A 144,179-nucleotide genomic window follows, 5' to 3' on the forward strand; every position below is an offset into this window, starting at 1 on the left:
AACTTAGTATTTTGTTTTATTATTTTCCGAATGCTAATATAATCCAATATTTATAAAATGTAAATAAAAACTAGAAGTTATTTTGATCAAATGAAATAGACCAGTTACTAAATACTTTTATACTAAAGGGAGTTTATTACAAAACTTCATATAAAGTAATAAGTTGACATTTCCAATACGGGTCTAGCTCTATGTAATGGGTCTTTTTATTTCTTAAATAAATCTCTAACAGAATATATGAAAATTGAAAAGTCTCTTAAAACGTTGCTCGAATCTGACTGACCGAATTTAAACTGCAATTTTCATGTATAATTCAAAAGGTGTATTACACCTGCGAGGATGGCTATATATCTATTAGTTCACTCTTCGATTTTCTTCTACGTTTTAAATAAAACTCAATAATCATTGACGTCTAAATGTATTAAGAGTTTTCAGTAGTGGATAGACACTCTGTTTCAATAGAAAAGGTTTTATTTTTGTTTTATATATTCTAAAACATGTTAAAAGATAATTTTGAAAACAATTTGAATGTATAACTTCTAGTGTTATGGCAAAAGTAATTAAAACATATTTTTGTTCTTTTGAATATCCATTTGAAGCTAATGATTTTACGAGCTTATAGTGTTATAAAAAAGTAATTTAAACATATTTTGTTCTCTTGAGTATTCATTGGAAATTGTTGTTTTAAGAGATTTCCTACATTTGATTTAAAGATAAATGCCCTCAGTACAATAAGAAAAGGTTAAATCTCTTATCCTTTCTCATACCCGGCTTGATTTTTTCGTGCGTTTCCGGGTGGTGTGCTTTTGCTCTATGAATTGGGTTTGTAAGACAAAAATACAAAATGCCTACCTGAATATATTTTTAAAACCAAAAAGGCACAACTTATGTGCTGCCTCTGTCTCCGCTAAACGGACAGCTTTTTTTAGCTCACCTGAGCAATGCTCGATGTCCGGCGTCTGTCTGTCTTCTGTCTGTCTGTCGTCTGTATGCAATAGAGGCTGTAGTTTTCCACTGATCTTCATGATTTTTTTTTGGCTGAATGTTTACCTTGATAAAATCTAGGCCAAGGTTGAAAATTGGTCTTCTGGGATCAAAAATTAGGTCACTAGGTAAAATTAAAGAAAAACCTTGTGTATGCGATAGAGGCTGTATTTTTCAACTGATCTTCATGAAATATTGTCAGAGAGCAAATAACCGCGAGGCGTCGGAAATCTTTTTGGTTAATTTCTTGTAGTGTTTCAGATTTTACAAGGAAAAACATTTCTCAAGACGAAAAAATAAAGGTTTGTACATGTGTTAAGTTTGTTAGGATACGAGTTATATGACCCAGGGAAGCGCCTACGCCTTTCGTATTTTGAACAATGAAATGGGTTTAATCGCTAAGGATACTATGTCTTAGACTAGCTGACAAACGATATAGAATGTTCTTTGTTAAAACGTATAGCTGGTGACACCAAAAATCTTGAATATGAATTTTTATTCTGGCTACCTTGCCTAAATAATTCGTGTAACAATGATTCGTATATGATTTCAATTATGAGCTAGATAATTTCAGAGATCAGGGAAAAATCACTCAATGTTTCAACTATCAACCTTTAACTAATGAAATCAGCTCAAAATCCTATAGGCTTGAGATACTGTACTTGACTGGTCTTTTTATCGAAGTTCTCCTCAGACATTATCCTTGAATCAGCAAGATACGAGTCCAGACGCATAGATGCTCATTCTATGTCCTCTTAATTTAAGCTGTAACTTAACAAGATTGCCTTGACTCCTGGATGCTCAGCGCCTTTATGCTATCACATATAGCATACAACTACAATATAGGTGATGTCTTGGCTTTACTTCGCCAATAACGCTGAACCTCGTCTATAAGCTGGAACTTTACTATATACGTAGATTACCAAACTCTGGGACTCTATCTCAGCTTTCCGATGCTCAGCCCTTATTTGCTATCGTCTATAGCATTCAACTACCGTTAAGATAAAACTCCTTTGCGCTGTTCCTATTGCTGGCAATCTTGTTGAAATTCTGCAAATCTTCTTTAGTCAGTGAACTTTAAACGTTTTCTTTTTAAAAATGTTCCCGCCCTGACATTGTGGTTACAATAACTTCCTCACAAAGGTACTGGAATAAATTATAAGTTGAATCCTCGCTGTGTCTACATCAATCTCTGAATGACCTCTCTGTCATCTATCTACCTATTTATACCTTAGCAGACATGAGCTTTGATTGGTGCTACTTATGGAATTTGTTTCTGATTGGTTCAAATTCGTACAAGCCCGCCCGCTTAGCTCAGTAGGTAGAGCGTCGGTCTACGGATCGCGGGGTTGTGAGTTCGATCCTCGGGCGGGGCGTATGTTCTCCGTGACTATTTGATAAACGACACTGTGTCTGAAATCATTAGTCCTCCACCTCTGATTCATGTGGGGAAGTTGGCAGTTACTTGCGGAGAACAGGTTTGTACTGGTACAGAATCCAGGAACACTGGTTAGGTTAACTGCCCGCCGTTACATGACTGAAATACTGTTGAAAAACGGCGTTAAACCCAAAACAAACAAACAAACAAATCAAATTCGTACATAGTATTTTACAACGAGTACTTGCTCTAACAAACATCTGGTTCCCTTAAACTATTGTATTTAACATAATGTGTGATGCTGGGATCCAGCTATGAACATTATGAACCAAAATCAGCCACAACTATCGCAAATTCTATATTCTACAACAAATCTGCTATAGTTAAAGCATTGATAGAATAAGAAATGGAATCGAGCACTATCTGTGCTTATTTGTTACGTTAGCAATATATCAGAAAAACAAAACATTTTGACAACAGACCCCTTCTCAAGAAAATGCTTTCATTTTTTCACTAACTTAAGGAAAATGTGTATACAACAAACATCTCTTCTTTATTTTACTATTTCTCGATTGTTTTACAAATCATCTACCACTGTCATCAATAATACATTGAGACATCCTCTCTGGAATTATTATCACAGATAAAACTCCCTAATAGTTCACCCTTGAGGCCAATATTTCAGAAATATCATGCAACGTTCATCTCCTGACCTATCACCATGTATATTCTTCATTTATTTCTCTAATAAGAGTACTTGCCATCTTTTCTGTTGACATAATAATCTTTATCACCAAAACCCTTTAACTCCTGTAAGTCCTACGTCCTTCACCAAGATCACCTCTCTTGCCATTTTGTCTTCATGACTTCTTATGCTCAAATTTGTTTTTAGTCAAGTATTTATAACCCCTGTCATCTTGTCTGTTAGTGTCTCTATCTATACTCTGTTACGACAACATTCTGTTCATGTTCTTAGTATATGGCCTTTCATGACTTCGGTTCCGTCCTCTATCATTAAATTGTGAGACTCTTGTCTGACATAAGATGTCTCCAGTTTCCTTCTGTTCTACCTGGATGTCTATATTCTTGCAAACCATCTCTACCGTTACTGTTTTTTCATGCCAAGTCAGTCTTAACTTTACATCACATGACCAGCAAAACCTTGTCACTTCATTTGATATACGAGTCCTGGGAACACTTGTTCGTATTTCATCAACTGTCTCTTTAGCTGATAAATGTCCTCTGGCTTATGACTTATGAGCTAATGTCATAACACTTCTCCTGAATTGTGTTGGGACTATTATTTATTTAATAACCCTGCCCTTCTTCTCCTCATATGCTCTATATAATACGTTTTTATTTCACTTCATACTGAAACTTGAAACCTCGTTTCGTTTCCAGTTTTATTCTATCTGAAGCGTAAGTCCCGAATTTTCCAACGTCTCATAATCTTTCCGAGCATTTTGTCTTTGCTCAACATTAAATGTTTGCTCTTTGGCTTTGCAAACCTCAGATGAGTTCATGGTTTCTATATCTATTGCATACTTGGTTTTCGTCGTTCCATTTGCAACAACATCTTCACCGGATGAGAACTGTCTTTCAATTCGGTGTTTCAAGTTTATGACTGGCTTATCTGAAACTCCTTTTATATTTCCGATTATCAAATCACATAATGTTCGGCACAATCATTGCCCAAATATCACCTGTAAAATATGGTGTATCAACCTGTACTTTTGCTGCAGAAACTGTCGTTGAACGTCCATCAATCGCAACCATAACATACCTCTTCTTTAATATTTGACTTTGTTATACGAGGTTTATCCTGACAGCTAGCAGCTAATACTCTATATCTCTCAAAACCTGAACTTCTTTATCACCTGTATACCATTTCTTCAAAACCAAGTTCCTTTCACCTGTTCTTGAATCAATGGTACAGGTGCTTGCTATGACCGAGATTGATTTTCCATGTACTAACATAAGCCATCCATCTTCTATGCAGTTTTTTAACTGTTTGTCATCTAATGATATTGCTATAACTGAGGCTGAATCTTTCCTGTCACCAGACTCTGTCTTTCTGCTTTCCTTCAGTCTTTGAGTTTAGAAGCTTGCGTTCCAGTCTTTCCTCATACAATCCCCTACTAGCTAAAGCAACACCGCTTCATTTCCTCTTGGATAAGTCTCTGCATTCTTGTGCTATATGACCTACCTTATTTCATATGCAACATGACTGTGTGCTTTTTAAAAAGCTGGCCCTACTCTTTGTGTAGGCTGAGACACTGGCTGAACCTCGATCAAAGCTTGTGGCTCTTTGCTACTTAACAAATTTCTTCTATTCATCCTAATAGAGGTGATAGTGCCACCATGAGCTTCAATGTATTGTTCTGCCAACTGCGTGATCTCAGCTCTCGATTTTGCAACCCTTTCCTTCAAGAACAAAGCATGGTCTGTGGAACAAGTTGGGATGAACTGTTCTCTGATCATAAGTCTTTCAGCCTTTCAAACGCATTTTCAGCTTCTGCCATCTCTGTCCATCGACTAAAATACATGTCCAACCTCGCTATGAATTGAAGAACAGTTTCACCTCGCTTTGGCTTACATTCCATGAACTTCAATCCGAAACATTCCTTTGTTAGCTGATAACACTCTAGAACTGCTTTCTTTAATGCAGGATGGTCATTGGCTTGGTCTGGAGGCATACTTGTATATACGTCCAGGCCTTTTCCTGTCGGTAATGAACTAAGGCTAACAGCTAATGTCTCTTCTTTCAATTCCTGGCTTTTTGCAAATCGCTCAAATCTTTCGAATTATGCATTCATGTCATTTTTACTTTCTTTGAACTTCGGGAGTCTCGGTGTCAGTGTCTTACTGTTATTGTGCTCAGCACCTTCATCATCTCCCAAATCTCCGGCCTCACCTTTTATTTTAAGCATCTCCAACTCTTGTTCTTTCAAAGCTCGTTCTGCCCTTAAATGTAAATTTTCAAACAACCTTTTCTTCTCGGCCTGTTGTTCCTCATTATTCGTATCTTCTCTGGCTATATTTTCTGCGCGTCTGTTGCATTGTAACATCCCAATTGCGCGCTCGCGCTGAATATGATTCAGTTGTGCCATGCAACCAACAAAACTTGTTTAATTTTATGCTGTATTTCGAGTGAGTCAATCATCAGTGTTCCCAATGACAATAAATTTTCACAAAGAAAATCGTTAATTACACGCGCACGTGAATTTCGTGCAAAACGACTATAATATGACTACTGACTTCACACTTGATTGGTTTTTAAAATTTAACACGTGAAGTTCTTCAAGTGTAACTTGGAATAGAGAACACAAGTCAAATGTATAAATCTAAGTGTTTTATTAAAAAGTACCTCAGTTGTACACCTTGATAGTTTCTTTTGGTGCTCAGTATATATATGTAACAAGGATGTTACAAGTGTGTTACATTGATCGTTTCCAGCAATCAAGAATGTAATGCTGTTTGAAGACTTTGATCGAGAAGAGGCTTTAAATGATGCAGTTCTTAATGATTATATTCCACCAGAACTCACAAATTATTGTTTTCAAAGTGCAATTATGCACTTTTTGGGTAAAATTAATGTTCAACAACTATGTGTGTTATAAGTGTTCAATTGTTTCTCCTTGAGAGAGATATGTATATATATGTTTCCGTATGCATGTTCTTTCAATGAACACACGGAATAGAGTGTGGTAGACAAATCGTGCAGGACTTTACACTGTGCTATATGCCATTTGTTCATACATACATTTTTAACATTTTTTCTGTAGATTTTATGCATTAAATTATTACCTACAGTAAATTATAATATTCATTTCGTTTCTTGTACTTTAGAGGTTACAATCTATCTTCGAATGTGAATCACTAATTACTACGCTTGTATTCAGACGTTGCTGAGTTGGACGTATTATTAAACTGAAATGAAAGTGATAACTGCGTCACGAATTGGACTACATTGCCTGCTACTGATGTTATTCAATATTATGTCACTTCTGATGTCACTTCCATATCGGACACGGGAGAAACGTGTTCATCTAGCGTGTTTTTCAAAGTAGGTGTTTCTTTTACAATTTTGGTGAGGATAATTCTTGGAACTACATTCAATTGAACGGATTGATTTACCTAATTCAAGGAATACAGGTTATTTTTGAATCATGAATATGATAATGGTTGTTAACAACGCAATTTTTCAAATTAATGTCACATTTTGTGCCTGGATGTCATTGTTAGTGAACATGTGATTGTTCAATCATGGACACAGAAACCAATTGAAGTTGTATTTCGATTTGTCGGTGCAAAAATTAATTTAAAAGTGATTACTTTATAAATTGAAAGCATTGGGATTCAGAATTCAGTTAACATGGAATTGGCAAGTTGCATGTAAGTAAATTTCTCTTCCTTGCATTTGAATTTTTTTTAATAATTGACTATTGATGTACGAAAGTCTTTCTGTAGGAAAAGATGATTATTCATTTTTAAATATATCTTTAGTTGCTCACCAAGTATTACACGCAAACTTGAATGTTTGCATCCTCTTAAGAGAGTAAGCACCGAATGCAGCCTAATTCTACAACAGCGGGCTGCCAGTGGAAAAACATATATGGCATTCATCTAGCTATTTTAGAAATCATAGGAAAATCTTTGAATTTTTTATAGTTAAATTAACACCAATGACTCCCGATATCTGCACTAGTTGTGTCACTGTGCATCCAGGTTAATGTTAACCTCTGGGATGGTACATATTTGATAATGAGACTCTAATTGTTAATATAGGTAGATCAGAAACACTAGTAACGTGCAACTAATGGTGGTATCATCTTTCAGCTTGCCTATTCGAAGAAAAGGTATAATTATTGGTCTCAGCCATTCGTCAGCGTAGACGTCAGCGTCCTGATTTATTGTTTTTTTGCATATAAGTTCATATTTCAGTAAGCATTGATTGGAATGGATTGAAATTTCACAGTCACACTTATTGACTGCAATCCATTGACTAACTTTGCCCACGTTTCATAACTCTGCTTTGCTTTTTTCAAAAAATACATTCCCTCGACTTAGCAATTTTTAATAAAGTTTATATATGTAAGCTGGTATCTTAGCAATAGACTGAAACCTAAAACACATATTCAATCCGATGAACTGGCTTGCACTGCAGAGGTTTATTATAGTGCAGTCATATGGATGGAAAATCGGGGTACTTTTTTTTTGGGGGGGGGGGGGGACATCTAACTAGGTAAAAAGTGAGAATATGGCGTCTTATATTCAAAAATAAAAATGTTCGAACAAGATAAAAAAAGTCGAACATATATATTTTGCTATTTATTACTTTATTTGCGATATCATTGTAAAATATGAACTGCTAGAAAATTCTAACAGATAACTAAGACTAATAGCCAGGAATGTAATAGAAAGCATGCGATCATTTTCTGATACCTTTTATAGAAAAGAAATCCCTTAATTTTCCGACTAAGGTAATATATACAAGTTGTTATCAAGATTGTTTTGGCCACAAATATTTTTATCATCACTCATTACAAAAATATACACTACTTTTAGACAATGTAATACTACAATGGAAGTAGTGTGTTAATTTCTGCATTCTTTTAAAAGGTGCAAAATATCAAAGTGATATGTAACCCAAAAAATTATCAATATGTCGAACATTTTTAAACGAAACAGCGTGTTTGTATCAATTTGAAAACTTCTTCTTCAAGTAACGAAATGTGAAGTATTTTACCGGAATAACACCATCGGTATAATTACACATTTAATATGTGTTTGAGTTGATCTCAACTATGCAATCATATTGGTTTTGTCCATCAGCCATCAGGGGAATGCTAACAAGTAAACTGTCAACATATTAAATCAATCATAAGAAGGTTAAAAGAAATAATAAACAAATACTACATCGAAAACACTTTTTATTGTAAAACGTATCATTTACTGGACTCAAATAACACGTGTTCAATTTCCCGTAGTTAATCTCAACTTTACAATGACAGAAATGTCATGGAGATATTTATGAAAATATGATGAAAATGGTAAATGCTAGGATAAAACATTGGACGTCCTTTTTGTTAATTCTGGCTATTATAACAGATGTGTCAGTTTTAAGTTATTATGCTTCATCGAAAGCAGTGGCATTACGGCATTTGAAATATGACAAGTTTACATATGAATATAATTGGATTGTACTAGTTACGGTAAATAATGGTTATTTCGACGAGTTTGAAAATTGGTGGTGGTATGTAAGAAAACTAGGAATCAGTCTAAATATCGCAATAATAGCTAATGACGATTATAGTTTTAAAAAATCTTAAAGATGATTATTACAGTTTTAGCATAAATATTGTACGTAGCAAACATCTAAATAGTCCAGACCCAACCGACTAATGTCAGTTAGGCCTTTATATATTCTAAAATACCTTGAAGACAGTATAAAAGTTTTATACTCAGACATAGACACAGTGTGGCTTCAAAGTCCATTCCCGTATTTTCAAAGTAAATTTGATAAGTGGTTGCAGACTTTAAGTAATCCAACATCATTATGTGCTGGCTTTATGGCTATTAGAAGTAATGCTAAGACAATAAAAGTTATGAAAATGCGAGCATCAGTGTTTTCAGTAAGGCCGCAACGCAATCAGCCTGCTTTTAAACGCATTATGCGAACAGTGAAATTAAATTACTTACTTTTAAATGAAAGCAAATTTGTCGGAGAATATACGTTATCAAAAATGTCAAAACAAGATCGTGAACAAGTTATTATGTTGCATGCCTCGCACTGTCCAGGACATAAGCAAAAAAGGAAGTGCTTTAGGAAATGGAATTTATGGAAAACATGATTTGATAGAAGCTTAGATGCAAATCTAATATATACATAGGAAACAATCCATGATCTGATAAAATATCAGCTTGTTTTGATAATTTAAAAACAAGATCTGATATCTTTCTTATATCGCACATTTAGTTGGGATTTTTAATCGAATTAAGTACATGAGTATTATAATTTTAGCTGGTATTGTGCAGAATCTGGCTTAGCAATAAGATTTTTTAATGTTACTCACATGCAAATATAATATAATAGTGGTGGTGCTTATAATTGTAATTCAAACCTGACGTTAGAGGATTTGTGTTTTTGTCACATTTAGAAAATATAAGCAGTCAAATTTGAAAACGAGAAAACGAGAAAACTGTAGTGCAGACAAAGAATTTCGATAGGACTAAAACTACTTTCCATCAGCTAATTTGTTAATGTATACGAGTGCAGTTATCAGTCTACTAATATATCATATGTTGGAAAGTTGTTTGTATAAAAAATTTAAGTGTATTTTATTAGTAAACATCTTTTCCATTTAAACCGTTTTTAAAACGAAATAGATATTGTCAATAATATTTATCTATTTTGAGTTTCTTGTAATCTTGTTAAAGAGTGACAATTTGCATACACAATCTAACTTGAATCAGCCGATACCTGCATCTAGCGCGATGCTGCTTAGAACGGTCACCTTCTGGTCCAACCATCGGAGTTCCTTTAAAATGAAAATGCATGCTACCATCCATGCCTTTAGCGCTGGATTGAGCAGAAGTTAAAGTACTTGTGATAAGTTTGGACGTATAAAATACTTTTTTCATGTAACTAAATAGATGCATAGACGGAAATATAAATATTGTAAGGGTTTGACAGGAGGTAATTGTTTGAAGTAGCTGTAATACCGTATGGACAGTTAGGTTAATATAGTAAGTATTTACTATTTGCCTTGTAATTTTCACTTTTTGCCTTGTTCTCGGTGATTCCGATGATCTACTTTCCAGATCATATTTACTTCTCAACAGCGAGTGTAAAGTGCTGTGTGGCGGCCGGTAAAAGTCGCCCTGACTTCATCTCAGTGTTGAGGTGCTTAAACCGGTGCTAGGACACGTGGGCAGTGTTGTATTTTCTATTACTGCTCATGAACAGACTCAGTCAAACCGTGTCTGCAATTTTCATTGTTTGCATTGTTCTCAGTGCTTCCGAGGGATCTAATTTCCAGATTATTTGTACTTGCCTCGTCCCGACATAAAATTATTTGGATGATTCAAATAGATTCTGATTGCGCAGCTTTTGAAATTGCTGAAAAGGAACTTTTCTGATAACCTCTGATATATCGTTCCATTCATGTATAGCTGACGTATAGCTTGTGTACTACAGTGTATTACATACTATACAGATATCTTGCTTCTCAAGTTTCATGAGTTTGCACAGGTTGGGGAATAAGATTTTTGTGAGGTAGTTCTTTTATAATGTATGAGAAAGCTTGTGTTGTTGTACTTTCCGGAATTGAAGCAAATAATCCGTCCCATCCATGTGTCCATCCGCCTCTCGGTTCTTGCCCGAAATATTATTTCTCAGCAACCACTGGTTGGCACTGAGCGTATCTTCATAGGGAGCATCTTTCTCAAGAGATAATGCGTATATTGTCTTTAGGTTCTGAACCGATTGGTTTTTCACTGAGTTATCACAGTTTTCTTTTATTATTAAATATTAGTATATTATAGAACAATTTATCAACCGGAGTATTCTTCAGCAACCACTCGACTGAATTTAGCAAAATTACATTTTCAGGAGGAGATGCGCATATCATCTTCGTGTCCCGGTCACAAAATTGTTCTGAGTTATTTCCTTTCCATAGGTAAACTATAACGCCATCCTTGTCCAGGTTCTTTTCTCAGCATCCACTGCCTACAATTTATGAAAAATACACAGAAAGCTATCTGTATGTATATAAATGTAAACAAATGACATTTATCCTTTCATGTTTTCTGTAAATGATCCTTAGTTTAGTTCGAGTTGCTACACATCCAAGCTACCTCTTGACAAATTGGGAACTGTTGAGAAAATTGATGTTGAGTATTTATTACGGTATGTTATTACTGCAACTAAAATTGCATCACGCTATTTAGATTATATTCATAACCTGAAGAAATCGAGTTTTAATCCGGTGGTTAATTTGACTTATCCCCGGATGCTCCTGTTAAATAAGACTTACAATCGAATAGTATAACATCTTCTTTGGAAGGAGATCTTTAATAATGTAATGATCATATCCTTACAAATAATTATGAAACAAAAAATATGATTTTAGTTCTAGTATTGTGAACTTTCTTCATTTAGAGTGAACTGCACCACGTGCAGCATTCTATATGATTTATATTTCTCAATAAAATTTGATAGAGCATGTATTCATTTTGCAGAGAATATTGAAGACTTCAATAAAAGTTATTAATATATCACCAATACACTACTTTAATAGGATTGTCGTATGACTGTGACATAGTTCATTTGTATTTGGTAAACTTATAAAACATTAAATTAATAAATAAATAGGTTATGACCGCATTTTTCATTCCGACAGCATGTATGGTGTTCAGCCTACTAGTAGTAGCATGCTTCGCATACGCATTTGCCTTAAGCAAACTCGGATTAATTTATTTCAATACATGACTTCTGACCTGTCTCGCCATTCCATTTAATAGGTTTTCTGATGCTCTGTCTTGTACAAATACATTGAATTAACGTGCATATGTGATTATCTCGCTTTCTTCAAATTTCTTGCATTTCTATTGGTCAAGTCCCGTCACATACAGGCTAGATATATTCCATGTCCTGCTAGTAATTTTCCGATATGAATCATAATTAAAACAAAATGGCTGCCGCATCGCTGGCCTTATTGAATCAGGTCAGATTATTAGATCAAGCTATAAATACTGAGAGTAAATTTAACTATTTTTTTTCTTGCCGGTTTTATTCTCGTACCTAGTGTATACTCCTGAAGATATCCTTTAGAAATGGAAACAGAAGATCAATAACTCTGTAGATGGGAGACATAGACACGGTTATGTAGAACTCGTGTTTAAAGTTATATAACATCATACAACAAAAGAATTAATATATTTGTTATTCAACAGATTGTTGTTGGATTGATTATTCTACATGCAAGATTAATGATTTAACAGGAAATGGGATGAAATCCGGAGTTTCAAGACATTTCGGATATATCGTGAAATCTAATGATTTTTGTAAGGATGGAACATAAAGGTTTTTGTGTTCCTGATCTTGTTCATAACATGTACAAATACGTTTTAGTGTCTATAATTTAGTCAAAATAATGTTAATCAACTTTTAAAATCATGATGTCTTAAACCAAACATCCAGTCTGCACTCTTTTTATGTGTGTCTTCGCGTTAAAAGTTTTTACAAGGTTTACTTAACCTTAAGAATAAATATGCATAATATCAAGTAGATTTGAAGCGAAGTAGATGTATATATCTATATGTAGAGAAAAATAAAATGGTCAGGGCTTGTCCCCTCTTCGAACTTGGAAGCTTACGAGATGTCCATTGTATGTCAAAATATGAATGTATTGATGGTAACATTACAGTTAGTTGAAATAATAAACCACTAATATAACTCTTTATTGACCTTGCTGTGTTATTTTAATTTTTATTAAAATTAAGTTCGTCCTTAAACAGTCATGACTAAATTCATCGTAACTTGTTTTAGTGTTACATGAGACAATATTTGTTACCTTTTTTTCTTGAGAATACTTTTTTTCATTTTGATTATAAAAAAAAGAGACAATTTAAACCTTAGATTGAAGTTATCAAAATTATGATTTAAGGTTATTTATATATCCTTTTAGGGGGTATTTTTTACATTCATACAGACTACCAACCCCAAAATAACATTAATGTTTCTTACCTAACAAATTTAGACAACCAAAGCTCCCCAGTAGGGGTCTAGTATGCAACATGTTACGTCAGAGGATAACAAGTATTATATTAATATATCATATACAATGGAGAGAATCAAAATCTGTTAGATAATATTTGCCGAATAACACTCTTACACTCATCTTTTTCATGATTTTGACTTGGTAAATACTAGGGTCTCGGACCTAAACAGTTTTGATGAAATGTCTTACTACAGGCTTCAATGCTTTGTCTCTAATGTATGTAAATTCTCATGAATAACACATCAAATACATTCCATAACTCATTCCAATCAATCTAGAACACTTAGAGTAAAGTCCTTTGCTCTGATTTTATAATAATATTTAGGCACTGCACCTGAACAGGAATATTTGCAGCTTTACGATTAAGTGTACATCAAATATATTCGACTTTGTCACTTGTAAGTAATAATGTATTTAACATGGCAAAGTATGGGTAATTAAGTAATAATAAGTTCCCAAACGTGGTTTATCGTAGAATAACCCGAGTTTTGAGTTCTTATGCGTAAGAATATATCACGAAGGCCGTAGGCCTGAGTGATATATTGTTTCGCATAAGAACGAAAAACTCGGGTTATTCTACAAATAAATCAAACTTGGGAACTTATTATTTCGATTCTAACACGACATCTAGTATCAAAAGTGTTAGAAAAAAAATGGTAACTACTTTTTACGACCGTGCTACGCACCTGGATCGGATGCCGTCATTGCACGCGAGTGGTTTATTGCAGAATAACCCGAAATAGATTTTGCTCTTCATGTATGTAGGTTATTTGCTGGTCGTGTTAGAATTAAAAATAAATGGAGTAGAAAAATGTTTAGGAAACGCAGCTGCAATTTCACTATAATGTATTTGTGCCGAACAAAATTCTTCTTTAAAATTGAGTTTTCTATATACTTTCAGCATCAACATACGTAAAACACCTAGAGCTAAATCAAACAGTTTTGTGTAATCGGCTTCATCATTCAGAAGATGTCGTTGAATGTAACTGTACATATGATATAGCAAACATACAGTTGCTATATTATTAAGAAAAATTAACGCAAAACCGTACTTTAAAATTAGGTATTTTTATGCTCCACCATACTATTACCTAGGAAATGCCAGTCGCGATTGTCAGCCGTTCCATATGTCTTTATCTCAACTTCAGGGCAGATAGCTGTTCGTCCTTCCTGTGTAAACATGGCATGTAAGATTTGTTGATCTGTGTTGGTTAAGTTCTTTGACAAAAAATATTCTACTGCCCGTCTATACTGAGATGAAAACTTGATCATAGTATGTATTTCACCGAACACTAATCCGCCTCCAACTTGTAAATGACTTTTCTTAATTATGTCAACTGGACTTGATGGTATACTACGACCAGTATCTATTTTGTTCATTGCTATTTGTGAATCATTAAACTTAAATGGCCTTTTCAGAAAGAATGCTCGATTTGCTTTCAGTTTCCAGAAGTATCCAACATCTAACCACATTATATATTTTGTGTTAAAGTAATTGTATTCTGCAGCTTGTTTTAAACAATAATATTTCGAATGCATAGCACATGTGTACAATGGTGAAACTTTACTCGCGTTTCGTCTAGTATAGCCTTCAATATTATATATCCGTTTTATGTCATCAATAATTTGAAAAGACCATGCAGAAGACCGTTCAAAGAAAATAATTTTTGTTTTATTTAGTTTGTTACTTCTTATATTTTCAATATGATTTAAAAACACTGGTGAATCTGTATAAACGACAAGTGAATTTTGGAGATAGGAAAATATGTTTGCAACTTTGTAGTAAAAACTCTGATTTCGGAAATGGCTTTTCCCTTTATGAAACGATCCTATATCAAAATACCCAGTTACAACGGTAGGATATTTTTCCTTCAAATTTCTTCCGGCTGGCAAATTACTTTCTTTATCACTTTGTCTCTTCTGCAAATAAAATACATTTTATCGCATTGTCTCTGACTTTTTTGATTGAACCAAGAGATTGAATTTTGATTAAGTAAAATACCTTTTAAAACCAGTGAAAATTAATATCATAAAGACATCAACAATTTCACTAGATGTTATGTAAGAATTAATTTAATTAAAGTTGCTGAGAAAAAGGCAGGTATCTAATAAGTAGTAAGTAAGGAAATGAATTTAACAAAACACGGTAGAAACCACTTATTACAACAGAATTACACACAAGAAAAGAGAAAAAAAAATTAAACAACTATCATATGTGTGCATTTTGAGCATACTAAGGGACATACAAAGTATCGCACATTTATTACCTCATTCAAACCAACACGGCTATTATTATGTTTGGTTGCATTCGTCGTTTTATACCCTCAGTTACTTTTCATCTTTTATAGAAAGCCATATAAAAAAATAAGCTCTTTGCATATGTTTGTCTTTTATATGTTTTCAAAAATAACATTTTCTATTCGAATTTATGCTTTGCTCTAGTAAAGTAAAGAAGCCATATATTTCACTCCATGATTTACGTCATCTAACATATCGATATATGAAAATACATTATCAATTCAATTTTGGATTATGATATATGTTATTGAATACATTAATTATGTAGTGATATTTCACTCAGTCAATTGCAACAAAAATATACAAATCATTCTATTATCATACATTAAAAGGAATGTGGGTAATCCTATTTTCATTTTTTCAAAAGGTATGCTTACCTGGCATACATAAACTAGATACGATTTAAATTGAAGTCTTGCAAGTAAAATATTATATACTTACTGTGGATATAAACGTATCATTTATCCATTCCCAATTAATAAATACTGATATTAGTTGTAACATATTTATCACAACAAAACTTATTTGGAATGCTTTGATAGAATTTTTAAACATTGTATTTTAACGATATTAGATAGAACGTTTGTTTTCTAACCGTGTACACCTTTAACCCAGCAAAAGTTGTTTTTATCTTAAGTTATTGATATAGACATCGTAAAAGAATCTGTATGAGGTATTGTATGATTTTAATGTAATATTTGTTTTCTATTAGATAAGTAATGGATGGGAGATGATTTTGTCCATCGTAGTCTTTTCACATTTTGAGCGATTGGAAGTGCTTTAATTCAACTACGTTTCATAGGCTTTTGAAATATGAAATAAAAATTAAATTTGAAATAAAAAGAGCAGATAGGCAAAATATACAAACAAACAATAACAGAATAAATAAATGAAATAATGCTTCCAGACCAAGTCAATGAGTATGCTGCAGTTCTGCTAACAGAGACAGATTTCAAATTCAAGTTTAGGGAATGCAAGGTAGAGCAAAGTGAAACTCGCAGGACGCATAGCTGTATTATTAGATAACGAACACTAAGAATACTGCATAGATGATGGATGGCTTATGTTAGCTTCCTGTCATTGCAAGCACCTCTATCATTGATTCAACAACCAGTGAAAGGACCTTGCTAGTGAAGAAAGGATATATAAATGATAAATAAGTCCGGGTTTTTAGATATACCAGGTTTGGGTTGGCAACTGTCAGGAAATACCTCGTATCTGAGAATCAAATTTTGAATAAGATGAATGATTGTATAAGATTCATGGACGTTCAGGGATAGTTCCTGCAGCACAAATGCAGGTTGATACACCGTATTACACTAGGGAGTTTGAAGCCATGGAATTGCCGACATTGATATGTAACTTTTTGATAGGATACAAAGGGACTTCTGATAGACGAGATATTAACTGGAGTAGCAGTGGCGGAATACAGTCTTCATCGAAAGAATATATTGCTGCAGCTGTGGTAACGAGAGCAGAAACACTCTGTAATTGAAGGTTTCTATGCCGAGCAGGATGAACTAAATATCGTGAGTTGGAAAGAAGCTCAGATGGAGAACAGTACTCAGGCGAGAAGAAAAGAAAGACTAAGTGTTGTTTCATGCATCTGTAAAAAGTAAAAAAGAGGATCTAGTGAATAAAATCTTTGAAAAAAAAGAAAGAAAGTACTATCAAACAGGTTAAATTATTTTAAAAGATTTATGACTCTATCTAATGAAGCAACAGTTGAATGTCACCAATCAGTAAAAAAGAAAAGAACAAATAAAGGAAAAAAACAGTTGGTAGGATACAAAGAAGTTTTCACATGCTTCGGATAAAAGTGATGTCAAAAGATTGTGTAGGTCGTGTGACGTATGTCAAAATGATTACAAAAGGAAAATTAGACAAGTTCCACTGAGAGATATGCCAATTGATAATGGAGACACTATATCATCTTGTGGATGTGGATTTAATATTACCTATTGCTTGAAGAAAATCGATATATTCTATCCGTGGTCGACTGTGGCTATTCCAAAGGCAGTTTCATTACATAGGATTTCGACAGAACTGATTGCTTTAATTGTTAGAAACATTTTCAAGTGTTGGATTTCCATCTGAGATTTAGAGTAACTGAGATGGTCAGTTTACCCCACAGTTGATGGAAGGAGTGTGCAGGCATATCTCGCTAAAACAAATGTTCACAACAGCTTATGATCCAATGTGCTGTGTTTTTTTTTTTTGTTTTTTTTTTTTTTGTTTTTTTGGGAGGGGGTGAGGTTTAGCGTATAAATGGTATATTAAAGAGCTTGTTGATGTTGAAAATGATGTGTCAAGAGAACCCAAATACTGTGATAGATATTTGTCAGCATTATTGTTTGCATATCGAGAGGTTCCATTAGAAAGTACTGTATACTCACCATTTGAACTACTCTATGGCAGAACAGTAAGAGAACTTAAAGAACTTTGGACTGACACTGAGACAAGACATATATACATGTTTCCTCCAGTCGATTTTATATATATATTGACGTCAATTACAATAGTAACGTCACGTTACCTTTGAATATACACTGATGATCCGATAGGCGAAATTAGTTTTTATTTTTGTAATCGAATACTGTTAGAAAGGCATGTGAGTTTTTTTATTTAATAAATTTACAGACGTCCATCTTATATGCTTATGTGGAAGGACCTCACAAAGTAGTTGATGTGGTCAATGAAAATTTGACTATTAAGTAAAGGTCTGTGACAAAATAGGGTTTACCATATCAGTTTTTTTCAAGAAGTATGAGAAAATACAAGATATTTTGTCAGGAAGTGTTGCAGTGATCGTGGCCGGTATCTGTACAAAGACAGGGGTGGCTGATGTAGAACATTTGCTTGATCTCATCAGAATAGGCGGATCGAAAATATATGAAGATGTACAGATCAGTTTCAATTCTTAGTTTCCTGAAAACCAACTTGCATCAATAAAACCGTAAAAAAGCGGGAAAAAAGTCCAATAATTCTGAATAGGCGGTTTGTGGATATTGTGGTGGATGCTTGTTTATAAGTTTAATCATCGTGAAGCAAAGGATTTTACCTATTGTAAATATTGCAGTTTCTTGTAGGAGCATTTAATCTACACGCTAGATAAAGGATTTAATAAGAAATAGGATGAAAGTTTCAAGTTTTCTGACCTCTTGAAATTTGATGGTGATTTATAAAAACCTGCATGTAGAAATGGTCAAACTTGAAAAGAAAAGCAAAAGATGGAATAAAAAAAGAAACGATTTAGAGGAGTGGAGAGATATGTAAAGGCTCCAGCCAGCAGTCTAGCAAACTTGCTGACTTATTTCAGGATGCTGCATCTTTCATGGGCATTAACTGTGGCCTTAATAGTGATGAGCCTGCTAATTTATTGGGGCTTTTTTTTCTTTTACATATTATAATACTAGACAGTGATACAAATGTCGTCTGCTATTTTACTTTTGACTTCGCCGTTCTATTTCTTTTCTATGGAATTGAAACAAAACAATCGGTCACATGTGATATGTAACTAATAAAGATCATTTCGAGCATGTGCATTTTCTCTCAATCTGATTTACCATTTCTATTAATAAAGTTCTTTTTCTTACTATTTCATTTCATATAACGAAAACAAGTGATTCTATCCTGGCTAATTTCCCGTCAAAATGTACAAAGTCGCTGTCAAAAATAACCGATTTATACATCAAAGCTTACACAATTTGCCGCCATTTTGTGTTCGCTTTTTTTGTAAGCGTGACGTCACAGAGGCGTCTCTCTATCCGGTTCGCGCGTTTAATATTTATATTGAAATGGATTAGAAATTAAACAGAAAAGAGAAAATCTTAGGTCAAGAAAGAAACCTTCAGTATTGCCACTTACAGAACTTAGAGTTTCAGCAAGTCCAGCGAGTCCAAGCTGTGCAGCACATCAATTAACAGCAACAAGTGCAGCAAGTGCAACAAGTCCAAGCTGTGCGGTACATCAATTAACAGCAACAAGTGCAGCAAGTCCAAGCTGTGCGGTACATCAATTAACAGCAACAAGTGCAGCAAGTCCAAGCTGTGCGGTACATCAATTAACAGCAGCAAGTGCAGCAAGTCCAAGCTGTGCGGTACATCAATTAACAGCAACAAGTGCAGCAAGTCCAAGCTGTGCGGTACATCAATTAACAGCAACAAGTGCAGGAAGTCCAAGCTGTGCGGTACATCAATTAACAGCAACAAGTGCAGCAAGTCCAAGCTGTGCGGTACATCAATTAACAGCAACAAGTGCAGCAAGTCCAAGCTGTGCAGCACATCAATTAACAGCAACAAGTGCAGCAAGTCCAAGCTGTGCGGTACATCAATTAACAGCAACAATTAAAGCAAGTGCAGGTTGCGCAGTACGTTTAGGAAAAGCAGAAAGTCAAGCAAGTCCAACAATTCCAGATTGTGTTGTAACTCTAAGTTGAGCATCAAATTCAATAAGAGGGACAAGTCCAGTAAGCGCAGCAAGTGCAAGTTGCGCAGCAATCCAGGTTGCGTAGCAAGTCTAGGTTGTACAGTCTAGTTAGAGTAGCAAGTCGAGTAAGCGCAGCAAGTACAGGTTGTGAAGCAAGTACAGGTTGTGAAGCAAGTCCTGGTTGCGCAGTAAGTCCAGTTAGAGGAGCAAGTGTAGTAAGTGCACCAGGTCCAAGTTGCGTAGCAAGTCAAGGTTGCGCAGCAAGTCCAGTAAGAGAAGCAAGTCCAGTAAGCGCAGCAAGACCAAGTTGCGCAGCAAGTTCAGGATGCGCAGCAAGTCCAAGTTGCACAGCAGGTCCAAGCTTCACAGCAAATCTAGGGATTGCAGCAAGTCTAGGAGGTTGGGCAATAATTCTAGTGAGTGCAGCACGTATTACAGGTGCAGCAAGAAGAGGTACCACAGTAAATCCAGGAACCACAGCTATTACAGTTGTTTACATCCATTACATTGTTTTTAAAATGGCCAGAATATTTTAACAAAATTCTATCCGTATCAAAACATGTTATCTGATGATTAATGTACAGTCTTCTGCTCCTGCCACACTGCATGTAGAAAATTTTCAAGACTAAGAGACTTCAAAACATCTTTCTGAAAGTAAATGTTTTAATTATATAAAAACAAAGAAACAGACTACCTACTATGGAATGTATAAAGAGACTTGAGTTAATCTATTTAAGTTATTTCCAACAGCATGAGAAAGTGATATATACAATCCTCACTTTATTTGTGCAATGTTTTATTGCGAATGCTGTTTGTGCGATTTGTGAACTACCGAGCCTGTCAGGACACAGTAATTCATTAAAGATTGTTTTCTTTCTTTGTTTGCTATACTAATTATATAGATATTTTAAACAAAATTTTTGAATCAAGAATATGAATTTCTCTTCTGACTTACATTTGTGCAATAAACTGTTGCAACACATAAAATCAGAAGGTATCATTATATGGACAGAAAAAGAATATTTCTACTCCATCAAAGTTATCTAAAATATAATGGCTAACACTTGCACAAGTTACAAATTGCAAAATTTCTTCATGATGGTTAGTGCAACCTTAAAGTTGTTGAAAAAGTGATTTTTGTTTATGAATACTCGGCACAATTTTACACAAAATTGTTTAATTCCAAACAGGAATCATTGCAATATATCAAACTGATCCGGTCCAAAAAAGTTCAAAGTGCAATACCGCCTTTACGGTGTTTGTGATTTACTTATAGACAGAAATGAGGGTCCTCCAACTAGCACACACTTGATCTTTTCTTGCATACCAGGCGTGGATTTCCGGTTTTTCTACCGGTGCTGGAAAAATCCATCTTACACCCCGGGGTGTAAGATGGTTCTCGTGCTTTAAATGACGTATTACGAACTACATATATGTAGAATATTTATGTAGTTATTTATATTTTATTTCGAAAAACGGAATAAAATTCCAATACCTTGACAGTTCCTTTTTGTTCCTGATAGTATATTTCCCGATTCAAAACACGTTATTTATCAAAAATTCATAGCGTTACGCTGGAACTGATAAAACAACACCGGAACTAAACATTATTTGTCTTTGAAACGTCCTGTCGTCTTTCCTGTTTACGGACGTTGATTTCCCGCGCTTTGTTTAAATACGCTGCTATAAGAAATAGTTCTAAAAGAAAGCCGTTCGACTGATTTTATTTTTATTATTATATCTTGATATCGGTATGCAAGAAAAAGATTCTGTCACTGGTTATAGGTGCAGATGGGAATATCCGGCTCTCGAGTAAGTGTTTAAACGGTAACTCTGTAGGAACCTCGTTACCGCCTAAACAGTTACCCTCGAGGCCGGAAATTCCCATCTGCACCTATAACCAATAAAAGAATCTTATAATGTTACATACGGTATCGGTTTTAGTATTCATACATGCTATATGACTTTCGTATATTTAAATGCTAGTCCAGTGATAACCTTTTTGCGTAAATGAGAAAATGATAACTATGTCAGCGTTCTGCTTCGAAACTTTGAATATGTTCAAATTCATTTTTGCAAATAATTTTAATATACGGTATTATTTAAGGTTTTTGCGGGAGGGAGTTTGGGGGAAGTCATCTCTGAGACTGCCTCCAGCCCTACCTATTGAATTAATTTCATCATTTAAAAATGGTGTTCAGGGAATCTGAATTGATCAATTTTGGGATAACTCAGTTACAAATGACACCCTCATGTACAATATGAAGGAGAAGCGGACAAAATCTCTCCCTTAAATCTAACAGAAATTAACACATTTTAGCAAATTATATCTATATTTATTTTTAGTCATAGTATGAACATTGGCGGGTGAAATATGAGGTTTTGTTTCTAAACTAGTTTGAAAATGTCAAATAAAAAAAATGCCCTAGTCTGGAATCGAAAATGGGCCTCCGTCAGAATAAGAAAATCTTGCTTTCATTACCAGCACATCAGGGAAGATTAACATAATTAAAGCGGCATACCTTGAGTGAAAATGTCAGTGTAAAAATTAGTGCAAAAACAACTAATCCTCGTGTGTTTCCATAACACTAGTCTTCCAGTAACTAGGTATCAAAATATAGCATTATTTCCTGATGCATTAAATCTGTACTATCAAAATTTTCACTCACTGTGCAATTACTGTCAATGAAAGTATCTTACGATAATAAAAATGTAAAATAAAAGAAAACAAACATGGAGGATTTTTTGATTTTTTCAAAATTCAGCTGAAGGAATTTTGTCCTACTCTCTAATACATATTCATGTTAACTAGAGGACTGCATTGCTTATGACAAATATCGATTCTTAAGGCGAATGAAAATTGCAAAAATGAAGATTACGAAGCAAGTTCTTGTTAAAATGAATTTATTCAAGAAATACAGACGTGGGTGATTTTGGATAATGACAGGTCATATTTTTTGATATTAACGTATGAGATAAAAGAGGTATATAAAACAAAACTTTACATTGGTATAACATACGTTCAAATTATACAGGAATGCGGTAGTTTTATTTATTTTTATCTGCCTGTATAAAAATATAACAGTTTCCTTAATTGACCTGTAATTCTACACTTTAAAATGATACGAATAATCATGTCAGACAATGAAAGTCATATATATTGCACACTCACATTTAAATACGCTTACCTTACAGAATATGTAGTTTTTTTATTTTTTATAAAGCATAGTAAGAATTGGGGGACTTATTCTTACAGTATACAGAGAGATCCTTTGAAGAACGCAACTAAAGTAAATAAAGACGGTAAAATGGTATAACAGAATTGTGCAATCATTTTTTTTTTCACATGGCAATTTTCTGTAATTAATTAATGGCTTTAATCGATAGATGTGAAAGTCAAGTCAAACTCAATTACGACTATTGGATGCTCGTATTTCATAGATTAACTGACGTGTCATATGGCTAAAATTGCATTTTTGGTATTTATATACGACTAGTCTATGAATGATCAATTAATTTGCAATAATAAATGTATATCAAGTCATTTCCAATCTTGTGACAGAGTTATAGTTTGTCTTTCATTCATTCAAAAACAGATTTTATTTATTTATTTTTATTGATAAATGAAACATTTTTATAGAATATTTTAATAGTACCCAATAATTAATATATTCCAGGTCTTTTCCGATGTTGAATCATTTTCGATCAGCGTCTTTAAACGCTGAATATATATATTGTATGTAATTTATTTAAAACCGGAAATAGAAACTTTTCTGTCTTAATTGTTTAATAAAATTTGAAGAAATAATCAAAAGAATAATGAAAAATGAACATGTGGCAGGCCGTTAGATCATTTCATGCACTGAATAATTTCTTTTCTATTATTCCTAAAAAAATCTCAGATTGATAATATTTCCATTATCTATTTTGTTTTTTAATTGCTATATTTTAATAATATCCAATTCAAGGATTATATATATGTGAAGTACAGATTTCTCTATATCACTGTTTGCAATGTTCTTTTATAGAGGAAATGTATAAAACTTTCCACGAGAACATTAACGGCTTTGTTTATTCTTTACTTTCTTATCTATCTATCTTTAGGCCGCCTACTTAGCTCAACAGGAAGAGCGCAGATCAACGGGTCAACGGGCGAGAGTTTGATCCTTGTGCGAGGCGTATGTTCTCCGCGACGATTTTACATTGTGTCTGAAATCACTTGTCCTCCACCTCTGATTCGTGTGCGAAAGTTGTCAGTTACTAGCGGAGAACATGTTTTTACTTGTACAGAATACAGGAACACTTATAAAGTTAACTGTCAGCCGTTACAAATTAACTAAAATACTGCTGTGAAAACATGTTATTAACAGAGAAGCCAAGAAATGAATAAGGAAAAAGGAAAATGATGGACCTAAAGTGAGGGTTTGGAATGTTCGCCAGCCAGATTTGGAATAGTTGGGGCCTGCAAAAATAACTTTAGTTCTAAGAGCATGAAATTCAATTCAATCCGATAACAAAATAGTGATTTTAACTTTTTAAATGTGTGATTAACTTGCAAAAAACATGTCTTTGACTTGTGTCTAAACTTACGTCATTACTTTGCCATATTTATCTTCCTACCTACTATATGTTGCCAAACAACATCAAAAAGATGAAAGCATTCGCTATTAACACACTAAGAGGGCAAAAATGAATATATAGATAGTACAAAGGAAGCCCAGTGAGAGAAGTGGGCATGCGTGCAGGTCTGCTTTGGTTTGTTTTATTTTATTTTATTTTAATTTTGTGGCAATATGAAGCCATTTATGGACCGATTTCAATGATATAAGTCTCCAAACGTTTGCTATTAAGTAGCAAATGCTACTAGTTTAAAAGAAGTGAGTCCTACCTAACAACAGAGAAGACAAGAAATGCATGTAGACAAGATAGAATGATGGACCAAAAGTGGGTGGTTAGAATGCTCGCCAGCCAGACTCGGCGTAGTTAGGGCCTGCGACTCAAAGAAAATAACTTTATTTCTAAAAGCATGAAATGCACTATAATTTGGTACCAAAATTACTATTATAACTTTTTTAAATGTGAGATTAAGTTGCAAAATACGTGTGTATTTTTTGCCTCATGGCTATTTCCTTGGTTGAAATGGTGGGGAGGGTTCAATCATCTGGGCATTGCAACCTAAATAATTGACGGATTTTTATAAAAGAGGCGTCATTATCACGGCAATATAAGTGGCATTGTAGTGATGACAATATTGATTCTTATCCAATCATTTTTGCAGCACAATTGCCGAAATGTCTAGTACAAATTTCATATTTTTTAAATTTTTGTCTATTTTCGAGACCCGTATACGACTTGTGACTAAACTAACATAATTTCTTTGCCATATTTATGCACCTACCTACTATATTTTGCTAAACAACATGAAAAAGGTAAAAGTATTCGCTATTAACATCCCAAGAGGGCGAAAATGAATATATAGATAGTACTAACGAAGTCCAGAGTGTGTGTGTTGGGGGAGGGTGGGGGCATGCGTGCAGGTCAGGTTTGGTAAAGCTTTGGTGTGCGTTGAAAAGAAAATCATTTATTTTTTCAAAAAGATAAATTTCCCTACAATTTCGTATCCACTATCTTATTTAATCTCATCAAATGAGTGATTAACGGCCATACAACTGTACTATTTTATGAAAATGGCTATTTCACATAGGGAAAAAGCTCGGTTTGGTAGGGTTTTTAGCAATGTGAAACCATTTATGGACCGATTTCAATAAAATATGTCTCCAAACGTTACCTATAAAGTCATAGATGTGACTGGCTCTAGGTTAAATGAAATGAGCCCTACCTAACAACACAGAAGCCAAGAAATGCGTTTAGAAAATGTATGATGATGGGCCAAAAGTGGAGGGTTGGTATGCTTGCCAGCCCGACTTGGCGTAATTAAGTCCTTTGACTCAAAGCAAATAACTTTCTTCCTATTAAGAGCATGAAATTCCCTACAATTCGATACTAAAATTATGATTATAGCTTTTTAAATGTGTGATTAGCTTGTGCATTTTTTTTATCTTTTTTTTTTTTTCTTTTTTCGCTTAATGGCTATTTTCCGTGATGAAATGTGGGGGGGGGGGTAATTATCTGGGCACTGTAACCTAAAGGATAGATTGAATTTAATGAAGAGGTATCATTATGATAGCAATACACGTGGCCTTGTAATGACAATATTGAGGACAATATTGATCCTTAATCTGATGTTTTTGCAACACAATTGCTGAAATATCCAGTAATAATTCATGTTTTCTATTTTTTACATATTTTCGCGGCGAACATCATATGGCATGACTAAACTAGCATCATCTGTTTGCCATATGTATGCACCTACCTACTATATGTTGCTAAACAACATCATAGAAGGTGAAAGTATTCGCTGTTTTCACCCAAAGAGGGCGAAAATGAACATAAAAATAGTACAAATGAAGCCCAGAGCGTTGGGAAGGGGCGAGCGTGCTGGTCCTGTTTTGGCAATGTTTTCATGTGAGGTTTATTTTCCAAAGAAAAATATGTTTCTCTATAAGTTGGTAGCAAATTTATAATTATAACCTAGAAATTAGTGATTCACGAGCAGAACTCTTGGGGTCGGCATGCGGCAAGTCCGACGATGCAATTGTTCTGCAGAACCCTGAGGAATATAAAATTTAGATTTCAAGAGTATATAATTCCCTACATGTTGGTATAAAGAACATGTCAAGTAATTAAAATATAATGAAAATTCTTTCTATTTAGGTATCGCAAAATCCCACGACAGACACACTCGTCTTGAAGCGAATGTCTTAAATAACCAGAAAATGTTAATTTAAAATAAATGTTCTTTACGTTTTTATCATAAATGTGATAAAAAACAATAAAACTGAGATTTTGAATGCATTTATTAGTAAAGCTAATGCATTTTTGTAGAGATAATGACGAAACATTGTTTGTCAAATTCTGTCTGCCAGTCCGTCAGCGTCTGCAAAGATATTGAAATATTTACAATGTCGAATACTTTTTAAGCCTGTCATCATATTTCACTGAAATATCATTTATATGTTGTTTACATATCATGCAATAACCAAGTAAAATTTCATGAAAAATAAAAGGATTCACTAAAGAAATAATAAAAATACATATTTGAAAATTAGGGGCGTTGCCTATACCGTGCCTACGGAACGGACGTCTGTCAGACGTATGAGACAAAAAATGAAATACCCGGTATCATAATTTGTTACCCCATTGATAAATTTCAATAAAACTTGGTAAATTGCTTGTTTTGATGACGAGTAATCTTTCTGAGATTTTATAATAAGTTTAGAAAATTATTATGCGCTCAAACCGAAACATACATTAGGCCGACGGGTGGCAATCCCCTCCTTAGGATAAAATGTGTCCAAGAGGAACAAGGATCAAGTTTTAAAAATTTGAAATTTTAACATCGGGAAATAGCCCAAAACATGTGAAAAAATTGATTGAAACCCTGAAAAAGGTATCATTTTTTTGCGTCATGAAGCCGGACAGTTTCGTCTGGAGACAAACAGACAGACAGATAGATAGATAAAGAGAGAGAGAGAAAGATTTCGGCAAAAGATAACGTTTACATGATTAACAAACACACTGTAGAATAAAACAATAGGCATAATTAAAAACTATATTAAGCAAAAGATAACCATGGCATGCTCCCAGTACCTAGAATAACACAAAAAAGAGCAAGCTCTTATTTCCAATGTGGTACTTACCATTAGTCGCATGACACAGAGAGGCAATTATTAAAACATAATGTTTAAACGAAAATTACATCTATATCATAAATTAAAATTATCAAATTGAAATTGTCACAGACAGACTATCACAAATTATTATCACATTGTTACTAATAGTATGAAAATATCTGAGCATATATCTTTGATAATCTATCAAACGAAATCGAAACTGTTAAATCAGTTCTGATCAAAGTGTAAAAGAAAGAGCATGTCATGGCACAATAATAAAAAAGAGAAAATTCCTGAGTAGAAAAATTAAACATTAAACAATAAAATGCATTAAAACAATGTTAAAACATAACATTCGACAATCAGAGAATACTTTGCATTAAATGACTTTTATGGCTACCTTAAATCACTGATATTTGTTAATTTTAGTGATGTCCTCTGGAAGACTGTTCCAAAGTTTAGAACTAATGAAACTAAAAGATTTTGAACCTGGACCTTTGACCTTTGGAAGAGAGTAGCCATCTTTTAGACTAAGTCTTGTACTATGTGTGTGTTAGAATGTTGAGGAACAAAAAAATCATCCAAATAATCTGGGGTTAGTTTGTTTTTAACCTTAAAAGATAACACAGCATGATTTGTTCATTTCTCTTGCTGACTGGTAACCAATTTATGGATTTAAAATGTTCAAGATCTGCCTTGGGTCTGGAGTCAAGATTAAGCACACATCTCATTAATTTATTTTGAGTTGTTTGTAACCTGTTTATTAAGATTTGATTCAATCCATTATACCAGACAGAGAAAGCGTAATCAAAATGACACTAAATTAAGGACATAACAGGCAGTTTTTTGGTTGGTAGTATAAGAAAATCTTTCTTACGGTATAGAAACTTAGCAATGCCTTTTTTAATAACTGGGTCGGCCATGGCACTAAAGGACAATTGCTGATCTTTCCCAAGATACTTCACAGCTGTGGTTGCGTCAGTAGCTGTGCCATTACAAGTTATATTTAACTTTGATTTAGACCTTAGTTTGTGCTTTGAATTAAACACAGTAGACTCAGTTTTACCTACATGCAATGATAACCTATTATCAATAAGCCATTGATTCACTAAAAACAAATCTTCAGATATATCATTTTCTACATCAGATAAATTCTTGCCAGTATCTCAGAATCGTTAGTATATAACAAAAGTTTATTTTTCAGTACTACTGACATGTCATTAACATAAACTAAAAAGAGGAGAGGCCCTATTATTGAACTCTGGGGAACACCATAAGCAATATTTGAAGTAGATGAAAAGACACCTGAAACATCAAAAAGATATGACTTGAACCACTTAAAAATGTCATTACCAAGACCAGAAGCTTGAAGCTTCATCAAAAGTATGGAATGATCAACAGTGCCAAATGCTTTCTGTAGGTCTAACAGAACAATACCAGCCTACAATATGTAGATCAGACAGGTATCAGTAGAAAACCCAGTCCTAAACCCAAACTGAAATATATATAACAAGTCTTTATCCTTAAAATGATTCAACTAGGTCATAAACCTCTTATTCAAGGACTTTAGAAAAATATTTGAAATTGAGACTGGTATGTAGTTACCAACAGAAAGTTTATCATTTTCTTAAACAACGGGAACAACTCTAGCAGATTTAAGGTCATCAGGTACAGCACTTTGTATTAGGAACAGGTTAACTATATGGGTTAAGGGACTTACAATCATGATAGGTCACCTATCCTTAATGGAACGGGAAAGTATACTGTCTAAGCCAGTAGCTTTGTTTGCATGGAATGAAGTTAAATATTTAGGAACTTTTCTTTCTGACATGATTGAAAAAGTTACAATATTTGGAAAAAACTCCTTTGTTTGCATAAAATGCATTTGCAAAACATCTACCAAATTTATTTACACTTTTAGGGAGTTTTTCAACAAGTTAACATTCAACAGTTGTATAAAAATAACTGTTGACAGTTTCAGAAATAAGTTTCTTATCAAAACGAATTGTATCACCAATGTTAAGACAAATATTTAAACTTGACAAAGCAGATCCTTTCGTAGAAGGTAATCCAATATTATTTAGAGTTCTCCACAAAGATTTTGCATTAGTTTTGTTCTGTTCAAGAGCATTAGAGAAATAGGATGTCTTTGCATTGTGAACTAGATACTGTACTTTATTTCTAAGAGACTTAAACTGTTCCATATTTCTGTCTCGTGTATATACTTTAAAAGCTTTATCTCTATCATTTATGGCCTGAAGAATGTCTGAGTCCATCAATGGTTCTGATATCTGCTTAAATCGTGTTTGTTTAACAGGAGAAATATTGTCTTTCACAGATATAGATAACTTCTTGAAAATGTTCCATGCTTCATTCATATTATCACTCAATAACTCTGGATTGCGGTCTGTTGATAAAAGATTTGTTTAAAAGTCTTCCTTATTATATTTTTTTTCAAAGATCTTAAAGCAATATTGTTATGAGAACCAATGAAAGATTTAGTACTATTTCTGGTGCAGTAATCATGTTGTGGTCACTAAAAGATGTATGTATAACACCTGACTGTGAAATATTGTTACGATCTGATACCAAAATTAAATTAACTGTGGTTGAATTAGTAGAACAATTTCTAGTAGGTTCGCTGGTGAACTGACTAATTTGAAACATATCAATAAATGACTTAAACCACTGTAAAAGAGGATAAGATTTTGTACAAGACACAAAGGTATTAAAAACTTCAAGCATTAAAGTCTAAAATTCTACAATGTTTCTGTTACCGGAACAAACTGAATAATCTAAAATAGAGTAAAAGTTTTGCTGTGTTGGAGATCTACAGATGGCACCACATATAATAGGTTCGGATTTTGGTAATAACAGTTCAATCTAAGTAGCATCCAGATCATCATGATTTAGGTCATTGCGGTTGTTGTATGTCAGATTTTTCCGTATGTAAATACACACTCCACCGCCTTGCCTGTGACGATTTCTTTTCTCTGTATACAGCAATTTTCAATAAGAGTTTCAAAATCTGGAATACAGTTATCTAACCAAGTATCAGTTACACATATGCAGGCTGCTTTAGATTTTCGTGCTACAAGATTAATTTCATGGAGTTTAGGTAACAGACTTCGCACGTTCATATGTAAAAAGTGTAAACTATGTTTCTGGAAATGTTTATAATCACTTTAACTGGCAGTTGAATATTCAGTAGAAGAAAAAGGTCCTGGGCAAGGATGAACGTCGCCACATAACAACAAGCAAATTGGTTATAAATCGTGATTCTTCTTTATCATGTACCAGTTTGATTCTTTCCATTATGTACAGATGAATTTACGTTCACAAATGTTAAAATAACCAACATGTCCATAACTGACTGGTAAAAATGTGACAATGTCCTAAATAAAGCTGTCCGGGCACTGGTCAACTATGAAAAACTGACAACCATATTCTTCAGAGAAACGGCTGGATATAACAATTGACAGCAGGATGGTCTTTATGGCTTATTTGAATACTTGTCAATAGACATTTTCCCTTTGTATTTTTCTAATATAAAACATCTTTCCGTTTGGCTTCATTTTATTTATTTGTTTTTTTATTTGTAATTTATACAAATACTTATTTGGGGATTTCGTTTTGGAGGCAGTAAACAATTTTCATAGCTTCTCGGCCTAGAGTAGGCTAACCAACTTTCAAAACCTCAAACAAAAGTCTGTAACCACACACCTGAAATAAAGATATTGCAATATTAACTTGAATGTATGTCTTTCGTTACAAACCATCTGCAATACATCTCTAATATCTAGTTTCCGTTAACAAGACTTGAATTTTGTGCTCTCCCGATCGCGGAAACCGATGACGAAAAAATCTAAATTTGCCAATTTTCAAATCGCTGCTGAAAATTCCCTGCAAATGATAGCCTAAACTGCTACACAGTTTCATACTCCGGTAGCAGTTAAAATCTGAAAATAAGCTCAAATATATATGTACCGTTTTTTCCCCTATTCTAGTTTTCCTGAGGCCCCTGCTAAAATGACAACTCCACTTTGAGCTAGATCAGCGGAGGCATATATTCGCATCTGCAAGTCATTACGTCATAATTTCAAGATCAAATATGCACTTCAATTCGTAAATTGCCTCTTATTTGTAAATGTGACCCCGGCAAATTCGACACTTACAGCTGAAAATGTTTACTGCCTCCTTTAGATAGAGTTGTAAGTAATGATTCGTTTCTATTATATACTGTCTTTCTGTCTTGAATTTTTACCTATGTGTTTTTATATTTAAATAGCTGATGATACTTAAATAATATATATTTTTTATATAATAAATACACTTTATGTTTCGGAAGGAACAGTAACTATTTGTCAAAAAAATGTTGTATATACTTAATGCATTTTTCATACTACTCTATAGAAAAATGATTCTGATTTCATTTCGATATCTGAGTTTATTCATATGATTTGATGGCTTACTTCTGTTCCACTTTAATTGTCTTTTACAGATTTCCATGCTGAAAATATATATTTCAAGAATGTATTGTCTTAGCATATCATTTCAGTATTATTTTTGATACGATTACTTTCAAATATTAATGTTCCTCCCATTTTACATATAATGTTTTCATAAAACATTTTCCATGCTCCTTCGTTTAATTCAATATGCTTTTAATGCATTCAAGAAATTCTTAAAATCAATCAGTTTTAAACCTCCTTGATCATAATTGAGTTATAATATATCTCTTTAATTGTTGGTCTTCTTTGGTTTATCATACCATATAAATTTAAACATTGCTTTTATTATTTCATTAATTTTGCTATCTAGGGTGTTGGTAGAACTGTATGCGGATAGAGCAAAGGTCTATATAGCTGAAGCTGTATATTACTTTGACGAGGAGTGTTACTTTTCTTATGTTGCCATTGTTTAAAACAGTTTTTAAAACTATTTATCTTAGGTTCCAGATTATTATCAAGGTATTTTTCATTCGAAAATATCATTCCTGGCGTTTTGGCTTATTTCGATGTATATTTCTGTTTAATTGTAACATTTATGTTTTTAACAGTCCAATTTTTAAAAACAGTAGATTTATCCATGTTTAACTGTAAGCCCGACACCTTTGTAAAATATGTTAATTAACCGTTCAAAGGAATTTTCTTTTTTAATCTTAATTTATTTCTATGCCTTTTATTAATTTGTCTTTCGCAATATAGTTGCTTAATGTTTTTATACAAATCATAAATAGCAGAGGTGACAAGGGATATTCTTGTCTTACGCCTCTTAAGTTGGAAAAGACTTGGACATGTAGCCGTCATTAAGCACTACACTTGAAACACCGTTATAAAAAAAGTTTAATCCATATTATAAAGTGGCTAGTCTAATTGTACTAGTAAATGTAAGTAAAAGTAAAAATGAACTATTGTATGTGGATAATTATTTGGTAGTTACATAATATCAGGATACTTTTTATGAAATTTTTAACATTAAATATGGAAATTCCAACTACAGAAAGTGTTTACTGTTATGGTAAAATTAACACTTACATCAAAACAGAAGAAATGAAAGAAAACCGAAAAGAAAGACAGCGCTTGTTTCATGGTCAAGAAAAAACAAAACAGACTTGTATTGGTACATACTTGAGTGACTTTTGGGTATCAATATTGTTTCACTGGAGATTTTTTTTTTTTGATGATATTTTTTCTATTAAACTAAGAAAAAATAATCAAGGGTGCTGGTGATGTTAAAAGTGCTTAGCGCCGTGAATTTTATTTTGGTCGACAGTGAGATGTCGTTGTCGGCGGCTACAGCCAGATCTTGATGACACCAAGCCTGTAGATTATTTTCAACATTACTACCAATGACAACATGCCAGATGCTTAAGTTCATAGTTTAAAGTTCTAAAGTTAATGAATTTTTACAGAAAGTTTTAAATCAGGTCATCACAATCTGTGATGAACTTTGTGTATTATAAAGAATTCAAATTATAAGTATTGTTATTCATAGCTTTTGGTCTATGTATTTGAGTATTATTCTTAACAAGAGCTGTCCGTAAGACAGCCAATGCTCGACTATTCAAATTGTTTCCCAGAAGCAGGAATATTACCCTATTTTAAAATGTTAAAATATCTATACAGTTTCAATCCAGTATCTGCATTTGTTTTTAGAGATGGTAACTTGCATGCAAAGTTTACTTTAACCAGGATTTTGTAAGTCCAAAAGGGGGCATAATTTGGACAAAACTCATGTCAGAGCTATTGGATGTCACTTCAGGTACAGGAGGTGACTTAATAATAATGGTTCATTGTGTGCTGTCATTATGGAAACAAAGCAAATGCAAATAGGGCAATTTCATCACATATTTCAATGGCAATTTCACTGCCAGTAATGGTCAGCAGATAAAACATCATATCTTTTTAAATATTCTTTTACAACATGCTCTTGGTTTGGTCTTATTTGTACATATTTTAAAGCACATTCCTGTTTTCTGATAAGCCAATACAAGCTGAGGGTAGGCTATAAATTAGTAAATTAGCTGCGGCTCATTAAAGGATGATTAGCACATGAAACCCCTAGATTACACATCACAGTAATAGCAGCTGATTGTCATTAAAAGAAATTTATAAGAATTTTCTCACAAATTTGTGAGACACTGGTAGCCGTCTTTCACCAGTCCCTATGTTTGAAGCCAGGGGCAATAAAAATGTCGATGTAGAAACAAACTGCCGGAGTTACTTCCCTCTTAATGAAAAAGACAGATATATGTAAATAAGAATTAACATAGGGACGGGAGCCAGTCTAGTGTCCCCTGTATACCTTCCATTGATGAAACCTGTTTGTGTAGTTTCTATTATTGGCTGATTTATTTTTGTTGAGTTTATCGTTGCACTGACACAATTTAAGATCATATGGCAACTTCCCAGCTTTGATGGTAGAGAAAGAACTCAGATGCCCCTCCGTGCATTGTTTCAACATGAGCGGGAACCTGGGTAGAACCACCGACCTTCCATAAGCCAGCTGGATGGCTTCCTCACTAATATTGTTGCAATAACTTTTTTAAAATCTCATTGAAATTGCTTTAGTTGCAAAGGTGTAAATAACATTAAGCAAACTTACTGGTCACCAGTTTGATAATTTTTTCTTTTTTTTTCTTTTGGTGTAGTGAGAGTTTCCCTTGTTTCGCAGTAGTGTTAAATTTCCCGCATGGTAGTAGTTTATTTAACTGATATAGTACTTTTTAAGTTCATTCCAAAATGCTTTGTAAAACTCACATTAAATGCCATCTGATCCAGGACTTTTCTATTTTTCATTTCACCTAATGCTTTGTATCATTCTTCGTCTGTGAGGATACCTTCGCACACTATTATTGTCACTTAACGTATTAACTGGTGGTTTGAACAAGTATGAGGTATCATAAAATCTATACATTTTATCAGGAAGGTCTAATACGGGGAGCAGACAGTCCGTATAAATCAATACATTTATCTGTATTATGCTGTCGTCCATACCTGTAAATATTGACCAGTCGTTAGCGATCGATATTTTGTTTTCGCCACTATCGTGTAATTAGCATATTACCTCATGTTAATCATGGAGCTATAACATCTTTTGTTCAAAGAGTTTACCAGTCACATGTTAAGTGGCGATAATTAGATGATCAGAGATTCTGAAGGAAAAACAGCTTGCGACTGCATGTGGTGATATGCTTAATTATTATGAATTAACTCGAGCTCACTTCCCTGAAGAAATATTTTACCACGTAACTTCAAACCTTTATCAAAAGGACCGATTTTTGTTGGATTTGATTAAATAAAATGAAAAAAACAGAAAGCTGACACTTTTCTTAATCTTGTAGAGCCATAATTATTGTTTATAATGTCAGATTTCTACATACAGAAACATTCTTCTTGAACGCAAACGAAATTGTTGTTTAAACTCCAAAACTTACTTTAATTAATTTAATCGTAAAACTGATGTGTGAAAAATACAATGTATTTGAATTAAAATAACAAAGAATTTTTTTAAAAAGGCCGACAACGAAGTTACATTTAGTATTCCGAACTTTCAGATAATACTGCAGAAAAAAAATCTAGGTTTAACACGCATTTAAATGGTGAAGAACAAAGCAATATCATAAACAAATATTTTCAGGCAACAGTATACAGTTTCGACTTGCTATTTTCATTAAAATATGTCCTAATTTTATTGTTCTAAATACTCTGAATCAAAAAGGCAAATATCATGTAAAAAAACGACATCTTTCTCTATGGGTAAGACAAGCCTAGATTTAGCCATTTTCACAGAGCGAAATGTAACATTAATGTAGATATTTTCCATTTAAAAACAGATGCAGGCAATAATTTCATGGCAAAACTTTTGTTTTCAACAAAAAATTCAACAAATGCTTTCCCAGGTTTTCGCTGAAAGGACGAGTTAAACTGTAAGGCGTAAGTGTGTGGGTAATAGCAGAATAAACTACAGTATACGCTTCAGTTGGACGACAGCATAAGATAAGATAAATGCTGCATTCCAGTCTCCGTATCAGTTGTTCCAGATTTTATATAAGACTTTATTTTTTTTTCCTCTTCTTATATCAATTTTGAGTCTGTTATCTCTGCCTTCTATTTTTAGCTTATTTTTTTCTCTGCATTTTTCTTTTTGCAGATTTGCAACATATTTACTTGTTTTCATTTCCTCCAATATTGATAGCTTTACTTCATACTAACGCTCAATTTATTATTTTATGATATATGTTTTCAAGTTCTTACATTTTTTTTCTGTGGATATTTCATCAATGTCAGATCTGACATTTTGCAATTTAGATTCGAATGTTTCTATTTCTTTGACTAATGATACAAAGCATTTTCTTTACCTTTAAGGTTATGATATGTTGCATTTTTCTAATTTCTTATTTTCCCTTTTTTGAGTTCCAATAAAGCATTTGGATAAACATCTTTATTATTTTCAGTCAAGCGACATATATTTTCTTTTATTATAATTTGATATTCACTTTCAAGGATTAGATTGTAATTTATTTTAAAATGTCCTGGTCCTCGGTTTTTGTCGAGCCCGCTTGCGGAAGCGAAGACATAGTTCACTTGTCCAAATGGCTGTTCGGTGTATGTGCGTGCGTCCGTGTGTCCGTCCGTGCGTCCGTGCGGATTTGTTTGTCCGGACCATAACTTTGACCTGCATGGAGCAATCTTGGTTATATTTGACATGAATGTTCATCTTAGTGAGACGTAGTGTCATGCGCAAACCTCAGGTTCCTATCTCAAAGGTCAAGGTCACACTTACAGGTCAAACGTCAAATTCAAATATGACTTTGTCTAGAGCAATCTTGTTTATATTTGGCAAGAATGTTAACCTCAGTGAGACGGAGTGTCATGTGCATACCCCAGTTTCCTATCTCAAAGGTGAAGGTCACACTTACAGGTCAAAGGTCAAATTCAAAAATGACATTGTCCGGAACATTTCTTCTTCATGCATGGAGGGATTTTTATGTAACTTGGCACAATTGTTCATCATCATGAGACGGAGTGTCATGCGCAAGAACCAGGTCCCTAGGTCTAAGGTCAAGGTCACACTTAGAGGTCAAAGGATAAAAGAATGACAACTTTGTCCGGAGCATTTCTTCTTTATGCATGAAGGGTTTTTGATGTAACTTGGCACAAATGTTCACCACCATGAGACGGAGTGTCATGCGCAAGAACCAGGTCCCTAAGTCTAAGGTCAAGGTCACACTTAGAGGTCAAAAGTCAGATACAAGAATGACTTTGTCTGGAGCATTTCTTTTTGATGCATAGAGGGATTTTGATGTAACTTGGCACAATTGTTTATCATCATAAGACAGAGTGTCATGCGCAAGATCCTAGATTACTTTCCTTTGTTGTTACTATAAATAGCTTATTTTCGTAACTTTTTTATTACTGGTCGAAGGGAAAAATCAAGATCACTTTTCTGTAGTACAACATGCATGTTACATCCAATTTTCAGGTGAATTTTGACCTCTCTCTACTGGTGAGGATTTTTGTGTGGACTTAGAATTTATTTTTTAAGATTTACGTCCCTTTGTTGTTACTTTTAATAACATATATTATAACTTTTTGCAATCTCATTTTTTTTGGCATAAATGTTTGCCTCAATGAGACAAGGAGTGTCATGTGCAACTCCCAGTCCTTTTGACAGCTGGCGGGCTCGACATGTTGCCCGTGGGCATCTAGTTCTAACTCAAAGGAACTTATATTAATCTCGACTAATAAAGGATCTGATTTATAACCCGGTTTGATATTAATTAGATTTTCGAGGTTATCAGAGATGAGAAAGCAGTCTTATCTGTTGGATGTATGTGGTTTTGTATCTGAGTACAATATTAGGGAGTAAAGTTGACACCAACTTAAGGGCCTTCCGATACAAGTTCATAAAATGCATCCTCCCTATAAATAACTTTCTTCAAAAATGCAAAATATTGAATTCAATTCTTTGTGACCTGTGTAATATGCAAACAGGAACAGTCATTCACTTGTTCTGAGAATGCCCAGTAAGTCAAGCTTTCTGGTCAGACGTCACACGTTTCTTACATGATAACAATGTAAACATACAATGTGACTACAGAATAGATTTTGGTCTAGTAGGTATTGCGAAAAGAAATGATATGGCAAAAGTTTTATACTAATAATGACCGAACATTTCTTATATTCTCATGTATATTGTCGAAATGCAAATACAAAGCCGAAACTGTGTTCCTTAAATAGTGTCAACGTTTTTGAATCTTACATTTAGATATATAGGTCACGGTTATTTCCCTAACATCAATTTAATTAAAAAAAAAACACAATTTTCTACTGAAATTCAGGGAATTTTAAAGCTTAGATTTAGTATATAAGTAACAAATTATCAACGGAAACTGAAAGATAGGTATTACAAATCAAACTGCCCATTTCTTATTTGAAAATGACCATAATGGGTAACCTTTCACCCACCTATATTCCCAGTAACATCAGTTAACATCATCCATTTTCTTACATTCCGCATAACATTTCAATATAACTACAAAAAAGAAGCAAAGTATTGATCATTTTTTAGAGCGAAAGACTCATAAAAAATATTTCAGCAAATAATGGCAGTTTGACAATAGTTCATATAAAGAAAATGCACAGAATTACGAACTTTCAAATAAAAGCTATTAATTTTGCGCGGTAAATGACACGTAACGTCATGACGTCAATGACGTCATTTTAAGGCAGCAATGTCTTGAAGCGTTTCTACGGAAATTCATTCATTATTTCTGCATTAATAACCCATTAAGGATCAGATCGGAGACAGTTACATGGTTTATTTTCAGAAGAATGGATAAACAAACACATTTAGTTTGTCACAAACGTCGTCGTAAATCGCCACGTTAGCTTCCGGTTAGGCATGCGCACACCCAAATATTAATGTAACCTATCTCCTTAATCCTTTTTAATAGCAACTATCGAAGTTGGAGAATGTTAGTGAATCGAAGACAAATTTATGGCTTATGCTATCGAACGCTTTTTCGAAGTCAGCAAAGAAGACTATTCCAGGTTTAATATTTGCATTCAAAAGGTCAGTGATTTCATTTATAAGCCTTCTACCGTATAATTATTTATTTCTGCGGGCTTAATATTCTGCGATTTTTTTTTCAAAAATAAGGTGGTATTAAATTTCTGCGTCCCTTATTTCTGTGGGGTCTTCCTTCTCACGTTGATATGATTTATTTCTGCTGTTCTGTATTCACCGTTGTTTCGTTAGTTTCGAATAGACAGGTACGTATTTTGTTGTTATTTTGACAGTTATGTTGGTTTCCGGATTGAAAAAGAAGTTGACAGATACTGATGTACCGTTTTCATCACATAATGTTGAGTGTCAAACGCAAGGAGAAACAGTCATTTTATTAAAACGGTTATGCCAAAAAATGCCTGAATCTATATTTTGCAAACATTCTCATCTGTTCATTGTAACGGTATGATAATTGTTGTTAATCACGCCTTTTTCGGGTCCCATACAAAGAATGGTAAATATGACCATCGCAAGACGGATCGGTTAACAATAGACACAAAGGATACTATACATAATTTAAGAAAATTGAAACTGACAGCTGACTGCTCAATGGTGAACGAAAATCAAAACAAATTCTAATATGGCTAACAATGCTTTAATCATCACAACCATGTTATGTTGATGTCACGTCAACCTGATATTTAGCGTTATGTACGCATCAAGAAATAGCGCTTTCAAATTTCATGAAATATTTTACTTCATAACATGTTTTAAACGAAATAGCACATTATACAAATGTTTTGATTAATTTATACACATACTGAATTAGTTATCGCTTTGCTGAATAATTCGCAATAATTTTCGCTCGAACTGAACTCTGCCGCAAGACGTATTACCGTTTCCGGTCCTGGCGTGTTTTAACAAATACCCACTACTGGTGCCATGCTTGCGCCAAAAACAGTTACATCATATTTGATATACATTTTACAATAAAGAACATATTAAAATCGAAATAATTTATAGCAAAACAGCGCTTTATCACTATTTATACACTCGGGCTGCGCCTTCGTGAAATTATTACGCCCGACGTATAACCGCCCATCGTGTATAAATAGTGATAAAGCACTGTTTTGCTATAAATTATTTCTTAATTGGATGTTTCTTATTATAGATTATTCAACAGCAAAACAATAATAAATAGAGGATATTACATGAGTGTCTTTTCATATTGAATTTATTATACGAGTTGAATAAAATTATAAAATGCGAGGCTCTGCGAGTTTAATAAATTCAATGTGGAAAGTCACAAATGTAATATTCTTTTTATCACATGTTAGCCTTTCCTGTCGAAACATCAAAAGTTCTACTTTCTTTTACTATATAAACAGGTCAATTTGACCAACGTCTCCTATACTATAAACGACGTCGACGTCAAAGCTTTATTACACTAGTGTATTATCATTTTTATTTAATGGCTTTATTACACTCCCGCGACGTCAAACATGTGATAAAATGGTTTTATTATATTACCGTTACTACTAAATTTTCATCTTGCCTCCTCGGCCTTCGGCTACATGTGGGACAAAAACCGAGAACGCTATCGGACATTGTCTTATACTTAACCGGATTGTAATGGCAGCTTGGTCAAATCACGGCATGTCAGGACAAAATTTTCTGCGGATATTAAATCTGCGGTCTTATTGTCTTCCACAGAAAACGCAAAAAATAAAGTTCCCGTAGAAAAAGTACTTATACGGTATTTCCTCCTATATATTTCCTTTTTAAGACATCTTACTGTGAATGGTCAACTGTGCCATTTGTTATGAGTTTTAATCTATTGGCAATTGCTTAAAATGCTATTTTATAATCTATATTTAGCGGAGATATAAGTCGCCAGTTGTTTAATTAACTTGTATATTTATCTTTATTTTTCCTTTTTTGTTTTTGGAATATATAGATTTTTATTCCTTCTTTTTGCAACTGTGTCAAGTAGGCGTTTCTATAAGATAAGTTAATTGACGCTATGTGCTATTGTTTTATGTCGTTGCAGAAAATTGTGTAAGCTTCTGTTGTAAAACCATCTGATACCGAGCTTTTATCATTTTGCATTTTTAAAGCACATTAGCACATTCAGTTTCAGTTAGTTCTCCTTCACAAAGGTGTTTTCTGAACTATATTGCTCATTTTTGATTCGAGGTCGAAAACCTATGCAATGTGTTGACTGACGAATAATTCTTGTAAATGTTTTCATAAAATGATTTTTTTTATCTTTTTAGAATTCTTAATGGTCTCATCGCTTATAACTTATTTTTAAACGGCATTTGATCACTCTTTTTCTTTTTTAAGAAAGTAAAACCATCATCGTATAGAGCCTTTGTTCTTATGTAATATCCTTGTGGCTTTAGGAGTGTGATGTCTTCTAAAGATTTTTTCTCATTAATGTTACGATTTATGTTATAATTGTCAACGTTTATTTGATATTCTTATCGATTTCTTTGAAAGGTTGTTTCTCGGTCCTCAAGCTTTCTTTCCTTTTTCGCTGAGCAATATCTAATTGTTTCATTTCTGATAGTATCTTTGTTAATTTCCCATAAAGTATTTGTATCTGATTCCGCGTTTATCCTAACTATTTCACCAAAAGATGTTCTAATTCATGATGATATTCATCATCGGCTAAAAAGGAGTTGTTAAGCTCAAAGTAGCCTGGTCTCTTACTTAGTTTACTTTATATGTACCACGGAGTCATCCGAGAGTATACCAGCTGTTATGTTCCACTTTGTTTTATAAACTTAGAAGATATAAGGAAAGAGACAAAATATTGCAGGTTTTGTGTTAGAATGTCACGTGAATTATCTCTTTTCAGGATGTATTAAAGACCCATCTTAAGTATAAAAGGGAGGTAATGGCAGAGTCCCTCTTTGTATTTTTGAAATTAATATGTTTTGGACAAAAAGAAAATACCTATTAGAATGGCTTGGAAATTTTTATTTTATGCTTATAGATGCCTGTCATACAAAGCCTATTATATATAAATTGTGTAAATTGCTATTACTATGGGGGTATGAATTTTCAGAAAAATATTTGAAAATATTTTCAAATTTGAATTTGTAGGAGGAGCTACATATGTATGAGATTACATGACGTTCTGTTCATAAACAATGATCCATTTATGCACATGCTAAATGAATGGATGTTACATGGGTTACTTTTCAGAATCCCTACCTTGTAAATGATGTAAATAATTCCAAAGTATACATTTGTCATTAAAGATTGTAAATCCATCTATTTAGAATCAAATTTTGGTTACATATTTGTTTAAATTAGAAATCATAATTTATATAGTAATTGTTGTACATATACAGTAAGTTTGATTAATGAAATCACAAAGACAGAACATACAACTTTGTAATTGAATACTGTTTAACTTTAAGTAAATCTTTACCAACAGTGACCAACATGGTCCAAAATTTCTTGTAGCGTATTTATCTAGAGATTCTGTTTTCCTCATCCAATATTGATCTTCACTTCTTACACATAGTGAGCAATAACAACATCCACAATAATTATCACTGATTTTCTTGCTCTGTATCTCCGTTCGAATCATCACTTGTTGATGACGCATCACAAGGCTGATCTGTCACTGATACATGTACAACATTTGACCCATTTTCCTCTCCGGTATATACAGAATTACTTGAACACACAGCAGAATTATGTGAATTATTGATATTTCAAGATTAACCTTACAAAAATCCCTATTTTAATGATTAATGGAAGATTAAATCGCAAGTTTTTGTTCCAGTTTTACTAAAATTGTAAAAACAAATTTCTGGTCAAGCATTTTACTTTTCGTGAGCTTTGATAATGTATATAGCAGGAATTATAATGTCATGCAATTCTATACCGAAGGGGAGATCAGGTAAAATTACATTTCATGTTTTAATAATTTTGATAAAACAACAACACTGATCAATTAGAATCACAAACATATGGATTTTCAATTAATACAAGCAAATTTTCTTCACCTGTATTCAAGGGGGTAGTTGCAAATCAAGTACTGATGGAAAATAACCTCCACATATAAAAAATGAGCTAGTCCAAATGTTGTCTGTTATGATTGTTTCAGTGACTGTCATTATAGTATTGCTCATTAAAGAACGCTTTGTGTGAACAACATAATGCTCATGGATATAATATTTTAACAGTTTTAACTGACAAAAAAAGAAAATATTAAAATTGCAGTCCTGAAGTTGTGAAAAATGTAACAAAAGAAGTTAAGTCAGTTTTTATCTGGTCAAAAATACAATGAATGAACTACGTGGCATGGCCAGCTACATGATTTAGCTGCCAGTATCAAGGCATATATATACTGGAGCATGCAATAACTGCAACCAGAATGCAGACATACTGAGATCAAACATTTTAAATATAACATAACATTATAAAGATAATAATGAAAATTGTAATGCCGATTCAAAATGTAAAACTGATTAACATTACGAATGTAAAAAAAAAACAGCAATCACGGACCAAAAAGCTGAGAATTGTTCAATGATGCCTTACGAATAACACAAGATTCTGGAAATGCAGAAACATATATCTATTACATTGATATCTTTTATGTAGAGAGTTTTAACAATACCTTGCTACAGTATCATGACAAACGTATCAACTTTACAGATAACATATATATCTTTATAACAAATCTAACAATTTTTGATTGAAATGAAGTTGACAACAGGCCTGCAACCTCCGTAAAAGAACCCTTGTATGTTTTTGGCAGGAAAAGAAAAGCTGAATAAATGTTTAAAAAAACATATGGGTGGTTGAGTGAAATATTGTTGCATTACATTGATAAAGTCTTCCAAGTGTGGAAGTTGGAAGTCGGAAGTAAGAAGTCAGGAAGTTTGAAGTCAGAAGTGCGGAAGTTAGAAGTCAAAAGTGCGAAAGTTAGAAGAAGGAAGTAAGAAGTCAAGAAGTCGGAAGTAAGAAGTGTGTAAGTTGGAAATTAGAAGTCGAAAGTCAGGAAGTTGGAAGTCAGAAGTGCGGAAGTTAGAAGTCAGACGTGTTGAAGTGTTGCAGAAGTTAGCAGTAGGAAGTAGTAAGTCAAGCAGTTGGAAATGAGAAGTGCAAAAGTTAGAAGTCAGAAGTGGAAAGTACGGAAATCAATTGTCCCTCCTGGGTTTCCATAGTAAAGTGCTATGATGAGCAGGGATAGTGTTGTTCTAATTGAAACAAAGCAATGCATTTTTGTCTGTCTACTATTCAATCATCGTTGCGGCAAGCAAAGGTGTACATGTACACATCCCAAATGTTACTCTCTAATACCCTGTAACTTCAAAAGTTAAGAAACGTTCCGATACAACAGCCTATGTTGACCGTAACCTTACTTTATCTCTCATTAAAGGACACAATCACATCTAGTTTGCAGTTATTATACTTGGTTGTGATTTTTTTTTCCAAATGATCTTCATAAAACTTTTATTAACAAACAATTTTCGCATGTACACCATGTCGATTCGTAAGTAAAATAAAAGCAAAATAACCATTTTAGAACACGACGAAGCAGGACAGCAGTCAAATTTCAAATTATATCTGTTTAAATCGGCGTGAAAGATTCTCTTTATGGTACCCTCCATAGCCTTCAGCTGTAAAAGAGCTGAACACAAAAAAAAAAAAACATCAACTCAGTCTCCGTACTGAAGCGCAATAACCTCTTGTAATGAAAGGTGGTTTTATTTTACCGAATACAACTGGATACTTGCCATTACCCAGAATTTTATGAAATTGATAAAATAACTAATTGATGATGGCCATGTTTATAAACTTGTTGATAAAAACTGTCACATAAGTGTTTTTAAACATCGATGAGCAAGTCTGGATTACGACAGAAATATTTCCGAAAATGATAATAACAGTAGTTATTTTGAATGAGTTTACTTAATAACATCTTGATAATATTTGTCACATTAACACGATTACTCAGCAAATCTGATTTTTGAAGGCTGCATTTACAGATTGCACGTGTAACATCTCCATCTTGATTAAGTATGTTTAAAAACCCAAGTAAATCTTTGTACAGGGCTGTTCAAAAATAACGAACATTTTCTCTTTAGTTTTCATATAGTTGAGTGAAGTAAATATATTATCATCATTATCATCATTTGCCATTGTCCTACTAACTTGCAAATTTTATATGATTATGATTAAACTGTCAGAAGTTAGATCTCCTCGAACACTGTCACCTACACGAACCCGGCGCACGGTGATCATATTTCAACGACATACCTTAGTCATAATAAGCTGTTTAGTTGAAAACGGTTTGAACTCCTATGCCAAGTATCTCACACAGTGTCTGCACCACAAGTATTTGGTCTTTATCCAAGGAGTCGTAGACAGACTTTAATGTCGAATCACGGACTTTATGTCTCCTCCCTTGATCTTTGCTTCCTTCCTTCTGGCAACCTAGAGCCATTTGCGAATTGTTTGTATCACTTGAAGACCCAACCAGAGATGACCGAACATTACTGTGATGTCTGCTTTATTACTTTATATATCTCATTTGGAGTTTGCCAAAGTCTTAATTTACCTTAGCAACTGTCTGAATATCTATGCGAGCCGATGTATTTTCATCATCAATACTCAGTTAAAACGTCGTTTATTTTCGCTCCCCATGTCCAAATGACGTCATACTTTCGGTGTATGTCTCTTTGTTGCGGTACTGCACGTTCGCGTTTTTTCAGTTAAACAAATGGATTATGCTTTGGTAATTTAGACGTTATACTCGCTACGCGTGTAATCAAAAATGTAACGAAAAATGCATGACCGAATTACACAAAAATTGCAAATTACAATCGTACATCTCACATTGGACTATACATAAAAGGTATTTTAACTGTAAAGTGCACGTTATTTTTGAAAAGCCCTCGTTCTCTTATCAATTATGAATTTAGGAAAAGTTACTACGAAAGCGATGCAGTGTTGTTAATCGTAAATGTTAATCAACTGCATCTCCCCAGCATAAATATTCCGCGAAAATTGATAATCCTTACCTGGAAATATCATGGAAATTGTAATAAGATAGTTTGGCTATAAAATTAATGTCTTTTTTCAACAATACAAAATAAAATCTTTGCCAAGTTCGGCATAAGTACATATAGTTCAGGCGTACATATTAATTACCTGTAGGGAAACTACATGCCCTTACTAAACATAAATGTGTCTAAAAAAAGAGGAGTATAATAACTAGTTTAATAACTAAGTTAATGATTTAGTACGTTCAGTTTGTCTTTTTCTTACCTTTATTGATATAAATATTTTCTTTTCAGCATGACATTTTCCTAACTTTTCATTTTTATAAAAAAAAATATCTGGTAGATTAAAAATCAAATTAATAAATCAATATTACAATGTACAATTGGGAAGCTGTTGTCGAGGACGTTGTCGCCTGCAATTGTTCGAGAGTCATAGATTTATGCCGTCCATATGCCATCATTAATCGCCATATTCATGACGTTATAATGTTCTCCAGTCGCATTCCCGGAATTAGACACATATGAAAACTGGATAGTTCACTTCAGTCTACAAAGTGATACAGGTCTCTTTATTTCTCAGTATTTTTCGATGTAGGACTTTATCCCCGCTACGCAAAGAATTGTCCTACTGTAACTAACTACCACATTCAGTATAGTAGGGGAACCTACGAAAGACCCGTGGTGACATTTCAACTTCATTATTTCACGATTTCTGCTTCCTGATTTCACGATTTCCACTTCATGAATTCACGATTTCACGATTTCCACTTCATGAATTCACGATTTCACGAAAAAACTTCACGATTTCTTGATTTCACGATTTCATGATTTCACGATTTCTTGATTTCACGATTTCCACTTCATGAATTCACGATTTCACGATTTCTGCTTCCTGAATTCACGATTTCCACTTCTTGAATTCACGATTTCACGATTTCCACTTCATGAATTCACGATTTCCACTTCACGATTTCACGATTTCAACTTCACGAATTCACGATTTCCACTTCACGAATAGACGATTTCACAATTTCCACTTCACGATTTCAACTTCACGAATTCACGATTTCACGATTTCCACTTCACGAATTCACGATTTCACGATTTCAACTTCATGAATTTAACGATTTCCACTGCACGAATTCACGATTTCCACTTCATGAATTCACGATTTCACGATTTCAACTTCATGAATTCACGATTTCCACTTCACGAATTCACGATTTCACGATTTCAACTTTATGAATTCACGATTTCACCATTTCAACTTCATGAATTCACGATTTCCACTTCACGAATTCACGATTTCCACTTCACGAATTCATGAATTCACGATTTCAACTTCATGAATTCACGATTTCCACTTCACGAATTCACGATTTCAACTTCATGAATTCACGATTTCACGACTTCCACTTCATGAATTCACGATTTCACGATTTCAACTTCACGAATTCACGATTTCCACTTCACGAATTCACGATTTCACGATATGAACTTCATTTATTCAAAATTTCCACTTCAAGAATTCACGATTTCCAATTCACGAATTCACGACTTCACGATATCCATTTCATGAATTCACGATTTCAACTTCATGAATTCACGATTTCACGATTTCAACTTCATGAATTCACGATTTCCACTTCACGAATTCACGATTTCAACTTCATGAATTCACGATTTCACAATTTCCACTTCACGAATTCACGATTTCACGATTTCCACTTCATGAATTCACGATTTCCACTTCACGAATTCTCGATTTCAACTTCATGATTTCGTGAAGTGGAAATCGAGAGTTCCTGAAGTGGAAGTCGTGAATTCATGAAGTGGAAATCGTGAAATCGTGAATTCATGAAGTGGAAATCGTGAAATCATGAAGCAGAAATCGTGAAATAATGAAGTTGAAATGTCACCACGGGTCTTTCGTAGTAACCTTAAACGTTGTTTACTTCTAAAGAGAATGCAAAAACCTTGTGAGGGGAAAACACATCTAATATATCAAATCACAAAATGGCAAAATGTCAAGTATTTAAGTACCAGGTAGTATAGATGTAAACATAGAAAATAGAATTTCCTGCCCAATGACCCAGCAAACAAAAGACGAATTGTTGTATGGTCAAGACGTCTGTGACCAGAAAAAAAGACGTCTTTATTTGCTTGTTTTATGGTCACGACATCTGTGAGCAGAAAAAGACGTCTTTTTTATGTCGTTTTACCTATAGTTTACCAATTATTTTCATATATGTGGCTGGATAACACCTACGTAGGCATTTCGTGAAGATGCAACTTTTATGTATTATATGTGAAGTATATGATATAAGTAGCTCATTGATGCCGGTAGTCACAATTCTAAGGTCAAATTAAGGTCAAGAAATTAGGTCAAAGGTCATTAAAGTGCAGTTTTACAAATTTCACTTATATGGCATCATATCTCCGCCATTTGATGACATAAGTGAGCAAAAAAGGTATTTAATTGAAGCCAATGTATTTAACTATGCAATAAAATCACTATATGCAAATTAGCTCATTTGCATATTAATTTATATTAATGAAAGTGGCAAAATCGTACAAAATTACGATAAAGATTGGTATGTATGTACAGCTGTACAGTATTTATTGTTTTATATATAATTTTCATGATTGGAAAGATAGAAAGGTAACAAATGATATGTGGGATACTTATCTATTGATAAACGCAACTGTTTATATCGCCATCATGTGTTTTATGTGTAGATATTGCTTGAAGTGGGTGGGGTGAGTTGACTTCTGACCAACAGTTATCTTTAGCACAATTGTGTATTTGTTTTCACAAAAGCAAGGCATTTCTTTTGTATTAGATAAATATCTGCCGGCTATTTCAAGATGTGAACCTATGTCACACAGCCAATGTGGCTGCTATTTTTTCAAAATGGCGACCAAGATGACCACCAAAAGTAAGTATGTTCAAATATGCCTATATATGAGCGTTTACATATGTTTTAATGCAATTTATTGCAGTATTAAGATTGATAAATACAATTGATAATAAGACCATACGCCATGTAGGCATCCTAAGATAACCAATATGGCGCTCATTTTTCAAAATAGCTGCCAAAAGTCAATATGTTAAGGTTTCTTTGCATACATTATAGAGTTGTTTTATGTAGTTTAGTATAGCATTGTGATTGAAAAAACATTACTATTTTAAATCAGGTTGACACCATCTCAGACAACCAATAAGACAGCCACTTTTCACAATGGCCGTCAAGTAGTCAGTATGTTCAGTTTTTCTAATATACTGGAGAAGGTACAAAAGGTTTTATGCAAGGTTTTGTAGTAATGTGACGGATAGTTAAACAATATACTACATGTATTTAAAACATATATTGGGTTTACAGACAGGATAGCCTAAATTGGTATTAATAGTTTACTTGGTATAACGACTGGGCACCCAACGTATCTAGAGATATAGAGAAGGCAACTATGGATATCTTCGGTATATCGCAGGCAAACTTGGCTTTTCATACAGGCCACTATGGATATTCTTTGGATACAGACAGGCAAACTGTGTATCAGTGGCATATATTCAGGCCATTTTGGTATAATTTGTTTACAGAAACGCCATCCTGGCTAAATATTGATGCCAATATCGGTATCGAGGGTATACAGACATGCCATTCTGGGTATACTGTGTATACAGACTGGCCCTTCTTGTTATACATACAGACATCTAGGGTATACATACATGTACATTCCACTATGGGTATCTTAGTTATACAATCATTCACTCTGTGTGTTTGTGCATACATGAATAGCCACCTTGGCTATACATACAGTCCACTAAGGGTACCTTGGCTATACATACAGGTCACTTTGGGTATCATGGGTGTACAGAAAGGCCTATCTGTGTATTCTGTGCATACAGACAGGTCATATTGGCTACACATGTATACATACTGGCAAATACTGGTATACTGAATATACAGACAGGCAATTCTGGATATTCTGGACATACAGGCATGGCATCCTGGCTATACAGTTGTATAAATAGGCTACTAAGGGTATTTTCGCTTTACACATACATCATCCTAGGTAGGCCACCTTGAGTATCCTGGGTATACAAACAGGCCATCCTGACCGTTTACTTAATGTCACCACTACGAATATCCTGGGTATAAATACATGCCACCGGTGTACCCTAGGTATAGAGGCAGGTCTATCTGGTTATCCTTGGTATACTGTTAGGTCTTCTTGGCTATAAATACAGGTCACTATTGGATCCTGGTTACCGTTATTTGTAAACTTGTTATACATAAAGCCCACTCTGGGTATACTGGGTATATAGGTCTTCCTGGTTATATATACAGAAAACTATGGGTAACCTTGGTCTACAAACAGGCCTATCGTGGTATGCATTGTATACATATAGGCTATCCGGGCTATATATGTATGCCAATACGGATATCCTTGGTATACAGGAAGACCGCCAATGTATCCAAGGTATACAGGTCACTCTGGATATCATGGATATGCATACAGGTCAGGTTAGCGATACATACAGATACACTATGAGTGTCCGTGGCATACAAAGAGGCAACTATCGGTACCTAAGGTATAGATGCAGGCCATTTTAGGTATCAGGGTTAAACAGACTGACCACATGTGTATCCTGTGTGTACAGACAGACCATCATAGCTATACATATATGCCAGTTTGGACATATACTAATTACGCTGCACAACTTTGCATCGATAGCGTAAAATAATGGATCTAAGTTTGCATGCATACAAAGGATACCACGGGTGACATGTATGACTGTATTTCTATAATACTCAAAGAAACATATCATATACTAATGTGGATTGCAAAAACGAAATATGGCAGTTCAATGTGCAAATGCTGCCGATCCAACCAGGCCTGCATGTTTGAATGTGCATGCGAGGCTATTTATATACCAACTGTAGAAATGCACATGGCAACGAGGACAATGTCCTCTGGTATTGTGTATAGAGAAAAGATTATAATTAAGATTGAACTGTGTGAACTACGTTGTGCACTATTTGAATACGTGTTGAATACTAATTATATTCTTAATGCATGGAATATTTACAAGCTTTACTTGGACATTTATAAAACTGATAAGATTCTTATCAATGGTTAAGAACAGATATATGTGTACTAAATGAATGTTTTAAATGCATATTTGATACATTTTGATTAATATTCATGAGTATGCAAATGAGCTGAAAAACTCATAATTAATATTTATGAAGAACATTATTCCAACATCGAATCATCTTACTATCTCAAAATATGGTTTATATGTGAGATATGTAAATATTGTCAGTTTTTTAATGTTTGGTTTTTTTTAATGATTAATATATCCCACACACTTTTGACAGTATTTACTCTTGCAAACAACAAATAATGCTACAAACAGATATAAATTTATATAAAGTAATGTTTCAAATGTAGTATTGCTTGTTTTTGTCCATTTATAAACACAAATAATGGAGATTTGATCTTTGTATTATTTGAAAATATCATTTTCGTAAATATCATTTTTAACGAATTATCTGCCCATTTTTTAAGTTTTTATGAATATTCATAAGTATGTAAATGAGAAATTTTTTGATTAAGTTTTTGTAAATAAATGTACAAAGCCCTGGCTTCATTTTGATACCACTGTTGTTATTCTACACCGATAAATGACCAAGATACAAGGTATCTTATGTGACACACATGAAAATATGCAATGAATGAACTTTGACCTCGTTTATTTCTCTATAAAGGGCATCTCAAGGGTGACTACCGGGCAAGTCTTTCTTGTGGCACCTAGTAGATAACGTTTATCATGGTAGTCGTCCAGCTTTAGAGAATGCCTACGCAAGTCACCATTTTGAAAAATCTAGGTATACTACTTCAAAATAAAGACGTCTTTTAGCTATTTTCAAAATTGTGTAATTACATTTAATTATTATATTCATACATTTTACAAAATGTAGGAAAGCGATAGCATAATGATAAAACTGGAACTCAAAATAAATGTTTGAAACCATGGTAATTAAAGGGCCATCTCTCTCTCTCTCTACACACACGTTATCTATTAGTCACGCCTGTTAATTCAGTTAATTCTATAGAGGTTTAAGAAGTTTATTCATCATATACAGAAGGGTGATGCAGAAAAGGTGAGTACAATACTCTAAACATTATTATAACGTAATAATTATATTCTTAAATGATATAAATTTTAAAAGACTGACGTATTTATAAAATATCTATTTTAACATCATTAGCCTTTTTTTAATCTGCATTTTTCTTAAGAATATCTAATACTTACAATGTCAGAGGGGATATTAGAAAATGTCGATAATGGTATAAATACTTATATTAACTTTATTTATTAAAACTGTTTTTGAAATTTTATCTAATTTAGGGGAAACTGATCAATGATAATTATAAAACACTTGAATTTAATATATTTCAGGCGATACCAGGTCCAGTGGTTTTGCCGTGATGAAAGGTTTGAGAACTATGCTTTAAAATTGCGACTTACTTATTGGATTACCTATTGGACTTACTATACGATCACAAATCTATGAAATAAAGATCAGAAAATACATGCTGATTACAAGTGCTAGATAAGCAAAAACAAAATCAATGCCTAAAATACTAATAGTTCTTTATCCGTTGGATTATGGTTTGAATTTACATTTCAAAAAAGAGGATGTCTTATTTTTTCTTTCATAAAGACATCATTATAGTGCACGACAAAGATATTTATAAGAGACGTCATCAAGACGTCATCAAGACGTCTCTAAAAGACGTGAACGCACCTTTCAAAACAACCAAAAAAGACGTCATAAAGACGTCTCAAACAAACGTCATAACAACCAAAAAAGGACGTATTTTGTTTGCTCGGAAGTCAATCCGACTTAACTGATTTATCAACATGTATAACAAGAAGGCAGACTTTTATGGGGGGTCGTTTTGTCAGATAACTAACTCTGTTTTCGTCCATTTTAGGGAATAACATCGTGTTATAGTTTGTAATAGTTTATATCTATTTCAAAAGTGCGCCACGAGTTTAGAGATGTGTGTGTCCGTACATGGTTAAATATGCTCATTAAACTCCAGACTACCAAGTCTTACATATCTTAAACTAAATGATTTGGGGCGTAGAGAACATTTATATTGTGTGATATTAACACATTTATAATTGTTTACATTTCCTAGCCAAAAGTGTACAATCAAAGTGTGACTTGCTTAAGGTATAATTACCATAAAAGTTTTTGATAAGTAGTTTGATGTTTGATGTTTGCAAGACCGAGGTTTCATATATAAACATTTACAATACAACGCAAGTAAGAAATCTGTAGATCGAAAGATTCCGAGACGTTCAACGCACACATTATCATGGACTTTTTATTTTAGCTTTCTTTTCAATTTTGTAACCATCATTTGGCTTTGCGTGGAAATAATCATTTTACTGAATTTAAACGCTGATATGTCATAAAGCGACAACATTAGAAAGTGATCCAAACTGTAGTATAGCACGATAAAATAAGGTTTTACTGACTTCAAGGATATGTACTGACCATTACGATAAACGAGAAGATACGCAAAATTATAACCTATGAAATGGCAGCTGTATAATCAGATTATACCACGACCATTCACCATATAACGTACAATTCAGTACAGGAAAATGCTGAAATAAATATTGTTAAATAACATAAACAACAAAATATGATACCTTTATTTATTTGTAATTGTACACATAAAATAGTCGAAATCTGTATTGATCCTAACTAGCGGGTTTAACAATGTGTGGATTAAACTCAGAAAGTGTGTCTTTACAATATTCCCAGTTATACACCTTTGTCTTATACAACAACTGTTCGAACAGAAAATGGCCAGCAATTGAAACTCTGTGAAAACTAATAGAATATTTGCTACAGCAGTCCAAGCCCTGAAAAAAATATTTAAAAGAAAAGCATATTTACATAAATATATGAAATAAGTTACATTATTTTCTATTAAAGTTATTTTCTAAATTCTTAAATAAATATCTTATCATGTTTGATTATCAAAACGCTTAACAATACTGTAAAGCAAAGTTGTTTTTACCCATGTACCTGCTTTATTGCATGACTTTAAAATCTGTTTACTTGTTAAGGTAAAATACAATAACAAAGAAAAGCCGTATATTCCTCTTCTACTTTTCTGACTATAAGCAGTTTTAATCAAACTATTGAGATAAAACTCATTCCAAGGCTCATACCGTAAAATGTCAACAATTTCTATGTTCAAGAAACACGCAATTAACACTTTTTATGGCATGATTTTTTTCTTATTTAATTACGAGTGTGTTTAACGTATATCTTAATTATTGATTCTGAATATAAGCCCAGAAGACATTTAACACGAAGTGATGCAGAGTATTGAATACTTAGCATTTATACGCAACTTCTCGTTTCAAATGTTTAGAATTAAGGATAGAATATATTGTAATACAGTCAAAGTTTTAAGATCAAAGTTCGTAATTCTATCTAAATGAATAGATATTTATTACTTATCAAGAAAATAACAAGAATATATCAAATATTTTTTCGTGCAAGTTTGTTTCAGTTCGAATTAAAAGCTGTACATTATGGGTGATTAAGAAAAAAAATGTAAAAGTAAGGAAATCATTATTCCATACTCCTAAACACACAAAATTGTATTCTAAACTGACTAAATCAAAGAAAAAAATATATCGAGAAAAAGTCCTAAGGAAAAGAGCCCTTAAAGAATATCATGCTCGGCATAAAGAATAATTTTAGTGAAACATCTTTGAAAGGAATGTTAATTGCCTAGACAATTTAACCTTAAGTTCATTAAATAAATATCAATTAGTAAACTTACATCTAAGGAAAACGTGTGAACTTGTATTATATAAAGGTATTTCCTTTAACATCTTTCAAAATAGAACTTTTATTTTGTAATCGATTAAAATATGTCCGATAAAGTGTCCGATCAATTCAACATGGCTGATTTATAATGTATTAGAGCTTTAGAAACTGCTGCATTTAAATGTAGAGACGAAAAGGGGTTTCGTAGCAGCCAACAAAAGCCCAGATTCAGTTTGGTAATGAAAGTTAAAGTTTGATTCATCTAACCCGTAACATGTTTTTTTTTTTTTTGTTTATTTTTTTTTTTGTTCAGCTTCAAAATCAAGAAAAAAAAAGCATTCTAAATGCCTCCAACGGAGTAAGTAAGATCTTTGTTGATAGTTTTAAATTTTTTATATACATAATTTAGTTTAGGTCGATTGTGAAGGAAGTTCTCAACTTATATTAATCACTCTCGACACCTCATTCCTGATGGAATCCATCGCCACGAGGGTATGAGAGTTAAGTCCAGTTTCCCTTTGAATGCTGAGCGCAACGCAAAGGAGCTACTGGTACAATTTTTCACGTCTTTGGTATGACGCGGCTGGGGATCGAACCCACGACCTCACGACCTCACGCACTCGAAGCGGACGCTCTACCACTAGGCCATCGAGGCTGTTAATTATTTTAATGGTATCAGCACTTAATAAGGAAATGTTTATCTTTCACTAAACTGGAATAATAAAACTTTTGAAATTACATCAAACATTTACATGCTAATGTTGCTTATATGGCAGCTTATATACCATGAAAATTATTTATCAGTCCATTATTATATTTGAATAAAGTCAAATTCACATTGAAAAAACGTGTCTGAATTTTACGAAGTAAGGTACCATATTGACGTTGACTCTTAATTTAAGATATTTTGAAAATTTCAAAATTTATTATTTCTTCTATCGGAGTTCCTCAGAATGATTATGATAACAAAGATATAGTCAAATATTTAAAGACAATGAGTGGAAAATCTTGTTACGGAAGAGGTGGGCCAGTGAAGGTATGTTTCTATCTACCTTGTTTTCAAAAATACCAATAACCTGTTTCACTTAATTAAAAAAGAGGAAACTGAGATGTCTTTGGATATAATACAACCTTCATAGAAAGGCAGAAAGTGCCGTAATACGTAGGTTACTTCTAAACGAGTACATTAGCGCTTTATATTGTGTGTTGGTGTGTTGGAAAAAGAAAAATAACTTTATTTTTGAATTTTTATCTTTTGTCGATTTTAGTACATTTCTATACATTTTACAAATCGTCGCCTTATTTTCAGAACGCAATAATGAGCTTGCTAACTTTCGGAAACGAAGTTTAAAGGTTTGAGTGTTAGTCACGTTGCACGACATCCTTGGTGAACTAAAATTTAAACTATTTTTGTTAGTTCTATAAGGACGATAATTCACTATCATACAGAGGTCATGAAGAAACACCTAATAACATTGAAATCTCATATTTTTCCCAAAATGAATGGACTAAGGTAACACTGGATACAAACATATCAAAGTTTGCAAGTCTTTCAAATCATTCTACCAAATATACTTCATACAGCCATTAACTTGCAAAGGCAGTGGGCGAAAACTAATATTTTAAGTACTATATAAAACATTATTTGATTTACTACTTACATGACTGAAATTACCGAAACGTCTTTAATTTGTTGGCTTGAAAGTCACGCCGACATATAATTGTAGGGCAGGTTTTTGCAAAAATTATGCATCCTTCACATTAGAGAGCCCCTTTTCAAAACTTTAAATAAACTACTGAATAAAAAGTTATAAAATATTGCATCAATACACAATGGAGCATTCTTTTTCAATCAGTGTTATTATTTTTTAAAGCAAAAAAAAGTGAAGTAGAGTTTAAAAAATAATTTAAACTAACTGCCAAAAGTTTTAATTTGCCGGGAGGAGCTAACGAGGTCATGGATCCTGGAGAAATAGAGAATGTAACCAATTCTCGCTTGGTTAATTTTATCAACAAACCTGATAAGCGAAAGTTTTTATGTATCAATGTGGAATTAATACCTAGAGCGTATTGTAAAGCTTTTCCAGAAAAGTAGTTCTGATTTTTTCAAATAGAATATCATAATCATTTCTGCAGTTATATTTTTAAAAAGTCAAGATGCGGATAGAAAACTAAACTGCAGGCATACAGTAATAAATCGTTTATAAAAGCTTATAATTTGCAAGACCTTAGGCCTAAAAAATCCTTTGTTTCTGGAAACATGCGATGCTCAAGAAAGTTAGGGTAGGTATGCTGGATTTTTTTATTAAATGAGACTTTTCGGAAACTATTTTTGTATCAAAAACATCAATACAAATAAGGAGGTTATGCCTTTAAAGCATCAGTACGTTGGTTTCTAACAACATCGACCATGTTTAAAGCATAAAAAGTGCAGTTTTGCAGCCTTTTTTTATGAAAAAGTTGAAATATCTACTCTCCAAGCTCATAAAAACCTTTAGGGTCGGATCAAAATTTTGAAGTAGGTCGGGATACCGGAAACAAACATTTTACGCCTTATCACAGCAACACTAGACTTACAAAATTTGTTATAATCAAGTAATCTGTAAACAATTATATTTCTTTCTTCATAATGGCACTGATAATTTCTATGCAAAACCATTTCTCTCTAGGCTCATCACAAAGCTTAGAAATGCGATTCTGAGGTTATATAACCTCACGAAGGGGACTTAGTACCACCTGTCAATAGCCACCCTCAACCGGCTTGCAACAAGATTAATTGAACTAGTTCAATTTACCTGATCTTTCTCTAGAATTCTCTGAAATCTGACCTGGGCAGATTTGACCAGTCGTAAGAGTCCGATATATTGTATGTTTTTCATAAAGTGCTACTTGAGAGGATATAAGGGCAAATAAGATATATTTTATGTTAAAGAACTACCTACTGATGCCACTCTACAGGAACACGTGCTAATTTAATTTTTGTTTATCGTTCTATTTCCCAGTCTTGAATAGTTTATTATTGCTACATTTATTGCTTGATTATCTCAATGCGCCGGTGTCAGCAATGACAGAAAAGCTAAATGAATATTTGATTTTGAAGTTTTACTGGTCAATTTACATTTAGAAGTTTAATATCATGAATGCTAGACTAAACTTTGATTTTTTCCATTAGATTGATTCTAATATGGAATCAAAAATATGGATTATATTAATTTGTAACTATCATAACATGTAAGTTCATATTTCTTCTTCAACTGCCCATTGTTTTTTTTCACATTTGCTTGTAATCATTGAAAGGGAGTTATTTTAAGCTGACAGACAGCCTAGAGTAGCATTGCTGTTTAAAAGACTCTTCATACAAAATTTACTGCCAGGGCAGTAACAGTTGGGGCTTTAAGGCAAGCTCTTAGTGGAAAGAAAAAGTTTTATCTTAAGAACACACATAGAAGTGAACTGTCAGATTTTTGTCATCTTTTTTATCATATAAAGAATAAACATACCTTCCTCTTTCAGATTCCATAAAATATTTACCAGATAATCCTATACAAAATGCAAGCGGGACCCTTACGGGATTCTAGTAGGATACCGGTGGGAAATCCAGCAGGAAAATTTTCCGGGATTCTCTGTGTCTTCAGGTGGAATTCCCATAGGGAAAACGTTGATTTGAATCCCGACGGAAGATACTGGGATCTCGGTGGGGTATAGCGTGATTCCGATTTTTGTCTTGGAGATGCCCACTGATATCCCGCCGGGATCCCGATTTATCTCAGTTGGATACAAATTTATGTAGACAGTGGGAATAATTGGGATTTCAGAGCGTTTCTTGGTTGAAATCCATCTGAATTATAGCGATATGCCAAAAATAATGCAAAGAAAATTCTAGTAAAAATCAGTTTTTTCATAAAACATTTGACGTCTTCGTACAGGTTTTAAAGTTAAAAGATTGCAAATTATCAAAATATGTTATTTATTCTTAAAAATGGAGTAAAACATTAATTTATTGTTTCATTTCTCTTTGCCTTTTCTCTTTGTCAGTTTTCACATGAAACAACAAATCAGATATAATATTTATTTAATCGGAGAGCTAAACGATATTAAATTCAATCTAAAGTTTTAATATATGAAAGAAGATTACAAAAATTGTGCTAAACCAAGCGCACACATATCGACTGTGAAATCGTATGAGATGTTGTTTTTTGGATATGCTTTGCACCAATAATTTTTCCACCTGACCTTGATTCACTATCTTTATGACGGGCAGTTTTAAGTCGTGGTCATATAAACGAAAAATTAATGTTCATTTTACAGAGGTTAATTCAAGTCTTGCCGGTTGAATTTTTTAACAATAATTTTCCATTCTAAAATATGAACAATATGATGACTAAATCCGAGCTTAAACAGTTTCACATTAACCCTGATAATAATTTTCTATCTTATTAAAACATCAATTTAGCACATACTAGGATACACATATCATAAGACTGCAACAACAGACGTTGCACAATATTGCAGAATAAATACATAATAAAGTGTTTATCTTTCATACAGTTTGCTCCCTTCAACTGGTTTCCTCGCAACTCAGTAGTGAGTCACAGACTTGAAAATACCTATAAAACAGACACACACTGTGTATACTAGCCCTAGTTTGTCAAGTAGCAAGTGTATACTAATTGATAGTGTGTATGGCCGTCTTAACATTTAATAAAAATAATTATATATTTCCCGATGAAAATTTGGTCAATGGGTCATCCTAATCGCCTTTTCTTGCTTTTAAAGAGACATTGTGTTTTCGTTTAAAATTTTAAGTGTTTTTGTGACTTGTTATTGGTACTGTTAAGTTTCTCAACATGACCATTTCGGCCTGGGTTGTTCCAATACTCCCGCTTTCATAGCCTTGGGTATTGTTTAATCACCCCTTGGATATGGTGCCTGCTTTTTAATTTTGTTTTTTGACAGTTCCTGTGAAACGCAGCCTCCATAACCTCAGACCCCCTTCCTAAATTCCAGTTTGTTTAGTTCTGCCCATTGTTTTCTCGTTTGGGGCAAACCCTTTACTTTATCTGCGGACCAAACGCCGCTCTTCATGGAATTACACGCCTCAACACGTGTATCATTGAAGGTTTCATGTTCACCGCCGTTTGAACACATCTGCAGATGTCTCTAAATTGCTTTTTGTACTTTTAGCATGTGTAAATGTTGAATTCTGCTCAACCCGGGGCTAGAGGGCGTGGACGGTAGCATGCATTTCCACTACCGTCCATGAACATGCTCAATCAAACCGAGCCTGCAACATTTTCGTTTTTGCCGTGTTGAGCGACCTGTGAAGTTTCCATTTTTCTCTATTTTAGGTCTACAGAATAATGTATTAAAGCATTCTAGTAATATTACCACCAAAACAGTTCAATAATACCCTATTTTTGGCTATTGATTTGCCAATTTTCAAGCCGTTTTACACTTGGTAAACATATTTATAGCTGGATATATATCTGAGAAAATATTTGAATCTACAGGGTCTAAATGATAAGTCTACAAGTTATAAAACTGTTAGTGTTGTAGGTTGACCTGTCAATAGGGGAAAGGTGAACCACCTACTTAATATGAAGAAATATCTACAAATCATTTACTGTTAAATCATTCTCAGAACGATAGCCGTTTAGTATAACAAGACGCACACTTAACCGCATATAATTTGCTAGTATTTTTTTTCTCGGGTTTAAATATCTTGTAAAGACATTCTTTATCAAATAAATAATGTGATCCTTCTTTAATTTACAATTTTTATTTTTTTTCTCTTAGTATTAATTTTGGCTTGATGTATTCTTAGAGAAAGACAATTTGGTGTTATCCAAACAGACAAAGTAGCTGAACTGTAGATGCTTTCGCTGCATGTTTATTTCAGATACAGATAGTGTATGTAAGATATAGACTAGCAAAACATAAAGTTTAAAAGATAAACAATAGATTTTCAGAGAATGTATATGAAGAAATAAAATTCACTAACATTAAAGCTACTCGTCCACAGTTGAGGTTAAATTCTTTAACATGTTTACTTCCACAAAGTTTGGCATAGATTGTATATACAGTGGACCTCACTTATAACGAACTCAGATATAAGGAACACTCGGTTATATAAGAACAGCTTTTAATTCCCCGATCTAATGCCTTCTTTATTCAAAGGAATCTGAGAAATACTCGGTTATGAGAAGAGAAATTCATTGGAAAACCTCTCGGTTATAGCAAAGAGACAACAGGAATAAAAATTATTGAAAACCGGAAATAAACAGGAGAATCGCTGATGACGTCAGAGTAGCATCTGCACTTTCATGCACAAGAATAAACACAAATTATTTAATTTCTATGCTCTTTAGTTTGATCATTCATGACATTTGTGCAAACGAAAACTTTGAACATTATTTTATTTTAGTATTAATGCCTGTTCACTTAACATACAGCAAGAGAAGGGAGTAACTGTAGAACAGTACCTCAAATCCAGGGTTCAACGATATAGTCATAATGTTACGCTCTCTATAAAAGAAGATAGAAATAACCGACAAAAATTAAACACAAATTACAGTCATTCTTACCGACGTACATTTTGGCTTAGTTTATAGGTTTAACGCCGTGTTTCAACACTGTTACAGTCATATACATGCAGGCAGTTTACCTTACCATCTCTCCAGGAAATGATCGATATTAGACTCATAAATTTCTCACATAAAGATTCATGGTCAGTCCGGAGTGTGAACACATAGCCTTTTACAAACGTCAAATAGTATTCGCTATAGATACTGTGTTCGTTTACAAGGAACTAGTTCACAATACGGATATAAGGAACCTCGGTTATAAGGAACAACAATGTTAAGAGGTCCCAAGCTGTTCCATATAAGCGAGGTTAACTTAATAAGACTGAAAAATGATAAAAATTATAGTATGATACTTGTAAAAATGCAAGAAAAGTGTAACTTTTTAGCATTTTCTTTTTCAAGAGCATTGCAACTGTTTACTGCCTTCTGTACAATATTTTGGTTATATATAAGAATATCTTGTAAAAGTCTTAAGGCAATAAGTTTGTATCAATAATCACATTCATAGTACTCAGTTGCTGATTGTTGATTTCGCCAAAAACCTGTGGGTAAGTCTCTTTAAGGTTTTAGTTAAGAATGATCTTCCTGGTCATATTATGAGCATTAGAACATAAGCTTTTGTTTCCAAAAACTATTTTTTTTAAATACTAAATTAAGAAATATGATGTTCAGGTGATAAATCAAACCCAATATGCCCTGCCAATAAAACCTTTCCTACTATCTTTAATACACAGTCGTACTTAGCGGCCAGCTATACACTGCTTTATTATGGAAACAGTTTTCCTTCGATTTCAACTTAGTTTCAATATTAATGTCAACGTCATCTCCCCTTTTTATGTTTACACGTACTGTTTTTTCATGAGTCATGGCTACTTCGATAATGTCCAATATTGACAATTGAAAGGAAAATGATATATCTGAAAAGATGAATCTATAAAAACATATAAAGGTATATATTCTGTCTGCCTCATCGGTTATGCTGAACTACTAAAAGACTGGAAATTTCAGTTTGTCAGATAAAGAGTACACAAGCACCACAAATAGAATGATTACATTTTTGCTGTAGTTATTTGTTTCAGAAGGAGTGCACTTCCAAAGTTTCCTTTCTTCCTTTCACACATGATCTAAGTCTCTTCTTTATTCTGATCCTTGTTCAATATTTGACCTGCAGATAATGATTAACTTTTGCAAAACACAGGAAACAAATAAAGCTAATAAATGAGGATTCCGGACTGTTCTTTACTATCCAGTTCTCAAACATTGATTCATGTATTACAATTGTCAGTAACTATTTGATAATGAATTAGTACTTGGACATAATAAAACACTACCTTGGATAGACAAATAAAATACTGTATACCGGAAATAACGTTAAATCTATTAAAGTAAAAGTTTAACGCAGTTTGGAAGAAAATATCATTAGATAAGCAAGAATTCCCCGTTATCCTCAGTCCAAACCGTAAAATACATTAACTCGAAAAGTTCACACAAAAATTCACCGGTAGATGATTTTGACTACCATGCTGTTACACATATGCATAAAAAGTGTATCTTACGTATATGAATATTGTTGATTAAACAGAACAATGTGAAAACATTTATATGACTCATTGGGTACATCAGTCCCATACAGTCTCTCCAAGTAAGTGATAATATGCATAAAAATACCTGAAAAATTAAATTTGTTATGTAAATGCCATTCCCCCTGAGGCAAATTATTGTTTATTGACCTACTTTTAAGACATCATTTAAATTTTATCCAGAATATTCTATTGTTTTCTGTAACAATAATAATAAACAGTTACTTTTAAAAGGATTGTCCTTGATTTTTCCACAATGCTCTTTTTATTCTTAGTGTTACATGAAAATTCTGAGAATTCCATGGCACAAAAAATACTGAGATGTTTTAGGATTAGGATAGAACTTAGAATATAGATATAAATGAAAACTTATAACAAGATATTACTAGTTTGGATATTTAATATTTTGAATGATTATTTGAAGGCTTTATTTATCTTTGAAGAAAGGAATTCTAATTTTTGGATATACTAAGTTACTTTTGTACTGTTGTGAAATAAAGTGGAATTAATTCTTACTGGATTTAAATTTGACCTCGACATCATTTATTATTGGATTCTACGGCTCTTTGTCATTTTTGAAGGTATTTAAATTGTTACTTAACTTCATGAATAAAATTTTGTTATTTTTAATAGTTGCTGGTTTGTCTTTCTGTAATTATTATTTACTGTAACAAGTAATTGTTACCATCTGACGTAACAAATTTTACCTAAAAGATTAATGTACACTTTCAACTGGCTGGCAGCTGACAAAGGCTAGGCTGTTCTACATTTTATTTTCGTAATCTGATGAAATTCCGAATTGTTATTTTATTAACGCCTTCGAAATTTATATTAGTACCTTTAGTCAAGTAAAATCATGTAAAAATACTTCAGAAAATGGGAAAAACATAAAACTTTGTACAAAACTACTTTAAATTAGGGCAAAACAAAACAATAAGCATGCAACTCACTCAAAACAATCAAATATGGCCTAAAAATCCAAGATGGCCGCCATATATTCTTAAGAAATACGTAATATCATTTAAAATACTTACGTAAAAACTTACAGTCATCACTATAATAAGTAAAAGTCACCTGTTTTGAATAAATTCAAACATATTGTATTATCAAAGGTACTGTACTTTCAACAAAAATTTATGATTGCATAACTCCTTGCTCAAATTGTTGATGTTTTGCTGTATGTTACAAACAATATAAACAAATTTGAGATGCATCTTTTGCCGAAAATAAAAATCACCCAATTATCCGCATGAGTATAGTTTTGACATCTGTTTGGCATCTATGTCCGGTAATTGTGTAGATTTTCTGGAGAGGAGAAATTTAAATACACCAAATGCTAAATGACACTCACAGAAAACATGCTGTTTTACTAGCTGCATCTAGGACATATAGTTCCTATTCTTATGTAACAGACAGACATTGAGACATTTAAATTGAAATATTAATGTAGCTGACGTTTTATGTAATGTTAAAAATATATTTTGATGATAAGATGAATTAAAACAAGATACTAGATACCATCTATAGTTTTGGATTAAGTGAATGGCTGTAATGTAATGTTATTGTGACATTTTACAGCAAAAAGTCAAATTCATAATTTAATGGAATAAATACAAAATAACACATTTCGTGTCATTTCTGTCTACAAAATTGTATTTGATGTAGATTAATTTGAATCAAAATATTTTTTTTTAAATGTATAATCAATTTAATTAATTTAACTACACTCATTTGATGTTCTAATTAAAAATAAATACCCTTTTGAATTACGTATGTCTATGTTTCGCATAACGTCAAAATTGTGTGCTAATGAGTCTTTACTTTTGATAGTTGGACTAAATATAAAACAGAAAAACTTAAAAGGTCTTGTAATATTTCTGCAAGCATTATAGATAAAGCAAAACTGATACTATTTTATGGGACAGGCGTCAGATACATTGAAAATTCCGCAAAAAAAAAAAATACTCGTTGAGGCCAGAACAAGAAAAAAACATTAAAAGGAATATCAGAAGTGTGTAGAACAAATATGCTGCATATCCATAGTGTCATGTATATGTCATTTTCTCCTGAGGCAAATCATTGTTTTCTAACCTAGTTAAATGGTTTGTTTTCTACTGTGGTCCAGAATATTCTGTTGTGTTCTATAATAAGAAAACAATTAGTTTTAGAAAGGATTGTCCTTGATTTTTCCAGAATGTTCTTTTTATGCTTAGTTTTACATAAAAATTCTAGAGCCTTCCATCATACAAAAAACAGGTAGATGTCTGACAATACAACTAGAGCCTACAGTATAAAGCTAGGATTACAGATATTAATGAAACTTTCTTGTATTTCTTAATAACAAATTATTACCAGTTTGGATATTTAGTATTTCAAAGGATTACTTGAAGAATTTACTAAAATTTCTCGATTTAAAAAGTTATTTTTGAGGAGAGGAATTATAATTTTTGGATATACTAAAAGAATCTTTGTACTGTGTGAAACTTTGTCGAATTTATTCTGATTGGATTTAAATTTGACCTGGACAGGATTTGGACTATTTTACATATTACTGGATTTTACAGCTCTTTGGAATTTTTAAAGGTATTTCTATTGTTACTTAAATGCATGAATAAAATTTTGTTATTGTTAATAGTGAGTGGTTTGTCTTTCTGTTACTTTTATTTACTGTTACAAGAAATTGTTTCCCTCTGACGTAACAATAGCGCTCTATTGTATGGTATTTTCAGGCTAACAGTTCAGTTGTTCATACGACAATGCAATAAATACTGTTTTCATGACACTAAATATTGAAATCCAATTGCAAAAATGTAATATGGTCTACATTCGAGTGGTCCATAGTTGCATATCCGGCGAATTATTACATTCGTACCTATAGCACGGAGCTAGACCTAAAACATGAGTGCGAAACGTATCACGTATTTTTTAAACATCTGAGCTGAAACTACATAGATGGTTTATCGTTCTGATTTTTACCGACTTCTGAAATACAGGGTTAATATTTTGGCCCGACCATCACTAAGGAGCTTGGAACGATTTTTTTCTTTTATTTTGCACAAGATTCATGCGATTCCTTAGTTCTGTAAATATCAAAGATAACCACTTGAATATAAATGTTTATAGAATACATCTACTTTTTTTATCTAGAAGTCAAGCCCAGGCCACAGTACAAAACTGGCCTTTGTCACTTAAGAGATTTGCACGCAATTTCAATTTTCTACGTTGACTGTAGCAAGCCTATGTAAATAAATACCAAGACAATTTTCCCTAAATAAGCATGACATACTTTCTTAAAACTTCGTTTAATTTGATAAATAAAATACTCCCCCTTCTAATCTTTTCAAAGTCATGCATGCTAGTGTCCTGTAACTACTACGATTTCAAATTTTGAGCGGAGTTTAATATACAAACTGGCATAAAAACGTAACAAAATACAACACATCGCATGATTAAGATATGAAAGTCAAAATACTGTGTAGAGTGCAATTGAATATTATTTATCCTATACTCTTTCTTGAAAACAATTACTTCAGTGCAAATGGGAATAGTCAAAACGACGTTCCGACATTACAATGATATTTGTCAATGTCAAATGCAGTTTTAATACTGACGTCACTTTTCGCAAATAAGATCAATTTATCTTCCGTTTTTCTAAAAATGCCTATTAGATAGAAAATCTGTCTTAACTTCATTTAGGTTGACGGCCATAGATATTGTAGAACCTTTTAACAATGCTTGTTCCGACTTTATTTATACTTCTACATTTTTACATAACTTACACATCCCTGATAAGCTTCCTTACAAATTGTGCACGATGTTTTGAAGGTAGTTTATTTCAAACTTTCATATAGAGTAAGTGATTTGCAAATCCAGTTGTTCATAAATGCATACTTGTGTAATTTTAATTATACATCATTGAATACATGTACTATGGTGGCATATTTCTTCCTCGAAATAACAAGGTAGCTATCGCAATACTTCAAAACAATTATCGTGATAAATCGAAGCTTTCTGAAAAGATTATCTAAACAGTCGGAGGTTTCTGGAAAAAATATTGCAATAATTTACATTATAACATTGATACTATTGATATATTTGTGTAATTTCCAACAGCTCCATTTACTAGCAACATAGTTATTTTGATATTGTCACAAATTATTTTAATATTCAGAACTTTTCTGAAAAGTTATCGTAATAACCTTGAGCTTCCTGGAAATATGAAACATATCTAGAAAAAAATGTATTGCGAAAATATTTTCAGAAAAAAAAACTTTCCTGGACATTTTATAATATAATTGTAATAGCTTTCAAATACCTTGTGGTAGTTACAAGCATTAACGCGAAATTTTACGCTAAAACATTAACAGGAGATTGATTAAAATATCTAAAAAATATTTTTATTGCTGAAATGTTTTCAGAATAATGCACACATTTCAAGGAAAGTTTGCAAAATTATCATGATAGCTGTATCGTGGCAAATATATGCCACCATAGAATATCGCTTACAGAAACTGTAAAACAATATTAAAACTGGGACATGAATTGAAAGCAGATAGATTGCAGGCTCAAGTTCCTAAGATTATAAAATATTCAGCCCGTGTTTCTAAGTAAGAACTATGTTTTAACATATCTCATCAATAAAATACGTTAAACGCCACGTGACTGATTCATTCGGGCTACGTCCTCTTGAAATTCTTGTACAACCTTGTGGTTTGGACATGTTAAAAATAGTTATGCTTTATATATCATTTCTTAATTAAACATGTCATATGAATTGCTACATGTGAATTGACGGCTCAGCTGCTTTTGCAATCTACAAATACTTCTTTTTGATATGCATTATATCGGCTTATTCAATTAATATCAAATATACATTTGATAGATAAGTGGGATACATATTTCTTCAATGTTCCTGCTGCTGTGAGAAAACCCGGAAACGATGATTCGAGCATTACACGAAGCCGGGGCTTATTTTCACGCGGTCAAATACACATTGTACGAAAACCATATGAATAAATTATATGCCTGCAGTATCTGTGTGTCATGGTAGCAATATCACAACTAACAGCATCCAAACTATTTGTATTACTGAACTTATTCTATAGATACTTTCAATATTGAATCGAAAAATATACAATACGGATAAATAACAACTATCAAGATAATAAATTTTCATCGAATTATACAATTATATTTTATAATGAATGAATGAATGATTGAATGAATCGTTCGTTGTTATTAAGACCACGAGATTCATCTGGCATGGGGGTACGAGATGGGTTTTGTCGGCATAGATAAAATCACCGGAAAACCCAGTCTTGTGTGCTAGATAACCTTATCCTGTTATCGGCGTGGCGAATCGAATTATTATATCAATACAAAAATAAAACATAATAATAATAATAATTGACATTACAAGAACTACGGTGGCTGATTTGTGCCATCTTGGTATTTTGTTATGTCGCAACGACAAAACGACAAACGTCTTTATAGGTTCCTGCCACACGTCAACCCGCCGAACGTCGTTATGGTGCCCCGACAAACGTCGCCCTGCCAAACTTCGCCCCGATATACGTCGCCCTGCCGAGTGTTGCACCGCTGAACATCGTTCTGGTTAGTGTCGCCCCGTAAAAATTGTCCCCACGAATGTTGCTCCGCCGAATATATCCCACCAAATGTCACACCGCCGAACGTCGTTATGACGCCCTGACAAACGTTGTCCCGCCGAACGTCGCCCCGCTATCATGTCATTCCTGAAAACGATAGCCGACATTTGGCATGGCGACATTTGTCGAGGCGAAATTTGGCACTAGGGGTGACAACTGGTGGGGTGACATTCTGCAGGGCAACGTTTGGTGGGGAAACAATTGACTGGGTGACGTCAGGCGGGGCGGCGTTAGGCGGGGCGACGTTTGTCGCTGCAACAGAATGAAATAACGAAATGGCACAAACCGGCTACCATAAAAACAGATGCTATTACCATTATATTATAACTTCTTTTATTTTATATATGCCATCATTTATAACAAACAAAGCATTTCACGCCATAGCCATTTCTAAAAACATTAGATCTATTTAGATCTAGGAAGAATAAGTCATATAATTTGTATTTGATTTTTTATCCTTTTCATTGATGTTGTTAAATAAAATTGATATTTTTACGGTTTCAATGTAGCGAAGCTGTCAAATACATGTACACTTATCATTGGTACGGAAAGGACTTGAAAGCGAAAAGGCACGAGTCATATAAAATCTATATAACTAAGACGTATACAATATCAAATTACACACTTTTATTATTACTAATTTGAAATGGAAATCTATAGCTCTCAAAGAATTACTTTTTCTTACATGGATCAATTTCATCAAACAGAAGATGCAAATATCACCTATGCATGAACATATTGCAAATTTGACGTAGATATTATTTGGCACCAAAAAAGTGCTACCATTTTTGATCTAACAAATTTCAGAACGCTTAATTTTCGCACACTCTGAAACTATCATAAGGCTTGTAGAATACTAGTAACTCTCCGACTACGCCCGTGAGCCGAGTTACCTCTCTGTAAAACACGGTTACATTTACGCCACTTCGACAAACTGTATTCGTGTTATGCATGCGCCATGAAATAGTGTTTGCCTAATGCATCCATTTGTTCACATATATGACATGTTAGAATCGAAATGAAATATAGACAAACATTTTTGATATATTTAAAATTTTAAATTGGTTATACACTGCGTACATTTAATAATAATCTCTTGGTCGCCTTACATATTTTAAAACATGGTTCTTCTTTATTTGACACATTTTACGCATCATATTTTTATGTAAACAATTAGATCGTAATCGTCAAAACCTTTCATTTGATACCCAACAGTGATGCATAGAATAAGGGAGGAAAGTTGTATTTTACGCATAAGTGAATTCACTTCCGGTTTCAAACTGAGAGCTGATAGACGTTGTTAAACCATTCGGTAGGATTGACATCAGATAAGCCATACAGAAGAAATCACCAGTTCTCGTCAAGCGCTTTTCTTTGACACCAAAGTCATCAAAATCGGTATATAAATAAGGGGAAGATATGACATTTTCAAAATTTAAGTCATCAATATTGAATCAAGCGCCAAATGATGACGTCATAAAAATGTACTTCCAGACTGTTTAACCCTTAAGTATATTTGGAATCAGAATGAAAATATATATTTCCAACGGTAGTGCTGGTCCCAAAGTATTTTGAAATTTTGATACAAAAATATGCAAAAAGATCTTTTTGGAAGCAAAGAATGCAACAAAGCAGGATAATGTCAGACTCGGTTTGATTGAGCCTGTTCATGAGAGGAATTAAAAATTGTTATTTTCGCAAAAACATTTGATTTTCACGAAAACATTACCGTTTATCATGAAAGTTTGGTCCATTTCCGCGAAACTCATCTGGTTTTCTTATGCAGAAGTGGACACTAACGCCAATGTTTTCCACTTAATATTTGCAGTTCTTTTTGTGAAAAGCTTTTGTGTTTTCGCGAAAACTTTTCTGCTTTTCGTGAAAACTCGATACATTTTCGCAAAAACTTATCTGGTTATCGTACGCAGAAATATGCCACCATATCATACATTTACTTCCCTTTATTACAAATATTTTGGTATAATATGCACAGAATTATCGTAATTGCATTATCAAGACAAATATGACACAAAAGAACCGCACTGTAAACAGAAAGCATGACGCGGAATTAAAAGACACTTTTCTTACTATTTCATCATAAGAAATTTAGTATTAAGCTTTGTACTTGATAAATTTTTTCAAACTTAAAATTGTCATTCCTCATCGTCACCAACATCTTATGACAAAAGCGGCTTAAGGCTATATACCAATAAATGAATGATACAGTTTCTAGATTTTCACTCCATCGTAGACATTTTTTTCACAAGAAATAACACCATATTTCTTTTTCAAGAAAACAACTCGAAAACATGCGAAAAAAGTATCTTACGTATGTAAAAGAACATATTACGAGTGAAATATTGTCTATTTGGCCCCCGGTGGTCGCTGAAAATGGATAAATTAGGATGTATTTATTAGGGGCTTTTTTCCACTATACCATGAAAGCACATTTTTAACCGAATTGCCGCTAAATAGCCATATGTCTATTTCATGAAATATTACCCCTTTAAAGAAGAATTTCAGGTTAATGTTTAAATGTACATTCACTCTGTCATTGTTACTGTTAAATTGATTTGATTTAAACTTGAAATATTTCATACACAATCACCGACATAACATGACTTCCAATACCTAACGCCGATGCATATATTTTATGAATTTTGTCCCCTTTTCACATTGAACTTCGGGTTAAAGGTTCGATGCACTTAAATGTAGCTTACCTAAACTTAACTTGTTGGCCATCTTGGGGTATTAATCACACTCCACTTATAGCTTTAGTGTCCTTACATATGTCCTCTTTTATTATTATGCATAGAAATAGTCCGTACCGTCTCCTTTGGCATTTTTGTTGGAGTTTCTATTATTTCAATACTTTCAAATTAGATTGAATTATCTGACTGAATAAATAGTAACTATAAAATACAACTGTTAACTCATTCAGGCCTGATAACTTATATCACTGATAGTAGTCCAAATGTTAATCCATAGCTAGAGTCTACAGCAAAAATGATAAACTGATAACTTGTGTGCAGTATTTTGAACAACATGCACATGCCATGCACAAAAAGGTTGTAACTGGTCATTATGAAATATAGACTCACCAATCTTCATAACTTATACACGTTGAGCATACTTATACCTTTCTTGTGGTATAAAATTTTATGTTAGATTAAATTCCAAGGCTTGCATAAACACAAAACACTACACATTGTCAATTACACTAACTTTTCCTGATTTAACCGATTTTACACATATGTCCAATTTATTTTCATTGATAACCACGCTTTCAAGGAAGCTGGTAGCTCTCTTTTACTTTTATATTGAAAAATCTGTAAAGGACTATAATTATGTATGTACTTTACATGTATTTACATTAAGATTTTGACATGCTTTCAAAATCAAACGAATCACTGCATCATTTCACTTATATAGAGTTAAGTACAATAAATGTTTTTTTTTTGTTGTTGTTTTTTTTGGGGGGGCGGGGGGGGGGGTATTTTATTTGGATGTGTTTAGTGAAGGTGCTATATCTAAATGAACATTTTAAAACGTCATAAAATAAAGATATTTTTACGTTGAAACAACACGCTGTTTCCTCATGCATGGACTGGCATAAAGCTGCTTTTGATTATAAATTTAAAACCTTAATGTTTTGAAATATGTTGCACACCACGTTCATTTTCTAAGAGCGTAAACATTATAACAAGACAAATGAATTGATTCTACGAAATGATGCAATATAAAGGTGTTAATTATCCTTCTGTAAGAATATTTCTTAAGTTGATATGTCATAGAGACCAGACAATATGTTTGATTGTATGGCTTTAATAAAACGGACTTCCAGCTTCAAACCCTTTGTGAGATCAACGAAATTGTAAATGTATTACAGGAATTTTACCTGTATCTGTTAATCTTTAATATACTGAAATATCAAAAATGTTCAGTTATAGTTATAATTATGATTGGTTTAGTATCCAATGTTCCTAGGTAATATTTCGAAATACTACGTAAGTATATAAAGTTGACTTAACAGCTGTAATAGACCTTTACAACGGACATGGACAATGTAGCCGTACTATGTACTATGGTCAAAATACGGGGGATTTCTCAAAACATTAAAATTGAAACACCTAGCCGCAGGGGCTCGTTTTATCTTTTAAGACATCAAATTAAAATGTTTTCGCCTAATTATCAAAACACATCATATAAATCTTGGCAGTGTTATCTTCTGCTGGGAATATATCTTGTCTAAAAGGAGAACACAGACGAACACATATATCTACATCTTATGACAAAATACCATGTTCAGGTTAATAAAATGTCACATACCATTAATTTTACTTGTTTTGTGCCATTTGATAAAATATTTTTTTAGTTTTGCAAATTTACGAGATTTAATTTGCCAGTCTAACAACAAGCAACGCAATTAAAACAAGTTTTAAACATTTCATCATCTTCATCTTAGCGACCGAAAATGTATTCTTAAGATAGGACCTGATATACGTTAGCAATACACCAAGTTTGGAGACAATGTGTCCCAATTAGAACTGAATTCATATTCCTGTAGCTGTTTCTTTGTTTAGGCCCAATACTTCTTACCTAAATTCAAATAGACCACAGCTATATATCTACATAATAAACAAGTTTGGTCAAACAAACTAGGTCATTAAAAAAAGTATAGTTATTGGGAGAACAAGATTTTATGGTTTTAGTTACAGCGACCTTGACCCAAGCAGCCTGAAATGCAACCATAAGCTGGAGTTTTTATAAGCATGTTTTATTCCAAGTTTGGTGACAATATGTCATTCCAAACTTTACTTGTTAACCGAAAACCTATGTCTCTATTTTCAGTAAGAAACGAGTTGAAATTAGCTGCAGCTGCCAATATGTCGAAGCCTTTTTATCTTATATACTACTTATAACCAAAGTTTTATCGTGATATCTCATTCTTAATTTCAGTAAATTGGCTCAAACAATTTAAGCGAATAAGGAGGGTTATATTGTTATCACACAAACGTCGGTACCGATGTTGTTCTTTGCTCTCGAGTCATATTTTGGCACCATCTAAATTTAATAATGTTGGCTACCTATTTCAAGGTTCTCCGGTCCTACTTAACGGTTCCAATAATCAGAAAGCATTAATTAAAGATTGATTTTGTTAAGGGGGTAATTATCTCATAGGCTCCAACTCTGAACGCCTACACAAGCGGCATTGGCTTCATCTCGTATCTCAGAAATGTATAATAGACAAGTGAAAACAATCAGTAAACTAAATAATTTATTTTGGGATGAAGTATGCTGCTGAAACAAATCGTTACTATTTCAGCTTTAGTTTTGAACAGGCTCTATTTTACTAATCTCAAAAGTGCTAACGTAAGAAAGTAAATCTCTGCAAATTGTTTTACATATATGTAAGTTACAGTCACTTATGACTTGGACTATATTGTCCATTTAATTGAAATACGGTTCCAGATTGTTACAAAAAGTACTCTTTGTTTACAATTTAGCGCCACCCCGGAAGTGTCATTAGCTCTTTCATACATTCATCTCATTTGCAACCAAAAGCAGGAGAAGCAAGTGTTAACATGCAGTGTTACACCTCATTTTGTTTAATTTTCCTCCAACCCACTGACCAGCAAAACATGAGAAAACAAAATAAAATTTTATTATTTCAAACATCCAGACCCTTAACCACCTTCCCCACCTCAACCCCAAATTCACTTCTATACCGACCCCAGTTATTTTTGTACTTTCTCTTTGTCTTTCTTTCTTTTCAATTCCTTGTGTTTCTTTTTATTGTTTTAGTACACCCAACCCTTTTCCATACAATAAGTAATTAGTAAAAGATCTGCATTTTTTTTAATTTAACCGCAAGAACTGTTTTCTGTAAGCCTGTACAACAAGCAACTTTACGGGATTAAACTTTTATCTCTACAGATTATAAAAAATGCGCTTTAATTTATAATTAGACATAATTTCAATACACACTCCTAAAACCACAGGTGGCAGTAACGTACCTAGGATACAGTATGGATCCATGAGCCATATGCACTTAAATTTACTACAATTATGTTTTCTTAGGAAACAAATGACAAAAAGCCATTTTGAAATAATTTTTACTCCTGTGACAATGTTTGAGAAAATCCCCAAATTTGAACGAAGTACAGGGTACGTTTACATTTACATTCCGATGTCCGTGTCCGTGATAAAGGTCTAATACTGATACCAGTAAAATGTTTGGTCTAAGAGGTTACTCTTTGCTTAAGTTTATGTTAAATATTCATGACTGTTTTGTGCTCAATACCTTTCAGCAGTTATATTCCTGATTGTCTGATTATCTGATTATAGATAAAGAATACCTGTTCAAACTGTATAGGTCTATATTCTTCATTGAAATAAATTAAAGAATTCTAAAAATTCTAGGAAGGTGCCTCTTCAAATGTATGAATGTATGATTGTTTGTTTGGTTTAACAGCACACCGACACAATAACAACCGGCCTTCTATAAGCCAGTTCGCTGACATCCTCACAATGACAAATTCTACGCCTCGAGTGAGGCTCGAACCCTCAGCGATGAGGAGCAAGTGATTTGAAGTCAGCGGCCTTAACCACTCGCCCACGGAGGTCCTTCAAATGTATGTGTCCATACCAAAAATGAATGGTCAGTACGTTAGGAGAGCACAGTTGGAGGCTTCGAACAAAAATAATCCAACTTCATGATATGTATAAAAGGAACAAGTATTAGTGTATTGTCAATTATTACATACACTGGTATATTTTACATCTCGCTTCTCTTCCTGTTTTAAAGTAAAAGCTTAAATCCTGCAAAATGGATTTAAAAAATTAGAGCGTAATTAAGTAATACGCTAACATCTCAAAGACTATCTTAGATAGAACTTAAAAGGTGTTTTTCATGTCACCGATTCTCAGTGCCACATCATGTTACTGTATATTTACTTACGATTACTTTCATTCTAATAAGGCTGTGAAAATTTAAATTGTCGTAGGGTTTACACGCTACCAGAGTTATAAATTTACTTCTGAAAATTGATAAATACGGAATATATTCCAAATCACATCAAGAAAATAGTTTAGCGATAGACATATCGTTCAATTCATGAACAAATGACAAAGCAGTCTGAACTTAACCTGTTTCCGCTCAAACTGATCGGTAAGTATCAGTGATGGATAGTCTAACCCATAACTATTTCCCAGCTGATTATTTAGATTACCTTGATTCCTAATTGTGAGATTACTTAAAGTAGATTTGCGCATTGTCCCAGTAAAGGGAGTGCACGAGTATTGTCTTCCGTATATTAAAAGAATTTGCTCAATAGGAGAGCGCAGATCTACGGATCGCAGGGTCGCGAGTTCGAGCCCTGGGCGAGGCGTATATGCTCCGTGACGATTTGATAAAGACATTGTGTCTCAAATCATTCCTACTCCACTGCTGATTCATGTAGAGATTACGGCATTACAACAATATTTATACTGTATAACTTTCTAAATAATCATAGTGACTTTTCCATTACTCAGAGGAAGATAATCAACATAATGGTAGACTCACAAATCTGACTTTATTCCAAGCCCTATTTCTGATTGGTCTTGGATGAGGTGGACGTAAAAGACGTTGTATGTTTGCTGGATGAAATGTTTCTTTTCCGTCCTTATCACGTGAGTTTAAGACGGGTACGTCAGAGTCCTGTTGTGTAAAGCAAAAACTAAGCATAAAGAAATATATAAAATACATATGTATTTATATATTTCTTTCTACGGAATAAATATTCAAATCCGAAAACATTAATATGAGAGAAATTGCAAATATAAAGTTCATATAGATGCAGTGTTGGCAATGGAAATAATTGATAAGGGCAATCAGGAAAACCATGTAATCTGTTCGAATTTATTTGTCTGAAATTTTAATTATTATCTTGAATATTCTATTTTTTCCTGTATTTAGTTATTAATTATTTAATATCTATAAAATCGTATCACTGTGCATTGATTATCATCAATTAGGATAAAATAAAAAAATTACATTCGTTTTCCTCTTTATTCATGTGAGGAATGTCATTTTGCCACAAAAGTAATAATCAGTATAAATATTTTAATCAGTATAGTATACATACACCTAAACATAAGCCAATGTTGAGATCCTCACTTGAACCATCTTCCTCACCGCAGCCGTTTTTAAATCCCTTATGTATTAACTGATGAAAACCTTGCCAGCTAATTGCATAACCGCCTCCTCCACTCATGTAACCATAACGATGATTTCTCCATGCCTTTCATGAATAGAATATATAGAGTATTAATTGCGTAAAAAGAGACCTCCCTGGTTCAGTGGTTAAGGTCGCTGACTTCAAATAACTTGCCCCTCGCCTATGCGGATTCGGGCCTCGTTTAAAACGCAGAAAAATCGTCCAGCTTGTTTAAGTAAATTCACGGTTCTATGTTTAGGTTCCCGCCCGTGCTGACGCTGAAGGAGCACACTGAGACCTCCTTCATCATCAAAAGCTGCAAAGTATTGGTATAATTTTGTCAACGTGACGTTAATCCAGCAAGAAAGAATAAAAAGCATAATTTAATTAAGTTGCTCTAAAATGAAACCAGCTATTTACAACAACATATATACACATTGAGACATACTTAAGCACAGTTGGGACTAACGACTCATAGTCAGTATGGGAGTTTAAACCATGCACATAACCTCACACGTTATTCAAACCACAGGAAAGGTTATTCTGGCCATATGACACATGTTATTTTGACTGTAAATCAAAACATGAACATAAAAATGAAATTCTACCAAGCAACATGACTGAAAGTTTGAAAAGAATGCGTTTGCAGAACGACAGAGAAACATGTGGAACCACAATCAAGGGCCCTTACACCAACCTTTGCAAATTTCATAACGTCTCATTTATAGACACAATGAAACCGTGTATGCTGTTATTTGATTTAATCAAGTGCTATCCTTCAAAATGATCGTCTCAAACATTTTCTTATTTTTTATGAAAAGAAAACCCTATATATATTAATGCTGCATGCAGAGAGAAATATGACAATGAAAACATATTGGGATTTTTGAAATATTAATGACTCTCATTACTCATAAGAGTAAGAACATTTGTCGCGATACTAGTCCTTAACCTTTAGCCTACTGACAGCAAGTGATTCTGCCTTTGCGACCAGTGCAGACCAAGATCAGCCTGAATATTTTTTGCAGGCTGATCATGGTCTGCACTGTTCGCTATTCAGTCAGTAAATATTCAGTTAACACCCCTTCGAATAGTGGATGGTACTTCCCAGAATGGAAGATGGACAAGTTTATTATACATATTTAGTAGGCTAAGGGTAAAGCTACTTTATTTTATAGTTATATAAATTAATCAATAAGACAGATGTCATCTATTCCCGCTAAGACTTATATTATGTTGCTTGGTTGTGTTCTGTGCTTCAGAATGAACTTTTCACAACTTTTAATTCATTCTACTACCAAGATTCAAAACTCATTTACCATTCAAGTACATTACCATCAATCGGAGGTCTGATGGTTCAGCAAAATGTTGACATTATGAAGTATTTGACGTTCTTAGGTAAAGAAGATAAACGATAATAAATATGGGTCCTTTACATGGAAACGTTTGTTTATTACAGATAAATTCAGAAGCCTGCTAACAATTCAAACCACTGTAATATAGAAATTGTCCAGACCCCATAGATCACCCAGTAAAAACGAAAATAAAATATTTGCTGGCTAGGTTTGACTGAACCTGTTCGTTGATCGCAGTAGAATTGCATGCTACCGTCCATGCCCCTCCAGTAGTATATATACTGTTTATTCTGGCGGGTTCTCCAGTGGTTGGTCCCACTAAAATAAACAATAAATATATATACTACTTGACTGTGTGAAGGCTAACTTGAAAAACTCATTTTGATTTATTATGTTACCAAATGCTTGAGTTGAAATCCCGTTTTCTAAAATATATCGTTTATTATCCAAACAAAAAAAAGGAAGAATATCCAACAGGGAAAGCCAAGTTCAAAAAACGCAGCCTCCCCAAAGACACACACGAACAACTCTCGCACACCACACACAAAAATGAACACAAAAGGACAAAACAAACAAATACAGGAACACAGTGGGGCACCGCCTTGGAACGGTCAGTGGCAAAAACACCACTGGGGAGTTTAAACCGGTTTATGGTGCACCTAACCTCACTCTTACCCCCACCATGTTCCAAAGTCACAATACAGTCTAAATAAAAGTAATCCCCGCCAGGTGAAACCCTAACATACGTAAAGGCAACAGAAGGTATGTAATGTAAAACACAAAGATGCCCTTGTAGATATAATATAAAAATGCAATCCTTAAGAACCTAAACTGCATGTACTCTATGCCCTTGCAGAACACAGAACAACAAGGGAAACACCCTTAAGGGCCCGACGAAACAGGCGAGAAGACGGAAATCAAAATAGCTCAGTCCTGGTTGGATTTAAGAACTACTAATCATAGAGTCATCCACCTGATCCGTCAGACACAATCAAAGAGGAAAAGCGTAGCGTCCAACTGTAAAAGTGCTACACCAAACATGCGGTGTGTCTCAAAACAGTTGGGTCATAACCTCTTTTCATAAAACGTTTAATTACTTTACTAGATACAAATGGAAAATTGCTATGACCAAAAATCTTACGAAGTTTGTAAACCACATCCACATAAAAAGCGGGTTTTGACATACCTTCCCGCAGAAGTGATTTTAAACTGCTATTGTATTTTAAAACCAAATCTGAATTAAGATAGTAAAATTTAGAAAAGTATTTACGTAATTTATAATAACGGTAGCCCTTTTGAAGAAGCTTATTTGTAAGAAATAAGTTACGTTAATTGAAATCTTCAACATGACTACACGCTCTTGCAAACCGAATTAACTGAGAAATGTATACCCCATAAGATGTAGCCTGGGGTACATCTCCATCCAAATGGGGGAAATTTACAATACTGAAATTAAAATCATCCCTCTTGTCATAAATTTTGGTATGTATGAAATTGTCGTAAATAGAGAGATGTAAATCTAGAAATGAAGTAGTATTATCCGAGTTGTTAGTTTTATTTAACTGCAGCTCCCTGGGATATATATTTTCCACTAACTGATCAAAAAACGGATTATCCATATTAAGTATATCATCCAGATAGTGTGATGTATTATTAAAAGCAATTATAATGTCTGCCTGTGTATCTTGAGAAAGGCTCAGCATGGAATCTCTTTCATAACAATATAAAAACAAATCTGCAACAAGTGGTGCACAATTTGTTCCCGTGGGAATACCAATTACTTGTCTGAAAACTGCATTCCCAAACCTGACGTAAATATTGTTCAATGAAAAGGAAAGGGCTTTACAAACTTCGCCACAGGTCCACATAGTAAAATTCTTTACAATGCAACTAGTAAAAGATGCTTTATTGAAATTGCAAGCAAAAGTAGCAATTTCCCTGGCAAAAGTCTTTTGAATTAGGGCAGTAAGTTTTTCCTTTATTACGTTATGAGGTAAAGTCGTATAAAGAGTGAAAAATCGTAAGTACTGACTGAAGACACCCTGTGATTTTAAATTCTAAATTTATCCAGGATTTCTCCAGAATTTTTTACCGACCAAAATAAGTTTTTACCAGAGTTTTCGTATACTTTGTCACAATATCTTTCCACGTGGGCTTTAACAGCAGTAAGGCATGATGTTAATAACTTACATAACGGACTATTTTGTGTTGTAATACATGTTTTGGGAGCATGTTTATCCGATCGAATATGGCTTCTGCTGTTTATTGAATAAAGCATAACGGTAATGCGTAGAATTTTTGAAATAAATTTTCTAAGACATAGCATATTAGAGATGAGTAAGGGAGAAATGAAATCAATAGGAACAGCAATCAAAAAGTTATACATAAACGAGAAATTTCCAAGAGAATATGAAACAGAGTTAAGGAAAGTATTATTTGGCTATGAGATAAAATACCCGTAAAGTTCTTACAACAAACAACATCTAATATTAGAATTAGATGTTCCGAAAAGAAAAGCGTCATCAAAGAAAGATGTCCGAATAATGCTATGAAAGGTGAAACCAAATGTTCATACCATCTGTATATGTTTAAAACCAATATTAATCTTCCGAAATCATGACATTCGCCCGCTGAAGTATGTACTTGTTTGAGTGAAAGCTCTGATCAAGCCTAAGTTCATACATTTCACTGCATAGGTAGATCTTCCGTGCATTTCGAGACCGAAGAATGTCCGCCAAAAGAGGTAGCAGAAATAAGCTAAAGTTGAAGATGTAGCCGGCACTTAAGTCTGCCGACTGTTTAATAGGGCCGTGGGGAAAGATGATAGGAGCAAGATAAGATTAACCTTGCCCGACCCCGCAACCTACAGTCACTAAATGGGCATTTTGTCGTTTTTTCTTGTAACTTTTTCTTAAGATATGAAATAGTCAGAAGGTGATTGTGATTAAAGTCTATGTAATTTTCGAATGTATATATATTGCCATATATTTTAGGATAGCAGCAAAACTTGCTTCACTATTAAAATAAAATGGACAGACAAGCTAGCAGAATAATTACACAAACCAATTAAACGTCAATTAAGAATGCGTAGAATTATTGTAAGGGGTATTAATGATACTTGGTCGACCGATTTGTTGACATGCAATATTTGGCTAAATATAAAAAAGGCGTAAGGTACTATGTTTAACAGTAATTGACATAGTAAGTAAATTTGTTGAGTTGTCCCATTAAAATACAAAACGGGACAATCAGTTACAGAAGCGTTTGATAAAATCATTGATGATAGTTCCCGAATTCCAAAGAAGTTATAAGTACGAGGGTTGTCCCAGAAGATCGTAAACTCTATAGTCTTGTAGATTATACAATGAAATAACATCAGTTAAAAAAAATATTTTATGCGTCGCTTATTTTCGAAATGATAAAAAAGTCTACACTTTTCTGGGACAACCCTCGTAGACGAAGGCACAGAATTTTTTAAGAAAATGTTTAATAAATTCCTCGAAGATAATAACATAAATATGTATCACACATACAATTATAGTAAGGCTGTTTTAATAGAAATAATTAACAGGCAACAGGAAATTATGTGGAAATATTTTGCAGCAATAAAACAGACACTTATTTAGATAAGTTACAAGACATGACTTGTAAATACAATAAGAAATATTATAGTAGCATGAGAATGAAACAAAAATAAGCAAGCAAAGACGAAAACACGGGCATTTGTATGGTGATTTTAGCGAACCCAGTAAATCATTTTCACCCAAGTTTAAAATATGAGATCAAGTAAGAATTAGTAAACTTCAAAGCTAATTTGAGAAAGGATATGCACTAAACTGGACAGAGAAAATATTTGTTATTCGCAAAATCTTAATCTAACAACATATAAGCTAAAAGATCTACTCGGAGAAAATATTTAGGGCGCGGTTTATGAACAAGAATTATCACCAGCAAAACAAGAAATCTTACGGTTTGAAAAAAAATAATAAAATGAGATTACATAAAGCGTGGAGCGTTGGTCAAATGAAAAGGATATCTAGACAAGTTTAACAGCTATGTTGAGTTTGAAGATCTGCAAAATATAAAATAGATATATAATATAACTTATAAATCATCTGACAAGACTTGCAGCGGAATATAGGAACAGTTCCAAATTTTGCGGAAGAATAAACTCAGCTTTGCACGTAACCGCTAGTTTATTTGGCTGTCCTGCAGTGTTGGCATAAGTGCCAGCCATTCCATTATTTGTAACATTTCCTGATGTGGTTCCGCAAACAATTATAATTTATCTAAATAGTTGAAAATAGTGGGAAAGAAACATTTTAAAAATACACAACCAGAGAATAAAACGAATATTAGCACAAGCCTGAATAGAACATTTGGAGAGTTGAAGATAACAAATTCATATCTATCACCTTTTCTGACTGAACTGTTAAATGTTCAGAAAGAAAATAATTCCTCGGTGCCTTTAGAAAATGTATATTATAAATGTATAAATGTATAATATAGGCTAAATCGATATTTAAAAATGTATAACCATATGTGTGTGTGCTATTCTATTTTGTTTTATTTTACCTGTTACCTTTTTATTTTTTTCCGTTGAATAGTTTCAGGTGAGTGAGTGAGTGAGTTGGGTTTTACGGCGTATCGACACAAAATGGTCATATATCGCCGAGAAGAAGCCACATTGCAAACACCAACTGTAAAGCATAAACATTTATGCAAAAATGTAAAACATATCTAAAACATCCATTTAAAAGTGTAAATGCTCACTGCATAATGTAAAACATATCTTAAATCATCCATGTAAAATGTAAAGCATATCTAAAATCAGTTATCTTAAAATGTATATACGTATGTGTAAAAATATCAGCTGCAAACATAATGATATTGCAAAAGATGTAAATAAAAATATGAAATGTTAGATTTTTGATAAATTCTTATCTGCTTCAAAAACGATAAAATATTTCCGACTGAAACTTTTTCAAATAACTCTTTCAAAGATTGAACGTTATAATATGTACTGCGTTGTGTAGCAAAGTTCACACAGTCGATTAAGCTATGTTTAATAGTTAGCGGTGTTTGACATGGATACATTCGGGTTGATCACTTCTATTCAAAAGATAAGAATGAGTCAAACAGGTATGACCTATTCGAGAGCAAGAAAGAACAACTTCCTCTCTGCGAACAGATTTGTTCCCTTGGTGCCATTCCCATAGAGTAGGTTTGATATCATGAAGTTTATTGAATGAGGCATTGTTAAATGACGATTGCCATTTAGATAAATTGTATTTTTTTATATTTGGCCTAAAATCGGTGTGTGGTATTTTCAAATTAGATTTTGATGATGAAAAGAATTTCTTTGCTGCAATATCAGCATCCTCGTTTCCATGAATACCAACATGACTGGGAATCCAATAAAATATGATAGATTTTTTTAAAGATAGTTCATGAACCCTGAGAAGAATATTTTTAATGAATTCGAGTTTTTCTATTGATAGTATATATAGAGAAGGCAAATCGGGTAAAATCTAAACATACTATCCCAATCTTAAATTAATACGATTTTTGAAACAATTAAATTATTTGAAAAAAAAAGACTTCGGGTGCATTTGAGCAAGACTTAAAACAAAAGAAAAGCATTAAGGTAAATGTTGTTCTTAAGTTAACATTTGAAAAAAAAACGGGGAACCCCAATTATCGTATTTCCAATGTAAAGATATGCCGTATAATAACATTTCCAAAACTGACGCAACTATAGACGACATAAACAATGAAATACTTTAGGATTGCCGGATCTATTTCGGAAGGATCTGGTTGGACTGTAAAATTTGTTAATTAACGCAACGTCGTTGTAGTAAAATAAAAACCTTTAAGAGGTTCGGTTTATTTTTAAAACACCAAAATGGTTATCTATTAAAAAAGCAACAACAGACATAAAAAAGACCACGAGTGTTTAGATGGTGTCATTTGGCTTATACATTTCCTGTTAAGAAAGATGCACAAGAAGTATGCAACTACAAAATTTATCTAGACAAAGTCGATTGTTTAAAAATAAAATGTCCCGTTAAACTTCAACAAGTCCCTAAAATAGAATCAATGAATGACCTAAGATTTAATATTTACACGATTATTGACAACGAAACGCGATCGATGTTTCCAATTTATGTTTATGTGAAAACAAAAACACCAGAACTTGTTACTATTTTTTTGCTTCAAGAGAACGACCAAATAAATTTATTTGGATTAAAGACATTAATAAACTTATGAATGATAAATATAAAAACCACAATAAAAATGTTTTTGTAATTTTTGTTTGCAACATTTTACAACTTATGATTTTCTTGTTAAACATAGTGAAATTTGTTTGGTTCTTAACGGAGGATAAAAGATTAAAATGCCTATTAATAATTCTTAAGTGTTCTCAATAATTTTTACAAACTACTGGCTGTTAACTTTTGTTATTTATGCAGATATTGAAGCCCTGTTAACTCAGATACATGAAAGCCATGGATAAGGAACCAATGCATAATACGAACATGTTGAGTGTGAATATTATGGTTGCAAAGCTGTTTGCTGTTATGATGATGGTTATACAAAACCGGTTGAAGTTTTCAGAGGTCCGATTGCTGTTTGCAACTTTGTTGAAGTAATGTTAGAAGAAAATATTTCTGCCGGGAAACACTACAAAAATGTTTTTTACGGTTAAAAATGAAAGGAGTATGACAAAGAAAGTAACTGTCATATACGTAATGGCGATTTCGTATTTAATCCTCAAACATACACCGAAAAATATATAAAATCTCTGTAAATGGTACGAGATGATAGTCATTTAACAGGAAGATACAGAGGTGCTGCTCACTCCAAATGTAAATTCAACTTTAGATAAAGCAAAACGACTCCCGCAATATAACATAACTTAACAGGTTATGATAATCATTTAATTATGCAACAACTTAGTAAGTTTGACAATTTAGAGGATATTTACGTTATTCCAAATAATATGGAAACATACATGGCATTCATTTTTAACAATTGTGTTTATATTGACAGTTTTCATTTGTAAAAACAAAACAGTGTTATCCTTATGAATATATGAATGACTTTCATCGTTTAGAAAAATATATCTGCGAAAGAAACGTTGTATGCATCATTAAGCGGCTCTTAGATTAGCGACGATGATTACTCACAAGTGTTTGGAATACTTTTAAATGTGAAACTCATGGTGATTATCATGATCTTTACTTACAACTGATGTGTTATTATCAGCTGATGTTTTTTTAAAACTTTAGAAAACTTTAGATCCGGCGAACTATATTACCTCGCCTGGTTTGGCATTGGATACTCAGCATAAACTGAAAAGCATTTTCTTGTTTTGTTAACAGATATTGATATTGTTTGTTTATTGTAAAGTGACTGAGACGAGGAATAAGTTATATTGCAAACAGATATTCAGAAGCTAGTAATAAACTTTATTATTAAGTATAATTTGCGTTATTCGTCTACGTTACATATAAACCATAATTATAATCCTCTTGCACCAGAAAAGATAGCAATAAAGGATGAATGGTTATCGTCTTCTAGTAAAACACTTACAACTTAGTTTAATATAGGAAATGATAAAACTATACCAACTCTATTTAGAAATGAAAAATTTGTTTTACAGTATAGAAATCTTCACTTATTCACAGACTATGGAATTGGGTGTCAAAGATTCATAGCCCGCCCGCTTAGTTCAGTAGGTAGAGCGTTGGTCTACGGTCGCGGGGTCGTGAGTTCGATCCTCGGGCTGGGTGTATGTTCTCCGTGACTATTGATAAACGACATTGTGTCTGACATCATTAGTCCTCCACCTCTGATTCATGTGGGGAAGTTGGCATTTACTTGCGGGTAAAAGATTTGTACTGGTACAGAATCCAGGAACACTGGTTAGGTTAACTGCCCGCCGTTACATGACTGAAATACTGTCGAAAAACGGCGTTAAACCCAAAACAAACAAAAATTTATAGAATTCTCACTTTTCAGGAAAGTCTTTGATTAAGTAAGCACATAGAGTTTAATACTAAACAAAAATCAAGCTTATAATTCGTTCGAAAAGGACATGTTTAAATAAATGAAAAATGCAGTGTCTGGTAAAACAATCGAAAAAGTACGTAAAAGAGTAAGTGTTAGACTAATACATAACGAACAAACTATTTCTAAACATGTTGCTTAACCTAGTTTCGTTTAATCTAAATCGTTTGGGGATTTGTTTGAAGTTCAAAGTTCAAAGAGTTAAATAACAACTGGTCTTATCAGGGCGGTTTATGTTGGTTTGACTTGTGTATCATCGAATTAATTAAGAATTTAATGTATGACTTTCATTACAATTATACAAAAAGGAAGTTTAGTGGACTGGCTAAGCTGCTTTTTACAGATACGGACAATCTTTGCTATTAACTAATAAGAGAATTGGTTTATAAAGACTTTTGTAAGAATAAAGACATGTTTGATGATAGCGACTATCCTTCTGATTCCGAATTTTACTTAAATGAAAATTTATAAAAGTGATAGGAAAGATGAAGTATAAAGCTGTTGATATTCCAATTACAGCGTTTGTCGGGTTAAGCAGTAAAATTTACTCGTACCCTTTAGACATCTCTTAGATAACGAAAAAAAGCAAGGGTATATCGAAGTATGTAATTAAAAAAATAAAAACCAAATAACAATTGATGATAACCGTAATGTTTTGTTAAATAAACAACAGAAGCAAAACAAACATAGACGTATTCGATCGGATTAACATGCTCTCAAAACATGAATTACAAGCAAAACCAGTCTTTCTTGTTTTGATGATAAAAAAATATATTTTAAAAGACGGGATTTCAACTCATATATCATACGGCTATATAACAAATTAAATGTTGTTTTCAAAACAAATAACTTTCAAACATAAACACAAGTGGTATATACATTGTTTTTAGCGGGTCCGACTTCTGCAGTACCCGTAAGAATGAACAGTCTATATACTACTCACTCAAGCGCCACGCGTAGCAGAACTCACAATTTGTACAACAGTACATGTTACAAGTATTAGAAAACGTATACAAGTGGCAGGAAGTGAAGTTGTTGCACACTTACTTAGAGGGAGTAATATGGTTGAAAACTTACAAAATGATGGATATTTGCAAAGTTCGTTTTTTACTCAAATAATTGGATTTATATGGTAAAACGAACCTTCGACAAACTTCGTTTTGCGTTTCAGCGCCGCAGATTTCTAATTGTCGAAGTAGAAACTATTAAGTGGTTATGCTATAACTTTTGCAAATATCCGTCATTTTGTAAGTTTGCAACCATATTGCTTGTAGACATAGAAACAATGCATGCACATAACCGATAGAGTTCAACATATCATAGAAACACACAACAAACGAATGTGCGATAACTTAAGCAAATATCCGCCATTTTGTATGTTTGCAGCCATTTCCCTCGCTTGAAGTGAGTGGGCTATCATTTCACGTTTTTTCCCTTGGTAAAAGGGCATTCGCATATGTATTCATACGTTAGTGTGTATGAAACTTGCAATGATACACAAAATGAAATTCCATAAAAAGTGGTGTATGATCTCAGAACTTCAAAGAGAATAATACCTATTCATTAAAATTTAAACTACTTTTTAGTCATGCAAAAGTCTATCTACAGCACCTTCATATGAAAACCTAGGTATCCTGGTTGAAATGGGTCGACGTGTGATAGGAGGTTCCGAAGATTTTCCATAACAACATAGGTGTCAGTATCACATTTTAATATCCAATCAAAACTGCCTTTATATGCTCTGTACACATATTTAAACGCATGACGCATCTTCATTGTCAGGTGACGTCTCTCCTCTAGAACCGGAACATTTAAAATTGTTTCAGCTATTTGTGGATTGTTCGTCTGCCCTTGAAAAACATGAACAGAAAACAATTATGAAAACTGCACAACATTTTTTATAATGTGAAATGCTCCCGGTAATCATGACATACACATAATCAATATAACCAACACTTGTTCGTTAATTTAACAATTTAGGAAGATTTCTAAATTCGAATTCTTTGTTTTTTTCTACAGCGAAGAATGTTTTGTTATTGCTATTAGGCGCAATACAGCTTAGGACATATGGCGTCATTTCAAGCATTTGATGTTGGAACCAGATTCGTGTTCCCATTCGGGCATTGTTTCAGGCTTGTGTGGGCACCACTGAAGAAAAGATGGGTCAGTGGCTTGATCTTTTAGTTTATAATACTTTATTTTAGGTCAACTGTGAAGGAAGTTTTACAACTTATATTAATCACTCTCGACACCTCCTTCCTGATAGAATCCATCGTCACGGGGATATGAGAGAAGAGGCCAGTTTCCCTTTTCATGCTGAGCGCCAAGTAAGGGTGCTACTGGTACCATTTTTAACGTGTTTGGTATGATGCGGCCGGGAATCCAACCTACGACCTCCCGCACTCGAAGCGGACGCTCTACCACTAAGCTATCGAGGCTTGATCTTGTGCTAGACTAATATGGAATATTCGACGTGCTTTTATAATAGATATATAATAAAATCTGTAAAAATATATAGAAGTATTTGGCAAATTAACAGTTTCTATCACTCTATTATTTTCCTCAATGTAGATTCTAATGAAGTATTTCAAAGTTCATAAATTATCACTTATGTGGTCAAAAAATAACGATCCGTGTGCTTATTTTCGAGATATGTGCCAGTGATTAGACAAATCGCAAATTTCAAGCAAATGTGTTAGCCTTATTTGCAATCACGTTTCAACAGTTTGAATTGTAGCTTTTAAAATATTTGAAGAAAATATTGCCGACTTGATTACAGTAGACACTGAATGACAGTTTATGCTGGGTAATATTCTTTACCTTATGCAAGAACCGTACTTTATTATTTTTATCAAAAAAAGACGGGAGTTAAGGCACCCGATTTATCAATCGGAGGAAGGTATGATTTTTGACACAATATTCCATAAAGAAAGAAGAAAAAACACACGCCTCAACTCAGGACCCAAAGATCTGTAGATCTGTGCTCTCCTTATTGAGTTCTGCTGGCGGAATCTCTTTGAGTTTAAAATGTCTTACCATTGATAAAAAGGTATTTATCACAACGTTTTGCCCAAGTGTTTTCTATTGCTGCCATCTGCCGGCTTTTATATGCTGATGCTAAGATGAGACACAGTACACGAATAGTACTTTTACTGTTATTAGTGCATTTCAATGATGGTTTTGCATAGTAGCCTTTCCCTGAAATTCATAAATAGCAGCTGAATCAGTCAAGCAATCTAATGTATAAACACGAAAGATTAGAATCTATCAAAATATCCATAGAAAGCATTGACGGCAGCTAGGCAAAAGATAGCCAACCAGCGCTTTTTAGTCTGATCATTATAAGTTATAAAATCGGTAAAATTCCTCTTGCCCCTGATATGAATGGCACAGAAAAAAACTTCTAAAATGAGTAAAAGTACATGAAGATATACAATAAAGAACTTTATCCGTACATGGAAATCATTTCATTTTGCAGTTCGTAATAAAACGTTTTGATATTCACGTGTCATTATTTATTAGATACGGTCCGTTATGTTAGCTGTTTTATTATTGAAACATGACCGATGTCGTCGGTACACGTTTAGCTTGAGCTGTGATTCGCGACTCATTAAATTCATAGCGCGCATTTACAACGGAAAATTATTATTAAATACTGATGTAAATACTGATGTTGTGCTATTCGTTATGTGTGCGTCCCCGAAATCACAATGGAAGGACCGTGGCTCTTAGTTTGTACATTTGACACCACTGTGTGAACGCTTTAAATTACATCAACGTCACCCACGTTGGCGATTTTTACGTAATCACCATTTCATAAATAGGAGAACTGGTCAGCTAACTTATCTTTTAGCGAAGAAATGGCTTTATTGGTTATTTTATTTTATTTTTCAAAGACGACAACCGTATTTCTACGTATACGAATAAAACTTATCCAAAGTAAGTTTTATGAGCGGTAGTCACGCTTTGAAAATCCTTAACTGTATTACAGCCGGCACAAGGCAGATAAAGACAGATGTTGCGAAAGTTAAAAAAAAAAACGCTTAAAATCACAAACAGTACAGAATGCATCCTTGCAAAATGATATCACACTAGAGTCTGTCAGGATAAAATGTACAACATCCAATACCCTTTATCACCGAATTGACTGTCTCAACAATAACTATAAACTAATGAGCTATTAAGTATGTTTATATTTAAGTATTCCTACGAATAGAAGACATTTCTTTATTTTGTGCAGAAATGTATTAATTATTTCTCCTTTGGTAATATTTTATTGTTTTATTTTCAACTTTCAAGAAGTTTAAGATTGAAATTTCTGTTCACCATTTACAAATTTAAACTCCCAATCCCAAACCTCCGCGCAGAAATATTGCCAAACAACCCGATAAGAGGAAGTAACACTGTGTTGGAGTTTGCCCACTCCCATGTGGTGTTTGTTTACTAAACCGCTTCATAAAAACAACACTAGAATAGCTCAAAATAACACTAGTTTTTAACTTTGTCTTTAAAGTTTTCTAAATATGTTATCCGACACTTGAAAAAGTATTATGGAGAAGTGTATAATCATGGAAATATTTTCTTTAAAAGTATACCCTGCAGAAAACAAAATCTGATAATGACACAAAATACCTTAAAGTGTAAGGTTTCGAAGTTGGAAACGTCTCGTCTGTCAGATAAAATACCAAAGATGATTTTAACAGTGATTGTTTTCATATTTCCAATTCGGTGCAAGTTTTTTAAAAATAAAATATGACAAACGAAAAAATACAAGAAATAAACGTCAAAACATAGGCAGATGCGTTTGTTTCGCATTTTTATGTTTGATTATATATAAATAACCTTATAATGTCAATGTAAACAAGAGGCCACAGTAAAACAAATAATAATACTAACTAATTCAAATATATTTTATTACAATATCATTTCACATAAATTGATACTCCTATACTATTGTGTCCTAATGACTGTCCTGAACCGCCTCAATATACTTAAGATATTTTTCCGTTTTCTTGGGAGCACACAACAACTGCCGAAACTTGTAGACCTTCACCTCTGCCTATGGTTTTTAGGTTTTTCATTGAAATATCTGCGCCTCCTTTTTTTACACTTTTGTTTTTGTCATTATGTTTAGCAATAACTAAATTTCGTATACTTCTTCTCATTTTCAGTTATTGCAAATTTTGTTTTGATTTCTTTAACTGCAAATATCAGAATTTTCAGCAGTTTTCCAAAGCGCATTTAACGCATAGACACAACTGTCTGCGCTGTCCGAATTCTACATAACCCCTAAAATATCTTTAACCAGGTTTACCTGTTTGTATCCGGCTCTGCTTTATTTTCTGTTTTGATATTCTTGTTGAAATAAAGTAAGTGTGTTCCCACATCCTTCGAGAGGACAGTTTGAAGTTCTACTCCACAGTTTTTACAAGAATTCAAAAGGATTTTTGAACAAAATAATACGTTATGTGCAACTATAATTAAGTTAACCAAAGCTGACTGGACTTTTCCTCGGATTTCAATGTTTGTATTTTTGTTCTAACTTGTAGATTTACACCATTCTGCGGATAGAGGTAAGTGTCAAAAATCCTCAAAGATCTGGTATCCATATCAGCTAGTTGGATCATATTTGCATTGACTCCTGAAAACAATATTATGAATATCATTTTTTAGATTGTTTACACATGAAAAAGAAGTTATTTGGTTCTTGACATCGAATTAATTTTGAGAAGGAAATATATTGACCTATGTCCTCTCCTTAAAACTGAAAAATTTAAAGCCGTCATCTTATATAATTATGAAGGAACCTGGAATATCGAAAAAAAAAAACATCCTTGCCTCTTGACAACTCTTGCAATCGAAACATTATTTTTCCTCATTTCTTTTCTTACCACTGAATATATCAGTTTTAAGAAATAAGAAAATATAAAAGTATAAATTCCTACATTTGATCGATATTTTAAATGCACATAAATCATAAATTATGTATTTTGCTAATTATCAACGTACTGATGTGACTTCAACTGTGTACTAATGTGACATCAACCATAGTTGATACATACTATTTAAAGAAGTGAAATAACTATTGATGATTCAAATATAAATATTTTACAGGTGTCAGATGTTCTTCTAATAGAAAGAAATAGATAAGTACAGACTTATTTCTTGATCATTCTACCATGATAAATGATAGTGATTGGCCGACGGTCAGCGACAATCGGATAATCGTCGGCGTGGCATTATGATCGCGATCGCCGACTTCACTTTTCCCTGAGCGATTAATCACTTGGCAACCTAAACGGATAATTAAGGTGTTTCTGACCTCTTTCTTCCTGGTATTACGGTTCTTTTGGGCAATTAAGCCAAGGAAACTACTCTTCTGCGAAAAATGGCTTCCAACACATTTGTTGAAAATCTCTCGGAAAAACTCGAAGTCATCTATGATCACCTAGATTTTGATTGGTATTTGGCTTTTACAAAATTAAGCCGGGGAAACCATCATCCCAAACTCTGGACATTAGTATGATTGTATGCAAAGCATGTCGTAAGACTTACGCAAACAAAAGTATTTTTAATTTTGTGAGATTGAAAAATTTGCAGCAGTTAACTAAGAATTAATAAATCTTTGGGTTTTTTTTCTTTTGCTGAACTCCAGTACTCTACATACAGTAAAAATAGGCTATTCAATTTCTTTGTGGTTCATGTCTTAAGTAATGATATAAAAATATATTGCTAATGTTCATTATAACCAAGTTAAAGGTGGACTAATAGATATGCAACTAAAATAACCGATTATCCGATTATGTCCGTTTAATCGCATCGGCTGACTTGTCCTATTATGCCGGATAGTCAGTTGAAAAATCTAAACAAGTTGCTCATCAATATAAATTGGATAAGGCAAATATTATATATGTCTCAGTTAATCAAACATATTTCCAAAGGCGTATGTAGGATATTAGGAAGATGGCACCCACTTTTTGAAAAATAAAAAGATCGATGACAGTGTTAAAAGTCGACAGTTTTCATTACACTACACTTTAAACTATCGAACTGTGTCGTTTTTAATATTGGCATATTCTTAGCATTGATGTAAAATGAGTTCAAAGTACATAGAGTACAGTCATTTTGTGTTAAAATTGCTGAATTCGGCCATATCAGATTCAAAATTTATTAGCAACCCTTGCTTTGATCAACAATTTATAACGGCTATTTAATTTGTAAATTCCATTTAATATTTTCCTAACTAGAAATCACAGCTAGGGTTGCTAACAAACGAATTTTAACAAAAAAAAATGTAATACTTGTCTGGTCTTCTCACGTATACGAGTAGCCTCCCTTAAAGCTAGGTGTTCGTTGCCAGGCAATATTTAATGTGGCGCCAATGTCAACATGCGCATGTGAAAACGAAAATAAATTATTTATCGTGGAATATAATTGTTTACGTGGAATTTATAAGGTAAGTAGATTAAATGCCATTGTGTTGTGTTAAATAACCTAGAAGTGTATTCATTCGATTTTTTCAATGGAAATCGAGCAGAAATATTGACACACAAGTGTGATAACGTCAACGGTACAGTTATCTGTGACAATGACAGTGACACTCCAAAAACTTGCAGTAGTGAATAGAGATATTCAACATTTCTGTATTTTCAGATGATTCTTTTCAACACTTAATTAGTAAGTTTCACATCATTAGAGTTTTGGACATACCTAGTAGCCGGACGATGTTTATGTAGTCGACAACAATAAATAAAAATACAAATACATGGCATTTATATAGCGCAAAAATTATAAAATATTCTATTGCGCTTTACAATTACATAACACACATTTAACATATATACATACAAGATATGAACAGGATTCTAGAACTTATATTTAAAGATTTGGACATATATAAATACTATTTTACACCACTTCTGAATATTTTGTATTTTAACAAGACTACACTCATTGTTCATAAAACTGCCTAAATAAATGTGTTTTCAGTTTTGATCTAAAGCTGGCTTCAGACTGAATGTTTTTCAGATAGCTAGGCAGATCGTTCCACCATTTGGGACCAACGACTGCCATAGATCTGTCTGCTAGTTTTGTTCGCCGTCTAGGGATGTTAAAGTTAGTGTCACTTTGTGAGCGAAGTCTGTATCGTTGTCGAGTAGGTACAAATATTTCCCTCAGATATACTGGAGCTGTACCATTGATGACACGGAAGACTATTACTAAAACTTTGAACATGACTCTAGCCTTAACTGGAAGCCAGTGTAATTCTTTCAGAAGTTCGGTACTTGGTTTTTCATAGGAAGCATTCTTGACTACTCTAGCGGCATGATTTTGGACTCGCTGTAGTTTATTGATTTGGTAGGCTGGAATTTCTGTAAATAAACTGTTGCAGAAGTCAATGTGAGAATGAACCAATCCATGCACTAATGATTCAGTTGACTTCTGTGTGAGATGTTTCCGTATAGCCCTAAGGTTTCGTAACTGTACATGAGCTATCTGACACTTTTTCTGAATGTGATGGTCAAAGTTGAGTGTTTTGGTCATAGTTACACCTAGGTCTCTGCCGTGATCGACGCATTTTACGTCACACCCACCAACGTTTACACTTGTGATGTCCAATTTCGCTAACTGTTGTCTTGTTCCATACATAATAATTTCAGTTTTAGACTGATTCATTTTCAGTTTGAAGGTTGTCATCCATTTTATGATTTCATTTAGACAACTGTCGAGTTTTGAAGAACAGTTGTCTCATTTTGAGAATTTCCCGCTTGAATTTTTAACGCAATCTTGTGGTCGTCCGCGTATCCATAGAGATCAGCTGGATATTTCTGCACCACTCCGTTAAGAGCCGATATATACAGGGTAAAGATCACAGGTCCGGCACAAGAACCCTGCGGGACACCAAACCTTAGTGGCTCCGTGTCAGATGCTGGCTGTTCGACTAAAACTTTCATTGTTCTGTTCGTGAGATAAGATTCTATCCATTTCAAGGGAGTGCTATGTATACCAAAGTCATCTTGAAGGATTTGAATCAGTATCGGGATATCGATGGTATCGAACGCTGCACTCAAGTCGATCATGACCATGATTGTTATTTGATTTTCATCTATGGTTTCCAAAAGATCATTATACATTTTGACCATTGCTGTTTCAACCCCATGATAAGTTCTATAGGCACTTTGGTAAGCTGGGAGGAGATTGTTAGCTTCAATATGCTTGTTGATTTGATTTAGTGCAGCTTTTTCAAGAATTTTGGAGAGGAATGTTAAATTTGACACTGGGCGATAGTTTTGCAGTTCAAGCGGGAGACCTTTCTTCTTCAACAAAGGTTTTATCACAGCACTTTTCCATTCATCAGGGAACACACCAGATAGCAGTGATCGATTTACAATTTCTGTCACAACGGGAACAAGTTGTGAAAAATGCTCCTTTAATTTCCTTGTTGGTATCACATCAAGTTCACAAGTTGTAGATTTTGATGCATATACAAGTTTCAAAATATCGTTATCGGAAAGTGGTTTGAACGCAGTAAATGTATTCATAATCACAGGTGGATTTGAGTAGGAAGAATTACCATTGGGTATTTCAGTTGATATGTTGTCAAGATCATTTCTCAACTTGATTATTTTATCAGCAAAGTATCGTAGAAAGTCATTTGCCAAAGATACTGCACTTGTGTGTAATGGGAGCGGATTGTCTTTCGACCTTCCCAGTAAATCGGATGTTACGGCATACAGCTTTTTTATGTTTCCTTCTGCTTCTCCAATCTTGTTCTGGTAATACTCATCCTAGGCCCTAGAAAGCTCAGCGCTATATACATTTCTAACACCACTATACACTTTCTTTGAAAGGTCAGATTTGTCATTCATAAAGATTTTTTCTATTGATCGTTTGTATTGTTTCAGCTGTTTTAGGTATCCAGAGTACCAAGGAACTGTCGGGGTCTACAGAGAATAGTTCTTTCCTTTAGAGGGGCATGTTTCTGAACAATGTCGGACATTTAATAATGACATTAGTTCATAAATTAAATGGACTTTGAAGAGGAGGAACCGTGATTTGGTCATAACTCTTCACTTTGATAAGACTGCAAAAGAAAAAGTCTACTGACACAGTGTTTACATTTTGCATTATTTTTCTGAATTGTTTACAACAATAGATTCAACCTGATGAAAGGTGTGTACTCACTGAATACATGTTTATATAAATATTTCATATTTACTGAAAATGATGAAGCAGAAATTTGACAAATACAAGCAAGGAAATATTGTTCATTGAGTATCAAATTATGGAATTTTTTTCTAATGTCCTTCACAAATGAGCCAAATCCTTCCGATATAAAAGAATGTTTCTGTCTACTTCACTATTGAAATTGTAAGGACTAATAATATAGTTTTTTTATTATCATTATTATTGTGATGTCTTGCACTAATTAGTGTTTATTTCATATTGTATTTAAGGTCATGGTATAAATTGAGATGACTATTTCTTTAACTTCAACTGGTCGGTGGTCAATAAGGTATGTCTTCATGACAATTGTAAAATTTTCCTTACACACTTTTTCTTATCATATAGGCTTTCCAAGTTAATCTCCACAGTTCTTAACATCTATCTACTTTGTTTCTACTGAAGGCATAAACACTTTAAAATAACTATTCTGTATTCAGTATATCCAGGGTTGCAGTGTATTTCAAGATCCTTTCGAAATTTCTGTGACCTATATTTTCCAGAATAAAAGGAAGTGTTTCTCATATTTATGCAAGAGTAACGTCAGATTAACTATAAGACCAAAATATTTTTGTAAGACTTAATATGTTCTCATGACACATTCTGTGAAAGAGCAGCCGCTGTGGAATGCTAGTCATATACATGTACCTGCCAAAACATTACCTTTTAATTCAAGAAAATTGATTTGAAATTCATTTTGTGGCTTTATATCTATAAACCTGAGGCCATATTCATAAAAGATTAAATATTTTCTTGTATTTTCATCTTAAATCTATATTTTCATCTAAGATTAAATGTAAAATTTTATTCAATGAATATTAAAAAATGTTCAGTCATATTTTGCAAATATGTTAATAATATTGCAATGGATTTGTCTATGTAGTGTGATGAATGCTGCTTATATGAAGGAATTGTTTTCATTCTAAGCATTGTAAGTGTTAGAGACTTGAAGTTGAAATATTTTCTAATTCAGAATATGAGAAACATTATGGATGTGACCTCTGTATTTAAATTAATTAATGAATCACACAATTATGCATATTGGTTATGCCATAAATTATTCTTTCACTTTTTCATTTCAGAGAGTATTAATGTGCGTCTTGAAACATTGAATGCCCCGAAACAACTAGTATGATAAGAAGGTAATTTAGAACTCTTTTCCTTGCCTTTCACAAAAATAATAGGTAAGGTAGATTTCTCGGAAGCACAGAGCACCTAAAATACAGCCTCAGAGTCACGCATTAGCAAAGTAAGCCCACAACAAAAAGAAGCTGTAATGGAAAATTATTACAGACTGGTTGCTTCAAACATCTAACAAGTACATATCACTTTATGTGAAATCTAGATAGAGGGTGAGGAAGTGGTAAAATGGTGGGGTGGAGAAGGAATTTAAAGAGGAAAGAAGAACAAGGGTGAAAATACAAAGCGAATGCTATGTTCCTTAATAACAGTCACACTACAACGTTAGTACACTCGTGAACCACAAACACACACACAACCATACCCAACTAAATAACATAAAAACAGTAGGGCACCGTCTTAACTCACAATCATATTAACGCACCCATATAAGCAGGAAAAAAAAACAACTGTGTACCTCCTTAGTATTCCGTCAGCCTAAATAAATAGGAGCCACGAAAACTAAAGAGGAGGAAAAACTCATACAACAAACAAGAAAACTTACACAACAGACAATACAAGACAGACAGTAAACCAGTTGAAAATAGGGGTACCGCCTTGGGACGGTCAGTAACCTATATAAAGGAAACTGTGGGTTTTAACGCGTTTAGGGCATGCCAACATCGCATCTTATTTTAAACAAGTTAGACAACACAATGTATATAAAATCCCCGCTGAGGAAGGCTCTAATATTACCGCAAAAATATCAAATTAATAAAGTAAAACATAACATTAAGGTATAATTACACCAATGTACTCAACAACTTCAACAAAGTCACAGCACCAAGAGCCTAACTTTTAAGGGCACGACTAAGAAAACTGCAACACAAAAATCAACTCCCTCCGTCCATTGTATGTAGGACTTAGGAGCTAAGCATCATGGACTCTTACACTTTTTTAGTCATCACACCATCAATTAAGAAAGCGTAGCGATTAACTGTAGAGGGGTCAATCACTAAACATGCACTGTGCTTCACGATTTCCGCATCGTATCCTCTTTTGATAAACGTTTTAGCCATTTTACAAATATTTGATTAAAATATGGACTATGTTTGATTTTCCGAATTTTATAAACTACATCTCAATAATATTCCGGGTGTGTGAGTCCAAGTTTTAAAAATGTTTATAGGTTCGAATTGTATTTTTTCTAACAGTTCCGACGATCTGAAGTAAAATTTACTGAAAGCTTTTCGTAGCTTATAATAACGGTAACCTGTTGTAACAATTTCTTGGTGATATGAAGATTTCTGTCATTAAAATCTTCTATCTTTGAGCAAGCTCATGCAAAACGAATAAGTTCATGGAACAGTAGAATACACATAACGTTGTATAGTATTTCTTACCTGTATCTGAGGCCATAATAAATCAATAATTTCTAGATTATTTTTTCTTCACAAGGGGAAGGGACATTTTTTTCAGATCAGATATTTTATTTTTGCTTTAATGAAGAGTTAAAGAGAAAAACATGACATGTAATAGTTATTTTTGTCAAATGGATTTGATTATAAGCAATAATAACTGAAAAAAAAAATTACATTATTTATAGAAATATTTCATAGATGATCTTAGGAACTAAAAAAATGTAGGGGGGCATGAAATAGTGGGAATGGATGATAATCTAACGATGAATTATATAAATCAATATATATTTACTGACAATAAATATTGATAACGTGACATGGACCCTAAAAACAAAGAAAAATATGAAACAGGGAGTGCCAAGCACCAAAAGCGCAGCCTCCTCAAAAGACTTAAATATTCTATCATCAAAAGCTGAATGATACAGTCCGTGGTTATCAGGCTTTAAATCATAATAGATGAGTAATTTGGGCCAGAAGATCAAGATAAAGGTCACAGTGACAATTAGACAGACAGTAATTCAGGTTATATAAGCTTGAGAACACTTTGATATATTATGGTCATTTAGCATGATAGCACGAGTGCCTATGTTCAGTAAATGACCACTATAGTGTTTTGGCACATAGGTCAACGTTCAAATTAAAACCATACTGAAAATATATGTGAGAAAAATGCCCAGTCACCACTGACAGACCATCATGGGAGACTCATAACTTTTTTTCTTCTGTTGCCATTGCTATGAGACCAGTTCTTAAATTGGCCCTCTTCGAAATTGTGCAAATTCTACTTATTTTTCTCCAGTAATAGTACTTCAACTTTTGACACCTACATTTTCACTGTTGCCATGGCAATGACATATATTTATACCTTTTTCGCATGCAAAACGAAGTGAATGAATGAAACCATATTATCACCGCTCAAATTTTATCTTTATAATTAAGTTGTGACAAAAAATGATGAACACTTACTTATCCTAAGGAAGCATTATCAAATTGATTACCTAAATGACCTGTTACCATGGCAACTGAAAGCCTTTTTTCTGCTTTCTTTACAGGAGCATTATGAATTGTCAATTATAGCAGTGATCAGCACTTAAATGTCCAAAAATCAAAATACTGAAGCCATAATATGCAACAAAGTAAAAAAAAATGCTAAATTCTAGCCGTGTTGCCATGACAACCAACAGTAAAAGTACATCTTTTATATTCACAAATATACCAGGCCAAGGACTCTTCCTCTGTACTTGATTTAAAATCGTACTTAGAAAAGTTAACAAAAATAAAACAATAAAATATTGTTTTTAAGAAATTTTTAGTTTTAGGAATCAAAAGAGTTATTTTCCCTAGTTAGGACCGTTTCTGTGACAATTCTTTTATCGGGCTGTGCATGTTTGAATAGCCTGATGTGTTTACATTGATATTGGGTATTAAACATTTGTAACGGTATTTATTAATTTTTTTGTTTGTCCAATTTATTTAAGTATACCCCATGATACGCTTATGCTTTCTTTCACACCAGCACATAATGCAAACATCATAAACAATTGTCCTTGCAGATTTTAATGTTTATTTTTGGAAAATACATGCATTTGGGTTAAAGAAGGCATATACTTTATTATCATTTTGGTGGGGGCCAAAATCGGCCAAAATCCTGCGTACCCCTTTGACATTTAGTAATAGGAAGTAATGATCTAGATAAAATTTAATTTCTTTTAAAGTGTCTCTAAAAAAAATTGCCATTAATCAATCAGATATAAATATTAGATATTATAATTAAAGATTAAATAGTTTTAAGAATATATAAAAATTTCATGTATCTGCAATAGATACACAGCGAAAAACCAATAATGTTCATGTACCGAAAAAGCACCACACATCCAAGATGCGAAAATTTCCAATGATCTTATACCATCTGTTTTTCATATATTGTATATATGTTTCAATTGAAGAAGCTTATTAAAGCTTATTAAAGCAAGATATGTTTCGACAAGACTGAGCTAGTTTTTTCAATTAATATTATCAGTTGATACATACCGAATTCAGTTGTCTATAAACAGAATATGATTACTGAATTTCCATGAAGCTGATCTCTTTCTGGTCTTTGACTAGCGGTTGATGACTTCTGTTTCAGTTTCACGCACTTCGCTGTCACAAAAAAATCCGGTTTCATACAAAACGCCTCTTCATGTGTTATGAATATGTCATTCCCTCTTATGCTTTACTTTATTATCATTTTGTATTGATACCTCATTTTTTCAATATAAACTTGGCCTAGTTTTGAGACATCATGTCAATAAGTTATTTATCATTTTTTCATGAAATTCTTAAATTTCCTTTGCATTTAAATTGCTCTTAAATATTATGAAATTCTGACCTGATTGTAATTTTAGGACAATAAATCTGATGATATGTGGATTTAGTGGATTTTCATGCAAAATATTTTGAATGGCACTGAGCAAATTTAACACTATGTGTACATAATCAGAAATTTAATTTACCAAAATTTCACACAATCTAAAATTTAATGAAATTTCTGGACAACAAATCCGACAATTTATATGAATTCAGTGGAACATCATGCAAGTAAACTTTGAACATCGATCAACTTTAACAAACTGTTTGTATAAAAAGAAATTTCATTAACCAAAATTTCATGTAAATCCGAAATTAATGAACTGAGAGGAAATAAACGTGATGATTTAAATGAATTGAGAGTCTTCCCACAAGTAAATGTGAAGGTCTATCTATCTATCAACCGTTTATTTTATTATTTATTTAGACATTCTTTTCAAGTGTCTGTTTCCTGAATAAATTTGATATACAGTTATTTGTTCAAAGAACGACATAGATAAAGTTTTCAGTAGATTAATTAGTCAATTAGTTAGTCCCCAAATCTATCTATTCATAATACATTCAATCAGATAATCTACTGATCTGTACTTAGAATATTTAGGTCAATCGTGTAACTTTTCATTTCGTATCATTTATAGATTTCATTTATTTTTCAGTTGAACAGCTCAGTCAGTCAGTCAGTCAATCAGTCAATCATCTATTTATAGCCATTGAATTTTATTTTCAAAAATATAAATGTAATTAGTCAATCAATCAATCCGTCTTATAATACATGTACTTTAAAATCAGTCCGTCATTTTTTATATTTCGTAGGAGTGAGTGTTTATCCGACCAGAGTAGATGGTTCAGTATGCCTCATAAGGGCTCCGTGCCCAGTTTGAGGTTACCCCATGGGTTTATTTCAACCAGTTTAAGTTGAATAGAATTCGTACCATGCCTGACATGTGCGATTTGTACAAATATCAATTTTAACAAATTTAATTTAAAATAAAGTTGAGATACAAGGTTTACTGTAAATTGGTGTCTTCTCTTATAATGTGTTCTTGCTGGCAAAACCCGTGAAATTGATACACGGCTGTCTGTAGAACAAAGCTCAAATTATGAGCCTGTCAAAAAAATCGTGCTCATTAGGATTACATGCAAAGGGTTCCAATTTGTTGAAATGATATTGATCTTGCCCTTATTTAATTTGCCAGAATTAAAGAGCAGTTATTTGAAACGTAGTGTACATCAAAGAAGATAGGTACTAGTTATGATAAGCTGAGACAGGCAGCTAATGTTAACGGAAGAATCTAAAAGGTGTATTTTCATCGCGGTTAAAACTTTCTCTGATGAACAACATGTTGAATATTTAGACTGATGATTATACTTCAATCCATACAGTTTCCTTCAACAAACCAAATGCTTTCAACTAAAAAACCCTCTTTTTCGCAAAACTCTTCTAGGTTTGCATCTGGAAATAAGTTTCATACAGGAAGTTCTCAAATATCAAAATCTACAAATAATAAACCTACCGCAAAATCATTGTCTTTACTTACTTGTAGCTATTGTAATAAAGACTGACACATTTTCTCTGAAAGTTTCAATCTTAATATGTAGCAAGAAAGGTATGAGGCAAGGCCTTCAGGCGTTACCTGCCTGAAATCTAAACCGTCTTGTACTGATATAATACTATTTCAGTGGTCAAGGACACAAATTCTTGTTCTACCATAGGGGTTTGTGAGCAATTTATATCTAATGGTTCTGCTTTACTTATTGGTGATTCTGGCCAGTCCTCACCTATTAAAATCTTAAGAGATTACGGAGTTTCTCATAATTTAATTCGTGCCTTTTTCTGGGAAAACTATGAGAGTGTGGCTTTGTTTCTGTACACCCATAATCTTCATTCAACCTAAGATTTGATTACTGGCCCTATGACCGCCGTTCGTGTTAAACCTGAATTACCATTTAAAGGTATCCATTGTTTGGAAAAAAGAACTGATCGAGTTGAGCAGGAAGTTCCTGACCTTTAACCTTCTTGTGCAGATACACATTCTTTGGCTCAGAAAGCCTTTGAGAGTGATATTGTGCAGACATTAATTTGTCTCATACTATTATCAATGAAACATGAAAGTTATAATTCACTGTCAAGGTCACTGCTTATTCAGCGACAAAACAATGATCCTGATATTTCATTATTGTTTCAAAAGGGTGTTAGAGAAGAAGAAGCTTCTTAGGTCCCAGTCTGCTATTTCATTAAACGTGGGAATTTAATGAGAAAATGACGGCCACCACATGCCCCTGCTGATGAACAGTATATTAAAATTGATTTCCAATGTCAGGTCACTGTGGTGTAAATAAAACATACGAAAGAATCTTCAATCATATTTATTGGACAAATTTAAATCTTATGTGTTCTATTTTTAGGTCCTGTCATACGTCTCAAATGGTAGGCTTACCTAATCAGGAAGTACGCAAGGCACACTTTTAGCCAATATCCTCATTTGACGAACCGTTCGGTAGAATTATAGTGGACTGGGTTGGTCTCTTGCATAAAACTAAATCAGGGAACCAGAAACTGTTGACAATCATCTATGCTTGACTCTATCCCTGTAAGAAAAACTAAAGTTTCCTTGGGAGATGTTATTTATATGTCATTTTCCCTTGGGCCCTATTGATAACTTATTGTTTACTGACCTGCTTTTGATGTATCATTATTAAGTTGTTTATATTCTGTGGTATTGTAAAGACTGGATTCTTCTTGTTTTTCAGAATTTATTCCTTATTCTTGTAGATCCTTGATTGAAAACTCTCGAACTTTACATTAGTATTTAAATAAGAAGCTGTCTAACGACAGGACAGAACCTAAAGTAATAACTTAATGAGAAACTTTCCTGTATTTCTTAATAGCAAAATATTGCAAGTTTAGATATCTATTACTTGAAGGATCTACATTAATAGTGTGGATTTAAGTAAAATATCTTTGAAGGGAGGATACTATATTCTTTGGACATACTAAATTCTCTTTGGAATTTTGAACATTTTGTTTGAAGTTAAACTTGACCCGGAGAAGACTTGGCCTATTTGTGCATATAAAATTGGATTTTGAGGCTATTTGACATTTTTTAAAGTATTTTAATTGTTACTTTCATTAATAAAATTTTGTTATTGTTAATTGTTGCTGGTTTGTTTTTCAGTAACTTTGGTTTGACGTAACAGTACTGTTTAGATTACTGTTACTTTTGCTTTGACGTTACAGTACTGTTTGGATTTAAATTTGACCAGGCAGGAAATTGACTTTAATTGCATTTTAGAATTGGATTTTACAGCTAGTTATTATTTTCAAGGTATTTGAATTCTTAATTTTATAAATATGCTTGTTATTTGTTGCTACTTTATTTTTCCTATTACCTTTTATATTTTGATAAACAAGAAAGTTTTACCCTTAGACGTAACACTTGAAACACCTACTTATCCTTCTATCATCTTTAAACACCCAGACTGTGTCGTTTGATATCATTATATGCCTGGGGAGAAGCCTAAGCCGACCGTTTTTTATCAAAGTTACCGAATCGGACAACAATTACTGTTCTCGTCATCAACTTGTGTGTCATTCACCTATGTTGTGAGGAATTATAATGCAAATGCAAATACAATTGTCTGTCTGCCTGGAAAAAGGACTAAGTTGCTGAAAAATCGATGTGAAATCAATCAGACCGACTATCTGACAAAAAACACTGACTGAATTAATTATGATACAAATAAAAAAGTTTTGACTCGATTCGCCATAGATGACAACCTTTCTTGATAAGATATTAAAACACAATAAATGGAAAACGTATTTGCATGTGATTAACGTATAAAAAAGAGAAGCTAGATTTAAATGACAGACACTTTTTCGTTATGGTTTTATTATCTTTAGGCTGACGGCCTGCAGCTAATTTCAATGTAGATACTTTTTGTAGAACCTACATGCGTGTGCACTTTTTATTGCATTTATGAACTCCGAACAAGGAGAACCCTGTGAATACAAACCAATAGAGCACTATACATTTAAATTAAACACCTTTGAATAATGATCACCTACCAACAAAGCAATTTTCAACTTCTTCCGGACAGTGGTCTTTGATCACAAATTCGACGGTATTTGTAAAATGAAGCAAAACAAAGCGAAAAGGAATGTTAGTGTTGTCGATTGTTAAGCCAGGAACCGGTGCTGCCGTTTATGTAAGACGATATATACGGAGTAAGAGTATGGACAACTTGAGTAATTATAGTATGTTAATTAAAATAAACATGTACATACCTGAGAGCAGTTTTAATAAGAACGGATCCGTTGACGTCTTTTAGCTCCACATTTAAATCTAATGATAAATTTAGTTTGAAAATTGGGAAATCTTATACACTTACCGCCAACATTTTGAATATAAATTTATAAAATATAAAAAAAAATGTATCACCGTAAAATGTTTTTTTCTTTGAGCTATTTTATCTGACGGACTAGGCAAAATTTTTTTGTCATCAAAATAATTTTGCGGCGTTTCAATTTGCTGAAGTTCAAAAATAGATACTATGATAAAAGAGAATTATGTAGAATAAATGAACGTTTAAACGGCACAACCGGATGAAAATTATCAAATACCGAGCGTTAACGTTAAAAAGGTGCAAATTTAAATTTGAAGCAGGAGGCGCTCCGACGTCAAAACTTTATCAGATATTCATAGAAAACATGCGCTACTTCAAAGGGTATGCATTTCTGTTTGTGTACACCTAAAATCATCACGATCTGAGATGATGGCGACATTTAAGAGGAAAGTAGTGAGTCTCATTCAAAAATTGTTCAACACGGTACCTACATCTTTCCGATCCGTCCTAAAGATCTTCTTGTTTTCTTTTGTCTATAGCTAATATGTATACTTTGTACATATTTTTCACCTGTGGCACATTGGTGTTTTCACGTGATTCTTTTCCGATATGCAATTGACTTACCGCATTCATGGAACGCCGTTTTGCAATTTAGTTGGCATAAATAATTTTCAGGCAACAATTTATAAATAAAAGTAAAAAAAAAACATGTTTGGATACTGTTTTATATTTTGTTTAGGAACAGCAATAAACTGTTGTTTTTATCATGAAAATTGATTTCATTTTCGATCCGGAAAACATTCGTAAGTTTATAAATATGAAATACCTACAGCAACCGGAAAAGTTAAATCACCCATCCCTACGCTATTGACGTCTTTTAAGGCTGAGTGGTCACACACACATACATACATGATAATTTCTGGTTGGTATAATTTCTGGTCGCTGGAAATAGTGTGACTTGTTTTAAAGTGTGATTGCTTTGCTGTTTGAATATGCCGCGGTCTTAGAACATGGCTTTATTTGTTGAATATTTCTTTGTGTATTCTTACACGTAAGTTAAGTCAAAGTATTGTGTTTTCTCTACAAATTGTAGATATCAAAAAAAATTATTTTGGCTTTTTGATGTCTGAAGTCTTTTTTTTCTACAACCGCATCAAACAAATATGTTCAGTCTTTCAAATAAAAAAAAATACGTTTTCACAGTGGCAATTTATGATGTGTGTATGCCGGAAACACATTCCATTTTTTACAATCATTAACTTTTTTCTACTTCATAAAAATAAAAGCACATACTGACGATATTTTTTTCTGGTATGTTGTTCAAAATGTTACAATTATTAACTCAGTGAAAACGTTATATCCATTTTAACAAAACTAGCATCATCATTACATATTGTACTTACAATTGAATGGAAAATATGCATTACACTTATGGAGCATAGAGCTAAACAATGTCATATTGAAAACAATGTACCACCTTTTTGTGTGCTAGTATTAAAATCACTTTGATTGAGTCTGTCAACGGACATTAATGGAAATTGAGCTACCGTTCAGGCCCCAAGCCTTGAGTCAAGCAGAACCTAATTTTACAAATGTTACAGGTACGGGAATAAAATTAAGAGACGCCCGCAGAAATATTCAAACGGCGATATACAAGTAACATTCAAAGATGCTAAGAGTGCTGTTCCAAGAAAAAATCGTATGGTCCCGAGCTAAGATAATAGGTTTGCCCTTAACAAGAAAACAGATATTAACAAACTGCAATTTTGAGCGGGGATCTGAAGTTACAAATATCTAGAAATGACAGTGACATATAACCAGAAAACAATTAAAAGTACAAACCTTGTGTTTTCCATATTAAAGGAAACATATCCATCAGTATCAGAAAGAGAACTACTATCGCTGTGCACACTGCTAGAAACAGCTGTTTTCGAAATGTGCCACTTTTAATAAACGAGGTATCCAGACCAAGTTTAGAATGAGTTTCGGTACATACTTGCATTCTTATTCTGTCATTCTTAAACAGAAAAATAAACTAAGAAATTAAATAAAGTACATATTCATAAGTCGATGTTTTGTAACTTTAATGAACTGAATCTAAAGGGAAGAAAAATATAAATGGATCCGCTCAGTTTACGAAGCATAATATGTGCCCGCAAAGATTGTATTGGAAACATGCAACCGGCGAAATGCTTCGAAAACCAATATCAATGCTAGCATTTGTCTCACATGCATCTATTGAACGGATAACTCTAAAAATGATTTTTCATCACTTCAGATTTAGACGGAGAATGTTTCTTACGTTTAATTTATACGAATTTGAGTCTTTTGTTCGTCATCAAAATTATATGAGGAAAATTTATTTAGTCTATGTTTTGTTTGAAATGCATTTAAATCGGATTATAATTCCAGTCAAACGACTTTAAACGAAACAAAACAAGCAAACCGACAAACACATTTCGGATTATAATGCGCATGATTTTCAAGTAATCTTGCAGTAAATCACAGTCAAATATATCTTATTTAGCTACATATTTATGTGTGTATCTAGAGATAAATTTACATATAATTTAACACAATTTTTGTTAAAATAGTTTTTTCTATATCATTAGTTTTTACTTATGTGTTTATTCGCGTGCTGTATTTGAATTTAATACTGATTATAAACTCAAGAGTTGATAATCCTGTTAACATGGATCCTGTGTAGTGATGTTTCATAGCTTCAAATACCGTATTCGGGAATAATACTTCTTAACGAAACTTCCAACAGATGTAAATTTACATATCAAGTGTTATGTCATACAATAAAATTAAATTAAGAAACAATAAGTTCCCAAGTGTGGTTTATCGTAGAAAATCACGTGTTTTGAGTTCTTATGCGTAAGAATATATCACGAAGGTCGTAGGCCTGAGTGATTTATTGTTTCCAATAAGAACGAGAAATTGCGGTTTTTCTAAGATAAATCACACTTAAGAACTTGTTATTTCGATTCTACCACGACATACTGGAAACAAGAGTGTTAGAAAAACTGGTAACTACTTTATACGACATGAACTACACTTTTTACTACGTACTTGGATTTGGCTGTTGAAATTTCCTCTACGTATTCTCTCAATTGCTTGAGGATTGCTTCAACAATTGTGTAACATGGCTATCAAACCTTTTATCAATTACTCTCCCCCCACCCCCCCCCCCCCCCCCCCCCCCCCACCCCCACCCCAGTCCCAGAAACCCTCGAGAATCTCGCAGATTGTTCCAGTACACAGCAGATTAGTTGTTTGTGTCATTTTGCAGCCGAAATTTCTTTTTCTTTTCGGTAACACGAACGAATTTTACTCTGGTTTTTACAAACGTTACGTGGCTTTCATTCATAACATAATGCGGGGGGTTGGCGGTTAATTATACAGAGTTAACCTAGACCTAAAACTTCAGAAAGTTTTTTTTTTCTTTAAACAAACCCATCTGAAAATGCTGTGAAAAACATAGAATAAAGTTAATGCTGACATAACACAAGATTATTATCACAAATTACGTCTGCTTATCATTAGTATCTGTTATAGGTTTGCACCAAGATGTGAACATCGAGTGGAACAATACTTCTCGTTAGACATTAAAAGGAATAATAATTTTCGATGATAGTGTTATACATTTTACCTGGTAGAAGGCTATTCAAAAGAATATTAAAATGCATTTTTATCTATTTCTACCTTTAAGATATGTTTGGTATCGGCTGAAGACAAAATTAGTTTCAAGGGCTGAAGTTTAGAGTGCCTTATTGTGTGTTGCTTAGGAAGAATACAATCCTTAAATTAAATCTTAAAACCGGTGTCTTAGTGAAGTACAAAAGTAGAACCGATGAAAAGTGTCAGAATAATATGCAACGCATCAAAGGAGAATTCATTTGATTGATTTTAAGTCATCATTTCGAGTATGAAATATAATCTGTAGTAATTGTATTTAGACGCAAAGACTGCATCAAAGCAACGTTTAAATACCGTGACTTTGCGCAGCCGTCGTTTTAAGATCCAAAAAAAATAATTATTTATATAAATTCGTTTACAGCAATGTGAACTGGCAACGCAATTAAATATTCAATAAAAATATACCATAACAATTAAAATACTTTTACTGTACATGCGCGGCAGATGCTTTTTGGTCCGTATATGTGCAGCAGAAATACATTTCCCCTTATTTGTGGGGCAAGGCACAGTGTCTTATTCATGAGGTAGAAGCTCTTTGCCACCATATATGTTCTACAAAAGCACTTTGGTCCGTATATGTACGAAAAACACACTTTTGTTGATATATGTGAGGCAGAAGCACTTCAAACTTTGCATGTGTGACTGTAAAAAATGCCACGTGTCTCTCACGCGGCAAATTGTACTTCGACGTTTAAGTGCGACAGAAGCTCGTTTTTTCCCTTACATATGCGGCAGAAACACTTTCCATTATATTTAATGTTTGTCATATGTATGTGTGACAGAAGCATTTTCTTACGTACATCTCTTGCAGCAGCATTTTCCCACATTATATGCAGCAAAAATGAATTGCCAGGTATATATACGAGTGATAGATATGCTTTGTCAAGTATGCTGGCGGAAGCACTGTACCCCGTGAATGCGCTGAATTACATTGCGATATATATTCGACAGACTTTAGCTGGAATATTTAAGTCAGACCAATATCAATTTTCACCCTTTGTAAAGCGTTCCGCGTTCAGACAAATATTTCACGCTATACTTCGAAACGCGTAAAATAAAAAGAAACTACTTATAACGACCGTGCTACGCACCTGTATCGGATGACGTCATTGCACGCGAGTGGTTTATTGCAGAATAATCCGAGATGGATTTTGCTCTAATCTATGTAGGTTATTTGCAGGTCGTGTTAGAATTATAAAATATTCGTAAATGATTCGTTAATAAAGGCTTTTAGACGATATTTTGGATGTAAAGAACGTAACTTAGCAAAACAATAGGACTAGGTTATAATGTGTTTGTTCATGAGAGGTAAAGTAATACAAAACACCTTTCACACCCCTAGCACAAGCATAATTCTATATTGATCATACTGAATTGATTCCATAACCCTGAACGATCAGAAGTACATTTTATTTACACCGGCAGTTTTGTGTTTGACATGCCATGACTTTAGTAACCGATGTGTGTTTAAGGCATGAACTAAGATGTCGGGGCTATTTTTATGAACACTGTTCTATAGACTTGTAACTGGAAGGAATAAAATGTTTGAGAATTTTTGCTGAATTAACTGTTGTAAACACACATACCTTTTCTGTCGGCGTTGCTCTAGTATGTTCTTTAATTTGTACGTTTTGAGCTTCCTGTCTGTATGATTTAAACTGTTCATGTTTTCACCATGCTCTAAACTAGACGTTGTTGTATTGTTACGAGGCAGCGTTCCTGAAACGTTGCATTTAGGGGAAATTGGACAGTATGTATATAGGCAAAGTTTTCCTATGGGCAGGATTTCTTTAAACTTTGTGTACTGACTGAGAATCAAGTTTAAAACGGAAATATGTATTAAAACTCTTAGGTTCCCAGGCTTGATTTTGAATTATCTGCCCTTGAAAGTCAGAAGATACTAAAAAAATGCAATTTTAAAGGGCAGATAATTCAAGATCAGGGCAAGAAAACTGTTTATTTTTAGTTTTATTTCTGTTTCAGACTTCATTTGCAGTCAGTATACAAAGTTTAAAGAAATTCGGTCCATGGAAAAGACTTGGACTTTGTGGTATCATTTTGTTATGTTCATAGTTAAAGACATTTGCAACAATCTCTATATTGAAATGGGGCAGAAATTTTCTTACAGAAGGTATTTCTTTTTCTACTGACAGAGAATCAAATCAAAAACATAAATATGAAATAAAACAAACATGGGAACCGAGCCCTGGTCATGAATTATCTGCCATTGAAAGTCGGAAAATACTGAAAATAATCTACTTTCAAGGGCAGATGATTGAAGATCAAGCCTGGGTACCTATAAGTTCCGATGCATATTTCTGTTTTAAACTTGTTTCCCCGTCAGTAAAATTCTGCCCATAGGAAATTTTTATCCTATATACATAAAGGCAACTGTGGCATTTCCCCTAAATGTGAAAAGTGTCACAATAATGTACAGAATGTGTAGAGGTTCGCCCTCATTTGCAGGAAAAAAGATGGATGAGATGATATGAAATAATTGTTTTGTTCCAGTTACGACAACATTTCTATCTGCCTTTGATGACCTTCTGCAATTAGTTGAATGAAATTAGTAGAGTCCATGTTAAACACGATTGGACTTACAGTCAACTCGTCCCCTAGTCAACTCGTCCCCCAGTCAACTCGTCTCGATTTGGTCATTACGTCACCTTTGGCGATATCAAATTAGTCATTTCGTCCCCCTTTTTCGGCCCCCTTTTTTTAAAAGTAGTTTTGGAAAAAAAAGTCTAAATATGATAAATTAAGTCGTACTTTTTTAAAAAAAGTATATTTATTGATGACAAAAATGAATATATAGCATGTTGGTTACCTTTAGTAAAACATATGTGACAAATATCAGTTGTTAATTTATTTTTTATTGTACTTCTAATTAAAATTTTCGTTTATTATGACCAGAGATAAAGATTTACTTTTCTTACCATGATTTTTAAAAAGTTAATTATTATATTATATTTTTATTACTAAAGGCATTGTATTTGTTTTATATTTTATTTCAGTTAATTGTCTTATATTTTCAGTATATTTCTTTTAATTATTATTTTATCCAACCTAATTATTCAAAGTTAACAATTTCAAACATAACTCTTTCAAAACTCACGATGATTTAAAATACCAATTTTCAAAGTCAAAATTATCATAAAAAAAGCAAAAATGCCTCACGAATGCCTCATATATTTAGGGAGACAAAATTACCAAAAGGGGGACGAATTCATCAAAAGGAGGACGAGTTGACCAAAATGGGGAGGAGCTGACCAAATTTTATCATGAGGGTCGAAATGACCAATATTTGGGGACGAAATTACCAAATCGGGGACGAGTTGACTGGGGGCGCGTTGACTGGGGGACAAGTGGACTTGATACCTTAAACTCAGTGTATTGTAAATGCGTTGGTTTTAAATGTAATTTAGGTGGGCGGGGTAAAAAGAAAGCCAGTAAAGGGGATTTGATACTTTTTTCTTATAAGTGTAAAAATGAATATTTCAAATGCCAAATTAGCTTGTTTTGTGGCATGATATCTGATATAATAAGTATTTCTATTGATTTATTCAGACATTATTTAGCAGTTTTCTTTTCATAATCAAACGCGATATTGATGACGTTATTTACGGATTTAGTCGCGGTCGCCAGAAGAATACATGTATATTAATTTTTTCTCAGACTAAGAAATGATTTGATATAACTGCCTATATTTCCCTTTTAACGAACAGAATCACAAACGGCAGTTGCTGTTATAATGACCTTTTTATTATATACCTTGCATTTTTTCGTGTTTGTCTTTTAGCTCAATACACCTCTAAAATAGCTATGTTTCCCTCAACAATGGACGATTACATACATTGCAATTATTGATTGCCACCTGTTAAAAACCTTGAAAGCATTGATTGCTACCAGTTCAAACCCGTCTTCGTAAGTCTACGGTTCTAGAAGATTTTTTTCATATACTGTAACAATAGAAAAATATAATGTAATTGTGTCGATCTAAATCTTATTTTCTATTACAGTTTCAAACAAATAACACAAGAATGATAAGATAAACGTTTTGCTTCAAGGTCTATTTTTGTTGGTGCGTGTTATTTATAGAACTAGGTCAGATCTAATATATATTAATTGATGAATCTAGTCCGGAAACATGCAATACAAAAGGTAAAATTCAAAATATCTGTCTACCTGTTCATATTTTCTTGTAAAAAACAAGCTGTATTTTTTGAAAGAATTCATATACATTGCAGGTTTATAATAAAACATTTACTTGCAAGAAATTGCAAGAAAGATTCCCCCACCCCCGTGATTTTGTCGCAGCTTGAAAAAAAACTCGCATTACACCCCGGATGTAAGATGACTGTCTTGTTGTAATTCTTGCGTAATTCATATGATTCTATAATAAATAATGCATAAAAGAAAAACATGCTTTAATAATATTTCTTGTATCAATTGAAGAATACGGGATGCAAGAGAAATAAGCTGGCGCTAGCGCTCGGGTAACACTGTTTTTAGTGATGAGGCTCTCCCTAGACAGTTACCCCAGAGCCAGATATTTCCATTAGCACGTTTAATCAGTGGAAGAGTATTGTGTTATTCCAGAAACAATTATTCCTGTTAGTTACAGTATGATATAATCAAACGTTCATACCTGTATATAGTAACTTTAAATGCATTTCATTAGAAAGCACAGTTAATCTAAATTTGGTTATGACATTATATTGGCGGAATTGTACTGTACATAATGTTGTATCTTCACCATGCATTGATGAATATTTTAAATCCAATTCTTTGCATTGCTTGCCATGTAATAATTTGTTTGATTAAATTGGCAAATACGAGTCTATCTAAGAAGATACCATTCATCTCGTAGATGCACTCAAACTTTCAGAGAAAATCAAATTTGATGATTTTGAAAGTGACGTCGCATTGGACGCTATAAAAGGACGCCGCTCGTTTGGTGTTTTCTCAGAAAAAAGGGTAAGCTGAATGTGAAGTGTCCTTGGGCTGCGCTTTGTTCAAAGTTTGGATCAGGCTTCAAAGTTAATGATTTATCAGTTTTGAATTTAATTTTCCATATAAATCTAGAGAAGAGATACTTAACGTAACAAGACAACAATTTGAATCAGCTCACAAGAAAGTAAAAAGGTAGTAAGTCTCACTGAACAGCCGACAAACAGCTCTTGTACAAGCTTTAAGCTTGCTTTCGAAATCGTCAGTAACCTTAATATCTGAATTGGACGTTAAAACATTTGACTGCACTAGACTACCAATTGTGTCTATAGATCCTACAAATTTACATGCTTTCGTCTATTTTAAAACTTGCATGCATTTTTTATTTAACGGCAACACTGGGTATATCAGTGGAACAATTTTACGTTTAGACTGAACAGCATTGTTGTTGCAATTGGAAAAAATAATTATCGTAAAATGACAGTGATGTTCTATACTAAACATTGTGAAAAATTTTTTTTAGTAGAACAGTTTGACTGCTTTGACATCACGTGTAAAAGAGTTTCAATTGGAATAATTAATGATCTATGTCAATTTTGGTGATCTACTTATTTACTTAGATTAAGAATTGGTAAAACATTATGTAAATTTGCAACATTTATTACACATTATATGATAAAATATACAAAACAATACTGCAGTGGAGGCGTATTGAAGAGCACTCATTACAAAAACAATCATCTCACGATGTAATTGACAATATCACAATGAGTCTGGATGAAATAGAGAAAAGTGGAAACTTCACAGGACACTCGACACGACAAAAACGAAAATGTTGCAGGCTCGGTTTGATTGAGCCTGTTCATGGACGGTAGTGGAAATGCAGGCTACCGTCCACGCCCTCTAGCCCCGGGTTGAGCAGAACTCAACATTTAAACATGCTAAAAGTACAAAAAACAATTTAGAGACATCCGCAGATGTATTCAAACGGCGATAAACATGGAACCTTCAATGATACACGTGTTGAGACGTGTAATTCCATGAAGAGCGGCGTTTGGTCCCCAGATAAAGTAAAGGGTTTGCCCCAAACGAGAAAACAATAGGCAGAACTAAACAAACAGGAATTTAGGAAGGGGATCTGAGGTTATGGAGCCTGCGTATCACAGGAATTGATAAAAGACAAAATTAAAAAGCAGGCACCATATCCAAGGGGTGATTATACAATACCCAAGGCTACGAAAGCGGGAGTATTGGAACCACACAGGCCGAAATGGTCATGTTGAGAAACTAAACAGTACCAATAACACGACATAAAAGTCGTGATGAACGATCTGAGAAGATCGAAATGTAATAGTTATTAATTGCGTTTCATTGCTATAATGTCAGGAACCAGTATGAAAGGGCCCTTTCCGCAGAAAGAGCCTGCCATGATTGGAAAGGGCTTTCTTTGTGTTTATTCTATATTACATGGAGAAATGACGTTACGCTATGATTCTTGTTTTATTCAAAGTTTAATAGTATAAAAAACAAAAAGACAAACATTAGAAAATTTCCTGTGTTTGTCTGTTAAATGATGAAATTGAAAGTCGTCAATTTTTGATGTCAATCGTTTTTACTGGAATCAAAAAGTGGAAAATAATTTGCACCAAGTGACATCAGAAAATATGAGCTCGAGATGAGCGCTTGCAGTTTTTCCTTTCCTTGTGAAAAATAGATGTGTAACACGGTTAAACTTTGAAACTTTGTCCCTTTTTACCAAGTAGACACGCCGAGAATTGTGTGCGATAGGAGATGTATAGGTAGAATGATCTGAGATAGGTTGTCTTCTTCAGGTAGTTTTGCTGTAAAATATCTCTAATCATGGAATGAACAAAGTGGTTTTATTACAGGTATGTTTTGCTCAGATAATCAATTAATTATTCATTCGAAAATTACGTAGCATGACTGGGCCTACTTCAAACTCTGAAGGAGCGCATTCATAAATTTCCAATAACTTGGTGTTCAAGTTGAACCCAAATAAAAACGCTCAGCTTTTCTTTTACAGTGCAACAAGGCTTATTCCGATTACAATTTACAATTTTATGGATAGGAAAAAATCTGAATGTATCGGTGTACAATTCTGCGAAATGCCGGTTTAGATTTAAAGAATACCCGTGATGCTTATGTTAGAAGATGTGGTTGAATGCAAACGTAAACTGATGAAAGAAAAACTGTTTGTTGTGGTTTGTATTGACATTTTTTTGATAATGTAAAACAGTTTTTATACTTATTGATAATATCATGATACTTATAATGCTTAATGACCAAATATTGCAACAAATACGCATTTAACTAAAACTACAATATCGTATAATTTTATTTTCATGTAGAAATATAAGTAACATTCAAAATTGATCTTATCTAAAATAGGCATGTGCTTTTATCCTGTATGCTTATATGGATAAAATATAAAATAGTGTTTACAAGAAAAATAGGGTCGTTTTACAGAGGCTAAAATTCGCTCTAAACTGACCCTAAAAGGCAATACAAAACGGTTTCGAACCATTTACATATAACAGTGTACCGGATTCATACATAGTTTCCTAATACTTCATACATTTATTTGATGCAAGAAAGTTCTTATTATTTTTTCTTGACGACGGAAACTAATATAATATATGCAAATAAACTTTGCCACTGGTAATGTGTGGGTTGTACTGGTTAGAAACATATTTACTCTTAATTAATATTTACAATACATGTATATCTTGTATTAGATTACCAATTAGTGACTAAAATGAAAACATTCCATATAAGTGATGTAGAAAAGATTTATTTATATCAAAACTACTGATATTGTTAAGAGTTATTCTGTGCTAATGTCAGCTTCATAATTTACCCCATAAACTTTAAACCATAGCGTTGAATTGCTCATTTAATTCTGACTTTACAATGCTCATTTTAAGTCAGTCGAATGCATTAACAACCATATTTGAATTAGTCACTTGAATTTGTTTTTATACAGAAATCGCCCGAGTACTTTAACACCAAGAGCTTCCCGTAGGCCGCCCAGTTAGAACACAGTTGGGAGTTAGACTTCAGACAAGAAGTATATTATGCGTAGCAATGTTTCCCACTAACAGTTTGTCATTGGTTCTACAATTCCCATTATAGTCAAACAAGTCAAACAATTAACTGTTAATCACTAAGAGCAAAGTAGTACCGGGATTAAGAAACACTTGTTAACTGAAAACAACATGATTAAGAACTATAATAAGCCTTTATGAAACAATTAAAGTTGTGTTCTGGCATTTGGCGTTCATAGATATTTTTGTTATTCAAAAACACAGATACACGAAAAGTTACATCTTGTAATATATATATATGAGGATATTTATTTAATTTAAGCGGATAAGAAATATATCTCACCGTAAAGTTTATTACAAGCGTGCAGCGCGAGCAAAAATGTGAAAATTACCTCACTCTGTGGTGATATATATATTCCATGTTCACAGAAAAGAAGAGCATATAATTCTTACTTTTTCTTGTACGTATTTCGCAACAAATTGTGCCCTCATCGAGGGAAACAGATTGACAGAACACATGTAAAAGAAAATAAAGTTAGACGTCTCGTGATCTTACAAACATGTACATGACATAAAGTTCATTTTCATTTTATTATCTGTCGAATAAACATTAAATTCTAAACATTGAATTGATTAATTTACTATTAAGACCAAAACACGACTACAATTTTTATCCCGTTTTACAAGAAAAATTGAAAGTGAATCTATAAATTTGACCGGCAAAGCTTTATTACTTACAGTGAATAAATAAATTATATCTAAGTAATAAAATAGTACATGTATTTTGCCAATTAGCATAAAATAAAACACTTTCTTTGTCGATTTCAGGTGTATATTGTTATATTCATTTGTCTTCTGCTTCTAATGGAAAGTGGAACTTTCAGTCTCCAAAGTATAAAAGCAATTAAAGCAAATCCGGAAATGTCTTTTTTAAATCAAAATAGTGTCTGGAATGAGCACATAGTGGTAAATAACATACTATATAGAGGCGGTCGTTTATTGACAGAAGAAAACATGGAGAACATAAAGGTTCATAGTGTCAACAAGTGCAAAAGTCGTAGATATCTTGTATACACATGTGATTATTCAAAATTATGTGGGGGCTGGGGTGACCGTCAGAAGGGCATTGTATCATCATTTCTATTGGCACTTCTGACAAATAGGACTTTTATCATCGATATGACAGACCCATGCCAACTAGAAAACTTTCTCCTGCCCAATGTTTACAACTGGTCAATATGTAGTAATTATGTAAGAACTCTTCCAAAGAAAAAGTTTAGTAACTTCGGTTATGTGGTAGGTGGTAGAAAATTTTTGAAGCAAATTAAAAACTTTAATTTTGACAGGAATTGGACAGCACAAGTTATAAATTTGCGATTCAATGCATATGTTATTGATCAGATAAGACAACACAAGCAAGCTAAAGCACGACTGAACTGGTTGTTGAATACTACAAACGAGGAGGTTATTCCTAGAGTACTGCACACTTTATTTCAACCAAATCAAAGAATTCTGGATGATGCTGTCAAGCTCCACATGAACACAATACATGGCAAACATTTAGTGTGCAGCCATATCCGCAAGGGAAAGAATCCCAGTATTCCTGAAGATAGCAAAAGTCCTAAAGTAACTCCAAATGAGACTTTGATTTTTGACTTTTTGAAAAGGTATAGTGATGACAGAAAATACACTATCTATATTGCAACTGATTCGGACGAAGTTAGAAGACTAGCTGAAGCAAATATCAGATCATATATTAACATTAACCGAACAATTATTCATGTTGATCGCCTCGGAAAACTGAAAAAACATAAGGAAGTAGCTTGTGAAGGATTTTATACAGTAATTTTTGAGCAGTTTATACTATCGCTCTGTGACACACTTGTTTTAACTCGAAGTAATTTTGGTGGTATTGCAGCATATATTAGAGGCATTTCGGACAATCTTTTCCTCTATAATCAGAAAACTAATACAATATTTCCATCCAACTTAACTTATATGCAACGCATATTTAAATTTATTTAAAGTTGGACTGTAGCGGTGGATCACTTTAATCATTTGCAAATGCCTCAGAAACAAGCACACGGATCGTTTAATTTCATGTCATATCATAGGTCATATGTTTATATACAACTGTGAGAAGTTTCATTAAACTCTAAATTGTAAATAAATTCTATTCGTGGAGTTGTTGTGAAACTTATGATATTCCCATAGACTCCCATTATGAAAACTTGCGTGACGTCCTAATTCTTCAAATTAGTCTAGCAAAAAATCAAGCGCACGATCCTATCCTTTTTCATTTTCTGAATTTTCTAAGTATATTCTGAGGTTTTGAAAAATTAGTTTTTAATCAAATTCTACATTGTAAAAACAAATTTGTTCCGAACATGCAGAGCTACCTCAAAAAATGTAGACTTAGTAATGAAATCACTGCATCGGTCTGTTCATAATTCTAACATATTTTCTATGTGTAAAACAAAATCATATTTTCAAAAATAACATTATGTACTTATCAAAATCTCGAAAGTATTAATTAGTCTTGAAAAAAATGAGCTTGGCATCACAATATACTTTACAGGAGGTGTTAGATATTGCGTGAAGAATTAGTATTTTGGGTAATGCACGCCACACAATCAGCCCTTTAAATACATCAAAGAAAAAAAGGCTTTTAAACATACGTTCCTCCATTTTCCCCGTACAATAACAAATTCTCTATAAAAGGCATAAGTATTTTATAATGTTTCAATATATATTGTTTTACTAATACTCTACGTATGAAGAGTCAAGTGAGTGAATGAGTTGGGTTTTACGGCGAATCGACACAAAATGGTCATATATCGCCGAATGAAGAGTCGAAAATAAACTATTCAAATTGAATTGAATTTTATTGTATTTTAATTGCATGCTTCATGTATATACAAGGAAGAAACTGAAATAAAATAATAAAACGCTAGTAGCATTTTCTTGCTCGCAATAAATCTATTTATTTATATTTTAATTGCATGCTTCATGTATATACAAGGAGGAAACTGAAATAAAATATTAAAACACTAGTAGCAATTTCTTGCTCGCAATTAATCTATCCTTTGGAAGATGAATATTTTATGTTTGTGATCCTCAAAAATGTGTACAGTATTTTGATTCATGTTTTTTTTCTCAAAAGCCTTGACAAAAATTGAGATTAAAGGCTAGGATAGTGAAGGAGAAGGTGTGATGGTGAAGCGCGACAGTACGAATATGATACCACGATGGCGATGCGCGGCAGTACGATGACTAAGCGCGACATTACAACGATGACACTACGATGGTGAAGCGCGACAGTACGATCATGATACCACGATGGTGAAGCGCGGCAGTACGATGACTAAGCGCGACATTACAACGATGACACTACGATGGTGAAGCGCGACAGTACGATCATGATACCACGATGGTGAAGCGCGGCAGTACGATGACTAAGCGCGACAGTACAACGATGACACTACGATGGTGAAACGCAACAGTACGATGGTGAAATGCAATAGTAAAATTAGTTGCAAAGAAACCTCGTTGTCCGTAGAGTTATCATTGAGTAGCTTGCTGACCATTAGACAACGTTCTGGCCCCGTGTTCACAATATATTTTTCAGTCTCAAATGAGTTTGAGTTCGAGATTTTAATATTAATTTTAAACTTTAAACTTCAAGGTTAAATTCCAATTGAGACTGACCATTAATACTGAATAACCTATTTAAAGTTGATATTTACTTACAATTGAGTTTTAAACATTAAAGAAATTTTTATGCAGGATATTTTTCCAAATTCTGAAACTGGAAAAAAATCCAGCATTTAAAATTGGGAAAACCTCCAACTGGATTTTAGATTTTTTTAAAGCAGTTTATTCTGCCCACAGAGTATTATAATTAAAGTTTTATGTATAAGGTTTATTTTATCATATTAATAACCGCCAACAATAAATCTTATTTTATCCTGAAAATGTCGAATTGGATTTTTTCGAGCTTTTGAAATGGGACTTTTTTTATTTATGGCTGAATTCGTTTCAAACCCAAACAAAACTACTGTACAACCAAACTAAGTTAAGCATACAATTTATTTCTTTTATCAAAACTGAAGGTTTTCCGCCCGGAAAAATATCAAGCATGCCGAAATTTGGGAAAAAATGTTCAAAAATCCGATCGAACACCATATCCAATTGGAAAAATCCGATCGGACTATTTGTTTAATTGATTTGTTTGTACATACATAATTTCGAAATATTACAAAACTCAGTCATTTATTATGTAGTGTTTAGAAAAAAATTTATCAATCTGGCACCTGACCTGTGAGCTTTATTTCTGTAATAATGATCTTGTATTAAAGTGGATAAAATGTAGGCCCTTTTGTTTAAAACAGTTAAACTTAGTATAATCTGTATCTGAACTAAACTATGTATTGTTTAACGCCAGATTTCTCTTCCACGGTTTGGTAAATATAGATCTTGAAAAAAGTCATGATTCTCACAGTCAGGTTCATCAAATAATGTTTTACTGAATTTGAATGATGAATACGTGTTACACACCCATGGGATATCACTATTTCCTAAATTGTTATTCTCGGATAAAGAAATATGACAACATTTAACATGCCACCACTTATAGCAGGTTTCAAAATGTATAACTCTGTGAATTTTTTGCCACTGGCCGTGACCTCCCCCACAAGGAAATCAAACCGGACCTTTGTTTTCTTGCTTTATCTCCTGATAAGATAATTAGCATCAATCTCATTGTTATCGTGGGTGAAGTATCCTTAGTTGAGTAGAATATCTTTTCTGATACCAAATTTGTTGTAGAATGTCTCTTTCTCTCTCCATCCCAAGACAGATGTAAATGATAGGAATCTGTTTGACATTGTGTAAAGTTGTCATTCAAAATTTGGACGTTTACAGTGTTAAGTTCACTTGGACTGTACTCAAAAATTTTATCTTCATTTGGAATAAGAAAGAAGATGATTAGACAGGTGTATCATGTCAACCAGGCGCTTGAGATGTTTACTAAGCTTCCCGCTAACCACCAGTGATCGATACAAACGGAAACAAAAAGCGCATTTCAAAACAAGTCACAAAAAATGTTTCCTCTTCCAAACTGTATTTGAAGATAAAAGTATAAAGTCTGCTTAAGATCTGATATGTAAAAGCTTCTTTTGATATAGAAATTTTGATTTTAGAGAACCGGATGTTGCAAGTGCTTCGGCCAAAAACCTCAACCGTACCATGATATCTTACAGATGTTATTATCATTTCTATGGCGACATGTATTCAGCAACTCTCAAATGTCGTTCAGAAGGACCTCAGTATTTACCTAGATGTTTTGAATAGTACTAAGTCTTTGTTTTTTTACAATTTTGGTTTCAACCACTCAGTATTGTTCAATTTTTTGACTGGATTTGTTTTGCAATTTCATCACTTTAAATATAAAGATTACTTAAACTACCGGAATGTTTCGTCTTGTTTACTTAATTTTTATTCAAAAAAAAAAAGACAAATATCAAACAGGGAATGCCACGCACCAAAAACGCAGCCTCCTCAAAACGAAACCCACAGCACGCAGACGCGTGCACCACACACACAGCCAACACATTAGGACAAAACGAACAAACAAAGGAACACACACACACACACACACAAAGCCAACACATCAGGACAAAACAAACAAACATGCTGTTTTTCAAAAGTAAATATTTTTCATAATGAAATAAATTTACCATATGAATAACAAAATACTATTTAGAAAACAATGAGAGACGATAAGACCAGATCAAAACTGTTTGGGAAATTTAAATTGTTTAAAAACTTTAAAAAAAATATTTTTTAAGATTTTTTGTCATTTTGTAACACTCTCAATAATATTCCTGATATGCAAATTAGTAAATTAATTTAAAAATGAAAAATACTGTTATCTAAAGGCCAAGGTATTTGCTCTATTTCGACACAATTGTTATTGTTTTATCACCAAAACTGACCAAGATATGACTGATTATCGTTTATATGGTTGTCATGGAACAGTGAAATCATACATAGTTTAAAACAGACTTTTCATGGGAACATTTTTTTTAAACAAGTTACTCCCGCCGAAAAATTTGGTATTGATGGAAAAATATCTAGGGTGGGGGTTCAAGGTATCTTGCCCCCCCCCCCCCCAGCCCCCCCCCCCCCCCCACCCAACCCCACCTACCCACCCTCCTCCCGCGCTTAAGCTACCATTTCTGTATTTGTCAAGTTTGACTTTGTCATCAATTGTAAGAATATTTGGCAGATTTTTGCCATGGACTTGTCAAAGCAAGTGTTTACCATGGCGTAAGTTTGCCATGCCATGTCAGTTCTTTGCCACGGCAAAATTTTAAAATATGAGAATAAGCTATAAAATGTTATAATTCTACCTGTGCATATGTCAAGGTAAATGTAATATTTTCATACAGATTCACAAAAAGCTAGTACTGAATATGATATAAATTCATAACTTTGAAGCAGGATAGTAAATAGAACAATTTAAAACAGATATCATTTTTATCATTTTTGTGAAGCGTGTATAAATATAGGCTGAATTTGCAAGGTACCGTTGTGGCAGAAAGAAACCGGCGGCTGAATTATAATATTCTGAACATTTTATCGTTATATATACATTTTCAATGTATAACAAAAAATAAAGGAATTAATTTCGTAAATTACTGCAAAAAATATCATGAATCTGCCGTGATTTGAACTATTTCATTAAAAAAAATTCATATTCAAGGATTCATCAAAAATGAACAGACACAAATTCACAGAACTTCAATTTTAACAAATTTCCTTGGTAGATATTCTTTGTTCATCTTAGGCTATTCTGTGATGTAATTTAAGTGATTGTTGACAGATCCTTATTGAAACTGGTTGGTTGAATATATATTCATTTAAAACAGAGGCAGAGTTCATTATGAAGAATTAAGCCTACCCTAAGATTTAAACCTTACAGATTAAAGTATTGAGACAAATGGATATGTCCTTTTAAACTGATGAAGCAGCTTCATGTAAAGAACTCATCAGCTATTGATAAAAAGCCATTCACCATATTACGCAGTTTTGAAAAATTGGACTAATTATGTAACGGCGCGTGTGGCCATCCGTGTGTCCTCATATTCCTTTCCCGAGCATAATTCAATAACCATTCAAGATATTGACTTTAAACTTGGCTTATATATAGATGGCAGTGAGACAATGTGCATAGCACATGAAATGGGTCGGTAGGTCAAGGCCACAAATGAGCTCAAAGGTCAAATTGGACCCCCATATATTATGTCCGGAGCATAACTTGTTAACTGTTCAAGGTATAACTTTGCATACAGGTAGGCGGTAATGGGGCATTGTGCCTAGCAAAAATCAATGTCGTTTGGTCAATGGTCAAGGTCGCAAATGGGGCCCGTCCTATTTCCTGTCCGAGCATAACTTAATAAATATTCACGATGGCAATGAGATGATGTGCAGTGTGCATGAACCAGGTCTTAATGTCAAAGGTCAAGGTCACAGCAAGGTGAAATATGTCTGTCATATTCTGTGTGCATAGCATAACTTGATAGACATTCAAGGCATAGACTTTAAACTTGTCATATAGGATGGTAGAGAAAAGATGATATACTTGTACATAGCGCAAGTCTGTAAGTCAAATGTTAAGGTTATAAATTGAGTTCAAATATGTCCTGTGTATTTTGTGTCCTGAGCATAACTTCCAGCTATTAACGATATTGACTTAAAACTTGTAATACAGATGGATGGTAATGATGTGTTGTGAACAGTGCAGAATCCATTTACTCAACACCTCCCCACAACCCACACACATATCAACTGCTCCCCCAACCCCCACACACACTTTCGCTTTCTGTTTTCTGTGCCTAGGTATTGCTTCACTGTTGCTGAACAACCCCCACACCCTGGAATATTACATCCACCTCCTCCACACACCCAAGAAAAAAGTCTTTGAAGTTGACTTCCTCCTCCTCCTTTGATCTAGTCAGGCGTATATTGCCCCGCTTTGCGGAGCTCTTGTTGTATTGCTGTTATTATACCCACCGAAGGCGGAGATACTAGTATAGAGTTTTAAAATTATTGACAGAAACTTTATTTATGACATGGTGTAGAGTACTTAAATAAGACATGGCAAAAATGTTAATTGCTGTTGGGAAATGCCAACCAGCAAGTTTCGGTCAGTTTGACATGAAAGACAAGACGTATGGCCCTTTGAACATGTATATTTATATTAGATATATAGTGTTTTATTCCATTTTCTGTCTGTCAGGAGTCATTTCTCTGACACGGGTGGAAGGATTGCAATAAACATGTTAGATGAGTTATTTGCTGTAGGGCAATCGGGCCGTGTAAGTTTCAATTAGATTGGTTGAGGGACAAAGATTTATTGCCCATTAGATATATAAGAAGAGAGAATTTATACGAACTAGTCGCCACAACACTATACCATACCAATTACGGCAAAGCGCCTAGCAGTGCAAGTAAGGTGGCCGCGAACTTGGAAAATGACTTTTCCTATTTCATATCTATATTGCTTTTAAAATGTTTTGAAATGGTCGAATCCAGTTTTTTTCAGATATCGGGACAACTCTTGTAGTTTAGCTCTCAATAGAATTATGTAAGCAAAATATGCAGCTATAAAATATACATAAAAGTATAACCTAACCCAATCCAAAAACCCTAACCCTGACCATAAACCTAAGCCCTCACTATAATTAGAGTTAGGGTAATATGTATCGCGTTTGTTCTGGTCTATTTTCAATTAAGGTCTGACAGAAATATTGCAATTTTGAAAAATGAAATAAATTAATTAATTTTCTATTCGTTGGCCTTATTCACGTTAATCTCTCAAGAGTAATTATTTCTTTTTCAGTATTAGATAGTTGTGTAATTGATATTATTACAGTCTGATTTGCTTTTTCTGAATTTTTCATACGAGGAAGCCATCCAGCTGGCTAACGTAGGTCTTTTCACCCAGGTACCGGCTTGTGATGAAATAATGTACAGAGGGGCACCTGGGGTCTTCCTCCACCTTCGAAGCTGAAAAGTCGCCGTATGACCTATAATTGTGTAGGTGAGACGTTAAACACAACAAAAACAAAAACATCAGTTTGCTGTATCATGAGGGGCCTCCGTGTCCAAGTTGTTAATGTCATTGACTTCAAATCACTTGCCCCTCATCGATATGGGTATTAGCATCACTCGGGGAATTCCTGAATTGAATAAATCGAATAAATAAATAATTTGTCAGATGGCACACGAGTTAAAGGTCAGAATATAATTGTTAATTAACAGAAAAGCACAGCCTATAATTAATATATATATAAATGTATTTGGTATGGCTGAAATAATTTTTCTTTATAGAGATAAATGCTTTTTAAACTAGTTTCATTTTGGGGTTTCGATCTTGTCAGATTCTTCATATAAAGAAATTCATCTAAATATTGCATTATTTTGATTATCCTATAAGCATTGCGTTGAGTTGCAGTTTAGGAGGCTGACCTCTTGTAATACGTCTTTTCATGTTGGATATTTATCTTTGTTATCAAATAGGCCAAAACGGTTTGATGTAGTTTTTATACAGAAATCAGGGCAAATATATGTTTTAGCTCTCAATAGTGTTACGTCTTACACTTGCATATTACTTCAAACACCAAAGATAACAGAAAAAAAACAACTATCATCAATAATAAAATTCATATTCAGATACTTTGAAGTAAGTAACTTTTTTTAGGTAACAAGTGACATAGCATGGCAATACAAAAATGCATAAATATCAGCAAAAGTAATAGCATATTAATATACACATGTTAAAGACCATGACATGTACACCATTACCAAGGTTAACACAAAAAAAGTGAAAAATGATTTTCAATTATTTCCATTGTGGTCCTTGTTATTGGTGGCAGTACCATGGGAAAATCATGTATTAATTATAATAAATATATCATTCTACATAGAGTAATTATAACAATGTGCATGTTATATAAATTATCTGCATAGAGGAATGTAACTATCCCCGAGAGCTTAAATTATTAATTCCAACATATGTAATACTGATAAAATTTTAGCATTATGCATGATTATACTTGAAAATAGTAATTGAGAGTAATTGCACAAACTTACACATTTCAAAAAAATATTTTCTTTTGATAAGAGTGAGATTCTTATTTACTCCTTGAGCATTCATTAAAGTACATTTGAAAAGTAATAAAATTAAATACATTTTTATATACTTATCTACTGACAAAAATTCAATAAATAATTAATAGATTTATTAAACCACCATTGTACTTAATAAAAATAAATAAAGAATAATAAATTAAATAAAAATTATAGATACTTATCTATTGACAAAAAATTAATAAATAATTATTTAATTAAATAAACCAGCACTGCAATTAGTAAAAATGAAAAGTAATTAGAATAAAAATGTTCCAGTCATTTAAAAATGTATCTAAAATGACAACAAATGCTTCTTGACAGCAGCCTTGAATCTACTTTGGACAGGGATATTTCTTATAGACTGAGAGAGGTTATTCCACAACTGAACTCCCTTTGAAGCAAAAGACCTTTCCCCAAAACCACGGACTCTGGGTTTGGAAAATCGCCCAGTATCCCTGGAAATATAACTACCAACACAAGCAACAAGGTTGGATTGTGCAACTACGCTTGACCTGGTATTTCGAGAAATAGTTGGAACTTCCTTCTAAAAAAGGTGTTGTTTCTGCATGTATAATAGGACTCAAGATTGAGATATTGTTTTTGACAAATTGAATGTAGCTGAACATTTTAGTACCTTTTATACAAATGTTGCTTCTAAATTGGTTGAAAAACTACCTTTTGGTTCCAACAAGTATGGTAAAAGGTTTGTTTTTAATTTTTATTCTTCAAAAGGTGTTGTTCCAAATAACTTTTCTTTTAGCATTATCTCTGATAATAAAGTTTTAAAGTATTCAAATAATTTAAGTGCTAATAAGGCAAATGGTTTGGATGGCATTCCTTCTAAATTTGTAAAGGATAGTGTATCTATTATTGCATGTCCTCTTGCCCACATTGTCAAATCTTTCCATTATTCAGGGTTCCATTCCAGATGACCTGAATTTAGCTAGAGTTCTCCCCCTTCATAAAAAGAAGGACAAGACCCAAGTTGGTAATTATCGGCCTGTGTCGATACTCAGTATCATATCTAAGATTATGAACGCCCAGTATCCCTGGAAAAATAACTACCAACACAAGCAACAAGGTTGGATTGTGCAACTACGCTTGACCTGGTATTTCGAGTATGCACAGTGCTTAATGGGACAAAATTTTCCCCAAGGTAGTCTGATGAAGAACCATACATGATTTTGTGAACATGACACGATATGATCTGTTCAACCCTCTTTGAAACTGGTAACCAATCCAAGTAGACAAATTGTTCTGGCCCAATATGAGAACTGTTATCCAAGTTTTAAGATTCTGACTCAAAACAGGGTACCAGAAAAAGCATGCATAGTCAAAATGACATTGAACCAAGGACATCACCAGCAATTTCCTAGTGTGCATAGTAAGAAATTGACCATTTCTATACAGAAATTTTAACCTGGAGTTAGCTTTATTGATTACAGACCAAGTAATTGTTTTACCTGATAACTGTTGATCTAGTGTAGCACCCAGGTACTTCACTGTTTCAGAGGCTGAGATATTAACACCGGTTACCAAAATTCCAGAGTCATCAGCATTTACGAGTACCCTGTCATCTACAACAGCTGACATACCATTCACATAGATTAAAAACAACAGCGGACCGAGGATAGACTCTTGCGGTACACCACAGGTGACCGGTGCCCTAGAAGACATTGTGCCTGTAAAATCGACCAACTGATGTCTATCAGATAAATAAGTCCTAAACCAGCGTAGGGCATCAACATGAAGATCCACAGCTTCGAGTTTCGTTAGTAAAATATCATGATCAACTGTGTCAAAGGCCTTCTGCAGATCTATAATTACAATTCCGACCAAGTTACCTTTGTCCATGTTGAAGCGAATAAAATTAGAAAGATGAATAAGGCAAGTATCAGATGAGAACCCACGTCTAAATCCAAACTGGAAACTGTAGAGGAGATTCCTTTCATTAAGATAGGCTTCCAGTTGGTCATATATAACCCGTTCATAATCTTAGATATGATACTGAGTATCGACACAGGCCGATAATTACCAACTTGGGTCTTGTCCTTCTTTTTATGAAGGGGGAGACTTCTAGCTAAATTCAGGTCATCTGGAATGGAACCCTGAATAATGGAAAGATTTGACAATGTGGGCAAGAGGACATGCAATAATAGATACACTATCCTTTACAAATTTAGAAGGAATGCCATCCAAACCATTTGCCTTATTAGCACTTAAATTATTTGAATACTTTAAAACTTTATTATCAGAGATAATGCTAAAAGAAAAGTTATTTGGAACAACACCTTTTGAAGAATAAAAATTAAAAACAAACCTTTTACCATACTTGTTGGAACCAAAAGGTAGTTTTTCAACCAATTTAGAAGCAACATTTGTATAAAAGGTACTAAAATGTTCAGCTACATTCAATTTGTCAAAAACAATATCTCAATCTTGAGTCCTATTATACATGCAGAAACAACACCTTTTTTAGAAGGAAGTTCCAACTATTTCAATGTATGCCACAGAGATTTAGAGTTATTTTTGTAACGTTCTAGTTTCACCTTGAAGTAGCTCTGTTTGGCTTAAGACACAATATTTTGAATTTTATTTCTGATTTGTTTTAAATATGTTGAAATTTTCCTCTGATTTATCTTTCTTAAATTTATGAAAAGCTCTGTTTCGTTCATTGATGTTACTCAGAATGTCTGATATGATCCATGGTTGAGTGCGTTGTTTTATGCGAGACTCCTTGACAGGCGCAATATTGTTTACAACTGAAATAAAAGTAGACTTTAAGTTATTCCATGCATCATTTACATTATTACTGTTCATAACACAACTCCAGTCTGTGGCCAATAAGGATTGTTGAAAATCTTCTTTAATGTAGTTTTTCATAGACCTGATTTTAACATTATTGTGTTTACCAATAGACAATTTTGAAATTTTACGTGTACAATATATCAAAAAGATGGTCACTTATTGTACCCCCCGACAACAAAGTTGTAAGGGGGGTATACTGGTTTCCGGTTGTCTGTCTGTCTGTCTGTCCGTCTGTCCGTAGACGCAATCTTGTGCGCACCATCTCTCCTTATCCCCTTGACAGAATTTAATGAAACTTCACACAAGTGATCAGTACCAACAGTAGTTGTGCATGGAGCATGTTAGGTTCTTTTAGAAAAAAAATTTGCAGAGTTATGGGACTTTGTTTTTTTGTTACTATACTATATACATAGACACAATCTTGTGCGCACCATCTCTCCTCATCCCCTTGACACAATTTAATGAAATTTCACACAAGTGATCAGTACCAACAGTAGTTGTGCATGGGGCATGTTAGGTTCTTTTAGAAAAAAAATTTGCAGAGGTATGGGACTTTGTTTTTTTTTTACTATACTATATACATAGACACAATCTTGTGCGCACCATCTCTCCTCATCCCCTTGACACAATTTAATGAAACTTCACACAAGTCATCAGTACCAACAGTAGTTGTGCATGGGGCATGTGAGGTTCTTTTAGAAAAAAAAATTGCAGAGTTATGGGACTTTGTTTTTTTTTACTATACTATATACATAGACACAATCTTGTGCGCACCATCTCTCCTCATCCCCTTGACACAATTTAATGAAACTTCACACAAGTGATCAGTACCAACAGTAGTTGTGCATGGGGCATGTTAGGTTCTTTTAGAAAAACATTTTGCATAGTTATGGGACTTTGTTTTTTGTTACTATACTACATACATAGACACAATCTTGTGCGCACCATCTCTCCTCATCTCCTTGACACAGTTTAATGAAACTTCACACAAGTGATCAGTAACAACAGTAGTTGTGCACGGGACATGTTAGGTTCTTTCAGTGACAAAAATTGCAGAGTTATGGGACTTTGTTTCTTGTTAACATACTATGTGCATACAGTCTGCATATGCAGTCTTGTGCGTGCCTAATCTACCAAACCCTTGCACACAATTTAATGAAACTTCACACAAGTGATCAGTACCAACCCTAGTTGTGCATGGTGCATGTTACATTCTTTTAGATAAATATTCTGCATAGTTATGGGACTTTGTTTTTTGTTACTATACTGTATACATACAGTCTATATATATACAGTCCACATAATTATGCAATCTTGTGTGCGTCAAATTGCAATGTACTGTGTCAGTGCATGCGGGGGGTACATTCATCACCTTTAGTGATAGCTCTAGTTGTAAAACCGATGACACCACTGTTTGAAATTTTATCGTTGTCAGAAACAAGAATGAGATAAATACACGTAGATGAAGTATCGCTGATTCTAGTAGGATCCTGAATGAGCTGAGTAAGTTAAACATATTTATAAAAGCAGAAAAAAATCTATCACTGACTGAACACTTCTTCAAAACATTTACATTAAAATATCCGAGAATGATGGATTCACAATTAACCTGCATGCAGGAGTACTCAGTTTCAAACACTTGTAAGAAGTTTGATTGGTTCGGTGGACGATAGACTGCATCGCATAATAAAGGCTTTGATTTGGGTAGAAGAATGTCAATCTATATGGCTTCCAGGTCTGGGCTGTCCATGTCGTTCCGGGGGTTGAACGCCAGGTCTTGTCGAATTAAAATGCAGACACCGCCACCCTGATGGTTTCTATCTCGCCTCCGAACAACATAATTTGGAATGTTGATCTCTGAATCCTCCACGGAATCATCTAGCCAAGTCTCCGAAAGGCAGAGACACGCTGAGAGCAGTCTCAGATCGTCTAACACAGGGATGAGGCTGCGTACATTCAGATGGACGAATTGTAGTCTACGAGATCTAAACATACGATATCTGTCAGTGTTAGACTCAGTGCCAAAACGAGGTTGTCCGTGAGCGACCGGTCCGGGGCACGGGTGTACATCTCCGCATAGCAACAACCACACCGGGGCAGTATTTCTTGATCAAACAGATATATATGACTTATGGCAGTGTCTCTGTTTCGAAATTGGTGAATTATAACATGTCACAAAATTCTGATAGAATGTTAAAGCACCATGTGAAAAGTGTTCAAGTTTCGAAGCATCAATGCCATTATGAAACAGGTGGGTGGGGTACTGATTTTTACTTCCGTCGCCTCTAAATTGTCTCTGACACGTAAGCATACAAAGCCGATGAAGAGTGTCGTTTGTATACACTTTATTGTCACTACTTATCGTGTAGATGGTATTCGAATTCTTGATTGAAGGTGGTTTAAATTGAAAATAAAGTTGTTGTTTATTTTCCGGAAGTAAAAAAAAAATCCTAGGTGTACCACCACCAAAAGTCATTGTGAAAATGTGAAGTAGCCGGAAAATTCAATTATGTTGTGCAAGAATAGTCCTTAGTCTGTCCCGGTCAACCTTATCAATCAGAAAGAACTCTGAATTATTCGAAAATCCAAAACAGATTTTAATACATCCCAATAATATAAACCCTCTAGATTGCTAATTAACCATTCTAAGTGATTCCATCAAATGTTAAATGTCCTAACTGGTAATATTTTACTATTAAGAAATAAAGGATTTTTTTTAAATAAAGATCTTACATTAGGTACTATCTTGCCTTCAGACAATTTCCTATATAAAGCAGCACGGAAGGCTCCAGCACTTTCATGTATAACCAAGTATAAAAGAAGAGTCTAGAAAATATCTTGAATAACCCAGACTTTAAACTAATGTAAATACCCTGTTTATGGAACATTCTAGAATACCAAAATCTAACAATACTAATTGACATACTTGATGTTTCAAAACTACATCAGACTTTAGAGGAAACAGTGGGTCATCAATAAGAAATACTTTAGTAAAGCATAGGGATGACAAATGAAACATTCATAATGCATGGAAAAGATATTAAATGTTTGAAAATATCATATTTAAATCTAAATAACATCCACTTTTCTAAAGTACAGAGTACTGGATAGAACATCTTGTATAAGGTTATATTTGCCCTTAACATGCTGAAAATCAAAGTTATACTCTTAAAGTAAAAGACTCCTACTCAACAATCTCTGACTTTTACTTTTTGTTTTGGTAATGAAAGTGAGAGGATTTCGGTCACTGCAGACAACAATAGGGGACATGGTAGCATTTAAATATATATCAAAGTGATGAATTGCCAAATTAAGAACTAGACACTTTTTTCAGTATTAAAGTAACTTCTTTTTATCAAACCTCTTTCAGAAATAACAGGGAGGATTTCAGAGTGGTATTTTTATAGCAATACCACACTAGCACCAATATCACTTTCATATACATTAATACTTAAATGCTGTTTTTTATTTTATTTTTTTGTTTTGTTTTGTTTTGTTGTTGTTGTTTTTAAATTGGTACCAAATATACTGATTCTTTCTTGAGTATATCCTTCAATATTTTTAACGATTTTTTTACATTTATCATTCCATACCAACTTTGAATTTTTAGAAAGTAAACTTAAAGGCTCAGCAATTAAAACAAATATTTGAAAAAAGTTTTTAAAAAATCAAGTCATACCAAGAAACTGCTGAAGTTGTCTTTTACTGGTTGGAACTGGAAAATAAGAATTAGATTCAACCTTAGGATTGATGAGATTTACTTGACTCTGCCCTTAACAAGACCTAAGAAATTTACACAAGCTTCACAGAATTCACTTTTTGATAAATTAATTGTTAACTTTATCTCACTGACTCTTATGAAGAAATTCTTGATCGGTTGCATATGACTTTGACAAGTGTCATGGTATATGATGACATCGTAAATATTCCTTCACATTCGGTATTGGAATTTACAAGTCTCTGAAACGTTGCAGGTGATTATTTATACCAAATGGCACGAATTTCTAAGGACATATTCCTTCAGGTGTAACTATTACTGAATTTTGTTAAGCTTTATTTTTGAAATATTTCCTTTTAAGAAATGAAGTTCTGTTACAAATTTAGGTAAAGGAAATGATTCGGTTGTAACTCTTTTAGCAATCTGTACACATGCGACAAGACTTGTCAAGGTTTGGAACAAGAATACACAGAGGACTCTAGTTAAGTAGCTCGGTTAAATGAGATCAATGTGTAATAAATTTTTTATTACCACTTGCAAATGTGCGTTTTTCTTTTTTTTTTTTTTCTTTCTTTTTTTTTTTTTTTTTTGTGTGTGTGTGCTTTTTTTCTTGGTTTCTTCAGTATGGATGCTGTTTTTTATCAATTCTTGTAGGTAAGTCTAGAACAAATGTTCATATTCGAGGGTAAGTTGTTTCAGCTCATCTCTTTGTTGAGGTTCCAAATGAAAACGTTTGTCGTCCAGATTTTGTTGAATGCCTGAATTCTTAAGTTCTATTTTACCACGAACAGTACTGTTACTATGCTCAATGTCACGTTCACTTGGATTTTCAATTTTATCACTATGTTGTAACATAACATCAACAGATTGTGCGACAGAGCTGTTTGTATCAATGTACACTTTTAACTTACTTACATGACATAATTGTTCTTGCTTGCACCTCCCAGAGTGTTAATAATATAATTCAGATCCCTTGAATCCTTTTCAATAGTATAAGTACCACAATATCAATCATGTAATGACTTACCGGTGATAGGTAAAAGTGCCAAAACTATGTCATCTGGTTTACAACTGCTTTCTCCGGCATATAGACCTTATTTTTACTTTGAGCAGATTGCAAATTTAAACGTGCTAGATCACAGGCTTTTGTCAATTTAATTCTAAAGTCAGAAACATTTTGTAGCAGATTTAAGGAAGTGACATCTTCTGAGATAAATTTCCCTATGAGGAATTTAAAGGTCCGGTGATAAAACACTAATTCAAATGGACTGAAGTCAAGTGATTCTTTTACAGAATCTCTGACAACAATTAGCAATAAATAAATACCTTCATCTCAAACCTTCTCTATATCAAAGCAATATGTTCTCATATTTTTAAATGTTTGATTAAATCATTCTAAGGCACCGAAGCTGAGGATTTGTTTTGACAAATGATATGAACAACAAAATTGGGACATATATTTACAATTAGGACAATATAAATGATTAAATATATTGTGGTACGTTTTATTTACAAAGCAAACCGTAAAAAGATACAATACAATGACCAGATATGGGCGTTTCATGAGCAATGACAATAAAAATGTTGGAACGACATTTTCGTAATTAACCGTCCATTGATAATTCCAAGGTACATTTGGACGCCGCCAGTTTCTCATTAAACTCCCATGATTAATAAAATAGCGGACAATGATCTATAAAGCTTCTTCTTCATTAACAACCTTTCGAAACAAAGACATTGCAGGATAAATGTGTTATTCCTGAATAATCTGTGACCTTGAAGGAGAGTTATGACATTGTCATTGAACAGAGAATGATAAGAGAAGTTTTCTGTGTCAGGCAGATTTGAAGAAACAGTCCTATCTGTATAAGATTTAAATGTTTCTTTGCTAATGTTGTCAAACAAATTTATATCTGACACAAGATAACTCTCAATTGCTTTTGTTTGTTTGTTTGTTTGTTTGTTTGTTTGTTTGTTTTAGGTGTAACGCCGTTTTTCAACAGTATTTCAGTCATGTAACGGCGGGCAGTTAACCTAACCAGTGTTTCTGGTTTCTGTACCAGTACAAACATGTTCTCCGCAAGAAACTGCCAACTTTCCCACATGAATCAGAGGTGGAGGACTAATGATTTCAGACACAATGTCGTTTATCTAGTAGTCACGGAGAGCATACACCCAGCCCAAGCATCGAACTCACGACCCCGCGATCCGTAGACCGGCACTCTACCTACTGCTCTACCATATCTATTACATTGGTAAACATAAAGGGTAAAGGTCAAGAAATTCCTTCACAACTGAATATTAGTGACAGGTGGATTTTACTCTTCCTTATCTCCAGCTAGGTCGTTCCATAACTGTAAATGTAAATGGAAACTCAGATCTAATACCGACATAAACATGGCCAGTAACATAGAAAGGAAAACCACAATCCAACCCTTGGAAAAGTCTTCTTAGAAAAAGGCAGGCCATTTGTGCATATCAGAGACTGAGAAGCTCTGGGATCTCCTAAGAATCTGATTGGCGTACAATGGGTAGAACCGCAAATAAATGATACAGAACGATTACCTATAAACGACACATAAACCTCCACGATAGAAACAGAATTGGTGTCTTTGAACACTTAAAATGTTTCCTGCTTCCTCTCCAGAGAGAATATGTCCAGGTTATTAGTCTCCTACTTGTTGGAAACCAGTTTCGGAGACTATAGGAATGCGATTTTCCGTCCTTCCGTCATTCTGTCATTCCGTCATTCCGTCTGTGCGCAATTTCGTGTCCGGTCCATAACTCTTTTATCCATGAAGGGATTTTAATATTACTTGACACAAATGTTTCCCATGATGAGTGACGTGTCATGCGCAAAACCCGGACCCCTAGCTTAAAGGTCAAGGTCACAATTGGAGGTCAAATGTCAACATTGCTTTTTTCCTGTCCGGTCCATAACTCTACCATCCATGAAGGGATTTTTCTCCTTCATATCAGGTTCAATTGTGGTTTCGATCTCGATACGCTCTTGATATAAGGAAACATTTAAATATTACATTGTTTGGAGTTCCCCAAACAAAACGGTATGTATTAATCAATTTGATATATTTTTTTTCGATAGATTTAGGTCATGTCAATTTTCTTATTGTTTTTTGTATTATATCTTTATAACGTTTAATTAAATGATGTTATGAGCCAAATGGCCTCGGTTGCGGGAGTTAATGGTCTCTGTCCCCAGCCGCGCGATGTTGAAGACCGGCAGATCTCTTGCCTGACCCTCAGCATTAAAAGGGAACTTTGTTTTTCTTCTCTCAATCCCTTTGGGACAATATATTCTATCAGAAATGGGATATCGATAGGAATTTTTGCTTACAAATCAAGCTAAAATAGACAAGTGAATGAAGAATTGCTATTCAAAACAAAGTCCCCAAATTTTCTTTACTCTAGAATAACATAATGAACTGATATCTCTCAATGATGTATAAACTGTATTGTACTTTATATACAATATGTTATAGCAAAACACTTGGATTAAAATTTCGTATACAAAAACCTACAGTTATTGTTTCATAACTTCTGTAAATATAATCAAGAGGGCCAGAATGTCAAAATATACACCCGTCATAGCAAAGTTCTTTACACTACCACCAATACTTTCACATGGATTTTTGTCTAGTTTAAAAAAAATATATAATATAAGTCAATTATAGTAACAACAATGGAAAGTTAATCTAAAATCTGTATAATATAAGTCCACATAAAACTCTCTACCAGGTAGATATAGGTCAAAATACCACCCCACCGAAAAGTGGCCTCGATTTTTACCTACGGCCAGTAATAAAAAGTTACAATATAAGCTATTTTTAATAAATAAAAACAAATGGAAACATTCCATCTTATGGTGGTGAACATTTGTGCCAAGTTACATCAAATTCCCTCCATGCATAAGGAAGGAAGAAATGCTCCTGACAATGTTATTCCTCTATCTGACCTTTGGCCTTTAAGTGTGATCTGAACCTTAGATCTTCGGACCTGGCACTTGCGCATGACATTCCGTCTCATGCAGGTGAATATTTGGGGCAGGTAATATTAAAATCCCTTTAAGGATTGTTGAGTCATAGTCTGGACATGAAAAAAGCCCTGTTGGTCTTTGACTTCCAAGTGTGACCTTGACCTTTCAGCTAAGGGTCCTGGATTTTTGCATTACACATTTTCTCATCCAGGAAAATATTTGTGTCAATAGGTATTTAAATCCCGTTTTGCATGACAAATAATAGACCGGACAGTAAAAATATCCTATTGACATTTGAACTCAAAGTGTGACCTTGACTTTTAAACTTGCAACATTTCTACTCTTTAGCAAGGTCTAGTGGTGTTGCGAGTGTATAAAACTACCTGTCAGTTATACTGTCTCTGTCCTAAAATTACACCAAGCCATAGAATGTATAAACAAAACTGAATAGCAGCAGATGCAAGATATGTTCTTACAGTTCATTGCTGCTATATGTATAAATGTTCTATCCATTAAATCCATATCCCTTCTTTAAGATTTATTGTTTTCCTGTTCTTAACAGGTAAGTCTTTGTATGATCTCTTTCATAACCTATATCCCTTTCTGATGTTTTGGTCGGTTTCTATTTTCATTCCATTCCAGAATTGCAAGTTTTATTTTCATGTTATATGTATCCCTTCCAAAACAAATTCTTTTATCCAGATAGAAGTGCATTGTTAAAGTATTCAACATAATGCATATCCCTACAATATTTGTATTTTTCAGCATCTTATTAAACAGGCATTGATTTTAAAATTTTGTTTAAATATTTCAACAGCTTCAACTGTAACACCTTTCATGTTAAATTTTGAGCACTCGTAGTTTGGGTCATGTCTCATATCTGGATGTAGAAAGACAATCTTCGCGGTTTCCTTGATAATGTTCTATGAAGTTGAGTACATGTATATTCTTCCGTAGAATATTTAAATCATTTCTGCAGTTTCTTTGAATGAAAAATATGCGTCTTTATGGCAACTTTGTCAGAAAGTTCTTCATGCCAGTTTATGCCATGTAAAGATTTGAACCCTGCAGTAATCTTCTCTGCTGTTTTGGCTATTCCTTTTCTCGTGTGCCAAGTGTCAGTTTTATTTTTTGAAGGACGCTGCTCCTTTCGCACATATATTGGTATTTGATTATTATTGTCATGGTCATGTACGTTGGCAGGACAATATTTTTTCCCCAAATTACCAAAAATTCAACCAACTAACTCATGTCGCTGAGAACAAGGATAATCTGCTTTAGAGAATGTTTTAACTATAAGTACTTTATTTGTAGAGCCTCCAATATATTCTATTCTTCACTGAATTTAGCATTTTTTTAACAATACCTTGCGTCAGTATGGATATTGATGCCTGTTAGGTTTTCGTCTTCAAGGAGTGCACATGCCATGGCAATTTCATCTTTTAAGGCTTGTTCAGTTGATTACTCAGCTTTACTTTGTATGACATCATTAAATTACTTCATGTATTCACCCCAAGTCTCCTATACTTGACTCTTCAATGAATTGGCAGCATACCACTTGAAAAATATCCATGGCTTATTTTTGCACTGGCCAGAAATTTCTCATTATGCAAGTTGAGGCATGAAGTCCATGTTGTAACATGTTCTGAATCGTGACATTTTCAGTCAACAGACATTATACTTTGTAGCTTGCAATTTGAAGCCTTTTCTTACATTGAGGATCATGCGATTGAGCTTGTAACACTAATTTCTGCAGGGATGACAAACTTCCAATAAAGATCAGATAAGGTTTCATTTTCTGAGCAATACTGATACATAGGCTCCCTTGCTACATCATTATTGTCAAGTATGGCATTTCCATACCCAGGTAAATTAGACTAATGAAAATGTCACACAATCTATAAAGCAATGAAAATGTTGAAACTTTGTTGAACATCTCTTCACCAAAAAATAACTTTATTTGGTCAGTTTTGCTATACAGCTCTGTCTCGTCTGTCTCTTCTTTGTAACAGAATTCCAATCTGTCTCTTTGCTGATTTTTAAACTGTTTAATCTTCTCATTTCTATTTCTGTGGGCAGATGCTGAGCTAGAAGGAAATACCTTCTTTTCTCAATTCATATCCAATTCTTTAAATTCCTCGATTTTCATTCTTAATTTCCATTTTGAAATTATTAACTTTCATTACACCCCCTTGATCACAGAATCATTTTATGTGATGAACTTACACTCCAGATAGTGTATTGTTTCCAAGGTCGGATCGAGGATTTTGTGTTAGGGGGCGCAACTAAGGGGGTCCGGGGGCATGTCCCCCGAAAAAAAATGAAAATAATGGATCCCTCTGGTGCATTCTGGGCTTTCTGGGAAACTTTATTTGGTATTTTAAAAGGACAGGTTTTGTGACAAAATCAACCCAAACAACATGCTAATTATATTCCAAGTTTTATGACTTATCAGACTTTTTTTGCATAAGTATCTCTTAGAATTTCTTAGCCCGATTGGATTTCTAAGGATTTTTATGGGGAGGGGTTACCAAGGGCTATTAGTATTAGTACAAATGGTTAAGAGCGTTATACTTTTTTACCCAGAACAAAAGACAAATTACCTATGCTCCGGCGATTTTAGGGGGGCGGGGCGCTGAGTGCGTCAGCACATTTAATTGGCAATTACATGGCCTTTACTGGAATGCTGACTGGTCTGGTTTTGCGTATTGTAACAGGAGATGCTGATTACTCATGAAAGTTTTGGATTAAAAAAGGAGGGGATTTGTGTTAAAATGGCAGAAAATAACGCAGATATAAGGAAATACATTGTTTATTTGTCTTAAGAACAAAAAGAGACAGCATGTGGAATATTTAATTTTCATGGCTGGGACTAAGAAATTATAAGAAATGATGAATCAGAATCTTTGACAATAAAAGATCAGGCTACAAACATGGTCAGCTCACAGGAAAGCACACGGGACAGTTTAAATGCAGACTGCGAAAGGACACAATCTGTTCCAAGTCGCATAGATGAGGAATCTTGCATGTTGCCTTGTGCACCATCTGACATACAAAGATAGCGTGAAACTTTTGCTGATAGTGTTTGTCCTCACTGTTTAAATTCACCTTGTGCAACATAGAATCCGCAGTCATGGCTTGAAAATGGGTTACCCCTCGCCCAGAAAATAATCTTATACGGAAAACAATTATAGAAAATAATGGATTGTGCTAGATAGAAGAAGGACATGGAATCATCCATTATATTTGGAGAAGAAGAAGACACTCATGAGAGAAGCTCATGTTTAACTTATATCAAGAGAAATTATGCCAGAATGCGTGTTGGATCAAGTCAGGGTTTTATATCCAAATCAAAAGGATACTCCTTACATTGGTCATTTTTGGTGATTGAACAGGAATATGGTGACAACTTGACATTTAGTAATATATTAATTTTACACAATGTTTAACCGAGTTGTGACTCCCAAGAATTATTGTGCAAAAACCAATTACATTTTAATAGCAATTCTCTGTAAGAACCAAAAAGAGTTGAAAACTCATAGTCACCTTTTCCTTTAAACCGACTTTTTCTTTAAGAGGATGCAAAATAAAGAAAATCCTGTTTTTCATTTTGTCCTGGTTACAGTGGAAACGAGGATGCAAATCCCCAGCTTGCTTAATTTTCAAAACATCAGGGGCGCATGCCTATTTAGTTATCTGCAAGGTACTACAAAGTGTCCTTTATTTTCGTAACTGCAAATTTTAAAAGCAAAAGAACAGATATTTCCAATATTTGTTTTATTCTTGTATGACCTAGGCTTTCATCTGCAAGAAAAAATATATTTATGGAGCAAAACATTTTTACTACCTCCCCTTGATGCTCTTCATTTAGGAAACTACTAAGAGCTTAACTAAGTTTACTTCCTGAATTATGCTGAAATCAGATTTCTATCTTTCTATCTATCTATCCATCTATCTATCTAATAATGTCAACTCCTCTTTCGAATGTTAAAGACATGAGAAGCGCGTCGACTTATTAGTTACGGTGAAAGACTTATAAAAGACTGATGGGTCCAACATCAGCTAAGGTGAGAAAAGGCTAAAAGAATGTTAGCATGGAAAGTTTGATTAGCAAGAACAAGCATTTAAAGGTAAAGATAAAAGCATTGCCTTCTGGTCTAGTACTGGGTGGCTGACACAGCCACCTTGAAAGCATCAAGGTCAGGTTATTCCATAGTACAACTGAGAGTGGAAAGAATGAAAATTTGTGGTAATCAGAGGTGCCCTGTGCTTGTCTGAAATTATACGGGTGCATCTGTTTTGAAATCTAGATGGTACATGAATGAAACTCAGGTGATCGATTGAAACAAGATGATGGCAGATTTTATAAAACATTAGAAGGCAGGAATCCAGTCTTCTATGTTCCAGAGAGCGCCAACACAGCCTCCCTTGCATTTCAGTAACACTGGAGAGAGGTGAGAAATCCTCTGTTACCCATCGAAGGTCACGACGCTGAACCATTTGTATTTTATATGTGTTTGCTTGGGTGTACGGGTGCCAGATGGTAGATGCATTTTCCAACTGCGGACGGAAAAGGGTTTTGTATGCTAACGTTTTGACGTTTTCGTTGGTTGTTGTGATGTTTCGTTTTATGAAGCCAGTAGTTTTATTAGCATTTGAAGGTATTCTAGTAGTATGTGTATTCCAACTTAGATCAGCGGTTACGTCAACACCAAGATATTTTGCACTGGGAACTGACTCTAAAATATGCCCATGGAGTAAATATTTGTTTTTGATGACAGTCTTGATTTTTGTGATGTGTAGTACCTGGCATTTAGAAGGATTAAACTCCGTGTCCCACTCATTTTTTTTTATTTTTCTAGCTTGTTGAGATCTTCCTAGATGATTTTACTGTCATTTGGAGAATTTATGTTAAGATAGACCACAGTATCGTCAGCAAAGAGTCGGACTTGAGATTTGATTGAAGATGTGAGTTTATTAACAAAAATTAGGAAGTACAGAGGTCCAAGGACGGAACCTTGCGGAACACCAGATGTCACTGGTACTTTGTGGTATGGTCGCCCTCCAAGACTACAGATTGACTTCTGTCAAGTAGAAATGCTTACCGTATTTTCCGGACAATAGGCCGCTGCCTATACGTTATAAAAAGTGAAATTTTCAGGGGTGCGGCCTATGCGTCAAAGCGGCCTATACGTCATATCATTTTTTTCTAAATGGCCTTCATGCGGCCTATAAATAATATCAATATTACATCTCTGTATGAACAAAAGATTTTAACACGATATCAACATGTTTTATGTTTATAACTGAAAGATTCCCATCTTTGTAAAATCTCCACAATTTCGGCGTGTATTTGACAACAAAGAAAAACTGTGAAATTAGCCCTGTTGTTTTGCATCTCTACTTTTCTATAGACAAAAGATGAAAAGACACAAACGTACGGTATTACTTCAAGTATGTGTAATCTGATTACCATTTTTATAAAAAATTGTTGTGCAGGAATTAAAATAAAAAAAGAATAAAGAACGGATTTTCATCTTAAAAAATATAACAATTTACATAATATATATACATACATACCTCAAAGTAGCGACCAACATACCGATTTCGCTTTGCGGAGTATAGACCGCGACCAACATGCCGGAGTGGCTTATACCATAAATTTTATTTCTGATAACGTTAAAATATGCGGCTGAGGCAAATACGGTGCAGCGGCCTATTGTCCGGAAAATACGGTAATCTTGAAGTTTTAGAAGAAGTTTAAAGTGATTAACCTTATGAAAAGCCTTACTGAAAT

The 144,179-nt window shown here is 33.5% G+C and overlaps 3 protein-coding genes across 8 annotated transcripts; 1 reads left to right on the plus strand and 2 right to left on the minus strand.

Annotated features, from left to right (window-relative positions):
* Positions 1-8,025: 8,025 nt before the first annotated feature.
* LOC123559829 (uncharacterized) lies at positions 8,026-17,641 on the minus strand. Of its 2 annotated transcripts, XM_045351952.2 has the most exons (3): positions 15,886-17,641; positions 14,238-15,066; positions 8,026-11,093 (listed from the first exon to the last, which is right to left on the minus strand). In XM_045351952.2, exons 1-3 carry the CDS (start codon positions 15,997-15,999, stop codon positions 11,080-11,082), a joined length of 957 nt encoding a protein of 318 aa, XP_045207887.1. In that variant the 5' UTR covers positions 16,000-17,641; the 3' UTR covers positions 8,026-11,079. The 2 variants fall into 2 exon arrangements, with proteins under 2 accessions (XP_045207887.1, XP_045207886.1); XM_045351951.2 differs by lacking the exon at positions 8,026-11,093 and having other exon boundaries at positions 13,012-15,066.
* An 8,366-nt stretch (positions 17,642-26,007) lies between these two features.
* LOC123559827 (glycoprotein-N-acetylgalactosamine 3-beta-galactosyltransferase 1-like) lies at positions 26,008-108,098 on the minus strand. 5 transcript variants are annotated; one of them, XM_053552271.1, is made up of 6 exons: positions 107,791-108,098; positions 89,528-89,689; positions 88,103-88,341; positions 76,992-77,147; positions 76,430-76,564; positions 26,008-31,328 (listed from the first exon to the last, which is right to left on the minus strand). In XM_053552271.1, exons 1-6 carry the CDS (start codon positions 107,948-107,950, stop codon positions 31,284-31,286), a joined length of 897 nt encoding a protein of 298 aa, XP_053408246.1. In that variant the 5' UTR covers positions 107,951-108,098; the 3' UTR covers positions 26,008-31,283. The 5 variants fall into 5 exon arrangements, with proteins under 5 accessions (XP_053408246.1, XP_053408245.1, XP_045207884.2 ...); XM_053552270.1 differs by lacking the exon at positions 26,008-31,328 and adding an exon at positions 53,889-54,110; XM_045351949.2 differs by lacking the exon at positions 26,008-31,328 and adding an exon at positions 60,896-62,781.
* Positions 108,099-108,209: 111 nt separating this feature from the next.
* Positions 108,210-120,119, plus strand: LOC123559826 (uncharacterized). Its single transcript, XM_045351945.2, has 3 exons — positions 108,210-108,434; positions 116,645-116,822; positions 118,494-120,119. The coding sequence occupies exons 2-3, from the start codon at positions 116,757-116,759 to the stop codon at positions 119,688-119,690; spliced, it is 1,263 nt and encodes a 420-aa protein (XP_045207880.2). The 5' UTR covers positions 108,210-108,434; positions 116,645-116,756; the 3' UTR covers positions 119,691-120,119.
* The last annotated feature ends 24,060 nt before the right edge of the window (positions 120,120-144,179 follow it).

The sequence above is a fragment of the Mercenaria mercenaria genome, chromosome 10, assembly GCF_021730395.1.
Source record: "Mercenaria mercenaria strain notata chromosome 10, MADL_Memer_1, whole genome shotgun sequence".
Classification (NCBI taxonomy): Eukaryota; Metazoa; Mollusca; class Bivalvia; order Venerida; family Veneridae; genus Mercenaria; species Mercenaria mercenaria.

What these genes read in the sequence shown, in the direction of transcription:
- LOC123559829 (XM_045351951.2), bottom strand. Translation starts at nt 15,999, where the DNA reads ATGTTTAAAAATTCTATCAAAGCATTCCAAATAAGTTTTGTTGTGATA. An exon ending in ATGATACGTTTATATCCACA is followed by an intron (nt 15,067 to 15,885) that starts GTAAGTATATAA and finishes TTTTATTTGCAG; the next exon opens with AAGAGACAAAGTGATAAAGA.
- LOC123559827 (XM_053552270.1), bottom strand. Translation starts at nt 107,950, where the DNA reads ATGCAAGTATGTACCGAAACTCATTCTAAACTTGGTCTGGATACCTCG. An exon ending in TTTAATATGGAAAACACAAG is followed by an intron (nt 89,690 to 107,790) that starts GTTTGTACTTTT and finishes TATGAATTTCAG; the next exon opens with GGAAAGGCTACTATGCAAAA. An exon ending in CTTGGAATAAAGTCAGATTT is followed by an intron (nt 54,111 to 76,429) that starts GTGAGTCTACCA and finishes TATTTTTTTCAG; the next exon opens with GGCTTGGACTGCTGTAGCAA.
- LOC123559826 (XM_045351945.2), top strand. Translation starts at nt 116,757, where the DNA reads ATGCTTATGTTAGAAGATGTGGTTGAATGCAAACGTAAACTGATGAAA. An exon ending in AAGAAAAACTGTTTGTTGTG is followed by an intron (nt 116,823 to 118,493) that starts GTTTGTATTGAC and finishes TGTCGATTTCAG; the next exon opens with GTGTATATTGTTATATTCAT.